The 144,179-nt window shown below is 44.5% G+C and overlaps 1 protein-coding gene across 1 annotated transcript; it reads right to left on the bottom strand.

Annotated features, from left to right (window-relative positions):
• Positions 1-41,494: 41,494 nt before the first annotated feature.
• Positions 41,495-117,473, bottom strand: MAGT1 (magnesium transporter 1). Its single transcript, XM_066585618.1, has 10 exons — positions 117,320-117,473; positions 114,192-114,361; positions 113,741-113,858; positions 102,707-102,847; positions 102,489-102,629; positions 93,517-93,606; positions 48,640-48,703; positions 46,560-46,634; positions 43,247-43,337; positions 41,495-42,261 (listed from the first exon to the last, which is right to left on the bottom strand). Exons 1-10 carry the CDS (start codon positions 117,398-117,400, stop codon positions 42,246-42,248), a joined length of 987 nt encoding a protein of 328 aa, XP_066441715.1. The 5' UTR covers positions 117,401-117,473; the 3' UTR covers positions 41,495-42,245.
• Positions 117,474-144,179: the final 26,706 nt, after the last annotated feature.

Below are 144,179 nucleotides of genomic sequence, written 5' to 3'. Positions count from 1 at the left end.
GGAAATCCTCCCCCCCCCCCCCCCCCATTGCTTTGGGTTTCATTACTATTTCTCTTCTAAGCTTTTCCATTTTGGGGTTCCATAAGAAAGTGGAGCATGCTTTTGTGATCTTTCTTAGTAAACAATCTGGGGGGGGGGGGGGGGGCACCATACTTAAATATAATAGAATGGGTAAAATCATCTTCAGAATTAAAACCTTCCCCTCCAGCGTCAGCTTCCACATGCTCCACTTACACAGTTTTTTTTGTTTTTTTGTGCCACCAAGTTCCAACTGGTGATACCATTGTTGGACTCATTAAAGGAGACACCTAAAATCTGCACGGATTCAGAAACAGGAACATCCGTTAAAAGCATCTCTCCTATATTTAAAATTTACTTTAAAACCAGAGTAGCAGCAAAAATACCGAATTTGTCTTAAAGTATTTCCTTTCAATATATTTTATTGATTTTACAGTATATATATAACTTTACAATGTCAAGAACTGATAGAGTCGTGAATTCCACTTCTCATCTTGTTGTTGTAACCATTAAAAGAGAACTTATGAAACCACTAAGATATGATTGTTACATTCTATTACTTGACAGACAAGGGCAGAGGGGAGGGTAGGAAGTGGGGGTTGGGATCAAGTGGGAAGGGGAGGGGGCGGGGGTGCTCCAGGTTGGACCCCCTGGTTAGCTTTACCACTTATAGTGTGGGCCGGTCACTCATAGTTGCCATTCTGCAGCCACCTAGTGAATGAATGTGAGTTGCGTGCGCTTATCCAAACCGCCCAGGTGCGATGAAAGCTCTCGTGTCTAGTTATGTCGTCCTGTGTCCTCAGTTTCTCTAGTCGCTCGATTTCGTCCATCGCCCCCACCCACGCACATCTGGGAATTTCGATGTCCTGTTTCCAGAATCTGGGAATTACTTGTCTTGTGGCCATAATGAAAAATTTCAACAGGCCTTTTTTAAGTGAGTGGGCGCCGGGTGGAGGGATGGACAATAGCGCCGCCTCCGGCGTTAGGGACAATGGTTCCCTGCTCACCTTCTCGTATAGCTTCTCTATGTCTTTCCATATGGGTGTAATCATGGGACACTCCCACCATATGTGTAGCATCGAACCCACTTCCCCATGGCATCGCCAGCAAGTATCTGACGTCGCTGGAAAGAGAGAGTGGAGTCTTTCCGGTGTCATGTACCACCTTGATAAGATTTTACAATTCAATTCTTGCAACCTACTAGACACCGACATCTTGTGGGTGTATTGGAATGCCTTGTTCCAGAGCTCTCCGGGGATGGATCGACCCAGCGCCTCCTCCCAAGCGGTAATCCACCTGGGGGTGTGGTCACCTAATCGCTCTTCTAGTATTTGACTATATAATAATGACACAGTATGTCTAGGTGCCTCTTCCATGACACACAGTCTCTCAAAGGGTGTGAGATCCAAGTTCCACCCTCGCTCAGGTCTTATCTTTCCCAGGTAGCTTCGAACCTGCAGATATTGCATCCATGAGCCCGGGGGAGTCCCCCCATTCCCCTGTAAGCTCGCCATGTCGCGGAGGCCCTGGGCGTTCAGTACCTTTGTCTTAAAGTATTTTGAATTGAGAGGGTGTCCCTGCAGAGTACTGCAACGTCATCCATGGAACCCACTACTTTAGCCTCGACACCCCCAACACCCGCCAGGGGGATTCCATGGACCTGCTTGTCGGCTCGTAATGTGCATAAAAGAGGCTCTGGAGCACAGATAAAAAGTAGTGGGGACAAGGGACACCCCTGCTTCACTCTGGATTTTAAAAGAACATACTGTGTCTTAAAACTGTTTACTAAAATCTTACTTGTGTAGTTTTCATAACAAGCAGTTAGAGAAAATGAAAAACCTTCCGGTATACCTATTTTCTCTAAAACCCTAAAAAGATTAAAATGCAATACTCTATCGAAGGCTTTCTCGAAATCTATACATAAAACAGCCATTTTCACATTTCTTGCCTTGGTATTGTTAACAATATCTTTTAAAAGGTTTAAGTTCTCCCATATTGACGTCCCAGGGACGCCACAGACTTGGCTGGAATGTATTATCTTATGTATTATTGCTTTGAGTCTGTTGGCGCATATTTTTGCCATGATCTTATAATCGGAGTTCAGAAAGGTGATGGGTCTCCAGTTTCTTATATCCGTCATCACCTTTTTTATATAACAGAGACACCTCACCCTTTTGCCACGACCCCGGGAGGTTCTGGGAATTAAAAACTTCTCTAAAAAGAGTAAAAATCTTCTTTTAAAATTCCATAAAAAGTAACATAAAACTCAATGGGTACACCGTCCGGGCCAGGCACCTTACCTGGTTTAAAACTTCGGATAGTCTCTAAAACCTCCAGCTCTGTAATATCACAAAATAAAAGATTTTGCAAGGCAAGATCTAAAACATCAGTGATCTCCTCTAATGAGTCGTTCATAAAATTTATATCCACACTTTTAGTGTTACGGTAAAAAGATCCTCATAAAAACCATGTACCTTTTTTACAAATACCCTGTACATCTTTTACACCATCAAGGTAATTTAAAATACATTTGTTGTGTGATTTTCTGAAATAAATCCCTGGAGCAGGTCTCATTCTCTTCGAGGTATCTGACTCTGGAACGGGAGGTTATTTCTTTTCCTTCCTGCTCCAAGCATTTGGCTCTTTTTTCACGTCTATGAGTTCTTTTGCCACTTCAATACTGTAGTCTCTCATCTTGTACAGGGTCTGCAGTCGGGTATTTAAATTAGTATAAAAGGCACATTTCTCTTTGGCTTTGGAGATCCCAACCTGTATAAAATATTTTTTTATCTTAATTTTCATTTTTTTTCACCGCTGGCTGGTGGGAAGTTGGGATCTTTACCCGTCTGCACTCTTTAAAAAAGGTAATAAAATCAGATAAAACCTGTGGATCTTGTAGAAGGGACACGTTCAGTTTCCAGGCATTTCTACTAGATCTCCTTCTTTCTCCAAGGTTCACTTTAAAAAATAAAACCTTGTGGTCGGAGAAGGTATTATTAAAAAGATCCCATCTGAAAGGCTATACTTGGTGAGAGCAGAAGATAAAATCAATCCTGGAGCTACAGGTTGCATTGCTCCAGGTCACGCCGGCCTCTTCTGGTAGAGGGGTGTTACATTTTTTAAAAACATCTGTAAGCTGGAAATCTATAATGAGGTTCTTCAACATATTAGCAGTTTTATCATAGTTTCTGCTTACGTAGTTTGAGAACCGGCGCTCCGCCCTTAAAACACAATTAAAATCACCTGCTAAAACAAGGGGACAAGAATCGTTAATAAAAAGGGATAAAATCTCCAACATTTTTGCTCTCACCTTCTTTTCTGGAGAACCATAAAAATTTTAAAACTTTCACTTAATACCGTTGATAAAAGCTCTGACCAATAAAATTCTGCCTGGTAAAATTTCACAAAAATTTTCAATTAAAACGTTCCCTTTAAAAAGAATGGCGAGGGCGGAGCTAGCCAAGCAGGAAGAAAGACGCACATTACTTGGGCTCCACACCAAGCGATAAAAAAACGGAGCGTCCTGCCCTACCAGCACCCCCGGTAAGCCGCTTACCTGTCCCGTCGCGCGGCCCAGCACAAGAGGAGCAGGAAGACACCTCTCCCGACACGCTCCGTGAGGTCCGTAGACTGAGGCCTACTGCCGCGGCTGCATCCCCGGCCTAGATTTCGGGACGCCGCGGGTCAGCGCAAGCCGGAGGAGCAAACGGGGGCAGCCCAAGCACAGGGGGAACATCCGAGCCACCGCCGGAGACACCGGAGAGCCCAAAACCACCCCAGACCCCCTCCTACCAGCCTCAGAAACCGGAGGGGCGGGAGAATACAGCACGGGCGCTGCGCCCATCCCCCCAGCCTCCCCCGGTAAATACTGAATACAGCACAGCAGGGGGCCAAGTTTGGAAGGTGAGAAGAGGGAATTGGGGACTGACAGAGCACCCCTGACTGTTCCTGCCCCAGAGACCCCACAAATCTAAAGCCCTGCAGGGCAGAAGAGCCCGAGCACCGGGAAGAGAGCCTGCAGCTCAGCTACAATCAGCAGCAACCTCCCAGGAGGAAGAAAACTGCATGAGAGCAAAGACAGACAGAGGCAAGGCAGGGTCTATACAGCAGATAAGCAGGTGCAGCCCACCACAGCTCCCCACTGTGACTCACAACAATCCAGCAGAGGGGTCTCAGGATAAAAGGAGAGTCCTGCCAACTATAAAGTGAGGGGAATTCCCCTCTACAAGGAATTCCTCTATAAACCTCTACCGCCATCTACTGGCCACCTACCATATTACAAGCTCCTAACTTTTCTTTACTACAAAAAAAAAACATAGAACATTTAAAGCTAGTAAAGAAGGACCTTAACACCTCTCCACGCCAAATGGAGTAATCAAGACAACACCTACCCAAAGGACGCATACTCGGAGACTCTATGTTACTACACTAGCCTCCGACCAGGTGGTGGAAAGTGATACTATCAAGCTGCAACAAATATAACCACAAGAAAAACTAGCTCGCTCTGCCCTGAAAACCCTCTACTATGCCAAAGTACGGGAAATATCCAAAATCAACTCCGCTCCGTCCCACAGCCAAACCAATACCAAAAATGTTCCGCCTATCACAAACCACAGAAATGGAGACCCAAGAGCAAGACCACCCAACCACGTCACAAAGCCTAGACCAGGCCCCCAAAAGCCTACGCAAAGCAACCCCAAATTTTCAAGTCAAGAAATCAAAGATCTATACGAAAATATACAACAATTATTCAAAAAAGAATTGCTGGAAGCTGTGGCCGAATTCTCCAAACAAACTCAAGAACTCGGACAAAGAGTCGAGGAGATAGAAAATAAAACCAACGAAGTCATAGAAGCATTAGATCAAGATAGAAACCTCATCAAAGAAAACCAAGAGAAAATAGAACTAGAACTTAAATTAGAAGATCAAGAGAACAGATCTAGAAGAGCGAATCTTCGCATAAGAGGCCTGTCGGAACGCTTCACAGCACTAAAAGAAACGGCAATGAATATATTCCAAGCCTTAATACCGCAGGCAAACCCAGATCTCTTTAGAATGGATTGCATACACAGAGCACTCAACAAGCCCCGTAACCCAAACCAACCCCGAGACGTGATCCCAAAATTCCATTACCCAGAAGCGCGTGACATGATCCTCACAGCAGCTAGAAACATATCTCCAATCCTGGGAGCCGAACAAGGAGTGCAATTATATGCAGACCTAGCACCATCTACCCTTGAGCGTCGACGACGATTAAGACCCATAACCTTGGCACTACAAAAGGCCCAAGTAAGATATCGATGGGGCTTCCCATTTATGCTATCCTTCCAAATTGAAGACCAAACTCATATCATTCGCACATTAGAAGAAGGACAAGAAATTCTCCAAGCCGCAAATATACCAATAGAGGACCCCACAACAACCAGACAACAACCTGGCTTCACCCAACGCCCAGAAAGACTTTGGGAAAACAGACGCCAAAGACCCAGCACCAGACCCTCACAAGATCCCGAGGTATAAACAGCAGGATCCCACCGCTCTTCAGGAACTGTAATGTATATTTTCCTTCAATTCACACTGAAGAAACTAGATTACTTAGAGACATTGCAAAGTTCATTTAAAGCAAAGTAAAATTTGCTCAGGTTACTAATGTTTTTCTTTAAGAATAGTAGAGTTTAACAAGTTATTTAGGTGCAATACAAGTGGCCTATAGGCCACAAATAATTCTTTAAAGTATCACTGTTACCACCACGGACACTATGCTGTCCAATTGGAATATGCGATCCAGGATGGTCCACCACAAGGACCCCCGTCGCATTCTTACTATTTTGTGGATGTTTAGAACATGTCTAAAAGTTATTAGTCAAGTTGTTTTACCACTTAAAATCTCTCAGGGTTACACTACCATCACCCAATTTAAATATCTCAAATCTCACAAAGATACTAAAGTCTTCCCTACCAATCCCCCCCCCCCCAAAAAAAAAAAAACAGATCTCAAAAACCATCCAAATACATCAGCAGCCTCACCCAGATAAGCCACCATGTGTAGAGTTCTAAGCCACAATGTATGGGGACTTAACTCCCCAAACAAACGAAGAAAAGTGTTCCTTGATTACGAAAGACGCAAACCAGATATCCTATGCATACAAGAGTCTCACTTTTCAACTACATCTAGCCCTAACTTTTTCAACCCAAGATACCAAACCCATCTCCACGCCAGATACACCACTAAAAGCAGAGGAGTTTCTACCTTTATTCGTAACTCCCTCCCCTTTAAAATAAACAACACTATTGCCGATGAGCAAGGACGATACCTGATCCTCATGGGTGAACTCTACAATGATAAACTCTGTGTCGTAAATACATACGCACCGAATGAAAACCCAATAGAGTTCTTCCTAACGGTCTGTGATATTCTTCTACCACTGGAGTACACCAGATTAATTTGGTGCGGGGACTTCAATTTTACTACCGATCCCAAAATTGACTCAATGTCACAAACACCCCCTCCAAGAGAGAGTCTACACCTATTACTCCCCGGCCCACAAACAACACTATAGACTAGACTGGACTGGATCCTCACCAACTCTGTGACCCTGCCACTACTGTCCTTTACCCGCCACCTAATAATGGCATGGTCTGATCATGACGCTGTTCTGTCCGAATTCCTATTTTCACCCCAGACACGAATCCCTTACACATGGAGACTTAACGAGGATCTCCTCACCAACCCCACAATAAGAGACACCATACAACAAAAACTAGATGAGTACTTCCAACATAATAGACCAGACGACACAGAAACTGATATAAGGTGGCTAGCTCATAAACCAGTGATAAGAGGAACACTAATTTCTATAGCCTCACAAAGAAAAAAAAGAAAAAAACAAAGCACAAGCTACATTAGAATACAAGATACGCAAACTTGAGATAGCAAACACGCAGAACCCCTCAAATTATCTTAGAAAAGCCATCCAGGACACTAGATTAGAACTTAACACGCTGCTAACCCATAAAACAGAAAAAGCCCTAGCCTGGACTCAAGCCACATACTACCAACTCGCAAACAAACCTGACAAACTCCTGGCTAGAAAGCTTAGGGAAAAGCAAACTATAAACACAATCCATAAAATCCAAACCAGACGCGGCCAGCTAACATCCAACCCGGAAAAAATATACAAAACATTTCATCAATACTATCAAAAGCTATGCAATAACCAACAAACAGCCACAGAACCACAAATAACCGAATTCTTAAACCAACTTAAGCTTCCCTGCCTATCTGAATCAAGCTCAACAAATCTTAACTCACCCATCACGGAAGAGGATGTAGACTGGGCGATCAAACGACTTAAACGAGGAAAAGCTCCAGGGCCGGACGGCTTCACATCATTATACTATAAAAAATTTGCCCAGACCCTAAAACCACACTTAGTACAATTATTCAACCACATACTCCAAGAAGGACACATACACCCCGACTTTTTACAAGCACTTATTACAACAATACCCAAGCCAGGGAAAGACCAAACCCTCCCCTCCAACTATAGGCCAATCTCACTTCTTAATATAGACCTAAAATTACTAACATCCATAATAGCAAACAGAGTAAACAGACTACTCCCCGCACTAATTCACCGGGATCAGGTGGGCTTTATCCCAGGCAGACAGGCACCAGACAACGTAAGAAAAATTCTCAACCTCATTAACCATGCAAACACAAATAAAACCCCCATGTCAATATTGGCACTAGATATAGAAAAAGCTTTCGATTCCCTTTCCTGGCCCTACCTTCAACTATCCCTCCAGAAGATGGGTTTTAAAGGTCCTGTCGTGAAACTATTATCCGCACTCTACTCTAAACCGACAGCATACCTTAAAATTCCCTCATCCCACCCCTCCCCAGTCCATATTCTGAGAGGAACACGTCAGGGATGCCCCTTATCACCAGCCCTATTCGCCCTCGCAATAGAACCTCTAGCAATTGCCATTCGTAGTAACATTAATATCAAAGGAATACTGATTGGTGATACTAACAACAAACTCAGTCTCTTTGCCGACGACCTGCTCCTTACTATAACCAACCCATTAACCTCACTCCCAAATTTAATGATGATACTAGAAAAATTTAGCAGCGTTTCGGGACTCAACATAAACCAGTCTAAGTCAGAAATCCTCTACTGCAACACACCGCCAAACATACAAAAACTAATCGAAATAAATTTACAATTTAAAACTCAAACACACTACATATCATACCTGGGGATAAAGCTCACAAACTCACTCGATACATTACACAAATGGAACTACGTTCCACTCTTTAGACAACTAACTCTTGACTTGGTGAGATGGGAAAACCCACTCTTATCGTGGATCGGTCGCATTCACAGCATTAAAATGACTCTACTTCCAAAGTTGCTATATCTCTTTAGAACCCTCCCCATACCAGTCCCAATCCCAGAACTACGCTCCTTCCAAAAGAAAATATCCTCATTCATCTGGGCACACAAACGCCCCAGAATATCCAAACCCATAATGCATCTCCATAAGAAACACGGGGGGTTGTCAGTACCCTGTATTACAAAATACTATAAGGCCGCGAGACTGGCCCAAATACCACCCGTATATGCAGGCTCCCAATTGCCACTATGGACCACCATAGAGGAAACCAAATTTAAACCATACACCTGGCCATCACTTCTGTGGACAAAAGTCCCCCTCCCACCCAATCTAAAAACCAACTCTCCATATACCTTCTTCTCCATACTATTATGGAGACAAACTAGATTTAAAATAAACGTACCCGCTACCCCATCACCATTGACACCTTTGTGCCATAACCCAGACTTCCCACCCGGGCTAGAAGAGACTCAATTCATATGGTGGAAAGCAAATAATCTAAATACTCTGTATGACTTTCTAATCCATGGCAAACTGATATCGATGTCCACTTTTAACAGCCTCTACAACCCACCACCTGGCGAGTGGTGGAGAAAAACGCAGGTCTTCCACTTCTGGACCTCAAAACTAAAGCTATCAACAAAGATAGAACTAAATCGGATGGAAGCCATATGTAAATTTTGCCCCACTCACCCGGGAACCTTTCCCACTTTTATGCCATGCTAAACAACACACTATCAGACTCCAAGCTACTTTGCATGCTACAGTGGGAAACTGATTTTAACACAACCTTATCATTAGCCCGTTGGCACCATTGTTGTGAAACCCTCAGCAAGAATAGCTGGCAAATATCATTAACCGAGACCTCCCTAAAGGTACTACACAGAGCATACCTAGTACCCGAAAGACTACACAACATATACCCAGATATCTCACAATTATGCTTTAGAGGATGTAATGACACGGGCTCTCATAGACACATATGGTGGTCATGCCCAAAAGCCCAGGACTTCTGGAAAAGAGTCTCCCATCTTATAGCTTCGGTAACAGGGACAGATATTGGACTAGACCCATTCATCCTATTACTGGGAAATAAACCCACAGGAATGCGCAACCCTCCATTTAAGTTACTCCAACATATAACTATGGCAGCTCGCATACTAATAGCACAACAATGGAGAAAACCTACACTACCCTTCGAAGCCTGCATAACACGAATAAATACGATTTTCATAAATGAAAAGCTTGTTGCCATCCGGCAAGACACAACCCCCCAATTCGAGAAGATATGGAATCCCTGGATAACGCACATCAACATCCCTAATCTATACAACCACATGAGGACATAAGTGGAAGATCCTGCTAGCTCCATCTAGTTATATTCACTAATCTAAAAACATCCACAATGAAGGTGGCAAAGGCATCTAAAAAATAATGAATCTCTCAGTCATGACCAGAGCTGGAGGACATCGAGATCTGTTTTACCCCCCCACCCCCCATCATTCTAATAAAAACATGTGAGACTCATAACACCATGATGTAACCCTATCTATGCAAACTGAATACATATTTTAGTTCTGTTAATTGTTATCTATAGTATATAAGTTAAAAACAGGCCAAGGACTCTGTACTGCATTGTCAAGACGTTACCCCCTGCGTGGGGACATTGCGGCAGAGTGTTGCCACCCTTAAGATTTTATTTCAATAAAAACCGTTGAAACATAAAAAGAATGGCGACCCCTGCTGATCTGGACTCGTGAGATCCAGGCCAGACTGATGGACCGTGCACCCAATCATCTTCATATTTCTTGTATTGTGCTTTATGGGGGATGCCACATTCCTGCAGGAAAAACACGGAAGCAGCAAAAATGGTTAAATAATTAAAGAAGACAGCCCGTCTCACTGTGCTTTTCAGACTTTGTACGTTGAAAGTAACACATGAAAGGTCTGCCATCATTGAGTGTGGAAAAGAATGTTTTGGTATATATTCATGGTCTTCATCCTAAACTGAAAACTCTTTGGAGCTCTCATACCCCCCCTGCATCCAAATCCACAGTAAACAAAGATGATGCTGGAGAGGAACTCAGATGACCCCTGGGACACCCAAGGCAGAAATATCTGACATTCCTTACTGGTAACATTGGTAATGTACTCACCCCAGGGGTCAGTAAGTCGGCTTCTTGTGGTTCACTTTTACCCTCTGCAGGGGTGGGTACTCGGCTCTCTGCCACCGACCAAGAGGTTGTTCCTGAGTCCCCCACCTGGCAGGGAGGGACACTGTTGGACAGCACATTAGGGGGATTGTCCAATTTCGCAGCTTCAGCAGGTACCTCCTTTGGTCCCCCTGTACTACCTCCAAGTACAAAGTGGTCTTTGATCCTTTTTGTAGCGGCTGCGTCTCCCTTGGGGTCTTCTGCCTCAGGTACCTTTGCAGCTGGTGTCTCCTGCGGGCCTGGACCGGCTTCATCGGGTCTCCTCTCTGACCCAGGTTTGTGGGAGGGGGCACCCATTGGCAGATCACTAGCCCTCATTTTACTGCACGGATTGATATATACTTTTGAGATTGTGTTTTTACATACAATCTTTGTTTATTCACTCATGTATCCATCGGTTGATTAGCTGTATGATACAACAGTTGAGATGTATATATCCCTTTATTCTCCTTTTTTTTTATCCGATGGATAGGATATTTATTGATTTTTAGGGGTAATCTATTAATTGTTTTTATATTATAATAGAGCCCAGAAGGGTCATGTGACAGCATCATCAACAGTAACAACATATACCGATTGAAATCTCCAGTAGGTTAGGTGACCGAGTACCATCTCTGTCACCTATTCTATTTGGAATGCATTGCGTTCCACCTCTATGTGAATCCTGTTCTGAGTCAAGTGATTACCCATGTCATCAGCTGACGCAGGCGTGATCACAGCCGGCATATCTATGTGGAACGCACTCTACGTTCCACTCGTTGTCAACTCCCTGACGCCGGCCCCAGGATATCGTCTGTGGAATGCATTCAGCGTTCCACACACCGGATGGTCGCCCACGCGGACCTGTAGACGTCATCCCGCCATGTTGGATACGTCATTTTCCAGCACAGTTGGCGCGATGACGGTCACATGCACCTCTTGGACTAAGTGTTTTACTATATATATTTGGCTGTACCTTGTTATATGTGCTTGCAAAGGGCTACCATAGCTAGCCAAAACGCGTTGCACTCCTAGATGTTATATAGAGGGTGAATTGTTTGAGACGCACATTATAAGTTCTTCTGTCAACAATAAAACGGAATCTTCTTAATTCATTACCTGGACGTGGATTCCATATGATTTAATATACAAGGCCTTCTTGGATATCCAGAGGAGAGAGAGTTTCACGGCACCTGCCGATCTCCCTCCCTTCTTCTGGGTGAGTTTATCTCCTTTCTCATTGACATCGCATTTGAGTGCAGTATTTCACCTCCTCAATACCTTTACCCCCATGTTCTGATGGGGGTTTATTATTTTTCTTGCATGCGGCTCTCCACTAAGGTGGATTCATTGAGGATATTAGAGAAACCCCCTCCCCCGGAACTACTGTACATTTCCCCCGGCCTCCAGGCACTATCCTACCATTCGCTGTGTCTCTTGGGGGGGGGGGGGGGGGGGGGGAAGAAAGAGGGCTGTTAGAAATTTCCATGTCCTCCAGTTCCTCTCCTTGGGGGTGCAGTTTGGTCTGCTGGATTCTTTGGCTGTCCTCTCTGCTCTGTATTTCGTGCCTTATCGGGCAATCATAAAAAGGTGACCAACTCTGCTGCATAGATGACATTTTTTTCCCATTGGGCAATGCGTTGGTCTCATGTTCTGAGCCACAACAATTCCTGTAGGTGATGCCGCAACTTTCTTTCTGATGTCCATATTTTTTACAGTTGCAGCAGAAATCTGGCATTCCCACAAAATAAAGGTCACCACTCACGTTACCCAGTTTAAAACAAGCGGGCGGAAATTTCAACCCCCTGTGCAACTGGGGTTGTTTATACATGTGACCTGGAACCTACATGCCCAAAAACCAAGCTCGTTCATAAATTTACCCCTACACCAAACTGATTTAAAGTAGCAGTAGAGGAAAGCTTCAACTTCTTTTAGATCAGCGTAGGGGGAGTACATTTTAATAATCACAAGCTTGGTCACATCGAGGACGTGCTCAATCAACTGGACACCATCAAGCCACGGATCTTGTTTTATAGGAATTGCGGCAATTAAATCATGGAAAATACCTTTCTCCGTAAAAGTAATGTCATATGTCCTACGCTTGGGGTAGTCGTAGAAAGCCAAAAATCTCTTGCCTTTGTATATTAAACACGCCCAGGAGCACGTCCTCCACCACATACCCCAGGCCACTTCACTGGTAAAAACAACTCTCAATGTGTTTTGTATCGAGGCATACCCCAGAATGGAACCAGGGTCCGCACCCTTGGTTCCCTAAAGCTTTTGCACAACATACAGTTGCAAAGATACTTGATCTTAGCTAGAAGGTTATCTGCAAATAAGGGAGATGGGAAAACACCACCACAGTGCCAACTAGTGGAAAGCAGTATTCCTTCAAGACAAAGCCTGACTCTTTTTATCAATGATCAGGAAAACAAAGTCAAACCAGGCTCCATGCACATACAGCTATTTCAGGCCTTTTGCTTTTCATCAGTGTGCAACAGAAGCCTGGCTTTGTTGGTGAGAGGCCTGGGTCAGAAATGTTATCTTTTCTGCCTTGGAAGAACATCTGGATGGTGAGTAAGTACACACAAAATGCCAATTATGCTTGACTGGGTAATATGCAAATAAAAGAGATGGAAGAATACTTCCACAGTGCCACCTATTAGAAGACAGCATTCCTTCAAGTCAAAGTTAGACTCTTTATACAAGCCTTGCAACAATGATCAGGAATTGAAACCAAACCAGACTCTATGCACATACAGCGGTATAAAGGTTTTTGCTTTTCATCAGTGTGCAACAGAAGTCTGGCTTTGTTAGTGAAAGGCTTGGGTCACTAACAAAGCCAGACTTCTGTTGCACACTGATGAAAGGCTTAAAGCCCTGAGACAGCTCTATATGCATAAAGTTTAGTTTGGCTTTCAATTTTTCATCATTGTTACAAGGCTTGTATGAAGAGTCTCACTTCAATTTGAAGGTAGGCTGTCTTTCAATAGGTGGCACTTTGGAGGTATTGTTCCATTTCCCTTATTTGCATATTACCCAGAGGTGCATAAATGGTGTTTTGAGTCTTCTCACCCACCGTCTAGTTTTCCCTAAGCAGAAAAGATAGCGCTTTTCAACCAGGCCTCTCACTAACAAAGCCACTCTTCTGTTGTACACTGATGTAAAGCAAAAGCTTTGAAACTGCTGGATGTGCATGGAGTCTGGTTTGGCTTTCAATTCCTGATCACTGTTACAAGGCTTGTATAAAGATTCTAACTTTGACTTGAAGAAATGCTGCCTTCCAATAGGTGGCACTGTGGAGGTATTTTTCCATTTCCTTTATTTGCATATTACCCAGAGGAGCACCAATGGCGTTTTCAGTCTTCTCACTCACCGACTAGATGCTTTCCCTAAACAGAAAAGATAGCATTTCTGACCCAGGCCTCTCACCAAAATAATGAGACTTCTGTTGTACACAGATGAAAAGCATAAAGCCCTAGAACAGCTGTTTGTGTGTGGAGTTTGGTTTCGCATTCAATTCCTGATAATTGTCACAAAGCTTGTATAAAGAGTCTTACTTTGACTTGAAGGAATGCTGCCTTCCATTAGGTGGCGCTGTGGGGGTGCTCTTTCATTTCATTTATTTGCATATTACCCAGAGGAGCATAAATGGTGTTTTGAGTTTTCTCACTCACTGACTAGATGCTCTCCCTAAGCAGAAAAGAGTTTTTCTGACCCAGGCCTCTCATTAACAAACCCTGCCTTCTGTTGCATACTGATGAAAAGCAAAAGCTCAGAAACAGCTGTATGTGCATGGAGTCTGGTTTGGCTTTCAATTCCCGATCATTGTTACAAGGCTTGTATAAACAGTCTAACTTTGATTTGAAGGAATGCTGCCTTCCAATAGGTGGCACTGTATAGTTCTTCTATTTCCTGTAATTGCATATTACCCAGGAGCATAAATGGCGTTTTGAGTCTCTTCACTCATTGTCTAGATGCTCTCTTTTAGCAGACAAAGATAGTATTTCCCAGGCCTCTCACTAAGAAAGGTCGAGCTCTGTAGCACACTGATGAAAAGCAAAGCTCTGCAGAAGGCTGTCTATACATGGAGTTGTCACATCATTGCCCACAGATTCTGCATGAACTTGCTTCCTGTCATAGGGGGATGCAGACTATGGAAGAATTCCCTTTCTCCCCAAATTCCAAAAGATTTTTCCAGCAACAACTACAGATATAATATATAATAATATTCTTTATTTGTATAGCGCCAACTTATTCCGCAGCGCTTAGATATAGGCAATTTAACAATGCTAGACAAAACTACTTGTGGGTGCTAAACACAGACTACAGCGCATACAATCAAGGGAATGGTGTTTGCGGCCGTAATGGAGGGGATTTGAATATTCCAATGCAAAATTGAGATAGAGCACCCATCATTGCAGTGCAAAAATTGGGATGCAGGTAAAAGAAGATGAGATAGGATAGGAGAAGCCAGCTGATTTCTGCTGCAAGCTAAGATGACACCTGGGCAGCAGCCGAAGATACTGCTATAGCAGATGCTAAAATGGCCACTTGGCCATGACTGGCACTGAAATGGTCACTGAAGGCGTGGCCTAACTGGATGATGGTGATGGGCAGGTCCAGGAATACTACATACTATCGAAATACATCATCCGTGACACGGCCAGGGTGATGCCCTCAGAGGCTGAAGAAGGGCCGGCCTTCCTTTGTCTTAACTTCAAAGCACATGAAACAAATGGCATCTTGTAACTGCAATCATCCTACTTTAACTTCTGTCCCTTATGGTTTGCCGCTATTCCTCGGCCTATAATCTTTCCCCCACTGTGTACGGGAATCCCGCACACTCATTAACTTACTCATTTTCTTGAAACATCCTCCTTCCTTGCCGCCATCAGTTCACATGCTAAAATGCCTTCCTGAGGCTTATAGGCACAAGGCAGTCTCTCTCTTTAGTGTTCCTATGGCCTCCCCAACTGGAACCCTAACCACTTAACACTTTCCTGTTCTGTTCTCTCACAGCCCTCTGGCTGATTCTGGTGTGTCCTCTTACTGTCTCTCTCAGAGACAATCCCACCCTCTCTTCAACTGGTAATGGACGTTAAAGCAGAAAACCAGGACCTCAGGCAAATGTGGCGTAATGGGATGGCAATCTAACAATTTAACCTCAAATCCTGGTCTCTTAGTCTTAACTAGACCCCAGCCCCCCTCATTTATACCAACATAAGCCCAGCAACAGTAACACACTTAGGACATAACATTAGGCAATACTAGTCATAGGAGACTGTGGAGGATACTCGTTACTAAGGTCGCCTGATCGCTTTGACCAGACTTTATTGCACTCTAAATGTGGCCACGTTGGATGTCTGATAACTTCAGGGAAACAAACCTTTGTTCTTTGCAAAGATGCAGCTCAGGACATATTAGATGACTAAGCTGGTTTATAGTGTAGAGAAGATTGGAGTTGATGCATGGAGGACAGAAGCCATGGACCCATGAGTAGGAGACGCTCTCTCATGGTGTAGTTTCCCAGGGGCTCTCTGTTTCCCACTGCCCGCTTCTTCAGTGGATGTCCAGACAGATGATGTTAAGGAAGGCTCCTACAGATGGGATTGGTCCTCTGTCTTCCGCTGCCCCCTTCTCCAGCTGATGCCAGAAGATGATGTTATGGAAGGCTCCTACAGATGGGATTGGTCCTCTGTCTTCCGCTGCCCCCTTCTCCAGCTGATGCCAGAAGATGATGTTAAGGAAGGCTCCTACAGATGGGATTGGTCCTCTGTCTTCCGCTGCCCCTTTCTCCAGCTGATGCCAGAAGATGATGTTAAGGAAGGCTCCTACAGATGGGATTGGTCCTCTGTCTTCCGCTGCCCCCTTCTCCAGCTGATGCCAGAAGATGATGTTAAGGAAGGCTCCTACAGATGGGATTGGTCCTCTGTCTTCCGCTGCCCCCTTCTCCAGCTGATGCCAGAAGATGATGTTAAGGAAGGCTCCTACAGATGGGATTGGTTCTCTGTCTTTCGCTGCCTCTTCTTGCAGTTGATGTTCCAAGACAGATGATGTGTTTGTGATGCGAGTATATTCCTAGGTAAGGTGCATATGATTCATGTATAACTCTTGGTGATATCAGTACTTAACCTTTGCATAAGAAATATTGTAAAAGTATATGTCATATCAGCTATTTCATGTAACTTAGTTTAATTATCACTCATTTTATACAATTTTGTTCAATTATCATCTTATTAATAAAATTGTGTTGCATCAACCTATCTGTCCTTCTTTAAAGCCGTAACCAAACTTGTTGCCTTTTAACTTGGTAAAACAAGGCCCTAATTTGTCTGCAGACCTAACAGCAGTACCTACCGTACTCTAGGAGGTGATCAGTCTCCAACTGCCTCCATCTGGTTTTGTCCCCAGCGTCTTTTCTCACGGCTGCTCGCACGGTCCAAACCCGGTCGTCCCATCTAGGTCACCATTTGTTACGGATTAATATACCTAATGATGAATATGTTCCTCCTTCCTGATTAGACGGTCTAAGGCCCAAGGCCTGTGCATGCACGGAAGAATCACACTGAAACCTGTTCAGCTAAATGAAACTTCTTTATTCCAATCAAGCGGCATTGGGTTGTGTAGTCAGTGTGCATGGTTAGTACGTCATGAAGTACGGATCTGTAGCTGATTGGTTATTGCTTTACAGGAGGTTTCTCCCTCTAGGAGCCAACGTCATCATCTCGAAATTCCCGGAGTAGGGAGTCACCATATTGAGTAAGGCCGCCTGCAGACGGGCGGAAATTTCCGCCGCTGGAAGCCTGCATAGGATTGCGTTAACAAACGCAATCCTATGCAGACGGCCGTAGTTTGGCTGTGCGAAATCTCGCGCGGCACGCCCTATTCCTGTGCGGGGCTCGCAGAGCCCTGCACAGAAACGTCACTCACCCGCCGTCGGCTCCGATCTGCGCATGCGCCGGCTGTCGGCACATGAAAGCTCCGGAGCTGCAGGGCGCAGGTAAGTACTCGCTGCTCTCTGCAGGCGCTCGGGTCGGGTCCCGCGGCGAGAGTTCTCACTGCCGGATCTGACCCGGCCATCTGCAGGCGGCCTAAACTGCAAGGAACACGGTGGGAGGTGGGAGCAAGTAGTTAGTCAGCATTTAAAGAGACAGCGTGTTTAGTAGAAAAAGCAAATATTTGCTATAGGCATTTTACTTAGTTTATTACAATGCATTACAATTGTTTCAAGGCTTGTATAAAGAATCTAACTTTGACTTAAAGGAATGCTGCCTACCAATAGGTGGTACTTTGAAGGTTTTCTGTAGGTATTCTTCCATCTCCCTTATTTGCATATTACTTAGGAGGAGCATAAATGGCGTTTTGAATCTCCTTACTCACCATCTAGATACTCTCCCTAAGCAGAAAAAAAAAACATTTTTGACCCAGGCCTCTCACTAAGAAAGCCAGAGTTCTGTTGCATACTGATGAAAAGAAAAAGTTCTGGAAGAGCTGAATGTGTATGGAATCTGGTTTGGCTTTCAAATCCTGATTATTGTTTCAAGGCTTGTACAAAGAGTCTAACTTTGACTTGAAGGAATGCTGCCTTCAAATATGTGGCATTAAGAGAGTAATCTTCCATTTCCCTTATTTGCATATTACCCAGAGGAGCATTAATGGCATTTTGAGTCTCCTCACTCATTGTCTAGATGCTCTCCCCAAGCAGAAAAGATAGCATTTCTGACCCAGGCCTTTCACTAACAAAGCGTCTTCCGTTGCACACTAATGAAAAACAAAGTCTTGAATTAGCTATATGTGCATGGAGTCTAAATTGGATTTGATTCCTGATCATTCTTATAAGGCTTGTATAAAGAGTCTGACTGACTTGAAGGAATGCTGCCTTCCAATAGGTGGCACAGTGGAGGTAATCTTCTATTTACCCTTTTTGCATATTAGGTGTGTGAGCAGCTGCGCACAGACGAAGGCGCACAGACGAAGGCGTGTTTGGAGTGTAATCTTATCAATCTTCACTACTTTCACAAGTAATTTGTAGATTCCCATTAGGACTACAAGTAGCACACCGGATAACATTGTCACCCACGACTGGCAAAGTTATCCAGTGTGCTACTTGCACAACATTATGCACCCTCGAACGGCAAGATGTGTGCTCATCGCACATTTAGAAGCCCAAATCCTGGATCTAAATGAGCGACTGGCAACACTGAGATCCATTCACAACCTGGAAAGGAGTTTGCTGCTCACTGAGCAGGCACTTGCTGGGGTAGAGGCAGGGGAGGATGGCAGTACGGAAGAGCAGGTAGCTAGCTGGGTGAAAGATAGAAGGAGGGGTAGAGGGAAAAGAATCAGGGAGGCTAGTCCTGAGCTGGCACATCCCAACAAGTCTGTAAAGTTGGCTACAGAGTTCGCACCGCTGCAGCACGACATGGCCTCTGAACGCCAGGGGGATAACTGATCCAGTGAGATTGGGACGGAGAGCGCAGGGCAGACTAGACAGGTCCTAGTGGTGGGGGGACTCAATTATAAGGGGGACAGATAGGGCAATCTGCCATAAAGACTGGGATCATCGAACTGTGTGTTGTCTTCCTGGTGCTCGAGTTCGACACATCGCGGATCGGATTGACATTACGGGGAGGGGCTGGTGAGGATCTAGCGGTCATGGTGTACGTTGGCACCAATGAACAAATTAGAGGTCAATGGAGGGCCCTCAAAAACAATTTCAGGGACCTAGGATCCAAGCTTAAGGCGAGGACAGCCAAGGTAGTTTTCTTGGAAATACTGCCTGCACCACAAGTCACACTAGAAAGGCAGCAGGATCTTAGGGAGGTAAAAAGTGGCTCTGGAGTTGGTGTAAGGAGGGATTTGGGTTCCTGGAGAACTGGGCTGACTTTGCTGTCAGCTACAGGCTCTACCGTAGGGACGGGCTGCATCTGAATGTGGAGGGTGCAGCTGTGCTGGGGGAGAAGATGGCTAGAAGGCTGGAGGAGTGTTTAAACTAGAGACTGGGGAGAGGGCAAAAAGATAAACAGGGGGTAGGCAGTGTGGATAGTGACCTGGTTCCAAGTAATGGGAATGGGGGGTCAAGCAGGGGGTGGGGTTATTACAGTTAGTATTGACAGAAGAGCCAATAGTACCATTAATAGCAAAATGAATTTAAAGAACAAAAACAGCCGTACAAATTGTATGGCTACGAATGCAAGAAATCTGATCAGCAGTGCGCAAACTTGAAGCGAGAATGACTGATAAAAACAATATAGTTGGAATAACAGAAACATGGCTTGATTATAAGTGCAATTGGGAGGCGAATTTACAGGTTTACAATCTCTTCAGATGAGATCGTGGTGAACAGAAAGGGGGAGGGGTGTGTTTGTATGTTAAATCCTATTTAATGCCGAGGCTACGGGAGGATATAGATGCAGAAGTGAAATCTCTGTGGGTAGAAATACAGGAAGAAAAAAATAACAAAATCCTGATAGGGGTTTTCTTTAGACTACCAAAAGCAACAGAAGAAACTGAAATCTTCTTATTAAGGCAGGTAGAAGAGGTGTCAAATCGCAATGAAGTAATTATTATGGGGGACTTTATTATCTGGATATAAAATGGGAAAACGAACCTTGCAACCTCACAAGGGTGTTAAGTTCTTGAGAACAATTAAAGATAATTACCTTACCCAACTTGTGCAGGAGCCAAGGAGAGGGAGGGCCACTCTGGACTTAGTACTAACAAACCGGACCGAATAATGTGGGTGCAGGTTGAGGGGCACTTGGGAAATAGCTGGAAATTTATTATATTGTGGTCACTGTCATTCAATAAGAAAACTTATCAGGGAATGACAAAAAAAGGAAACTTTAGTAAAGCAAAATTTGATCAGCTCAGAACTACTATCAGTAACACTAATTGGGACAACATCCTCAAAAATATCAGTACAGACAACAAATGAGAAAAGTTTAAAAACATCCTAATCACCTCATGTGAGCAGTTCATACCCTTTAAAAAAAAAAAGAACCACATGTAGAAGGAAACCGATGTGGCTCGACAAGACTGTAAGGGGGCAATAAACGAAAGAAAGAAAGCGTTTAAACTATTAAAACAAGAAGGCAGTGAAGAAGTGCTAAAATCATGCAGGGAAAAAAAACAAAATATGTAAAGAAAAGATTAAAATTGCTAAGGAGGAGGCAGAAAGGCTGATCGCCAAAGAGAGCGAAAACAACCCTAAACTACTCTTCAACTATATTAACAGCAAACGGATTTGCACCGAGAGCACTGGCCTTTTAACGAATAATGCAGGAAAATCATAAAAGACTATGGGGGGGGGGATGCAAATCTATTAAATGGTTTCTTTTCAAGTGTATTCACGAATGAAAAGGAAATGTCACACGAGATTCAGGGGAATAAAACAAACCCCCTGCCACATATTGCATACCTAACACAGGAGGAAGTGCAGAGCCAGTGATGTGATAACTAGACCACTCATATTTATGGACACTATCAAGACCGGGGTTGTACCATTGGATTGGCGCATTGCCAACGTGGTTCCAATTTACAAAAAGGGGTCCAAAAGAGAGCCTGGTAACTACAGGCTAGTAAGTCTCACTTCAATAAGTGGAAAAATATTCTAGGGGTTTCTGAGAGACACCATCCTATAATACCTCAAGGAGAACAACGGAATAACTCCTCACCAGCATGGGTTCATGTCAGACCAATCTGATCAGCTTCTACGATGAAGTAAGTTCTAGGCTGGACCAGGGAGAGTCTATTGATCTCGTAGATCTGGATTTCTCTAAAGCATTTGACACCATGTCGCATAATCGGCTGATATGTAAAATGAGGCAGCTCGGACTGGGCGAAAATGAGTGTATCTGGGTAAAGAACTGGCTCAGAGATAGAAAGCAGAGGGTGGTAAAAAATGGTTCGTACTCGGATTGGGCCACTGTTGCTAGTGGGGGGCCACAGGGCTCAGTATTAGGCCCCATTAGGTTCAATATATTTATCAACAACCTGATAGAGGGACTGCACAGTAAAATATCAATATTTGCAGATGATACAAAATTACATAAGACAATTAATACAACGGAGGACAATGTGCGGCTACAAACGGACCGAGATAAGCCGGGGGCTTGGGCAGAAAAATGGCAAATGAAGTTCAATGTTGAAAAATGTAAGACTATGCACATGGGCAGGAGAAACGGATGTCACCAATATACACTAAATGGGTACTGCTAGGAAAAAGTGATAGAAAAAGACCTGGGGGTACTAGTGGACTGTAAATTTAATTGGAGCAAAAAAGACAGCTAAGGGGCGATCAAATATCTATGTATAAATACATGAGGGGGCAATACAAGGATCTCTTTCATGATCTGTTTATACCAAGGACTATGACGGTAGCAAGAGGGCATCCACTATGTTTAGAGGAAAGCAGGTTTCATCACCAACACAGAAGGGGGTTATTTACTGTAAGAGCAGTGAACACGTGGAACGCTCTGCCTGAGGACGTGGTGATGGCAAAATCCATTGAGGAGTTTAAGTGGGGACTAGATGCCATTCTCGAGCGGAAGGATATTACAGGATATAGACATTAGGTGACCAGCGGGTTTGTAGTTCTGCGTTTTATATTTAGGTAGGAACGATCAACGGTTGACCCTGGGATTATTCTGACTGCCATTACGGAGTTGGGGAGGAATTTTCCCCCAAAGGGGTAATTGGCTTCTGCTTCTTGGGGTTTTTGCTTTCCTCTGGATCAACTAGAGGTTGAAACAGGCTGAACCAGATGGACATTGTCGTCATTCAGCCTAACATACTATGTTACCCAGAGGAGCATAAATGACATTTGGAGTCTTCTCACTCACTGCCTAGATGCTCTCCGTAAGCAGAAAAAATAGCATTTCTGACCCCCATCCCCGGCCTCTCACTAGCAAAGTCAGTCTTCTGTTGCATGATGATGAAAAGCATAAAGCCCTGAAACAGCTGTATGTGCATGGAGTCTGGTTTGGCATTCAAATTCTGATCATTGTCACAAAGCTTGTTTTAGAGGTATTCTTCAATCTTTCTTATTTGCATATTACCCAGAGGAGCATAAACGGCGTTTTGAGTCTTCTCACTCACCGTTTAGATGCTTTTTCTAAGCAGTAAAGATAGAGGCGTGGGTCAGAAATGCTAACTAAGAAAGAAAGACTTCTGTTGCATACTGATGAAAAGCAAAAGCTCTGAAACAGCAGCATGTGCATGGAGCCTTGTTTGGGTTTCAATTCCTGATCATTGTTACAAGGCTTGCATAAAGAGTCTAACTTTGATTTGAAGGAATGCTGCCTTCCAATAGGTGGTACCGTGGAGGTGTTCTGAAGGTATTCTTCTATCTCCCTTATTTGTAATATTACCCAGAGGAGCATAAATAGCGTTTTGAGTCTCCTCACTCACCGTCTAGGTACTCTCCCTAAAAGAAAAGTCAAATAGGTTATTGGATGCTTACAAAATGAAAATGGTAAATTGGTTAAGAATGATGTTGGGAAGGCCGAACTTTTAAATTCCTATTTTGTATCTGTTTTCTCTTAGAAAGTAGATGTAACATCAACTGATCTTCCCTGTGCTATTGGGGGAATAAAATAATGCAGGCTATCAGTAAGCAGAGATATGGTGAGGGAACACTTAGCTAACTTACATGAATTCAAGTCTCAAGGGCCAGATGAATTACATCCTCAGATACTAAAGGAAGCAGCAGAGCTAATTGCTGATCCACTCGCCATAATTTTTGAAAATTCCTGGAGAACAGGAGAAGTCCCAGAAAATTGAAAAAAGAGCATATGTTGTCCTTCTCTTCAAAAAAAAAAGGAAGAAGGTGGATCCAGGAAACTACAAGCCTGTGAGCCTGACTTCATACGTGGAAAGATCCTTGAACAAATTATTAAACAGAATGTATGCAAGTACTTAGATGAAAATGGAGTAATTAAGCAGAGTCAGCATAAGTCTGTAACAAACAAGTCATGCCAGATTAATCTAATTTCCTTCTATGACAGAATCACCGACTGGGTTGATCAGGGAAATGCGGTGGATATAGTAGATCTTGGCTTTAGTAAAGCATTTGACAAAGTACACTACCGTTCAAAAGTTTGGGGTCACCCAAACAATTTTGTGTTTTCCATGAAAAGTCCCACTTATTCACCACCATGCGTTGTGAAATGAATAGAAAATAGAGTCAAGACATTGACAAGGTTAGAAATAATGATTTGTATCTGAAATAACATTGTTTTTACATCAAACTTTGCTTTCGTCAAAGAATCCTCCTTTTGCAGCAATTCCAGCATTGCACACCTTTGACATTCTAGCTGTTAATTTGTTGAGGTAAGCTTGTGAAATTGCACCCCACGCTTCTAGAAGCATCTCCCACAAGTTGGATTGGTTGGATGGGCACTTCTGGCGTACCATACGGTCAAGCTGCTCCCACAACAGCTCAATGGGGTTCAGATCTGGTGACTGCGCTGGCCACTCCATTACCGATAGAATACCAGCTGCCTGCTTCTGCTGTAAATAGTTCTTGCACAATTTGGAGGTGTGTTTAGGGTCATTGTCCTGTTGTAGGATGAAATTGGTTCCAATCAAGCGCTGTCCACTGGGTATGGCATGGCGTTGCAAAATGGAGTGATAGCCTTCCTTATTCAGAATCCCTTTTACCCTGTACAAATCTCCCACCTTACCAGCACCAAAGCAACCCCAGACCATCACATTACCTCCACCATGCTTAACAGATGGCGTCAGGCATTCTTCCAGCATCTTTTCATTTGTTCTGCGTCTCACAAACGTTCTTCTTTGTGATCCAAACACCTCAAACTTGGATTCATCCGTCCACAACACTTTTTTCCAGTCTTCCTCTGTCCAATGTCTGTGTTCTTTTGCCCATCTTAATCTTTTTCTTTTATTGGCCGGTCTCAGATATGGCTTTTTCTTTGCCACTCTGCCCTGAAGCCCAAAATCCCGCAGCCGCCTCTTCACTGTAGATGTTGACACTGGTGTTTTGCGGGTACTATTTAATGAAGATGCCAGGTGGGTACCTGTGAGGCGTCTGTTTCTCAAACTAGAGACTCTAATGTGCTTATCTTCTTGCTTAGTTGTGCAACGCGGCCTCCCACTTCTTTTTCTACTCTGGTTAGAGCCTGTTTGTGCTGTCCTCTGAAGGGAGTAGTACACACCGTTATAGGAAATCTTCAATTTCTTAGCAATTTCTCGCATGGAATAGCCTTCATTTCTAAGAACAAGAATAGACTGTCGAGTTTCAGATGAAAGTTCTCTTTTTCTGGCCATTTTGAGCGTTTAATTGACCCCACAAATGTGATGCTCCAGAAACTCAATCTGCTCACAGGAAGGTCAGTTTTGTAGCTTCTGTAACGAGCTAGACTGTTTTCAGATGTGTGAACATGATTGCACAAGGGTTTTCTAATCATCAATTAGCCTTCTGAGCCAATGAGCAAACACATTGTACCATTAGAACACTGGAGTGATAGTTGCTGGAAATGGGCCTCTATTCACCTTTGTAGATTTTGCACAAAAAACCAGGCATTTGCAGCTAGAATAGTCATTTACCACATTAGCAATGTATAGAGTGCATTTGTTTAAAGTTAGGACTAGTTTAAAGTTATCCTCATTGAAAAGTACAGTGCTTTTCCTTCAAAAATAAGGACATTTCAATGTGACCCCAAACTTTTGAACGGTAGTGTATCTCATACCATACTTATTGAAAAAAAGACCAAACATGGGATTGATGAGGCAACTGTTATGTGGATTCACAACTGGATTAGCGATCGTACTCAAAGAGTGGTCATAAATGGCTGCATATCCAAGTGGAAGAATGTATCAAGTGGGGTATCACAAGGATTTGTCCTAGGCCCAGTGTTGGCCAACATTGTTATATAAGAGGAGGGAATTGATGGAAAACTGATCAAATCTGCTGATGACACAAAGCTAGGAGGGATAGCTAACACTAGGGAAGAGAGAGAGCATATTCAAAAAGATCTAGAAAAGCTAGCACAGTGGGCAGCGACGAACAATTGTATTTAACAAGGAGAAATGCAAAGTCCTACATCTGGGCAACAAAAATGAAGAAAGCACATACAGAATGGGAGGAATTGGGCTAAGCAGCAGCACATGTGAAAAAGCCTTGGGTATACTAATAGATCATCGACTGAACATGAGTCAACAATGTGATGCAGCAGCCAAAAGGCAAATGCAATTCTGGTATGTATTAAGAGAAACAGAGTCTAGATCACATGAGGTCATTATCCCCTCTACTCTTCATTAGTAAGACCTCATCTGGAATACTGGGTCCAGTTCTGGGCACCACACTTTAAAACAGACAGACAAACTGGAGCAAGTTCAGAGAAGAGTTACCAAGATGGTGAGCGGTCTGCAAATCATGTCCTCTGAGGAACGGGTAAAGGATCTGGGAATGTTTAGCTTACAAAAAAGAAGGTTGAGAGGAGACTTAATAGCTGTCTACAAATATCTGAAGGGCTGTCACAGTGCAGAGGGCTCAGCCCTATTCTCATCTGTACAAGGAAAGACTAGAAGCAATGGGATGAAACTGAAAAGGGAGGAGACAACAAAAAATATGAGAAAAAAAACCCAAAAACTTTCTGACAGTGAGGGTGATCAATTAATGGAAAAGGTTACCACCTGAGGTGGGGAGTTCTCCTTCAATGGAAGTGTCCAAACAAATGCTGGACAAATATCTGTCTGGGATAATTTAGTGAATCCTGCACTGAGCAGGGGGTTGCACCCAATGACCCTGGAGGTTCCTTCTAACTCGATCAGTCTATGAGGGCGAAAGCACTGAAACAGCTGTATATGCAGGGAGTCTGGCTTTGCTTTCAATTCCCGATCATTGTTACCAGGTTTATATAAAGAGTCTGACATTGGCTTGAAGGAATGCTGCCTTCCAATAGGTGGCACTGTGGAGGTATTATTCCATCTCCCTTATTTGCATATTACCCAGAGAAGCATTAATGGCCCTTTAAGTTCCACATTCACCAGGTAGGGGCTCTCTCTAAAGAAAAGAGATTGACTTCTATTTAGTACAAAAAAAAGTTGAGTGTCTCATATGCTGCTAAACCGGCATGTGTACTAAAACAGAGATCTTGATGTATCCCGAAGAACACAAGGAGACTCGACACCCGGGGTACAAGCTGCAGCCAGGATCCCCAGATAACATACAGGAGTTAGCTTCCTCCCTAAAACTTCAAAGCAAGAAACAATAGGAAAAAACTGCACCGAGGTGGGGACTGCCAAATTCTGTTATGAAGCAACATCATAGCAAAAAGGTTTTAAGAAACAAATTGCAGCCCCTTTCCCTCCCATGACCCAACTTTATGTTACGGGGAAGCAGGAATCTTAAAATCTATATGACAAAGCAGCATTCCTACCAAAAGGTTTAAAAATAAATTGCAGCCACATACCTGCAGTGGCCCCTGCAGAGAAGGGACGTTGCACTTTTAAAGGGGTTGTCCCGCGAAACAAAGTTGGGTTATACACTTCTGTATGGCCATATTAATGCACTTTGTAATATACATTGTGCATTAATTATGAGCCATACAGAAGTTATTCACTTACCTGCTCCGTTGCTAGCGTCCCCGTCTCCACGGTGCCGTCTAATTTTCAGCGTCTAATCGCCGGATTAGACGCGCTTGCGCAGTCCGGTCTTCTTCTTTTCTGAATGGGGCCGCTCGTGCCGGAGAGCTGCTCCTCGTAGCTCCGCCCCGTGTGCCGAGTCCAGCCAATCAGGAGGCTGGAATCGGCAATGGACCGCACAGAAGACCTGCGGTCCACCGAGGGTGAAGATCCCGGCGGCCATCTTCACCAGGTAAGTAAGAAGTCACCGGAGCGCGGGGATTCGGGTTAGTACTATCCGTTTTTTTTTTTTAAACCCTGCATCGGGTTTGTCTCGCGCCGAACGGGGGGGCTATTGAAACAAAAAAAAAAAAAACCCGTTTCGGCGCGGGACAACCCCTTTAACTCTTATGACGAAGCAATATCCCTGCTGCAAGGTTGAAAAAGAAAAAACAGCTACTTTCTCTTGCGTGGCACCTGTGAAAAATTGCTGTGACGTTACAGGTGAAATGAAAACAAAGGTTTGGTCCGTGTCGCCAGTAGAGCAAAATGTGATTGTTCTCAGCAAGAGAAACCAAGTCATCCTGTAGATATGAGACCTTTTAATGGCTAACAAAAATACATGATGTAATAATAGCGAGCTTTCGTACCAACGCAGGGTACTTCTTCAGGCTTATGGATTGGATCTGAAGAGGCACGGATATTTATACACACTTATAACATACATACTTATGACAAGGCACAGACATGGATGGGATTGGTTCGCACTTAAAAGGAATTCTGCAAACCAGAAAACAAACTTTTTTTGTCTAGGCACTGATAGCGGAGTGAAAGTTTTATGGTCCCTAAATTACTGTTGGGGGGGGGGGGTCGTCAGGCTTGAATTGCTACAAGAGATACACAAACATTTTTAGCTAAACACTGATAAGGGAGTGAAAGTTTATGGTCCCTGAATTACTGTTGATGGGGGTCTTATCTGTATAATAAATGTCTCACACTTCCCATTCACGCATAAATCCTGGGGAATAATTTAACCCCGTATTCAGCGTGTCAAAGGTTGTTATCAATTTATATTCCCAAATTCTTCTGTGGTTTTGTGACTTGAAACCACCCTTCAATATCAAAACTCTCATATCTCCCTATGTCATGTCCATGGTTAGAGAAGTGCTCGGCCACAGGTAATTCTCTTCTTCTGTGTTCAATCGTGTGGCGATGAGATCTCATCCTGGCTTTCAGTTTCTGTCCTGTTTCTCCAACATAAAGACCCCCAACAGGACATTTACTGCACATGATCAGGTACACCACATTGGACGAGGAACATGTAAATCTGCACATTATTAGAGACTTCAATACATGGACTGATGAGAGATATAGTACTGAAGTAAACCTGTGTTCTATCACTGGACACACTGTGCAACACAATGTTTGTAAGAAATAAGCAGTTTTTTTCTGCCACACAAGGTTTTCCAATCATGAGAATAATGTAATCCAATTGCTGTTGTATTATAGTATTTTTGGGAAATCTGCCTATACAATTAATCCAGTCGGCTTGCCCTCAACCTTGCTTAATAAAAAGAACAAAAGTGATTGCGCAACTATTTTGCAATCACTGCTACACACTGCGTGCTGACTGAACATTATACGGGTAGATTTATTAACATATAGGGTATGTCTCCACGTAACAAACACTGCAGATCGGCCACCAGTAAATAATAATGAGCGGTGTTTTTACAGGTCATTGGTTAAACTAAATAAAAGAATCAAAATCATAAAAACAAAAAAAAACATGTTTTGTATCGCTGCATCCTTAAAAGTCTGATCTAGCAAAGTAATGCATTATTTACTCTGCTTGGTGAACGTCGTCCAGCAAAAAAAAATAAAAAATAAAGGACGCCAGAAACGCGCTTTTTTGGTCATTCTGTCTCCAAGAAAAAATGCACTAAAAAGTGACTAAAAAGTCGCATGTATTTCAAAATGGTACTAAAGCAAACTACAGGACATCCCACAAGAAATGAGCCCCTGCACAACTCGGTGGACGGAAAAAAAAAATAAAACGTTATTACACACAGAAGATGGCGACTAAAAACAATAAAAAAAAAAAAATTAAATGTGTTTGAAAAAAATAAAAGCAGTACAGCAAAAAAAACAAAAAAACCCACTACATAAGTTTGGTATCGTAGTAATTGTATTGACCCATAGAATGAAGTTAAAGTTTGTGAGCTGTAAAAACAAGACACGCCGAAAGATGATGGAATTTAGTTTTTTTTTTTTTCATCTTACTCCAGTTAGAACTTTTAAAAAAAGTTTTTCAGTACATTTTATAGTACATTAAAATAGCACCATTGAAAATTCAACTCGTCCCGCAAAAAACAAGCCTCATACAGCGATGCCGATGGATAAATAAAGGAGTTGCGCTTTTTTTTTTTTTTTAAAAACAAAAAAATTTTTTTTTGTCAATAAGGGGTTAAATAACCTGAAAAGGAGACGTGTTGCTATTATTCAGTTTTACCAGTGGAATCAGCATGTTTTACTTTTACAGAAACATATCAATTACTTTCTGTTACAAAATTTTTTAAACTTTGTTGCACAGTGACATCACAAGATGTAGTCACATAGTTGTACGAGACCAGACCCGCTCCACTCCAATCCATACTATATTCAGCAGCTAGGCTCATTTCTCTATCCAGTCGTTATTCAGACGCCTCTGCATTATGCCAGTCGCTGCATTGGCTGCCCATCCACTGCAGAACTAAATTTACACTCCTCTACCTCCCTCACAAAGCTCTGCATGGCGCCACGCCACCATACATCGCCTCCCTACTGTCAGTACACCACCATACATCGCCTCTCTACTGTCAGTACACCACCATACATCGCCTCCCTACTGTCAGTATACCACCATACATCGCCTCCCTACTGTCAGTACACCACCATACATCGCCTCCCTACTGTCAGTACACCACCATACATCGCCTCCTCCTGTCAGTACACCACCATACATCACCTCCCTCCTGTCAGTACACCACCATACATCGCCTCCCTCCTGTCAGTACACCACCATACATCACCTCCCTCCTGTCAGTACACCACCATACATCGCCTCCCTCCTGTCAGTACACCACCATACACCACCTTCCTCCTGTCCGTACACCACCCAGCCCGCTCACTCCGATCGGCTAACACACTCAGACTAAACACCCCTGTAATACGAACCTCTCATGCTCGCCTACAGGACTTCACCAGAGCAGCACCCATCCTCTGGAACGCTCTACCCCAAGGCATCCGGACAATTCCAGATGCACAAAATTTCAGGCACACCTTAAAAACGCACCTCTTCATGGAAGCATACCAAATCCCCTGACCGAGTCCACCCCCTCCCAATGGCTCCCCACACCTTCCACCCGGCCTATCACATATGACCTCTACCCCTGCACCTCCTTACCGCCCCACCCCGTTTGCCTTCTAATAACCGATTTCCACATGTAATCCCCTACTGCCTGTGTTCCCATGCCTCGCTCCCCCCCCTGCACCTCCTGTACCACCCCCACCCCAATTGTTTCAAACAGATTGTACCTCACATTGTAATTGTTGTATTGTTTGCATGTATTCCATGATTGTAAGCGCTGCAGAATAAGTTGGCGCCATACAAATAAATATTAATATTATACGTTCATGGGGTGAAACACTGAGCAAGTAGAGTGCAGGACATTAGATTGTATACCGATGCGCTCGAATAGGAGGATCAAAAGATGAAAAATGGGTAGTCACTTAGTGGAAACTGCGTGGTATACCTCCTCCCTTGGGGTCCCGGAATGGCTTCTCAAACACTGAAGGAAGACTCTTTGCGTGAATCTACATCCTCACCAGGATAGCGCATTCTCTTATTATTCCAAGTGCCAACGATAACAGATAAAATGCCACATGCAGGTGGTCAGCGAGTGTGCAACGCGTTTCGGACTGTAAATGGCCCTTTTAAAGCACACTGTAAACTCACACTTACAGGCTGTAAATAGAAAACAATCCCCTCATGGAGTCTGCGGCATAGCCATGTGTTCTGTTCCGGCTTGTTGCAAGGACGCTGTGTGAGACATGCATAGCGTGCACTCCAATGTCTGACGTGATGGCATCATTCTGCAGTTCCCAGAAATGGGACATATAGTCTGAGTAATAAACAATGATTTTATCCAATTGGTATTTTAATAACCGTTACAATGAGTTGTACACCGGCCCGGCACTGACCCCCGCAGAGGGGCAAACATTTGTTCGTGGAATTAATAAAGTTTCTGCTCTAAAAAAACGAGCACAGAAGAAGGAGTGACGTCATCATGTCAGACATTGGAATGCACGCTATGCGTTCGAAGAACACGGCTACGGACGCATGTCTCTCACACAGCGTCATTGCAAGGAGTCGGAACAGAACACCCAGCTATGTCGCGGACTCAGAGAGTGGATTGTCTTCTATTTACACCCCGTGATTGGGAGTGTGCTTTTAAAGAGCCATTTACAGGCTGAAACGCGTTGCACACTCACTGACCACCTGCATGTGGCATTTTATCTGTTATCGTTGGTACTTGGAATAATAAGAGAATTCGCTCTATCCTGGTGAGGACATAGATTCACGCAGAGAGTCTTCCTTCAGTGTTTGTGTCCCGGAATAGCTTCTCAAAGGGTGGAGGTATACCACGCAGTTTCCACTAAGGGGAACCTCCCCCTTTTGAGCGAGTTCCCATTTTCCATCTTTTGATCCTCCTACTCGAGCGCATAGGTAAACACTCTAAATTTCTTTTACCCCCATTATATTATATTCGGGGGGGGGGGGGGTGAATTTATTTTTCTTGCATATACTACTCTTGATCATGGTGGATTGTAAGAGGATTTAGGAAGACAGACCACTAAAGTTTCTTTTAAGGCACTGTCCACATCATTCCTTCTAGAGTGCAGGACAGGTAGTAGAAAGATTAAGCCAAGTATTACATGAGCATCATTCAGGATTAAAAAATGTTAAAAAGTTTTGACAAAAAAAAAAATTGCAAATTTATATAAATCTATGTATAATCAGCAGCACTTTGTTTAAAACAATTAAGAACCATTCTTCTTCTCATTTTCCCTAGCAGTCCTGTACGGAGGCTCCAGCAGCCCTCCTGGTCTTTGAATGCAGTGATCACATATTGCCCACTGTAAATAATCATTGGTCACAGCTACTAAGCGCCAATCTTCTGGCATCATCACAATGAGATCTACGATCCTGCAGTCACCCCATGCGACTACTGGGTGACTGCAGTGGTCAAACCATCACTGCGGCCTACTTGTAAACAGACAGGCAAGAAGCCGCAGGAGCGCCAGCAGTGGGAGAAAAGACCAAACTGCTGCTTTTTATTGTTTTACACAAAAGGCAGCTGATTTTTTTTGTATATGTCAAATAACCCCTTCCAAACTTCTATAGCATTCATCTTTTCCCCCAGTAACAAGTTTACAAAACGTGAGATGCTCAATGAGATCGCCAGCTTAAATACTAAAGTAGGTAGAAAGAATGATGACATTTTCTTTTTAACCAGATACAAGAGGAAACATTTAATTCCCAAAGGACTGAGCCTGAAGAACCCCGCTCTGCACACTTCGAATACTCGTTATGCACAACGTCTGCCACAGGACTTCTGAGAGACTGCAAGTTTATCCACGTCTTCTACAGCAAGAAAAAGGCCTGTATGGAGATACAAACTTTAAGGAACACAGTTACATAGGATGTGAACCTGGAAATGCAACACTTTGGCGCTGTCTAATTAAGAACAAGGAAAATAAACTCCACAGACTTCGACTCAGAGCACAGCAGTCCTGTACCCAAACACCAATCAGGAACACCCCGAGTCCAGAGCAGGCCTGTACCCAAACACCGATCAGGAACACCCCGAGTCCAGAGCAGGCCTGTACCTAAACACCAATCAGGAACACCCCGAGTCCAGAGCAGGCCTGTACCCAAACACCAATCAGGAACACCCCGAGTCCAGAGCAGTCCTGTACCTAAACACCAATCAGTAACACCCCGAGTCCAGAGCAGGCCTGTACCCAAACACCGATCAGGAACACCCCGAGTCCAGAGCAGGCCTGTACCCAAACACCGATCAGGAACACCCCGAGTCCAGAGCAGGCCTGTACCCAAACACCAATCAGGAACACCCCGAGTCCAGAGCAGGCCTGTACCCAAACACCAATCAGTAACACCCCGAGTCCAGAGCAGGCCTGTACCCAAACACCGATCAGGAACACCCCGAGTCCAGAGCAGGCCTGTACCCAAACACCGATCAGGAACACCCCGAGTCCAGAGCAGGCCTGTACCCAAACACCGATCAGGAACACCCCGAGTCCAGAGCAGGCCTGTACCCAAACACCGATCAGGAACACCCCGAGTCCAGAGCAGGCCTGTACCCAAACACCGATCAGGAACACCCCGAGTCCAGAGCAGGCCTGTACCTAAACACCAATCAGGAACACCCCAAGTCCAGAGCAGGCCTGTACCCAAACACCGATCAGGAACACCCCGAGTCCAGAGCAGTCCTGTACCCAAACACCGATCAGGAACACCCCGAGTCCAGAGCAGTCCTGTACCCAAACACCGATCAGGAACACCCCGAGTCCAGAGCAGTCCTGTACCCAAACACCGATCAGGAACACCCCGAGTCCAGAGCAGTCCTGTACCCAAACACCGATCAGGAACACCCCGAGTCCAGAGCAGGCCTGTACCCAAACACCGATCAGGAACACCCCGAGTCCAGAGCAGGCCTGTACCTAAACACCGATCAGGAACACCCCGAGTCCAGAGCAGGCCTGTACCCAAACACCGATCAGGAACACCCCGAGTCCAGAGCAGGCCTGTACCCAAACACCGATCAGGAACACCCCGAGTCCAGAGCAGGCCTGTACCCAAACACCGATCAGGAACACCCCGAGTCCAGAGCAGGCCTGTACCCAAACACCGATCAGGAACACCCCGAGTCCAGAGCAGGCCTGTACCTAAACACCAATCAGGAACACCCCAAGTCCAGAGCAGGCCTGTACCCAAACACCGATCAGGAACACCCCGAGTCCAGAGCAGTCCTGTACCCAAACACCGATCAGGAACACCCCGAGTCCAGAGCAGTCCTGTACCCAAACACCGATCAGGAACACCCCGAGTCCAGAGCAGGCCTGTACCCAAACACCGATCAGGAACACCCCGAGTCCGGCAGGATGCAACAGAACCCCCAACAGCACACAGGTATAACCAGCTGTGTTACCAATCTGTCATTTCACAACCCCAGTAATGTGGAGCTCAGTGTCCTCTCAAGGGGACTTTCATTCTGTCCTACTAAAACGCTTGACAAAACAGAACTCTGCAGCGACCTGGAGGAATATTTCAGGAAACTATGTCTGAGTTGTTTCATTACAAAGAGGACACAGGACTTTCAAGCACCCAAACACAGGAGGAACTTGGGGCCAAAAGGTAGTCTGATTGGACACCTCCCCCCTGGCCACAATCCCACATTGGACAAATATATAGACTCCTTTAGGCATGCGGTGCAATCTACTATACTGGACAAGCGGAAAAGGGCCCTTCTTTCCTGCATATTGATATTAAAAAGTTTCCATCTACACACTCACAACAACAAGGTGATCACCATTAAGCCTGCTGATAAAGTTGGTGCTATAGTCCATATGAATACATCAGACTGCACGAAAGAAGGAAAACCGACAGCTGACCAACACCAGATACTACACCAAAAAAGATCAAGACGCGACTCAAAAATGAGGGAATAGAGAAGGGTCGTTAGAAGCCTATCTGAGCTTCACAAAACCTTTGGACTTCATACCGGAGAACCCCAGGGTTGGAACTGTCTATGTGCTTTTAAGACTACACAAAGCTGGCAGCCCAGGGAGGCCAATTATCTCAGGTGTAGGAACCTCAGTGAAGGAACCTCAGGATGGGTAGAAGGTGTCCTCAAACCACTGGTGAGAAACATAGCTAGCTACTTGCAAGACACCACAGACCTACAGAACAAACTATCATAGGTCCCCCCCCAAATGGCGCCATCGTAGCCACCATAGATGCGGAATCCTTATATTCCAACATCCCACACAAAGATGGACTGACCGCCTGTCAGGAACACCTTGAGGCCAATGGGGTTGCCTCTGAATCTGTGTTACAACTCACAAGATTCATCCTCACATACAAATATTTCTCCTTTGGCAAAGAGATATTCCTGCAACTCAACGGAAGTGCCATGGGAAGTAAAATGGCACCGCAATATGCCAACCTTTTTATGGCAAAACTGGAGAGTGACTTTCAGGCCTCCTGCCCCAGCAAACCATTGGCCTACTTCCGCTACATTGATGACATCATAATCATCTGGCCCAACATCGAACAAGAACTAATAAAACTCAATGAGAGATTCAATGCATTCCACCCCACCATAAACCTGACATTCAGCTACCATATACCGAAATCAACTTTTTGGACACTACCATAAAGATTTCAAACAACTCAATACAGACATCCCTATACCGAAAACCGATTGATTGGCCCACATACTGCAGATGGGACAGTTCCCATCCTAAGCACATCAAAAAGTCGATCGTCTACAGCCAGGCCATCAGATACAATTGGATCTGCTCCAACCCAACAGGTAGAGGGGAACGCCTATAAAATCTTTAAAGGGCATGTTTAATCAAGGCGACCACCCCACCTCAACGGATGACCAAACCACCAGAGCCACCAGGATACCCAGAAATCAACTACTTCAATACACAAAGGAAGGAAGGAAACAATTGTGTACCTCTAGTAGTGACCTACAATCCACAACTAGAGGTACTAAGGAAAACCGCGAAGAAACTCCTTCATATATACACAAGGATGACTGTCTGACCCCCATATTCCCGGACCCTTCGCTTCTGTGTTACAACCTCCAAGTCTGAGGAACTTTATAGTCAGGAGTGCATTGTCCTCCGACACAAAAAGGGACTTATCCCTGCAATGTAAGGAGCTGTCAGACCTACTGACATGTACTGACCGTGGACAGGATACAAATCAGGACTATAAGATCCCGGGGACATTCACATGTTTCACATCTGATGTTTTATACCTGATCCTGTGCAGTAAATGTCCTTTTGGAGAAGGGGGACTCTACATTGGGGAAACAGGACAAAATCTTAAAAAGCGGATGAGGTCTCACTGTCACACAATTAAACAGAGAAAGACAGAATTCCATGTGGCAGAGCACTTTTCTAGTCATGGACACAACATAGAAGATATGGAAGTTAGGATACTGAAAGGCAACTTCAAGTCACAAAGCCATAGAAGAATTTCGGAATATAAATTTATAACAACTTTTGACACTTTCAAAAGTGCTAAATTCTTCACAATTTATGTGTGAATAGGAGTATGAGAAATCTATAGCACAGATAACACTGCTGGCGAAAGCCGAAAGCCCTCACTGACTGACTGACTACTAATTCTCCAACTTCCAGATGTCGTAGAAACTTTAAATTTGGCAAAAGCATAGATTATCTCCAAAATAGTAAAAGCTAATGGGTCCCAACTCGATTATTCAATTCTAGCGCAAAAGAATTAGCGTCCAAATTCTATGTACGGAATCTAATTCTCTCACTTCCCAATGTCATAGAACCTTGAAACTTGGCACGAACATTGATTATGTCATAAATAGGAAAAGCTAATGGGTCCCAACTCGATTATTCAATTCTAAGCGCAAAAGAATTAGCATCCAAATTTTATGTACGTAATCTAATTCTCTTACTTGACATTTGGTACAAGCATTGATTATTATGTCATAAATAGGAAAAGCTAATGGGTCCCAACTCGATTATTCAATTCTAAGCACAAACAATTTAGCGTCCAAATTTTACGTACGTAATCTAATTCTCTCACTTCCCGGTGTCATAGAAACTTTGAAATTTGGCAGGAGCATTGATTATGGTCATAAATAGGAAAAGCTAATGGGTCCCAACTCGATTATTCAATTCTATGCGCAAAAGAATTAGCGTCCAAATTTTATGTACGGAATCTAATTCTCTCACTTCCTGATGTCATTTTATATAAAGGAATTGTCGCATGGTTACCTCCACGTGGTGTTTCCTGGGTAACGCAGAGAACTATGCAAAATGGTGAACATATGTTTTTCCTCAGTATCTCTAAAGTAACCACGACTTCATAAGATTTTCCATGTGAACACCAGATAAACACCAGTACCAAATTAACTCGGGCGAAGCCGGGTAGATCAGCTAGTATGTAATATGTATATATAATTTTTCTTCCCTTTCTCTTTGGATCCATTTCATTTAAGCCTGAAGCAGAACTCTGCGTTGGTTCAAAAGCTTACATTATCATGTACATATACCTATTTGATGGCTCACAAAAAATACAAGATTACGTGCGTTCTCTTGCTGTTAACAAATCACATTTTATACTAAAGCAGGTCATAGTGGAGGAGCCATCCTGTGTGTCTGGCCGGCAGCCAGCAGTGGGTCTGCACACAACACCTGCTGGACATTAAGGACACTTGCTACAGATCCTGAGGCTCTCTTCACTGAGCCTGCACAGCTGATGAGTTGAGGGGAAAGGGAGGAAAATCAGAAATACACTACGACAGTGCCCAAGCATAAGAGTGAAGCTCCCTCACCCTCTCTCTGCTCATCACTTGCCTGTTAAAACTGAAAGCTGTGGGCCAAAGAGTGGGATCACCTGCAGACCTCCTGCTTCCCAACCTACAGAGACCTCCATATACTCCTGCCCACTGACATCTAGTGGTGATGTGGTGCCATTGGCATTGCTACACTATGAACATGCTTCAGCAGCTATGCATTAAGTATTAAACCACCTGTGAATTCCCCCTGTGGTATATTATAAGTGCGGGCCTGCAGAGATCTCCTACTGTATCCCTCCATTGTAATGGCACCCACTAAACGAGCTAAACTTGTGAACAAGCTGCAATCATACGCCCGGCCCAGTTCCCTAAATGGACTCCCGATGTAACGAACCCTGCAGCCTACAAGGCGCACCCTCTAAGGAGACCACGTCGGTTTCACCTCCTGCATCCAGCCCAACCATTGCTGACATTCTCAAAACAATCACAGAGTCCCGCTCTGCTCTCACAGAAAAAATTGACTCCCTACAGTTGGACTTTAGCCTACTGAGAGCAGACATTCAAACGCTGCGGGAATGCACAACTGAGATTTAGACCCGTGTCTCCAACCTGGAGGACACCATTGCAGCGCTCTCGGATCAGGTGCAAACACTTAGCTTCAGCTTCGCAGCACAGCAAAAGGAAGATAGATAATATGGATGACGAGCTGCGTCGCTGTAACCTCAGATTTATAGGACTGCTAGAGGGAGCAGAAGGCAAAAATCCTTGCGAGTTCTTGGAATCGCTTCTCAAGCAGACGTACAACTCGGATTTTCTGTCGCCTCAACTTTGTGCTGAAAGGGCGCATCGCATTCCATGTAGAGCGCCATCGCCTGGAGGCCAGCCGCGCACCTTCATAGTCAAGTTACTACAGAGATAAAACCCTGGAACTCAATTGTGTGACTGAGCCGCAGAGGGTGGAGGGGGCAACAGCTCACAATTTCCCGGATTTTTCTCTGGAGGTGCAGCAGAGGCGATAAAAATTTACAGAGGCCAAGAAGTTCCTACGCTCCAAGCAGCTCGTTTATGCAATGTTATACCCTGCTACACTGAAGGGGATCAGGAACAATCACTTCTCTAAAAGTCATGGGGAGATTCTGAATTGGCTTGAGCAAGACTGAATTCTGTTTTTGGACATTACTGGTCCTTGAAATGGCCGACCCATTAATCCACATGTGATGTAACTACAGAAGGAGATTTACCATCCTTTTCCCTGCCGCCCCCTCTCCTCCTCATCTGTCCCTCCTCCTAGCCCCCTTTCGCCCCTCCTCCTCGGTTTCTGGGATTGGCTATTGGCAGGGACGGTTTTACTGAGATGTGGGCGGATGTTAACACTGTTCTGATTGTCCCGGTGGCCCAGCAGTGTTGCTATCTGTTGTCATCCCCTGGTGGACCCCTCCCCCCTTGAGGCCAGGAGCCCTGGGGGTGTCACCCCGGGGAATCAAACTATTGTGCAACAAGGCATGTATATGATATAGTGGGACAGCCCGCGCCTACATGATGTTGTCATTACTCTTCCACCAGGGGGGGGGGGGGGGGGGGGTTTCTATGACTATCGTTGCGCTCTCTGTTTTAAGTTTTCTAGCTAGTTTTCTGGGGGCAGGCCTTACGCCCCTTACAAAAATTGTGAATTATGGGCTCTTAACCCGTCCGGAGTTCAGGGGGATGGGTAGGGTGGGAAAGGGTTTTTGTTGGGGTTTATATGTACAAGTGGTCTGTTTTTTTCTCTTTTATTTTGCTCTCTGTCGCGACTCTTCTCTAGGTGTTATGTGGCTGCTCTTCATGGATGACCACCAACCCTACTGCAATGGCTAGCACGTATCTTAAACTAGTCTCTTGGAATATTAGAGGCTTGAACTCTTAATTTAATAGAGCCTTGGTTTTCAATTGATTCAAGATTCACTCCTCCCATATAATACTATTTCAGGAAAAGCACCTTGTGGGCTCTGGGGTACTTGCACCTAAGCAGGCCACTATAGGCTTTGCGTACCACGCTACCTACTCCAATGATGCTAGAGGAGTCCGTATCCTGGTGATTAAGTCAGCCCAGTTTGCTTTCCGACAGATCCATATTGACGCCAGGGGACGTTTTTTAATCCTTCAAGGCACCTTTCAGGGGAGGCTTCTCACGATAGTTAATGTTTATTTGCCACCCCCTGCTGATATCAAAGTCCTCCACGAAGTGATGGCACGGGTGGTTTTGCTTGAGCCTGCCCCAATATTTGCAGAGGACTTTAACCTTATTTTGGATCCAATACGGGACCGCTTTACTCCAGCCGCCTAGGGAGCGCCCTGGCTACCTGTATGGGCTCAATTCTATTTGCGGCATAAGATATGGCGCCTGTGACACCCGTATGACACCGCCTGCTCTTCTCACTCTAACATATAACCCTTTTTCCCGCATTGATTTATGCTTTGGCTCCCCGGAAGGTCTCCCGATGGTGCGTGACGTATCCTATCTGCCCAGAGGCATATCAGATCATTCCCCACTCCAATTGGTCCTTGACCTCGGAGTGGAGGGTAGTCGCCCTTTGTGGAGACTTAGTCCCCTATGGCTAGCGCAGGGAGGTGCAGGAATATGCTGAGCAGGACATGGGAATGTACTGGGGGGGGGGGGGGGGGTAACGAGGGGACAGCCTCAGAGCTAACTGCATGGGATGCTTTTATTAGAGGGTACTTCACGTTCGCGATAGCTGAATACAGAAGGTCCCTGCAGGCTGCCCGGCTTGACTTGGAAGTGCCGTCTTGTTGCTGCAGAGACCAGGCACATTGCGAATCCCTCCCCGGAAGCATACATAGACCTAAACAACTTACACCGGGAATATAAACTACTATTGACTAAATACACCTCTAAACGTAGCTGCTCTAACGAACTCACAAGCCATCTTGATGACATTCTCTTTCCTACGCTGAGCCAGTCCAGTATGGCCCATCTGGATGGTGTCCTAAGCATAGAGGAAATAACGGATGCCATCAAGTCGCTCCCCAATAGGAAATCCTCAGGTGTGGATGGGCTTCCTGGGGAATGGTATAAAAAGAATTCAGGTTTCCTGGCCCCCAGCTCCTAATGTTATATAATTATTCTGCGAGATGGAGTCTAGCCGGATACCATGCGCAAGGCCCTAATTGGTCACGATTCTACGGACTGTGGCTCCTACTGGCCCATTTCACTTAACAACAACATTAAGATTCTTGCAAAAATATTGGCGATGCACATGAACTCTGTCCTCGGAGACATTAGACATGCTGACCAGTCTGGTTTTATGCCTGGCACAAGTACAGACATGAATCTAAGGTGACTTTTTGACCATCTGACGTATGAACACTAACTGTGGGAAGCGCACCCTGGTGTTTATAGATCAGGCAAAAGTGATGTAGCGGTTTGGGCGGTTCATTAAATGGGTACGGATCCTGTACGACTCTCCAGTGGCCAATATTAGAACCAATGTCCACGTTTCTGCCCAGGTAGAGGCACGCGACAGGGCTGCCCTCTGCCCTGTTTGCCCTTTCTATAGAGCCCCTTGCGATTCGGGTCCGGACGTCGCTAATTATGTCGCACTCCAGTGAGCTCTGCATTTAGCAGTAGAACTATAGGACTCACACAAACCATTCTTGGAAACAGTAATCAATGACTTGTTTTTATATTGATCCACACATTTATTAAAACACGTACAGTTAGAGAACAAATCCCCACCCTTAAAAGTAAAGATCCATATTAAAAACAGGTCACCAAAAAATATCAAACTATCAAGTTAGTTTTATCAGGAGGGCAAAATAAAGAAATCTCCTTGTTTAAGGCTTGTAGAGGATTCTTTCTTTTGTACTTGTTAGGGTTCACTCACATGAGTGTCGCAGGTTCCGTCCGGAGCCTCCAGCACTGATTTCAGCCTATAAACTCTGGTAAAATGCCGAACTGCTGGCTGGAAATCGAATAGACCCCCATTATAACCAATGGGGGGGGGCAGTTTGACACCACTTGGTTCCATCATTAGACGGAACAGTTTGGCCACGAGGTGCCGTTTCCTGCAACCTGAATCTCCCAACACTGCCGTGAACGAGCCCTTAGATGTCCAAGGAACACAAGGATGAAACTTACATGGATTGGTTTGGCTCTATATTCTTCATTTGGATGTGGGGGGGGGATTTCTGTACTTTACAGGGAATGGGGTAGTTTGAGCTTCACTGCATTTGACTAAGGCACTGCATTCGGTCTTTGGTTCATAGTTACCACCAAGAGAAACAGTCTCATTCACACAATTACTTTAGCAATATGTCTTTTAGATGCACCAGTCATGGTGTAGCATCCTCCTCAGCGGGTGTTTCTAGAAGTAGCACAAATCGTTCCCAAAGTGTCTTTTGGATGATGGAATTGAATCTATGACATTAGGAAGCTAAAAGAAGAAGGAAAAAAAAAAGTTGAAACGTGTCCAGAATGTGTGAGCAGCTACAGATATACAGGCTTACTTTCATGCAGTAGAGTATCCCAGCCTCACCTGCGCACATATCACAATGGCTTCATGTAGAAGCTGAACCCCATTTACAGCCACAATGAAGACCCCCGAACAAGCGTCAGGCCAGGCCTCTCTCTGGGTTACAGCCACACAATACTAGTGTGGGGACAATGAGCAGCCATGCCTAGAAGTGCCATAAGTGATGGGCATGTCTGCTACCTAAACAAGGAAGGCATAAGAGACAACTATACCCACTCCCTCCTCTGTAACCGTAAGCAGCTCGTATAGTTATGGATACGGTGTTTACATGTTGTAGGCAGCTATTTAAAGGACACTTTTTGGAGCAATTTACTGTATTACCCAAAAATAAGACACTATGTTAATTTTTGCCTAAAAAAAAAAAGGCACAGCGTCTTATTTTCAAGGAGTGTCTAATAATACTTAGCTAGCAGCCGGCGTTCAGGTCTTCACACTGATCTCCTCCTCAACAGAGCAGTTGGTAGCGGGGCTTGAATACCCCAGCTTCCAGCAAGCTAATGCTCTGATTGGTTAATTGAGTGCCGGATCTCTTTGGCGGACGTGGTGCTCGATTAACCAATCACAGCCATTTATTAAAGGGCATCATTGAATAGCTATGATTGGTTAATCCAGCGGCAGCTTAAATTGGCTGACGCAGCGCTCGATTAACCAATCAGAGCATTAGCTTGCTGGAGGCGAGGTATTCATACCCCACTACCAGTAAGGAAAGGCTCTGTCGGCGTCGGGAGTTGTTTTTTTTAAACATGCAGTCTAGCTAGGGCTCATTTACGGGTAAAGATTTATATGTCAGTACCCCCACCCCCAAAAAGTAGGTCTTATTATTGGGAAAACACGGCATTAATAGCAAAAAAGAAAAAAATAAATCAAATGCTATTGAATGAGTTACCTGTATGGGTAGCCATGGTACTTGGATCTGAAGACAGAAAGCAGCCAGCTGAAGAATATGACTACTAGTCCCAGGCCCGCCACACACATTACTACCAAAAGAGGACAGAGTTAGACTTCATATATTGCACAAAACTACTCACATTTGTATAACATGAGGAAACGCACCAATGGTTTAACCTGGGAGGGATGCAATCATTCAAAAGTGTCCACTAAGCATAAAGCTGGCCATATCTTGACAAATTGTGGATTAGGACTCATTTCTATTGTGATTAACCCATTAAGGGCCAAGCATGGTATATATACATGGCTTGGTCCTGTGGTTTAATCCTGACCCATAGTAAAACTACAGCGCAGGATTTAAGTCCCTGTTCTGCAATCAAGCAGGTCGGGTTGTCACAGCTGAGAACCCGGATGAGAAGAGAGAAGCGGCTTTAAACCTCTTCTTCCTTCTCCTTTAGCAGAACATAGAGTTCAATGAATGTTACGTGCGAAGTGGAAGTATAACTTCCACTGCGCAGGCTGGCGGTCACATAACGGTCAGGATTCCCTGTTAGTCACAGCCAGAGCTCATCTGGGGCTGCTAGGGCCCTGCAGCTGTGCTCTATCACTACAGGGGATATTTTTTAAATATTATATATATATATATATATATATATATATATATATATATATATATATATATATATATATATGAAAATACATATATATTTTTTTCCTCCATGACATATAGGGCTATTTTTTAAATATTTTTTTCATTTTTTTTAAATTTGGGGGTAAAAAGCTAAAAAGTGTGTGTGTGTGTGGGGGGGGGGGGATATATATATATATATATATATTAGTTAATATTTACTACAAAAAAAACATATAAAAAAATAGCCCTATATGTCATGGAGAAAAAAAAACAGCAAAAATAATTTGTGGCTGAAGGAAAGAAAAATAGGTCAGTAAAACCAACACATGGGGCAAATCCCTAAAAAGTATCTAGTGCTTCAGGACCAAAACACCCTGGTGCTCAAGGGGTTAAACAGCAATTCTAAGAAAAATCACTACAGGCTATCTAATAGCAGAATTGGTATGTATTTAGGGACAGCGCCTACACAAAGAATAGTGCATTTGGTTTCTGACTTACCTGGTGCCCACGGGAGGAGTCCTTACTAGGGGACCCAACCCGCTGGCACCCAGAATCCTTCTACGCTCTGGTGCTGGAGACCTTACACCCCACAGGACATCCTGGAAACAGATTGCAGCAGCGGACCCAACACCTTCCAAGTGTGGGATCCATAGAGAAGATGGAGATAAACCCCTTGTGCAGGTGTGTTTACCCTACAGGTGTCAGCTTACTTTTTATATAACGCTCCATTATTAAATGCGAAGATCCCTCATGGGAAAACGTTTGGAGGACCACTTGGCTCCAATTTTAGGAAAGGAAACCCTTACAAGGGCAGAGAAACGGTTTTTTTAGCTTTATCTTCTCTCCTAATTGCAGAGCTGTCATTAGTTCCTCATTGACCATTATGTGACCACGACGGCCGATTCCTAGAAAATAATAGCATTTCCTGTTTTGCAGGCGGCTCTAAGTTCTAGTTTATTATATGGCCATTTTTGTCTTTTGGGTGAAAATGACTAAAGCCCCACGGTCAGGAAACAGAAATTGGAGATGGCAGTGCAAAAATTTACAGATTTAATAGTTTTTCACCTTTGGGAGAATTTACAATTACAAAGCTGTGGATCATCTTAAAGGGGTTGTCCCGCGGCAGCAAGTGGGTCTATACACTTCTGTATGGCCATATTAAAGGGGTTGTCCTGCGGCAGCAAGTGGGTCTATACACTTCTGTATGGCCATATTAAAGGGGTTGTCTCGCGGCAGCAAGTGGGTCTATACACTTCTGTATGGCCATATTAATGCACTTTGTAATATACATCGTGCATTAAATATGAGCCATACAGAAGGTATACACTTACCCCCTACGGTGCTGGCGTCCCCATCTCCATGGCGACGACCAAAGCTGCCTTCTCCCTGGATTAGACGCGCTTGCGCTGAAGGGGCCGCTCCGGCGCACTCGTGCCGCACAGGTCTTCTACGCATGCGCAAAAGACCTCTGCGGCGCAAGCTGGACAGAAGAGGGCAGACAGCGCAAGCACGTCTAATCCAGGGAGAAGGCAGCTTTGGTCGTCGCCATGGAGACGGGGACGCCAGCACTGGAGGGGGTAAGTGTATACCTTCTGTATGGCTCATATTTAATGCACGATGTATATTACAAAGTGCATTAATATGGCCATACAGAAGTGTATAGACCCACTTGCTGCCGCAGGACAACCCCTTTAAGTTTCTCCTACAAGACTCCCAAGTCGATTTTCCACTAGGTCAGGGTAGATTTTACAGTGGTCCACCCTAATGGGATATGCAGCCAGAAACAAGCTTCAAATAATTCTATCCCATTCATACATATGAAAATGGTTCTATGCGAGCACATGCATTCCATACCTAACAGGGAGCCGGCCACGTGCCCGAAGTGCCATAAACTAACTTGTGGTGATGCATTTTGTATACTGGCTCCCAACATTGAAGGCTGCACGGCGCACAAAAAGCTGACGCTTTTCAGAGTCCCGTTTGCGCACTCTTCCATACAACTCTATGGGATAGCCACACACAGGACTCCGAAGGGGGTCAGATTCCTAAGCGTCTTGCAGACTTCAGCAATGAGCACCACAGGAACCAGCAAGCAGAGAGTATACAAAATAAATCATCCGGCTCCCTTTCACCTTGCCTAACGGAAGCATAAGCTATGGCACTTTTGGCAGGTACAGGTTCCCTTTAAGAAGCATATTCCTACAAAATTAAAGTTTTTCCCTATCTTCCAGATAACTAGCTGATCATTAAGGGTCCAGAGCATCCCCAGTCAGAGAAACGTTCACACATACACACCACTTCATTTCTTCAAACAGCTCTGGACCCCCGTTTCCCCATTTGGCAGAGGTCTCAGCAGTTAGACCCCCAATGATCAGCTAGTCATCAGAATAACAGGTTCGAGGGATAACCCCTTGCAATCCAATATTGGATTCAGGGTTTCCTAGGGGGGGCTCTCTCTTTCTGCCATTTTACAATGGTGCCATCTGCTGACTAGAGCCAGTACTGCAGTATGTGACATGCCAGAGAGGCCCCCGACAACAGAGCGGCCAGTAATACACAGTAAGAATACCCTGCTGGACGTCTTCCGACATCGGAGCCGTACAGCCTTCAATCAGAATGTTGGAAGATGTCAGACAGTGGATTGGAAATGTTCAAGGTTCCCTCATTTTTAAATACTCACTCTTCCGTTTTCCGACATCCATTTCAGAAGTAGCAGCTTCATGTAAGAGGACCATTCCCAAAGTGACTCCACCATCTTAAAGTCAGATGTAAGGGCAAAGACAGGCAAGCACATTATTAAAAAGCTTGAAGCTCCTGTAATGTTAACTGGTTTTAACTCATTAAGGACTGGGTGCTGTAAAGATACAGGGTCCTGGACTTAAAACCCCGCCGATAGTAAAATTGCAGCGGAGCTTTAAGCCTCCTGGCTCTGCAATCAATCAGAGACAGGCCGGGTTATCAGCTGTTAGTGACAGCTTACAAGGCAGGAGGTTTTTTTTTTTTTAACCCTTTCTGCCTTTTTCTTCCCCGAGTACACAGCGCTCAATGAGCACCGTGTACTAGAAAGTGAAAGGAAAATTGTAACTTTCACTACGACAGCCGGGGGTGTGCGTGCGTGCGTGTCTGTCTCATGTGACCGCCGGAGTTTCCCACTTCAGCAGAGCTGGAGGGTCATACTAAACCCTGGCCAGCTCCTCCAGTGACTAATGTCACTCCAGGGGTTGTTTTCCCCCCATGACTGGGGCTCCTATAGATGCGGCTCCTATGGACGCCCCAGCTACAATGGGAGAGTGTCGGAAAAAAAAAAATTGTATGTCCCCCAGAGGCCTTATATGAGGTCATGGGGGACATAGATAATAAAAAACATAATTACATACATCAGTAAAACAAAACATTCCAGAATAAAAGATATAGCGTAAATACCGGCGTATAAGACGACCTTTTAACCCCAGAGAATCTTCTGCAAAGTCGGGGGTTGCCTTGTACGCCGGGTATAAGCAGTAGGAAAAATAAATAAAAAACACTCACCTCTCGCGGCGCTCTGACATAATTGAATGGCTGTCATTGGTTGACGCTGCCTGAGTTAGCCAATCACAGCATAAGCTTTCTGGAGGCAGGAATTTCAAGCCCCGCATCCAGAAAGCAATGCTCTGTTGGCGAGGAGGAGGGAGCGACAGCCTGCAGCAGCGCCGCAGAACACCGCAGGAGGAGAGTATTTATTTTCTACACTGTATTCCCGGTGTATAAGGCGACAGTTGAGGGGGGGGGGGGGGGGGGGGCGTCCTACGCCCAGTTGCCTTATATGCCGGAATATACGGTACATAAGAGAATAACACAAAGCCAACGCTAACCAAAACTGTCGCCGTGAGCGCCCTGTAAACCAAAACCACCATACATATTATACATCAAACATCCGGAACAAATAGAGGAACCTGCGCCCACACTTTATTTTAGCATAAATATACTAAATAAAAAAATTATAAATGTAAAACTTTTTTTGAGCATTTTATCCCCAATAAAACGAAAAACAAAAAAAAAGAAAAAAAAAAAAAAAGAGGAAAAAAAAAAATGCAAAAATAATTTTGGTAGCTAAAGGAAACAAATAAGTCAGTAAAACCGCCGCATGGGTAAAATCCCTAAAAAGTGTCTGGTCCTTAAGGGGTTAAGGTGGCCTACCAGCAGAAACAGAACAAAGCAGTTTCACTGTCTTGGGGTACATGTTCACACACAGCAGGAGACGGGGACAATTCTGATGCAGACCCATGGCAGATTTCTTCCCTTCAATTGAAAGTTCCACCAGAGTGCCAAAAGTATATCTCCCAGAATGCACCTCTGCCTGTGCAAAGTGTGTCGTCATTACAGAAATTGAAGGCACTGAGCATGCTTGACCAGTAAAATAGAGTCCACAGGTGGCAACCATTGGATACGAAGAACTGAGCAGGGAAGGGTTGCGGGTAAAGCCGTATCTCTGCACCTAGCAGGGGTGTGAGAGTATAAAGCCAAACTCCCAGATAGCAGAACTGTTGTAGCGCATCAGCTGCAGAAGGCTCACCATTCTGCACTTCTGTTAGAACTTTACATTGTATTAGGGTAACTTTTTGGAAACGCATCATTGCCAAATTAAAAAAAATACAATTCAATAAATGTAAGAAAATAAAAAAAAAAAAAAAAAAAAAAAAAAGGCTGCTTTACTTTTTCTTTTATTAAATGATGTATTTATAATGTAATAAGTAAGGAGCGTTAGACCAAAGGAAGGATACTAAACAGGAGGACTATGTGCGTCTCTGCCACAAACTGTGCTTGGCTGCTTCCATGTATGTAGTTCTGTAGGAAACAGGAAGAAAAAGCAGAAATAATCAAAGAATGCAAACAACTAGAGAGGAGCGCGGCAACGGCTATGAATGCCCAGGGGTAATGATATATTATACATAGTCTACACCCATCATATATATTATACATAGTCACACCCATCATATATATTATACACACATAGTCTACACCCATCATATATATTATTCATAGTCTACACCCATCATATATATTATACATACATAGTCACACCCATCATATATATTATACACACACATATATACATAGTCTACACCCATCATATATATTATACATAGTCTACACCCATCATATATATTATACATAGTCTACACCCATCATATATATTATACATAGTCTACACCCATCATATATATTATACATAGTCTACACCCATCATATATATTATACAGTCACACCCATCATATATATTATACATACATAGTCACACCCATCATATATATTATACATACATAGTCACACCCATCATATATATTATACACACATAGTCTACACCCATCATATATATTATACACACATAGTCACACCCATCATATATATTATACATAGTCTACACCCATCATATATATTATACACACATAGTCTACACCCATCATATATATTATACACACATAGTCTACACCCATCATATATATTATACATACATAGTCACACCCATCATATATATTATACATAGTCACACCCATCATATATATTATACATAGTCACACCCATCATATATATTATACATAGTCACACCCATCATATATATTATACATACATAGTCACACCCATCATATATATTATACATACATAGTCACACCCATCATATATATTATACATAGTCTACACCCATCATATATATTATACATAGTCTACACCCATCATATATATTATACATACATAGTCACACCCATCATATATATTATACACACAGTCTACACCCATCATATATATTATACACACACAGTCTACACCCATCATATATATTATACATAGTCACACCCATCATATATATTATACATACATAGTCACACCCATCATATATATTATACATACATAGTCACACCCATCATATATATTATACACACATAGTCTACACCCATCATATATATTATACACACATAGTCTACACCCATCATATATATTATACACACATAGTCTACACCCGTCATATATATTATACATAGTCTACACCCGTCATATATATTATACATACATAGTCACACCCATCATATATATTATACATACATAGTCACACCCATCATATATATTATACATAGTCACACCCATCATATATATTATACATACATAGTCTACACCCATCATATATATTATACATAGTCACACCCATCATATATATTATACATAGTCTACACCCATCATATATATTATACATAGTCTACACCCATCATATATATTATACATAGTCACACCCATCATATATATTATACACAGTCTACACCCATCATATATATTATACATACATAGTCACACCCATCATATATATTATACATAGTCACACCCATCATATATATTATACATAGTCTACACCCATCATATATATTATACATAGTCTACACCCATCATATATATTATACATACACAGTCTACACCCATCATATATATTATACACACATAGTCACACCCAGCATATATATTATACACACATAGTCTACACCCATCATATATATTATACATACATAGTCACACCCATCATATATATTATACATAGTCTACACCCATCATATATATTATACATACATAGTCTACACCCATCATATATATTATACATAGTCACACCCATCATATATATTATACATAGTCTACACCCATCATATATATTATACATAGTCTACACCCATCATATATATTATACATAGTCTACACCCATCATATATATTATACATAGTCTACACCCATCATATATATTATACACACATAGTCACACCCATCATATATATTATACACACAGTCTACACCCATCATATATATTATACATAGTCTACACCCGTCATATATATTATACACACATAGTCACACCCATCATATATATTATACACACAGTCTACACCCATCATATATATTATACATACATAGTCTACACCCGTCATATATATTATACACACATAGTCACACCCATCATATATATTATACACACATAGTCACACCCATCATATATATTATACATAGTCTACACCCATCATATATATTATACATACATAGTCACACCCATCATATATATTATACATACATAGTCTACACCCGTCATATATATTATACATAGTCTACACCCATCATATATATTATACACACAGTCACACCCGTCATATATATTATACACACATAGTCTACACCCATTATATATATTATACACACATAGTCACACCCATCATATATATTATACATAGTCTACACCCATCATATATATTATACACACATAGTCACACCCATCATATATATTATACACAGTCTACACCCATCATATATATTATACATACATAGTCTACACCCATCATATATATTATACATACATAGTCACACCCATCATATATATTATACATACATAGTCTACACCCGTCATATATATTATACACACATAGTCTACACCCATCATATATATTATACATACATAGTCTACACCCATCATATATATTATACATACATAGTCTACACCCATCATATATATTATACACACATAGTCTACACCCATCATATATATTATACACACATAGTCTACACCCATCATATATATTATACATACATAGTCTACACCCATCATATATATTATACATACATAGTCACACCCATCATATATATTATACATACATAGTCACACCCATCATATATATTATACACACATAGTCTACACCCATCATATATATTATACACACATAGTCTACACCCATCATATATATTATACATACATAGTCTACACCCATCATATATATTATACATACATAGTCACACCCATCATATATATTATACATACATAGTCACACCCATCATATATATTATACATACATAGTCACACCCATCATATATATTATACATACATAGTCACACCCATCATATATATTATACATACATAGTCACACCCATCATATATATTATACATACATAGTCACACCCATCATATATATTATACATACATAGTCTACACCCATCATATATATTATACACACATAGTCTACACCCGTCATATATATTATACATAGTCTACACCCATCATATATATTATACACACATAGTCACACCCATCATATATATTATACACACATAGTCACACCCATCATATATATTATACATAGTCTACACCCATCATATATTATACACACATAGTCTACACCCATCATATATATTATACACAGTCACACCCATCATATATATTATACACACATAGTCTACACCCATCATATATATTATACATACATAGTCACAGCCATCATATATATTATACACACATAGTCTACACCCGTCATATATATTATACATAGTCTACACCCATCATATATATTATACACACATAGTCACACCCAGCATATATATTATACACACATAGTCTACACCCGTCATATATATTATACATACATAGTCACACCCATCATATATATTATACATACATAGTCACACCCATCATATATATTATACATACATAGTCTACACCCATCATATATATTATACATACAGTCACACCCATCATATATATTATACATACATAGTCACACCCATCATATATATTATACATACATAGTCACACCCATCATATATATTATACATACATAGTCACACCCATCATATATATTATACACACATAGTCTACACCCATCATATATATTATACACACATAGTCTACACCCATCATATATATTATACACACATAGTCACAGCCATCATATATATTATACACTCACACACACACATATATACATAGTCTACACCCATCATATATATTATACATAGTCTACACCCATCATATATATTATACACACATAGTCTACACCCATCATATATATTATACACACATAGTCTACACCCATCATATATATTATACACACATAGTCTACACCCGTCATATATATTATACATAGTCTACACCCATCATATATATTATACATACATAGTCACACCCATCATATATATTATACACACATAGTCACACCCATCATATATATTATACACACATAGTCTACACCCATCATATATATTATACATAGTCTACACCCATCATATATATTATACACACATAGTCTACACCCATCATATATATTATACACACAGTCACACCCATCATATATATTATACATACATAGTCTACACCCGTCATATATATTATACATAGTCTACACCCATCATATATATTATACACACAGTCACACCCGTCATATATATTATACACACATAGTCTACACCCGTCATATATATTATACATAGTCTACACCCATCATATATATTATACACACATAGTCACACCCAGCATATATATTATACACACATAGTCTACACCCGTCATATATATTATACATACATAGTCACACCCATCATATATATTATACATACATAGTCACACCCATCATATATATTATACATACATAGTCACACCCATCATATATATTATACACACATAGTCACACCCATCATATATATTATACATAGTCTACACCCGTCATATATATTATACATACATAGTCACACCCATCATATATATTATACATACATAGTCACACCCATCATATATATTATACATACATAGTCACACCCAGCATATATATTATACACACATAGTCACACCCAGCATATATATTATACACACATAGTCTACACCCGTCATATATATTATACATACATAGTCACACCCATCATATATATTATACACACATAGTCACACCCATCATATATATTATACATAGTCTACACCCATCATATATATTATACACACATAGTCTACACCCATCATATATATTATACACACAGTCACACCCATCATATATATTATACACACATAGTCTACACCCATCATATATATTATACATACACAGTCTACACCCATCATATATATTATACACACATAGTCTACACCCGTCATATATATTATACATAGTCTACACCCATCATATATATTATACACACATAGTCACACCCAGCATATATATTATACACACATAGTCTACACCCGTCATATATATTATACATACATAGTCACACCCATCATATATATTATACATACATAGTCACACCCATCATATATATTATACATACATAGTCACACCCATCATATATATTATACACACAGTCACACCCAGCATATATATTATACACACATAGTCTACACCCGTCATATATATTATACATACATAGTCTACACCCATCATATATATTATACACACATAGTCTACACCCGTCATATATATTATACATAGTCTACACCCATCATATATATTATACATACATAGTCTACACCCATCATATATATTATACATACATAGTCACACCCATCATATATATTATACACACATAGTCACAGCCATCATATATATTATACACACAGTCTACACCCATCATATATATTATACACACATAGTCACACCCATCATATATATTATACATACATAGTCACAGCCATCATATATATTATACACACACAGTCTACACCCATCATATATATTATACACACATAGTCACAGCCATCATATATATTATACACACATAGTCTACACCCATCATATATATTATACACACAGTCACAGCCATCATATATATTATACACACAGTCACACCCATCATATATATTATACACACAGTCACACCCATCATATATATTATACACAGTCACACCCATCATATATATTATACACACATAGTCACACCCATCATATATATTATACACACACAGTCTACACCCATCATATATATTATACACACAGTCACAGCCATCATATATATTATACACACATAGTCTACACCCATCATATATATTATACACACATAGTCACAGCCATCATATATATTATACACACAGTCTACACCCATCATATATATTATACACACATAGTCACACCCATCATATATATTATACACACACAGTCTACACCCATCATATATATTATACACACATAGTCACAGCCATCATATATATTATACACACATAGTCTACACCCATCATATATATTATACACACATAGTCACAGCCATCATATATATTATACACACATAGTCTACACCCATCATATATATTATACACACATAGTCTACACCCATCATATATATTATACACACATAGTCTACACCCATCATATATATTATACACACATAGTCTACACCCATCATATATATTATACACACATAGTCACACCCATCATATATATTATACACACATAGTCACACCCATCATATATATTATACACACATAGTCACACCCATCATATATATTATACACACATAGTCACACCCATCATATATATTATACACACATAGTCACACCCATCATATATATTATACACACATAGTCACACCCATCATATATATTATACACACAGTCTACACCCGTCATATATATTATACATACATAGTCTACACCCATCATATATATTATACACACATAGTCTACACCCATCATATATATTATACACACATAGTCACAGCCATCATATATATTATACACTCACACACACACATATATACATAGTCTACACCCATCATATATATTAGACACACACACACACACACACACACACACACACACACACACCTATATATATATTATACATAGTCTACACCCATCATATATATTAGACACACACACCTATATATATATTATACATAGTCTACACCCATCATATATATTAGACACACACACACACACCTATATATATATTATACATAGTCTAAACCCATCATATATATTATACACACATAGTCACACCCATCATATATATTATACACACATAGTCACACCCATCATATATATTATACATAGTCACACCCATCATATATATTATACATAGTCTACACCCATCATATATATTATACATAGTCACACCCATCATATATATTATACACACATAGTCACAGCCATCATATATATTATACACACATAGTCTACACCCATCATATATATTATACATATAGTCTACACCCATCATATATATTATACACACATAGTCTACACCCATCATATATATTATACATAGTCTACACCCATCATATATATTAGACACACACACACACACACCTATATATATTATACATAGTCTACACCCATCATATATATTATACACACATAGTCTACACCCATCATATATATTATACACACATAGTCTACACCCATCATATATATTATACACACATAGTCTACACCCATCATATATATTATACATACATAGTCTACACCCATCATATATATTATACATACATAGTCTACACCCACCATATATATTATACACACATAGTCACAGCCATCATATATATTATACATACACAGTCTACACCCATCATATATATTATACATACATAGTCACAGCCATCATATATATTATACACACAGTCACACCCATCATATATATTATACATAGTCTACACCCATCATATATATTATACACACATAGTCTACACCCATCATATATATTATACACACATAGTCTACACCCATCATATATATTATACACACATAGTCACAGCCATCATATATATTATACACTCACACACCCATCATATATATTATACATAGTCTACACCCATCATATATATTATACATAGTCTACACCCATCATATATATTATACACACATAGTCTACACCCATCATATATATTATACACACATAGTCTACACCCATCATATATATTATACACACATAGTCTACACCCATCATATATATTATACACACAGTCTACACCCATCATATTATACACACATAGTCTACACCCATCATATATATTATACACACATAGTCTACACCCATCATATATATTATACACACATAGTCTACACCCATCATATATATTATACACAGTCTACACCCATCATATATATTATACATAGTCTACACCCATCATATATATTATACACACATAGTCTACACCCATCATATATATTATACACACACAGTCTACACCCATCATATATATTATACACACATAGTCACAGCCATCATATATATTATACACACATAGTCTACACCCATCATATATATTATACACACATAGTCACAGCCATCATATATATTATACACACATAGTCTACACCCATCATATATATTATACACACATAGTCTACACCCATCATATATATTATACACACATAGTCTACACCCATCATATATATTATACACACATAGTCTACACCCATCATATATATTATACACACATAGTCACACCCATCATATATATTATACACACATAGTCACACCCATCATATATATTATACACACATAGTCACACCCATCATATATATTATACACACATAGTCACACCCATCATATATATTATACACACATAGTCACACCCATCATATATATTATACACACATAGTCACACCCATCATATATATTATACACACATAGTCACACCCATCATATATATTATACACACAGTCTACACCCGTCATATATATTATACATACATAGTCTACACCCATCATATATATTATACACACATAGTCTACACCCATCATATATATTATACACACATAGTCACAGCCATCATATATATTATACACTCACACACACACATATATACATAGTCTACACCCATCATATATATTAGACACACACACACACACACACACACACACACACACCTATATATATATTATACATAGTCTACACCCATCATATATATTAGACACACACACCTATATATATATTATACATAGTCTACACCCATCATATATATTAGACACACACACACACACCTATATATATATATTATACATAGTCTAAACCCATCATATATATTATACACACATAGTCACACCCATCATATATATTATACACACATAGTCACACCCATCATATATATTATACATAGTCACACCCATCATATATATTATACATAGTCTACACCCATCATATATATTATACATAGTCACACCCATCATATATATTATACACACATAGTCTACACCCATCATATATATTATACATATAGTCTACACCCATCATATATATTATACACACATAGTCTACACCCATCATATATATTATACATAGTCTACACCCATCATATATATTATACACACATAGTCTACACCCGTCATATATATTATACATAGTCTACACCCATCATATATATTATACACACATAGTCACACCCAGCATATATATTATACACACATAGTCTACACCCGTCATATATATTATACATACATAGTCACACCCATCATATATATTATACATACATAGTCACACCCATCATATATATTATACATACATAGTCACACCCATCATATATATTATACACACAGTCACACCCAGCATATATATTATACACACATAGTCTACACCCGTCATATATATTATACATACATAGTCTACACCCATCATATATATTATACACACATAGTCTACACCCGTCATATATATTATACATAGTCTACACCCATCATATATATTATACATACATAGTCTACACCCATCATATATATTATACATACATAGTCACACCCATCATATATATTATACACACATAGTCACAGCCATCATATATATTATACACACAGTCTACACCCATCATATATATTATACACACATAGTCACACCCATCATATATATTATACATACATAGTCACAGCCATCATATATATTATACACACACAGTCTACACCCATCATATATATTATACACACATAGTCACAGCCATCATATATATTATACACACATAGTCTACACCCATCATATATATTATACACACAGTCACAGCCATCATATATATTATACACACAGTCACACCCATCATATATATTATACACACAGTCACACCCATCATATATATTATACACAGTCACACCCATCATATATATTATACACACATAGTCACACCCATCATATATATTATACACACACAGTCTACACCCATCATATATATTATACACACAGTCACAGCCATCATATATATTATACACACATAGTCTACACCCATCATATATATTATACACACATAGTCTACACCCATCATATATATTATACACACATAGTCACAGCCATCATATATATTATACACACAGTCTACACCCATCATATATATTATACACACATAGTCACACCCATCATATATATTATACACACACAGTCTACACCCATCATATATATTATACACACATAGTCACAGCCATCATATATATTATACACACATAGTCTACACCCATCATATATATTATACACACATAGTCTACACCCATCATATATATTATACACACATAGTCTACACCCATCATATATATTATACACACATAGTCTACACCCATCATATATATTATACACACATAGTCACACCCATCATATATATTATACACACATAGTCACACCCATCATATATATTATACACACATAGTCACACCCATCATATATATTATACACACATAGTCACACCCATCATATATATTATACACACATAGTCACACCCATCATATATATTATACACACATAGTCACACCCATCATATATATTATACACACAGTCTACACCCGTCATATATATTATACATACATAGTCTACACCCATCATATATATTATACACACATAGTCTACACCCATCATATATATTATACACACATAGTCACAGCCATCATATATATTATACACTCACACACACACATATATACATAGTCTACACCCATCATATATATTAGACACACACACACACACACACACACCTATATATATATTATACATAGTCTACACCCATCATATATATTAGACACACACACCTATATATATATTATACATAGTCTACACCCATCATATATATTAGACACACACACACACACCTATATATATATTATACATAGTCTAAACCCATCATATATATTATACACACATAGTCACACCCATCATATATATTATACACACATAGTCACACCCATCATATATATTATACATAGTCACACCCATCATATATATTATACATAGTCTACACCCATCATATATATTATACATAGTCACACCCATCATATATATTATACACACATAGTCACAGCCATCATATATATTATACACACATAGTCTACACCCATCATATATATTATACATATAGTCTACACCCATCATATATATTATACACACATAGTCTACACCCATCATATATATTATACATAGTCTACACCCATCATATATATTAGACACACACACACACACACCTATATATATTATACATAGTCTACACCCATCATATATATTATACACACATAGTCTACACCCATCATATATATTATACACACATAGTCTACACCCATCATATATATTATACACACATAGTCTACACCCATCATATATATTATACATACATAGTCTACACCCATCATATATATTATACATACATAGTCTACACCCACCATATATATTATACACACATAGTCACAGCCATCATATATATTATACATACACAGTCTACACCCATCATATATATTATACATACATAGTCACAGCCATCATATATATTATACACACAGTCACACCCATCATATATATTATACATAGTCTACACCCATCATATATATTATACACACATAGTCTACACCCATCATATATATTATACACACATAGTCTACACCCATCATATATATTATACACACATAGTCACAGCCATCATATATATTATACACTCACACACCCATCATATATATTATACATAGTCTACACCCATCATATATATTATACATAGTCTACACCCATCATATATATTATACACACATAGTCTACACCCATCATATATATTATACACACATAGTCTACACCCATCATATATATTATACACACATAGTCTACACCCATCATATATATTATACACACAGTCTACACCCATCATATTATACACACATAGTCTACACCCATCATATATATTATACACACATAGTCTACACCCATCATATATATTATACACACATAGTCTACACCCATCATATATATTATACACAGTCTACACCCATCATATATATTATACATAGTCTACACCCATCATATATATTATACACACATAGTCTACACCCATCATATATATTATACACACACAGTCTACACCCATCATATATATTATACACACATAGTCACAGCCATCATATATATTATACACACATAGTCTACACCCATCATATATATTATACACACATAGTCACAGCCATCATATATATTATACACACATAGTCTACACCCATCATATATATTATACACACATAGTCTACACCCATCATATATATTATACACACATAGTCTACACCCATCATATATATTATACACACATAGTCTACACCCATCATATATATTATACACACATAGTCACACCCATCATATATATTATACACACATAGTCACACCCATCATATATATTATACACACATAGTCACACCCATCATATATATTATACACACATAGTCACACCCATCATATATATTATACACACATAGTCACACCCATCATATATATTATACACACATAGTCACACCCATCATATATATTATACACACATAGTCACACCCATCATATATATTATACACACAGTCTACACCCGTCATATATATTATACATACATAGTCTACACCCATCATATATATTATACACACATAGTCTACACCCATCATATATATTATACACACATAGTCACAGCCATCATATATATTATACACTCACACACACACATATATACATAGTCTACACCCATCATATATATTAGACACACACACACACACACACACACACACACCTATATATATATTATACATAGTCTACACCCATCATATATATTAGACACACACACCTATATATATATTATACATAGTCTACACCCATCATATATATTAGACACACACACACACACCTATATATATATTATACATAGTCTAAACCCATCATATATATTATACACACATAGTCACACCCATCATATATATTATACACACATAGTCACACCCATCATATATATTATACATAGTCACACCCATCATATATATTATACATAGTCTACACCCATCATATATATTATACATAGTCACACCCATCATATATATTATACACACATAGTCACAGCCATCATATATATTATACACACATAGTCTACACCCATCATATATATTATACATATAGTCTACACCCATCATATATATTATACATAGTCTACACCCATCATATATATTAGACACACACACACACACCTATATATATATTATACATAGTCTACACCCATCATATATATTATACATAGTCACACCCATCATATATATTATACATAGTCTACACCCATCATATATATTAGACACACACACACACACACCTATATATATTATACATAGTCTACACCCATCATATATATTATACACACATAGTCTACACCCATCATATATATTATACACACATAGTCTACACCCATCATATATATTATACACACATAGTCTACACCCATCATATATATTATACATACATAGTCTACACCCATCATATATATTATACATACATAGTCTACACCCACCATATATATTATACACACATAGTCACAGCCATCATATATATTATACATACACAGTCTACACCCATCATATATATTATACATACATAGTCACAGCCATCATATATATTATACACACAGTCACACCCATCATATATATTATACATAGTCTACACCCATCATATATATTATACACACATAGTCTACACCCATCATATATATTATACACACATAGTCTACACCCATCATATATATTATACACACATAGTCTACACCCATCATATATATTATACACACATAGTCACAGCCATCATATATATTATACACTCACACACCCATCATATATATTATACATAGTCTACACCCATCATATATATTATACATAGTCTACACCCATCATATATATTATACACACATAGTCTACACCCATCATATATATTATACACACATAGTCTACACCCATCATATATATTATACACACATAGTCTACACCCATCATATATATTATACACACATAGTCTACACCCATCATATATATTATACACACAGTCTACACCCATCATATTATACACACATAGTCTACACCCATCATATATATTATACACACATAGTCTACACCCATCATATATATTATACACACATAGTCTACACCCATCATATATATTATACACAGTCTACACCCATCATATATATTATACATAGTCTACACCCATCATATATATTATACACACATAGTCTACACCCATCATATATATTATACACTCACACACACACATATATACATAGTCTACACCCATCATATATATTAGACACACACACACACACACACACACCTATATATATATTATACATAGTCTACACCCATCATATATATTAGACACACACACACCTATATATATATTATACATAGTCTACACCCATCATATATATTAGACACACACACACACACCTATATATATATATTATACATAGTCTACACCCATCATATATATTATACACACATAGTCACACCCATCATATATATTATACACACACATAGTCACACCCATCATATATATTATACATAGTCACACCCATCATATATATTAGACACACACACCTATATATATATTATAGATTGTCTAATATATATGATGGGTGTAGACTATCTATAATATATATATAGGTGTGTGTCTAATATATATGATGGGTGTAGACTATGTATAATATATATGATGGGTGTGACTATGTATAATATATATGATGGGTGTGACTATGTGTGTATAATATATATGATGGGTGTGACTATGTGTGTATAATATATATGATGGGTGTAGACTATGTATAATATATATATAGGTGTGTGTGTGTGTGTGTCTAATATATATGATGGGTGTAGACTCACACACACACACACCTATATATATATATTATACATAGTCTACACCCATCATATATATTAGACACACACACCTATATATATATATTATACATAGTCTACACCCATCATATATATTATACACACATAGTCACACCCATCATATATATTATACATAGTCACACCCATCATATATATTATACATAGTCTACACCCATCATATATATTATACATAGTCTACACCCATCATATATATTAGACACACACCTATATATATATTATACATAGTCTACACCCATCATATATATTATACATAGTCACACCCATCATATATATTATACACACATAGTCTACACCCATCATATATATTATACATACATAGTCTACACCCATCATATATATTATACACACATAGTCTACACCCATCATATATATTATACACACATAGTCTACACCCATCATATATATTATACACACATAGTCTACACCCATCATATATATTATACACACATAGTCTACACCCATCATATATATTATACACACATAGTCTACACCCATCATATATATTATACACACATAGTCTACACCCATCATATATATTATACACACATAGTCTACACCCATCATATATATTATACATACATAGTCTACACCCATCATATATATTATACATAGTCTACACCCATCATATATATTATACATAGTCTACACCCATCATATATATTAGACACACACACACACACCTATATATATATATTATACATAGTCTACACCCATCATATATATTATACACACATAGTCACACCCATCATATATATTATACACACATAGTCACACCCATCATATATATTATACATAGTCTACACCCATCATATATATTAGACACACACCTATATATATATTATACATAGTCTACACCCATCATATATATTATACATAGTCACACCCATCATATATATTATACACACATAGTCTACACCCATCATATATATTATACACACATAGTCTACACCCATCATATATATTATACACACATAGTCTACACCCATCATATTATACACACATAGTCTACACCCATCATATATATTATACACACATAGTCTACACCCATCATATATATTATACACACATAGTCTACACCCATCATATATATTATACATACATAGTCTACACCCATCATATATATTATACACACAGTCACACCCATCATATATATTATACATAGTCACACCCATCATATATATTATACATAGTCTACACCCATCATATATATTATACACACATAGTCTACACCCGTCATATATATTATACATAGTCTACACCCATCATATATATTATACATACATAGTCACACCCATCATATATATTATACATACATAGTCACACCCATCATATATATTATACATACATAGTCTACACCCATCATATATATTATACATACAGTCACACCTATCATATATATTATACATACATAGTCACACCCATCATATATATTATACACACATAGTCTACACCCATCATATATATTATACACACATAGTCTACACCCATCATATATATTATACATAGTCTACACCCATCATATATATTAGACACACACACACACACCTATATATATATTATACATAGTCTACACCCATCATATATATTATACACACATAGTCACAGCCATCATATATATTATACATACATAGTCACACCCATCATATATATTATACATACATAGTCACACCCATCATATATATTATACACACATAGTCACAGCCATCATATATATTATACACAGTCACACCCATCATATATATTATACATACATAGTCTACACCCATCATATATATTATACATAGTCACACCCATCATATATATTATACATAGTCTACACCCATCATATATATTATACACACATAGTCTACACCCGTCATATATATTATACATAGTCTACACCCATCATATATATTATACATACATAGTCACACCCATCATATATATTATACATACATAGTCACACCCATCATATATATTATACATACATAGTCTACACCCATCATATATATTATACATACAGTCACACCTATCATATATATTATACATACATAGTCACACCCATCATATATATTATACACACATAGTCTACACCCATCATATATATTATACACACATAGTCTACACCCATCATATATATTATACATAGTCTACACCCATCATATATATTAGACACACACACACACACCTATATATATATTATACATAGTCTACACCCATCATATATATTATACACACATAGTCACAGCCATCATATATATTATACATACATAGTCACACCCATCATATATATTATACATACATAGTCACACCCATCATATATATTATACACACATAGTCTACACCCATCATATATATTATACATACATAGTCACACCCATCATATATATTATACACACATAGTCTACACCCATCATATATATTATACACACAGTCACACCCATCATATATATTATACATAGTCACACCCATCATATATATTATACACACATAGTCACACCCATCATATATATTATACATAGTCACACCCATCATATATATTATACATAGTCACACCCATCATATATATTATACACACATAGTCTACACCCATCATATATATTATACACACATAGTCACACCCATCATATATATTATACACACATAGTCACACCCATCATATATATTATACATAGTCACACCCATCATATATATTATACATAGTCACACCCATCATATATATTATACATAGTCTACACCCATCATATATATTAGACACACACACACACACCTATATATATATTATACATAGTCTACACCCATCATATATATTATACATAGTCACACCCATCATATATATTATACATAGTCTACACCCATCATATATATTAGACACACACACACACACACACCCCTATATATATATATATTATACATAGTCTACACCCATCATATATATTATACATAGTCACACCCATCATATATATTATACATAGTCACACCCATCATATATATTATACATAGTCACACCCATCATATATATTATACATAGTCTACACCCATCATATATATTATACATAGTCTACACCCATCATATATATTAGACACACACAGACACACACCCCTATATATATATATATATATTATACATAGTCACACCCATCATATATATTATACATAGTCACACCCATCATATATATATATTCTACACACGGTTTCAGCTTTCCTTTTCGTTCTAATAACTTGCCATCAACAATGAATCAGATCTCAGCTATCAATTCTGACACATCTCTAGATAAATGAAAGCTCTGCTGCGATTGGCTGCCATACAGTATGTGCTCGTCATTATTATTAGGTCCTTCCGTGACTAGTGATACACTTGTGCCGAAGTCTGGAAAACCCAATCTGCGTATTCACTCTTAGGAGGCAATTTTAATTCTGTTGTAAACAAACTTCAGACAACTCAGACCAGAGCTGTGGGTTTGTAGACGAGAAACAGATTCTGCGTTTAATCTAGAAGATTTTACCATCTATGCATTTCTGGAAATTCCGATATGTAACCAATTAAAGGGGTGGTCTCGCGAAACCAAGTTGGGTTATACACTTCCGTATGGCCATATTAATGCACTTTGTAATGTACATTGTGCATTAAATATGAGCCATACAGAAGTTATTCCACTTACCTGCTCCGTTGCTGGCGTCCTCGTCTCCATGGTTCCGTCTAAATTCGCTGGCAGCTTGCTTTTTTAGACGCGCTTGCGCAGTCCGGTCTTCTCCATTCAGCACGAGCCGCTTCAGTGTGCTCCCCGCTACAGCTCTTCTGCGCATGCGCAGACGAGCTGTCACTGCTCGGGAGCGCGCTGAAGCGGCCATTCTGCACCATCCTCTGTTAGAGGAAGGTGCAGAAACTGGAGCTGCCCAGCGGAGAAGACCAGCCCAGCCCAGCAGCCCCGAGAAGCCTCCCAGGTAAGTGATGGGTCGGGGGGGGCTGCCGCTGCGCCGGGCTGCGCCGGGGGGGGCTGCCGCTGCGCCGGGCTGCGCCGGGGGGGGCTGCCGCTGCGCCGGGGGGGCTGCCGCTGCGCCGGGGGGGCTGTCGCTAGGCCGGGGGGGCTGTCGCTGCGATGGGGGGGGCTGTCGCTGCGATGGGGGGGGCTGTCGCTAGGCCGGGGGGGCTGTCGCTAGGCCGGGGGGGCTAGCGCTAGGCCGGGGGGGCTGTCGCTGCGATGGGGGGGGCTGTCGCTAGGCCGGGGGGGCTGTCGCTAGGCCGGGGGAGCTGTCGCTAGGCCGGGGGGGCTAGCGCTAGGCCGGGGGGGCTGTCGCTGCGATGGGGGGGGCTGTCGCTAGGCCGGGGGGGCTGTCGCTAGGCCGGGGGGGCTAGCGCTAGGCCGGGGGGGCTGTCGCTGCGATGGGGGGGGCTGTCGCTAGGCCGGGGGGGGCTGTCGCTAGGCCGGGGGAGCTGTCGCTAGGCCGGGGGGGGGCTGTCGCTAGGCCGGGGGAGCTGTCGCTAGGCCGGGGGAGCTGTCGCTAGGCCGGGGGAGCTGTCGCTAGGCCGGGGGGGGCTGTCGCTAGGCCGGGGGGGGCTGTCGCTAGGCCGGGGGGGGCTGTCGCTAGGCCGGGGGGGGCTGTCGCTAGGCCGGGGGGGCTGTCGCTAGGCCGGGGGGGGCTGTCGCTAGGCCGGGGGAGCTAGCGCTAGGCCGGGGGGGCTGTCGCTGCGATGGGGGGGGCTGTCGCTAGGCCGGGGGGGCTGTCGCTGCGCCGGGGGAGCTAGCGCTAGGCCGGGGGGGCTGTCGCTGCGCCGGGGGAGCTAGCGCTAGGCCGGGGGGGCTGTCGCTGCGATGGGGGGGGCTGTCGCTAGGCCGGGGGGGCTGTCGCTGCGCCGGGGGAACTAGCGCTGGGGAGCCGGGGGCTAGCGCCGGTTACCTGCTGTCTGGTCGGCGGCTGCGGGGCGTCTGGTCGGCGGCTGCGATGCGTCCGGTTGCCATGGAGACACAGCTGGCGGCGTCTCGGGAGCGCGCACGTCGGGCTGCAGCGAGCGACTGGGAAAGAGCCGGCGGCCATCTTGAGGAAACTTTTATAACTTGCTGAAACGCTGGAACGGTAAGTACGAACCAGCTAGAAATGTAATTTACAGGGGGGCTTAGTAATGTGTACTTAATGGGGGGGACTGGGCAAAAAAAAAAATTAACTGCTTCCTCGAGACATCTCCTTTAAGAGAATTTGTGTGAAGCGTTAACCCCTTGAGTGGCACGCCCGGAAAATTTCCGGGAGGAGCTCCACTGCTCATAGTGACATAGCCCAGAAGATTTCCGGGCTATGTATCACTATGGGAGCTGCAGAGCACAATGCCACAAGCTGTGACAGTGTGCTCTGCCTGCACAGTCCCACAGAGAACAAAGCAAGGGCTTTAAAAAACCAGCAGAAGATATTGCCGGCATGTCGGCAATGTCCTGCTTTGTTTACAGGTTGCCATAGAGACCATCGGCTTGTCAGAAGCAAGCCGATGGTCTCTGTGACAGGGAGAGCTGGTTGTTAGCTGTCAGAGGACAGCCAGGTACTAGCTCTTACAGAAGAGATCAGAGAAAACCTCCGATCTCTGCTGTGTTAACCCTTTACATGCTGCAGTCTATGTGACTGCAGCATGTAAAGGGCTGTCACTGCAGCATGTAAAGGGCTGTCACCATCGGACCCCCGGAATGTGATCAGGGGTCCTGATGGGTCCCTGTGGAAGTCCCCTAAAGGGACAAAAAAAAATTTTTTTAAATTAGAAAAAAAAAAAATTAAAAAAAATTATTAAAACAATAAAAAAACACTTGTCTCCCTTTACTTTGTAAAAAATCAAAAATACAATCACACATGTGGTATCCGTGCGTCGTAATGACCCAGAGAAGGAAGTTAATACATTATTTAACCCCTTATTGACATGGCCCCTTTTTTTCTTTTTTCCCCATTTCTTTTTTTCCTCCCTCCTGTTTAAAAAATCACAACTTGTCCCGCAAAAAACAAGCCCTTATATGGCCATGTCAATGGAAAAATGAAAAAGTTATGGCTCTTGAGACGCAACTGCAAAACTAGTTGAAATTCAATCATTAGACCATTTTAAAAAACCTGCCCTGGTGGGCACGACAGGGTGGTAGGAAACCCGCCACTCAAGGGGTTAAAGGGGTTGTCCGTATAAACATCTATGAAGTGAGCCAGCTGACTGCACAGCACGCCATATTCAAGGGTCTGGTGGTCCACAGCTCTGACTGATCTACCCCCGGTCCGGCCTCCATATTCAAGGGTCTGGTGGTCCACAGCTCTGACTGATCTACCCCCGCTCCGGCCTCCATAGTCAGGTGTCTGCTTGTCCACAGCTCTGACTGATCTACCCCCGCTCCGGCCTCCATAGTCAGGTGTCTGGTGGTCCACAGCTCTGACTGATCTACCCCCGCTCCGGCCTCCATAGTCAGGTGTCTAGTGGTCCACAGCTCTGACTGATCTACCCCCGCTCCGGCCTCCATAGTCAGGTGTCTGGTGGTCCACAGCTCTGACTGATCTACCCCCACTCCGGCCTCCATAGTCAGGTGTCTGGTGGTCCACAGCTCTGACTGATCTACCCCCGCTCCGGCCTCCATAGTCAGGTGTCTAGTGGTCCACAGCTCTGACTGATCTACCCCCGCTCCGGCCTCCATAGTCAGGTGTCTAGTGGTCCACAGCTCTGACTGATCTACCCCCGCTCCGGCCTCCATAGTCAGGTGTCTGGTGGTCCACAGCTCTGACTGATCTACCCCCGCTCCGGCCTCCATAGTCAGGTGTCTGGTGGTCCACAGCTCTGACTGATCTACCCCCGCTCCGGCCTCCATAGTCAGGTGTCTGGTGGTCCACAGCTCTGACTGATCTACCCCCGCTCCGGCCTCCATAGTCAGGTGTCTGGTGGTCCACAGCTCTGACTGATCTACCCCCGCTCCGGCCTCCATAGTCAGGTGTCTGGTGGTCCACAGCTCTGACTGATCTACCCCCGCTCCGGCCTCCATAGTCAGGTGTCTGCTTGTCCACAGCTCTGACTGATCTACCCCCGCTCCGGCCTCCATAGTCAGGTGTCTGGTGGTCCACAGCTCTGACTGATCTACCCCCGCTCCGGCCTCCATAGTCAGGTGTCTAGTGGTCCACAGCTCTGACTGATCTACCCCCGCTCCGGCCTCCATAGTCAGGTGTCTGGTGGTCCACAGCTCTGACTGATCTACCCCCACTCCGGCCTCCATAGTCAGGTGTCTGGTGGTCCACAGCTCTGACTGATCTACCCCCGCTCCGGCCTCCATAGTCAGGTGTCTAGTGGTCCACAGCTCTGACTGATCTACCCCCGCTCCGGCCTCCATAGTCAGGTGTCTAGTGGTCCACAGCTCTGACTGATCTACCCCCGCTCCGGCCTCCATAGTCAGGTGTCTGGTGGTCCACAGCTCTGACTGATCTACCCCCGCTCCGGCCTCCATAGTCAGGTGTCTGGTGGTCCACAGCTCTGACTGATCTACCCCCGCTCCGGCCTCCATAGTCAGGTGTCTAGTGGTCCACAGCTCTGACTGATCTACCCCCGCTCCGGCCTCCATAGTCAGGTGTCTGGTGGTCCACAGCTCTGACTGATCTACCCCCACTCCGGCCTCCATAGTCAGGTGTCTGGTGGTCCACAGCTCTGACTGATCTACCCCCGCTCCGGCCTCCATAGTCAGGTGTCTAGTGGTCCACAGCTCTGACTGATCTACCCCCGCTCCGGCCTCCATAGTCAGGTGTCTAGTGGTCCACAGCTCTGACTGATCTACCCCCGCTCCGGCCTCCATAGTCAGGTGTCTGGTGGTCCACAGCTCTGACTGATCTACCCCCGCTCCGGCCTCCATAGTCAGGTGTCTGGTGGTCCACAGCTCTGACTGATCTACCCCCGCTCCGGCCTCCATAGTCAGGTGTCTGGTGGTCCACAGCTCTGACTGATCTACCCCCGCTCCGGCCTCCATAGTCAGGTGTCTGGTGGTCCACAGCTCTGACTGATCTACCCCCGCTCCGGCCTCCATAGTCAGGTGTCTGGTGGTCCACAGCTCTGACTGATCTACCCCCGCTCCGGCCTCCATAGTCAGGTGTCTGCTTGTCCACAGCTCTGACTGATCTACCCCCGCTCCGGCCTCCATAGTCAGGTGTCTGGTGGTCCACAGCTCTGACTGATCTACCCCCGCTCCGGCCTCCATAGTCAGGTGTCTAGTGGTCCACAGCTCTGACTGATCTACCCCCGCTCCGGCCTCCATAGTCAGGTGTCTGGTGGTCCACAGCTCTGACTGATCTACCCCCACTCCGGCCTCCATAGTCAGGTGTCTGGTGGTCCACAGCTCTGACTGATCTACCCCCGCTCCGGCCTCCATAGTCAGGTGTCTAGTGGTCCACAGCTCTGACTGATCTACCCCCGCTCCGGCCTCCATAGTCAGGTGTCTAGTGGTCCACAGCTCTGACTGATCTACCCCCGCTCCGGCCTCCATAGTCAGGTGTCTGGTGGTCCACAGCTCTGACTGATCTACCCCCGCTCCGGCCTCCATAGTCAGGTGTCTGGTGGTCCACAGCTCTGACTGATCTACCCCCGCTCCGGCCTCCATAGTCAGGTGTCTGGTGGTCCACAGCTCTGACTGATCTACCCCCGCTCCGGCCTCCATAGTCAGGTGTCTGGTGGTCCACAGCTCTGACTGATCTACCCCCGCTCCGGCCTCCATATTGAGAAGTGGACAAAAAAAATACAAATTTACAACTAGAAGCTCGTCTACAGAGCAATATAAATGAGTGCAGAATCTTTGTCGGCCTTCAGTGGTTTCTCTGCACTTCCTGCTCAGTCATGTAAAAGGAGGCAGACTTTGAATGGGCTTTGCAGGGGCGGATTGTGGGAATGTCATTCTGTCCATCCCCATACATAGTACATATGCCTAATATAATATCCTCTAGAGGGTATGCTTAGAGAGCAGAACCCCATATGGACCTTTCTGTGCAGATCTGCCTCCAGGAGCTCCATAAACCCGCAGCTGTGCTGCATACTCTTGCCACATAGTTTTTACCTTGGTTCCACATGTGGATTTAGCCCCAATGTGTAAAATGCGCTCGTGGAATTCAAAATGTGATTGTAACCTCAATGGGCAAAGTCTGTGTGCGCATTCATCGGAAACGGTGTGGATTGTCCACAGATCTGCAGCAGCCGTCGCCCCTACTATGGAAAGGCTGTGAACAGCTGCAGAGCAACAACTAGCAGCACTGGGGGGGATTTTAGTGCAGATCCTCCCAATACGTGTGAAAGTACTCCAAAAAGGGAAGTGATGTGACAAGCAGCACATATGGGCTGCAGGCTTATCACATCCATATTAGTCTGCAGCATCGGTGTGGATTGTGTCCCCCCCCCCCCCCCCCTTCTCCGCCGAGTGTTAGGTCACTCTCAGTAAGGCCGCCTGCAGACCGCCGGGCCGGATCCGGCTGCGAGAATTCTCGCAGCGGGACCAGACCCGAGCGTCTGCAGAGAGCAGCGCGTACTCACCTTCTCCCGCAGCTCCGGCCCTGCATGCGCAGAGCGGAGCCGGCGGCCGGTGAGTGACCCTTCTGTGCGGGGCTGAGCGTGACGCAGTTTGTTTGCTGCGCGGGATTTCGCACAGACAAACCGCAGCCGTCTACATAGGATTGCGTGTCGTAATGCAATCCTTTGCAGGTGTTCAGGGGCGGAAATTCTGCAGGGAGTCCCGCCGCGGAATCTCCGCCCGTCTGCAGGCGGCCTTAGAGAAACATTGTAATCGTGAAGATAGGAGACCCGTGTAATGGCCAACAAGGAGGCCTCCCATTGGCCAGATGACTTGGTTTCTCTTACTGAGAATCACATTTTGCTCTACCGGCGACACCAGACCAGACCAAAATCTGCCACATGTGAACACTAGCAACGAAGACAATGACAGTAACAGGCGTGGGCAGTGCCTCCTAGTGGCAGAGATGGTTTTACTGCAAGCGCTTGGCCTATATGGGCTCCAGTAAAGCCAATAGAGATCAATAAAAGTGGCCGAGCCTGCGCAGTGGGAGGGGTGAACGCCACTCAGACAATGAGGAATGAACAGCTCAAGGCCTGGCTGGCCAGCCTCCTGTCCGGACTGCAATGTGGTCCCCTCACCCCCCACCCCACTTGGCCAGCCTCCTGTCCGGACTGCAATGTGGTCCCCTCACCCCCCTCCCCCACTTGGCCAGCCTCCTGTCCGGACTGCAATGTGGTGTGTGTGCAGAGACGGCCAAGTGGGGGAGGGCCGGGACCACAATGCAGTCAGGACCAGAGACGGCCAAGTGGGGGAGGGCCGGGACCACAATGCAGTCAGGACCGGAGACGGCCAAGTGGGGGAGGGCCGGGACCACAATGCAGTCAGGACCGGAGACGGCCAAGTGGGGGAGGGCCGGGACCACAATGCAGTCAGGACCGGAGACGGCCAAGTGGGGGAGGGCCGGGACCACAATGCAGTCAGGACCGGAGACGGCCAAGTGGGGGAGGGCCGGGACCACAATGCAGTCAGGACCGGAGACGGCCAAGTGGGGGAGGGCCGGGACCACAATGCAGTCAGGACCGGAGACGGCCAAGTGGGGGAGGGCCGGGACCACAATGCAGTCAGGACCGGAGACGGCCAAGTGGGGGAGGGCCGGGACCACAATGCAGTCAGGACCGGAGACGGCCAAGTGGGGGAGGGACGGGACCACAATGCAGTCAGGACCGGAGACGGCCAAGTGGGAGAGACATATCTATATTATTCCCCAAATCCGCACTAGTCGCAACCTGATTGGTGGTTTGGATTTACCCATTCACAGTGTTGGTTATTTGAGTTGGCTGATTCACGGTGATTGGTTGTTTAGGTTGGCTCGTGTAGAAGTGTGGAGTAAAAGGCTAATATGCGTGGGGTAGGGACGGGACTACAATGCAGTCAGGACCGGAGACGGCCAAGTGGGGGAGGGACGGGACCACAATGCAGTCAGGACCGGAGACGGCCAAGTGGGGGAGGGACGGGACCACAATGCAGTCAGGACCGGAGACGGCCAAGTGGGGGAGGGACGGGACCACAATGCAGTCAGGACCGGAGACGGCCAAGTGGGGGAGGGACGGGACCACAATGCAGTCAGGACCGGAGACGGCCAAGTGGGGGAGGGACGGGACCACAATGCAGTCAGGACCGGAGACGGCCAAGTGGGGGAGGGACGGGACCACAATGCAGTCAGGACTGGAGGTGGCCAAGTGGGGGAGGGCCGGGACCACAATGCAGTCAGGACTGGAGGTGGCCAAGTGGGGGAGGGACGGAAGTCTACCAATCTAGAAAAAGGACAAGTAGCATATAATTGCATTAGGATTTATTGGTGTATAGAAGCAATACAGCAGCCATCCCCTTCAATGAAGGAATTTCGGGTTTATTCAGACGGGCAATCATATCACTTTTTTGTCATACTGAGTCAAACACTAACGATAATTTCCCATTTGTAGGGTAGAGAGAGAAAGGCCAGATGTGGCCCCAGGAGACGTCAACTGTGCAACAAACCTGCAATAAAGTATTGTTCAAATAAAAAGGTCTCACTAGGCTAATTAACCCCTTCCCTACAGCCACTGTACGTGTACAGCGAATGTGGGGTGCAACGGCTTGGAAGTCGAACTGTGGCAGATGTCGGCTATTGCATATATAACTGATGATTCTGATTGCTGAAAATAACCCTTTAGATGCCTCTGACCGTTGTAACAGCAGCAATTAAGATGCACAGCAGAGGTAGGGAGCGCCTCCTACCATGATCCAAGATAGCAGGCAGCCATTTGGGCGTCATAGCAATCTGGGGACCCCCACGATCTATCAGTTTTCATCTAACCAGTGGCTGGGCAGAAAGTTGAAAACGCATTAAAGGGGTTGTCCCGCGCCAAAACGTTTTTTTTTTTTTATTCAATAGCCCCCCCGTTCGACGCGAGACAAACCCGATGCATGTGTTAAAAAAAAACAAAAACGTCCAGTACTTACCCAAATCCCCGCACTCCTGTGACTTCTTACTTACCTTGCTAAGATGGCCGCCAGGATCTTCACCCACGATGCACCGCAGGTCTTCTCCCATGGTGCACCGTGGGCTCTGTGCGTTCCATTGCCGATTCCAGCCTCCTGATTGGCTGGAATCGGCACACGTGACGGGGCGGAGCTACGAGGAGCAGCTCTCCGGCACGAGCGGCCCCATTCAGAAGGGAGAAGACCGGACTGCGCAAGCGCGTATAATCGGGCGATTAGACGCTGAAATTAGACGGCACCATGGAGACGAGGACGCCAGCAACGGAGCAGGTAGGTGAATAACTTCTGTATGGCTCATATTTAATGCACAATGTACATTACAAAGTGCATTAATATGGCCATACAGAAGTGTATAACCCCACTTGCTGCCGCGGGACAACCCCTTTAAGTCTCTGGGGTACCCCTTTAATAGAATACTTTCAGAAATACAACAAATACTGCAATACTGAAGTTGTGCAATATATTGTATTAGCAAGCAAATTATGGCCATTTCAGGCCCCCTACCCAAAAATAAAAATTAAAAACACCTCCCAGTCATTAGATTAAACATAGAATAAAAATGTGCTATTGCTGCATCTGTAAAAAGTCCAACTTACCAAAATATCTTATTTATCCTGCAAGGTGAAGGCCACCACAAAAAACAAACATGAAATCTGCAGTGCCAGAATGCCATTTCTTGGTCGCCCATCTCCAAGAATAAAAATAAATAAAAAGCGATCACAAAACTAAATGGACCTCAAAATGGCAGCAAACTGTAGATCGGCCTAAAAACCAAAAACAAACAAAAAACGCGACACCTCCATTATGGGAATCGATCCATCTCAGGCCACACCTCCCCACGGGTGATAAAACAGCACAATTATCTCGCCATGTGACAGCGCTACAAACCGCATGTGTGTGAAGCCCCTGCTTCCCAACGGGTTACGTCACATTACAGGTTTTAGACTGCTACATGGGGTGAAAAATGTTAAAAATTGCGGGTTGCTGAATATTGACGCAATTTGCTATGTTTTGTAGCCCATGTTTCACTACAGAGCCTCCCTGTCTGTGGCATCGCATGAAAACGCGGTTTTCATAGGGTGCAACCTGTACTGTAGGAAGTCTTAGAGTTTATCCGTAAATAAGCCCTAGCTGCATATTTAAACACACACTACCTAAGAGACGCGGTCTTCGTCGCCGCACTTCGCTGTAGTCTTCACCCAGCGCTTCTTGGTTTGGAGGTTCAAAAGCCCTGCCTCCGGGCGTTGCAGCGATTGGTTTCCAAGCGCCATGGCTCAGCCAATTAGAGCCAGCGCTTCCAGGAGGTAGGGTTTGTGAACCCCTTGACCAGGAGTACATGCTGCAGACTGCAGGAAAGTCAGCCGGAGCTTCGGGGAAGGGGAGGGGGGAGAAATGCCTCTTAGGTGATGTATTGGTTTTAGTTTTTTTATATGCAGCAAGAGCTTCTATTTCAACAGCCTCACCCCAACAACAGCCTCACCCCAACAACAACCTCACCCCAACAACAGCCTCACCCCAACAACAGCCTCACCCCAACAACAGCCTCACCCCAACAACAGCCTCACCCCAACAACAACCTCACCCCAACAACAACCTCACCCCAACAACAACCTCACCCCAACAACAACCTCACCCCAACAACAGCCTCACCCCAACAACAGCCTCACCCCAACAACAGCCTCACCCCAACAACAGCCTCACCCCAACAACAGCCTCACCCCAACAACAGCCTCACCCCAACAACAGCCTCACCGCAACAACAGCCTCACCGCAACAACAGCCTCACCGCAACAACAGCCTCACCGCAACAACAGCCTCACCCCAACAACAGCCTCACCCCAACAACAGCCTCACCCCAACAACAGCCTCACCCCAACAACAGCCTCACCCCAACAACAGCCTCACCCCAACAACAGCCTCACCCCAACAACAGCCTCACCCCAACAGCCTCACCCCAACAACAGCCTCACCCCAACAACAGCCTCACCCCAACAACAGCCTCACCCCAACAACAGCCTCACCCCAACAACAGCCTCACCCCAACAACAGCCTCACCCCAACAACAGCCTCACCCCCACAACAGCCTCACCCCCACAACAGCCTCACCCCCCTCGAAAACCCAGCAGAAGAGCGAGACAGACGTGTGACTTAGTTGTGCCACAAATACGTGATATCACTGCAGAACCCACACAGACCCCAGCTGCGCTATCACATGGTGAGATCACTGCCGCCCCGGTGAAGGAGGCCCTACAGGTACTTCACACGTTACTAAAGGTTCTGCACATCTAAATGGGGATTTGGACATGAAGCTGCCTGCAGAATTAAAGGAGATGTCCCGCGCCGAAACGGGTTTTTTTTTTTTTAAACCCCCCCCCCGTTCGGCGCGAGACAACCCCGATGCAGGGGTTAAAAAAACCACCCGCACAGCGCTTACCTGAATCCCGGCGGTCCGGCGTCTTCATACTCACCTGCTGAAGATGGCCGCCGGGATCCTCTGTCTTCATGGACCGCAGGGCTTCTGTGCGGTCCATTGCCGATTCCAGCCTCCTGATTGGCTGGAATCGGCACGTGACGGGGCGGAGCTACACGGAGCTACACGGAGCCCCATAGAGAAGAGGAGAAGACCCGGACTGCGCAAGCGCGGCTAATTTGGCCATCGGAGGGCGAAAATTAGTCGGCACCATGGAGACGAGGACGCCAGCAACGGAGCAGATAAGTATAAAACTTTTTATAACTTCTGTATGGCTCATAATTAATGCACAATGTACATTACAAAGTGCATTATTATGGCCATACAGAAGTGTATAGACCCACTTGCTGCCTCGGGACATCTCCTTTAAGGCCATTTCAAATACACTGCAAAATCCACATATTAGGCTGCGGTGTTTGGCGCAGGTTGGAATATTCTGCAGGGTCTTGCAGAACATTCCATTACATATGAACACGCCCCAAGGGTGCGACACACAGACGATTTGCTATTGATCTGCACCAAATGGTGCAAATTTGCTACAGATTTTTGCAGCAAATCAACTATGTGTGACTGTACCCCAAGGGCTGCTTCACACTGGAAGGGCGATCATCAGGCCGCGATTCACGGTATGATAACCCATGTGAAACCCCTGGATGCAAGAAAACAGCCTCACATCACTGTAGGAAATCGCTTCATCCCCGTGGGGAAACTGTCCACCCCTGCTGCGGCTGCAGGGATCCAACTGCATACCCCACTGTAAACAATGGGCAACATCGCATGAGTGAAAACATCGCAGAGGGAACGTCTGAAGACATTGGGGAAATACACCAAGACAAATGTGCCAGAATTCTTGCTCAAGTTGCACCAAGCAAATATTTACATTTGACACTTATTGTGCCTTGCCAAATGGGTGTGGTTTAACACTGTGTGCCAGCCGATGGGCCAAACAGATGCACAGAAGTTATCCTATATAGCATTAGCCACTGTGATAAACTGGGCGCACTCATAATACTGACTAGTCCAAGTTTACACTGTAATCAAGACTAAGGACCCTTTTATATGTAAAGATTCTTTCAAAAACAACTGAAAGATTTAGTGATCTATTTGCATAAAGTGTTATTGGCTGTAATGGCCATTAACACTTTATCATTTTAATTTGCATGTAAAAGGGCCTCCAGGAGTTGTTTGCAGAACCCAGTGTGTGTTTAAACACATGCCTAGTTGTGGAAACAGCTCCCGACAGACTGCATTGTTCTCTTGGCGGCTGCCCCACATTCCATTATTCTCCTAGTATAAACATGCTATGGGGACCACAGGGTGCGGTCTACTGAAAGATAAAGGTGTTTGTTTCATCTCTCAGCGGATGAACTGTGGATCTTATTACATTAAGCTTAAAATCATTGTTCCAACGAAAAGTGCATGATGCCCGCATTTACATCTAACGAGTACATGACGCCCGCATTTACATCTAACGATTCCATGATGCCCGCATTTACATCTAACGACTACATGATGCCCGCATTTACATCTAACGATTCCATGATGCCCGCATTTACATCTAACGATTACATGATGCCCGCATTTACATCTAACGATTACATGATGCCCGCATTTACATCTAACGACTACATGATGCCCGCATTTACATCTAACGACTACATGATGCCCACATTTACATCTAACGACTACATGATGCCCGCATTTACATCTAACGACTACATGATGCCCGCATTTACATCTAACGATTACATGATGCCCGCATTTACATCTAACGATTACATGATGCCCGCATTTACATCTAACGACTACATGATGCCCGCATTTACATCTAACGACTACATGATGCCCGCATTTACATCTAACGATTCCATGATGCCCGCATTTACATCTAACGATTCCATGATGCCCGCATTTACATCTAACGATTCCATGATGCCCGCATTTACATCTAACTATTACATGATGCCCGCATTTACATCTAACGATTACATGATGCCCGCATTTACATCTAACGACTACATGACGCCCACATTTACATCTAACGACTACATGACGCCCGCATTTACATCTAACGATTCCATGACGCCCGCATTTACATCTAACGAGTACATGATGCCCACATTTACATCTAACGAGTACATGATGCCCGCATTTACATCTAACGATTACATGATGCCCGCATTTACATCTAACGACTACATGATGCCCGCATTTACATCTAACGACTACATGATGCCCGCATTTACATCTAACGACTACATGATGCCCGCATTTACATCTAACGACTACATGATGCCCGCATTTACATCTAACGATTACATGATGCCCGCATTTACATCTAACGATTACATGATGCCCGCATTTACATCTAACGACTACATGATGCCCGCATTTACATCTAACGACTACATGATGCCCGCATTTACATCTAACGATTCCATGATGCCCGCATTTACATCTAACGATTCCATGATGCCCGCATTTACATCTAACGATTCCATGATGCCCGCATTTACATCTAACGATTACATGATGCCCGCATTTACATCTAACGATTACATGACGCCCGCATTTACATCTAACGACTACATGACGCCCACATTTACATCTAACGACTACATGACGCCCGCATTTACATCTAACGATTCCATGACGCCCGCATTTACATCTAACGAGTACATGATGCCCACATTTACATCTAACGAGTACATGACGCCCGCATTTACATCTAACGATTACATGACGCCCGCATTTACATCTAACGATTACATGATGCCCGCATTTACATCTAACGATTACATGATGCCCGCATTTACATCTAACGACTACATGACGCCCACATTTACATCTAACGATTACATGACGCCCGCATTTACATCTAACGATTCCATGATGCCCGCATTTACATCTAACGAGTACATGATGCCCACATTTACATCTAACGATTCCATGATGCCCGCATTTACATCTAACGATTACATGATGCCCGCATTTACATCTAACGATTACATGATGCCCGCATTTACATCTAACGACTACATGACGCCCGCATTTACATCTAACGATTCCATGATGCCCACATTTACATCTAACGATTCCATGATGCCCGCATTTACATCTAACGATTCCATGATGCCCGCATTTACATGTAACGAGTACATGATGCCCACATTTACATCTAACGATTACATGATGCCCGCATTTACATCTAACGATTACATGATGCCCGCATTTACATCTAACGATTACATGACGCCCGCATTTACATCTAACGATTACATGATGCCCGCATTTACATGTAACGAGTACATGATGCCCACATTTACATCTAACGACTACATGATGCCCGCATTTACATCTAACGACTACATGATGCCCGCATTTACATCTAACGATTACATGATGCCCGCATTTACATCTAACGATTACATGATGCCCGCATTTACATCTAACGATTCCATGATGCCCGCATTTACATCTAACGATTACATGATGCCCACATTTACATCTAACGACTACATGATGCCCGCATTTACATCTAACGACTACATGATGCCCGCATTTACATCTAACGATTCCATGATGCCCGCATTTACATCTAACGATTACATGATGCCCACATTTACATCTAACGACTACATGATGCCCGCATTTACATCTAACGATTACATGATGCCCACATTTACATCTAACGAGTACATGATGCCCGCATTTACATCTAACGATTACATGATGCCCGCATTTACATCTAACGATTACATGATGCCCGCATTTACATCTAACGATTACATGATGCCCGCATTTACATCTAACGACTACATGATGCCCGCATTTACATCTAACGACTACATGATGCCCGCATTTACATCTAACGATTCCATGATGCCCACATTTACATCTAACGAGTACATGATGCCCGCATTTACATCTAACGATTACATGATGCCCGCATTTACATCTAACGATTACATGATGCCCGCATTTACATCTAACGACTACATGATGCCCACATTTACATCTAACGATTCCATGATGCCCACATTTACATCTAACGATTATCACTCATTTTCGGTCATCTGAACTAATTTTGAGCGATAATTGTTGCGTGTAGAAGGCCCTTAAATCTGTCCCATTGTTTAGATTTATTGGGCTCCACAACCCCTCTTAACCCCTTGAGTGGCGGGTTTCTTATCCCCGTCAGACCCCCCAGGGCAGGTTTTTTAACCCCTTAGTGACCAAGCCTGTTTGCGCGTTAATGACCGGGCCAAATTTTGCAAATCTGACATGTGTCACTTTAACATGGAAAAACACCAGAAAGGTTTTGCATACCCAAGCGGTTCTGACATTGTTTTTTTGCCACATGTTGTACTTCATTTAGGCGGAAAAAATAGACCGATAGAATTTGTGTTTATTTATTAAAAGCGCCAAAATTGGGAAAATTTTGAAAAAAATCGTCATTTTTTCACATTTCCAACTGCAATATCTTAAATATGTGCAAACATAATATAGAAATTTTTGCTAAGATTTATATTTGCACCCGTTTACTTTATTTTGGGCGCAAATTGGAAAAACCTTCGTTTTTTTTAACCATTTAGGAGACGTACAAATTTAACATTACTTTTTAGCATTTTGAGGAACACTTTGTTTTCCTGCACCAAGCCAAGATTGGAAAGGCTCATAGGAGTCAGAATGATAGATACCCCCACAAATGACCCCATTTTAAAAACTACACCCCTTAGTGTATTCACTGGGGGGGTCATGAGTATTTTGACCCCACAGTTTTTTTTCAGGAATTAATTCAATTTAGAGGAGAAAAAGTAAAATTTCATATTTTTGCAAATCTGTCATTTTAGACATATTTGTTTCCTATAGTTTACATGAAAATGAGGATTTACACCCCAAAATGGATCCCCCTGTTTGTCCCGTGTTCAGAAATATACCCATTGTGGCCCTAATGTTATATCTGAGTCCACAACAGGGCCCAAAATGAAAGGAGTAGTCAGTGTCTTTCAAAACATAAATTTTGCTCGAAGTCCTTTTAGGCCCCATAGCACACATAAAAACAGCTTTTTTTGTACAGCACACATAAAAACAGCTTTTTTTGTACAGCACACATAAAAACAGCTTTTTTTGTACAGCACACAATGGATCCCCCCGTTTCTCCCGTGTTCAGAGATATACCCATTGTGGCCCTAATCTTATGTCTGGATGCACAACGGGGCCCAAAATGAAAGGAGCAGTCAGTGGCTTTTAGAACATAAATTTTGCTTGAAGTCCTTTTAGGCCCCATAGCACACATGTAGAGTTCTTGAGCGGCCAAAACCATATAGAACCCCCACAAATGACCCCATTTTGAAAACTAGACCCCATAACGAATTTATCTAGGGGTGTACTGTGTATTTTGACCCCACAGTTTTTGAATAAATTCAAGCAAAGCAGTAGGAAAAAATTACGATTTTCATTTTTTGGGCAATTGCGTCAATTTAAAAACAGGTTTTTTTGTACAGCACACATATAAATGAAGACTTTCACCCCAAAATGGATACCCCTGTTTGTCCCGTGTTCAGAAACATACCCATTGTGGCCCTAATAGACTTACAGGACCCATGGCTAGGCCTATAATGAAAGGAACATCCGTTGGATTTCAGGGTACAAGTGAATAAATTCCAGGCCCCATTGCCCACTTGTAGAGCCATTGAGCGGCCAAAACTATAAAGAACCCCCACAAATGACCCCATTTTGAAAACTAGACCCCTTAACGAATTCATCTAGGGGTGTACTGCGTATTTTGACCCCACAGTATTTGAATGAATCTAAGCAAAGCAGAAGGAAAAAGTTATGATTTTCAATTTTTTTGGCAATTTTTTAAATTTAAAAACAGTTTTTTTTGTACAGGGTACATGTACAGGGTACATAGGAATGAAGACGTTCACCCCAAAATGGATCCCCCCGTTTGTCCCGAGTTCAGAAACATACCCATTGTGGCCCTCATCTACTTACAGGACGCATGGCTAGGCCCATAATGGAGGGAATGCCCGCTGGATTGCAGGGCACAACTGAATAAATCCCAGGCCCCATTGCTTATTTGTGCGGAATAAAAATTGACTACCTAAATTCCCCCCCCCCCCACACACACACTCCGCGCCCTTTTTGGCGTTCACAAATCTTAGATAAAAGTAATAATGTGAACTGTGTAGTATTTCCGAAGACGGGGGTAATTACGGAGGCTGGTTGGGATGGGTACATGGGGCAATAAAACCGTGTATCCCCCCTCCTCTCTTTTTGGGGGTCATTTCTTGACCTCAGTGGTGGGTATGGGGTGTAAAAAGTGGCGCTCTGTGAGTCTTCGTAAGCTTGCGGAGGTCTCACACCGAAGGCGCTCAACAAGCTGCTCCTGGAACTGCAGGAAGGCGAGCGTTCCCGGGGCTTCTTGTAAATTAGGTATTACAGGTAGCGGTCTGAATAACACCGGTCTCATGCAGCCGTAGGTGGAATCCCCTTGCGGAGGCCCGCAGCGGATCCCAGCTGTGAGCCCGGCTGTGACCCTACTTACGGCCGCGTAATGTACTGCGCATAACTGCCTACTCACACAGGCGCTCATGCGCAGTACTTTTTTTGCTTGTAGTTCCCGCACCGTCGCTTAGCGATGACGCGGGTAACCGCAGCCCGTATACAACGTAGTTGCGTATGGGCAGCGGGTATATCCACGACCACGGAGCACAATAGGCTCTATGTTACGGTTATCCGCGGTAAAATAGAACCTGCTGCGTTCTCTTTTCTGCGAGTGGATTACGCAATTCCGACCCGCTAATGTGAGCGGAATTGTGTAATCCAATGCGATTGATCTGCGTATTACCGCGGATCAGACGCATGCGGAATCTGTAACTCCTATCCAGTCATGTGAGACCGGCCTATGTTAGAGCGCTACTTTTTTATCACGTGACCGGCGACCGCTCAGCAATGTCACTGCTCCAGGCTCTCGGCCACCATTGGTCGCTGGTAACAAGGAGATTTTAAGTTTCCTGGGCTCCCTGACTCCTGCGTATGTGTCCGGTGTTTTGCCGGCGGTCACATGTGCAGAATTCGGGAAGGTTCACATAGGAAGATCGCGTTGGGGTGCAAATACGGAGGCCTTCGGTAATAAGTTTCATCATCTTTCACCGATCGCATCGGTGAGGGGAGATGAAACTTCAATTTTTTTTTTTTAACTTTTACGTGATCGCCATTTATGGATAACGGCGAACACGTGACCAGGAACCGCTCACCGCGGACCCCCGTGACATCTCCAGGCTCTCAGCTACGTTTTGTAGCCAGGAGCAGGGAGAACTTAAATTATCCTGCCAATCCACAGCTTTTGCGACGGGCGCGTACGCAGAAGCTGGGGTAAGGTCTGCAGATAAATCCGGGGGCCTTATGTACGTACTTTCATCCTCCCTCGCAGATATGATCCGTGAGGGGAGATGAAACGTACGCTTTATTTTATTTTTTTTTTTACTTTTTACACATTTTTTTACTTTACCTGATCACTGTTATCCATTGGATGACAGTGATCATGTCCCCGGTATAATCTCTCTGCTCCTGGCTACACACGGCACCCAGGATCAGAGGAATTTTACATTTCCCGGGGCTCGAGCCCCTCTGTGCACGCGCCCGATGTCAATCATCGGGCGCGCATGCGCAGAGGGGGACTTCGAGTCCCGGAACACCGGGGGACATCGGCGGACCTGAGGTGAGTATTTTCACCTCCCCTCATGGATCCGATCCATGAGGGGAGGTGAAACTTTACTTTTTAAAAACTTTTTTGCAGTTTTCCGTGATCGCCATTATCCATTGTATAACGGCAATCGCGGTACTGGCGATCGCGGTACTGGGGACCGCTCACCGCAGTCCCCGCTGACATCTCCTGCCTCCCAGCTACCTACAGGAGCCGGGAGCCAGGAGATTTTAAATCTCCCGCTCCGCCTGCACATGCGGCTGACGTAATGCCGCCTGGCGCGCATGCGCAGAAGACCAGCTCCGGGGCCCAGAGCGGCAGGAGAGCGGGGAGCAGTGCGGTGGACATCGGTGAGTATTTTCAGCTGCCCTGATGGATCCGATCCATCAGGGCAGCTGAATCTTTAACTTTTTTTGCAGGACACGTGTTTTTACGTCCTCAGAGAATATGCCGGGTGGGGGATGGGGGGGGTGTCCGTACAGCCCGGGATGACAGCTCCATGCTGTCGGCAACCTGCGGACACCGACAGCATGGAGCTGTCACATCCACAGCCCAAGGGGCTTTATTCTCTGCAGGACACGTGTTTTTACGTCCTCAGAGAATAAAGCCCACTTCGGGAGGACGTAAAAACACTATGGGCTGGTCGTTAAGGGGTTAAATGGTCTAATCATTTAATTTCAACTAATTCTCCAGTTGCGTTCCAACAGCCATAACTTTTTCATTTCCCCACTGACACGGCCGTATGAGGGCTTGTTTTTTGCGGGACAAGTTGTACTTTTTGATAGCATTATTTTTGGGTATATACAATGTATTGCAGAACTTTTGTAAAAAAATTTGTAGGGAGATTACGGGGTTCAGCGCGCAGAATAAATAGTGTGATAACGTTATTCTCTGAGTCGCACGATTCCAGTGATACCGAGTCTATACAGTTTTTTTTATTTTGCCATTTTTGTACATTTAAAACATTTTTTTCTTCTTAAAGGTTTGCTTTAGTGCCGCCACATTCCAGGAGCCGTAATCATTAGAGATGAGCAAACGTACTCATTTCGAGTAATTACTTGATCGAGCACCGCGATTTTCAAGTACTTCCGTACTCGGGTGAAAAGATTTGGGGGGTAGCAGCGGGGAGCCCTCTCTCTCCCTCTCCCCCCCCCCACTCCCCGCTGCAACCCCCCACTCACCCACGGCACCCCCTGAATCTTTCCGCCCGAGTACGGAAGTACTCGAAAATCGGGGCGCTCGGGCGAAAAAGGGGCGTGGCCGAGTAGGTTCGCTCATCTCTAGTAATAATGTTACTTCCCATCGCCAGCGCTCTAGAAGGCCGTGTTTATTGCGGGATGCCGTGTTTATAGTCTTCATTTACCTCATTTTAGGAACATGTAAAATTTTGATCGCTTTTTATTCCATTTTTTTCTAGTGGCAAAATTAACAACATCTGTAATTCTGGCATGCTTATTTTTATTTTTCACTGCATTCTCTGAGCAGCATAAATAATATATTAAAGTAATTCTACCGGCCGGTACGATTATGCCAAGACCAAAGTGTAATAGTTTTTTTTCCCTTTCACGACTTTTTCACACTTTAAATCCCCCTCCTTTTGCCATATCTATAATATACAAATCAAAATCCTAAAAGAAAAATACATATTTGGCATCGACGCATCTGTAAAAGTCCGATCTATCAAAGAAGCGCATTATTTACCCTGCACTGTGAACGTAGTCCGAGAAAAATAAAATAAAGAACGCCACAAATGCAGTCACCCTGTTTCCCAGAAAAAAAATGCAATCAAAAGCGATCAAAAAGTTGTATGTATTCCGGATTGGTACTAACAGTAACTACAGCAAATCCCTAAAAAAGATAAAAATAAATAATTACAAGTTCGGTATGGCAGTAATCGCACTGCGCCATAGAATAAAGTTATCAGGTCATTTTAGTTGCCATTTGTGCGCCGTAGAAACAAGATGCACTGAAAGATGGAGGAATGTCATTTTTTTTCCATTTTACTCCACATTTTGTAAAAGTTTTTCAGTACATTGTACGGTGCATTAAGCAGCACCATTAAAAAATGCAACTTGTCCCGCAAAAAAAGACGTTGATGAATAAATAAAGGAGTTGTGCTTTTTAAACAGGGGGGGGGGGGGGGGGGAGGAGGAAAACACAAAAATGGGGAAAAAAGAAAAAAGGGGCCGTGTCATTAAGGGGTTAAATTAGGTAACTTCCTCCTCTGGGTCATTACGACGCACGGATACCACATGTGTAATTTTATTTTTAATTGTTTACAGAGTAAAGGGAGACAAGTGTTTTTATTTTTTTAATAATTTTTAACCTTTTTTTTAATTTTTTTATTTTTTTTTGTCCTTTTAGGGGACATCCACAGAGACCCATCTGGACCCCCTGATCACATTCCAGGGGTCCGATGTTGACAGCCCTTTACATGCTGCAGTCAGACTGCAGCATGTTAAGGGTTAACAGCAGAGATCAGAGGTTTTCTCTGACAGCCAACCACCAGCTCTCCATGCCAGAGACCATAGGCTTGCCTCTGACAAGCCGATGGTCTCTATGGCAACCTGTAAACAAAGCAGGACTTTGAATTCAGAATCAGGAGATTGCCAGCAAAATCGGCAATATCTTCCTGCTTCTGTTTTTAAAGTCCTGTGGGTCTGTGCAGGCAGGGCACAATGTACAGCTTGTGGCATTGTGCTCTGCAGCTCCCATAGTGATACATAGCCCAGGCTATATCACTAGCAGCAGTGCAGCTGGTCCCGGAAAATTTCCGGGCGTGCCACTCAAGGGGTTAAACTGCCAACAAGGTCCCAGCAGAGTATAAACTTACAGCCCCATTTGGGGGCAGATTACTGCTGTAAGGTCCAAAAGTTTTTGATTTAGTAATTTATTTTTTACAGATTATGTCCTGGTTGCATCTGTCATGGGGACACATTGCAACCTCATTAACACATCATTGAGGACATCATTTGCACAACCCAAGTATTTGCATAGCCTTACCCTTATTGAAGGGCCTGTTGCGGAACATGCTATCCATGAGAGATACAGACTGGATCCTTCGATGGCCTTGTGCACAATGACCGTGAGAAGACCCTCTAGAGCTACATTACTACATAACATTAGAACAGACAGAGAAGCTGCACATTGTATGCAGACGGCCAGATTTACAAATATAGGAAGAAGTAAATCCACTAAATGCCCGGCTGATCACACTGCAGATTGCCAGAGCCTACGGATGGCCCCACTAAGACTTCTCTGCGCCATTAAATTGTAGATCCCCATTAGGATGAGCTCCATGCCTGGCAATGCCATCCAGTGTGCTACTTGTGCAATGTATGCGGTCCTTGATCAGCCGAGGGTGCAGACTGTTGCGCAAGATGCGTGCACGTGGCACATTTAGAAGCCCAAATTCTGGATCTAAATGGGCAACTGGCAACACTGAGAGCCATTGGCATCATGGAAAGGAGTTTGGTGCTCACTGAGCAGGCACTCGCTGGGGTAGAGGCGGGGGCGGATGGTAGTACGGAAGAGCAGGGGGAGCAGGCAAGAAGCTGGGTGACAGATAGAAGGAGGCGTAGAGGGAAGAGAACCAGGGAGGCTAGTCCTGAACTGGCACAACCCAACATGTCTGCAACGTTGGCAGATGAGGGCGATGCCATTACAGAGCCAGCACCGCTGCAGCACGACACGCCCTCTGAACGCCAGGGGGATGACTGCTCCAGTGAGAAGGGGACAGGGAGTGTAGGGCAGGCTAGACAGGTTCTAGTGGTGGGGGACTCAATTATTAGGGGGACAGAGAGGGCAATCTGCCATAAAGACCGGCATCGTCGAACGGTGTGTTGTCTTCCTGGCGCTCAAGTTCGACACATTGCGGATCGGATTGACAGATTACTGGGAGGGGCTGGTGAGGATCCAGCGGGCATGGTGCATGTTGGCACCAATGAACAAGTTAGAGGTCAATAGAGGGCCCTCAAAAATGATTTCAGGGGCTTAGGATCCAAGCTCAGGGCGCGGACCTCCAGGGTAGTTTTCTCGGAAATACTACCTGCACTGAAGGCCACACTAGAAGCAGGACCTTAGGGAGGTAAACAAGTGGCTCCGGAGTTGGTGTAAGGAGGAGGGATTTGGGCTCCTGGAGAACTGGGCTGACTTTGCTGTCGGCTACAGGCTCTACCGTAGGGACGGGCTGCATCTTAATGGGGAGGGGGCAGCTGGGCTGGGGGAAAAGATGGCTAGAAGGCTGGAGGAGTGTTTAAACTAGAGACTGGGGAGAGGGCAAAAAGATAAACAGGAGGTAGGCAGTGTAGCTAGCGACCTGGGTCAAAGAAATGGGAATTGGGGGGGGGGGGGGGGTTAGTACAGTTAGAAATGTGAGGCCAGCCATTAGCATATAGCAACAAAACAAATTTAAAAAAACAAAAAACAAAAAAAACAACGATATCAATTGTATGACCACAAATGCACGAAGTCTGATGGGTAAAGTGGGTGTGCTGGAAGCGAGAATGACTGATGAGAGCTATGATATAGTTGAAATAACGGAAACATGGCTTGATGATCAGTGTGATTGGGCGGCGAATTTACAGGGGTACAATCTCTTCAGAAGAGACCGAAGGAACCAGAAAGGGGGAGGGGTATGTCTGTACGTCAAATCGAACTTGAAGCCGAGGCTACGGGAGGATATAGGGGTAGGAGAAGAACAGGTGGAATCTCTGTGGGGACAAATACAGGGAGGAAAAAATAACAAAATCCTGATAGGGGTCTTCTATAGATCAGCAAAAGCAACAGAAGAAACTGAAAACTTACTACTAAGGCAGATAGAAGAGGTGTCAAAGCGCAACGAAGTAATTATCATGGGGGACTTTAATTACCCAGATATAACATGGGAGAACGAAACCTGCAAATCTCACAGGGGTGATAAGTTCTTGAGAGTAATTAAAGACAATTACCTGAACCAACTGGTGCAGGAACCAACAAGAGGGAGGGCCATTCTGGACCTAGTACTAACTAACAAACCGGAACGTATAAGGGGGGTGCAGGTTGAGGGGCACTTGGGGAACAGTGACCACAATATAATCAACTTCCAGCTGTCAATCAATAGGAAGCCTTATCAGGGAGCGACAAAGAAACTAAACTTTAGTAAAGCAAAATTTGATGAGCTTAGAACTACTATCGGTAACATTAAATGGGACAACATCCTCAAAAATATCAGTACAGACGACAAATGGGAGGAGTTTAAAAGGATCCTAATCACCTCATGTGAGCAGTTCATTCCCTTTAAAAATAAAAGAATCTCAACTAAAAGGAAACCAATGTGGCTCGACAAGACGGTAAGAGGGGCAATAAACGAAAAGAAGAAAGCGTTCAAACTACTAAAGCAAGAAGGCAGCGAAGAAGCACTAAAATCATACAGGGAAAAAAACAAAATATGCAAAGATACGATCAAAACTGCCAAGGAGGAAGCAGAAAGACGGATCGCAAAAGAGCAAAAACAACCCAAAACTATTTTTCAACTATATTCACAGCAAAAGGATTTGCAGGGAGAGCGCTGGCCCTTTAACAAATAATGCAGGAGAAATCATTGATGATGACGAAGGGAAAGCAAATCTAATAAACAGTTTCTTTTCAAACGCATTCACAAACGAAAAGGAAATGCCACACGAGATCCAGGGGAATAAAACGAACCCCTCACAAAATATCTCATACCTAACGCAGGAGGAGGTGCGGAAGCGTCTAAAGAAGATTAAAATTGATAAATCACCGGGCCCAGATGGATTACACCCAAGGATACTAAAGGAACTAAGTGATGAGATAGCCAGGCCGCTATATCTAATATATCTAGACACTATCAGACCGGGGTTGTACCATTGGATTGGCGCATTGCCAACGTGGTTCCAATTTACAAAAAGGGGACCAAAAGTGAGCCTGGTAACTACAGGCCAGTAAGTCTCACTTCAGTAACGGGAAAAATTTTCGAGGGGATTCTGAGAGACGCCATCGATGAGTACCTCAAGGAGAACAAGGGAATAACTCCTCACCAGCATGGATTCATGAAGGGTCGATCATGTCAGACAAATCTGATCAGTTTCTACGATGAAGTAAGCTCTAAGCTGGACCAGGGAGAGTCTATTGATCTCGTATATCTGGACTTCTCTAAAGCCTTTGACACCGTGCCACATAATAGGCTAATATACAAAATGAGGCAGCTCGGACTGGGCGAAAACGTGTGTAAGTGGGTAAAAAATTGGCTCAATGATAGAAAGCAGAGGGTGGTAATAAATGGTTCGTACTCTGATTGGACCACAGTCACTAGCGGGGTGCCACAGGGTTCAGTATTAGGCCCCACTCTGTTCAACATATTTATCAACGACCTGATAGAGGGGCTGCACAGTAAAATATTAATATTTGCAGATGACACAAAATTATACAATATAATTAATGCAACGGAGGACAATGTGCGGCTACAAACGGACCGAGATAAGCCGGGGGCTTGGGGAGGAAAATGGCAAATGAAGTTCAATGTTGATAAATGTAAGACTATGCACATGGACAGGAGGAACGGATGTCACCAATATTCACTTAATGGGGTACCGCTAGGGAAAAGTGATATGGAAAAGGATCTGGGGGTATTAGTGGATAATAGACTAAACTGGAGTAACCAATGCCAGTCAGCTGCTGCAAAGGCAAATAAAGTCTTGGGGTGCATTAAAAGAGGTATAGGGGGGAGGGACAAGAACATTATCCTCCCACTATATAAGGCACTTGTCAGGCCTCACATGGAATACTGCGTACAGTTCTGGTCACCGGTGCTCAGGAAAGATGTCACAGTGCTGGAGGGGGTTCAAAGAAGGGCAACTAAACTAATAAATGGAATGACGGGACTGGAATACCCAGAGAGGCTATCCAAATTGGGACTATTTACTCTAGAAAATAGAAGGTTAAGAGGCGACCAAATAACCATGTATAAGTACATGAGGGGACAATACAAGGATCTCTCCCGTGATCTGTTTACACCCAGGACCGCGACGGTAACAAGAGGACATCCGCTACGATTAGAGGAAAGCAGGTTTCATCACCAACATAGAAGGGGGTTCTTTACTGTAAGAGCAGTGAGACTATGGAACTCTCTACCGGAGGAAGTGGTGATGGCAAAATCCATAGAGGAGTTTAAAAGGGGACTTGATGTCTTTCTGGAGAAGGATATTACAGGATATAAATCTTAGGTTAATTGTTAATCCTGGTATACAGGCAGGTAGGAACTATTAGGGGTTGATCCAGGGAACAGTCTGATTGCCATTAGGGAGTCGGGAAGGAATTTTCCCCCAAAAGGGCTAATTGGCTTCTGCCCTTGGGTTTTTTGCCTTCCTCTGGATCAACAAAACAGGAGGCTAAACAGGCTGGACTAGATGGACATTGTCTTCATTCAGCCTTACATACTATGTTACTATGTTACTATGTTACTATGTATTAGTCTGTAGTTCCCGCTTTCTCTAAATTATAGATCAGACACAAAAACAAATCAAACAATTAGGAAGACTAGAGAGGATTTACCACTTGGCCAGTGTGAGGATTCTTGTGAGCATATGGTGGTCCACGGATGTGATTCCACATTTGTCCAGATGTCATTGCCAACACAAAGCACTGAGAAGAGAGAACAGACAGGACTGTCATTAGTGGTTTGTACACTACTGCAAGGCGTTTCACCACAATTACAAGCTATCCCCCATTTCAGCATAGGGGATAACCTGCCGATGAGGTAACTCCGCAGTAAAGGTGACAGGGGGTATGAGACCCCCGTTCAAGATCAGCAAGGTTCTCTGCCGTGACACTCCACCAGACAGCAAGTTCTTGTCAATTCTGTGGATAAGAGACAACTTGTAATGGTGGTTGTGTGGTTTAAAAAACACATTTTAAAATACTGAATTGGAAAAAGGTAAAGTGAGCCTCTGGGCCTAGAACCACAAGGATGACCATACAGCTCTAGCTACCTGAGGCATGGCCATCCAAGCATCTACTGGTTGGCACAACTCATGTGGGCATACAGGTGTAGTGTCCTAGGCCAACGATGCCTACTAGTGCAGTCATCTCCCCTTCTACAGGCCCAGAAGGGCGCTTTAAATAAGTTGGCCCACAATCTGACTGTTGCCCAAGGCCTGTTTCACATGGGCTACAAAACATGTATATGAGAAGCTGATGGTTTCCAATGGGGTCTTTTAGGCTACAGAACATCTCATGTGAAGGAACCCGTTGGAAACCATCAGCTTCTCTTACATGTGTTTTGTAGCCTGTGTGACGTAGGCCTAAAGCCCAGCGCTTCAACTTGGGGAAAGAAACTTCTCCATACTAAAGTCTTACTTTTCACTCTTTTAGCTGGTCTGCCATTTTTTCCACTTTCCACAGAGTAAAGAGCGAGGCCTTCTTCATCTCGCATTATGTAGCGGCACAAGACTAGACCACATGGGCATTATTTATTGCATTGGTGGTTTATGCTCAACTGCAGCACCATGAACTTACTGACTGCAGGAGCACAATGCCAGGGAATGGGAGAATAATGTGCTCGACTGAGGAGCAACTACTGATCGCACCTGGCCAAACAGTAGAGATAGGATATGTCACGGGGTAATTAGTAGGGAATGGTACATTTTTAAATAGGTGTATGCGCAAAGATCAATTTTTTTTTAAGTGCGGAACCCAATGAGCCCCCAATATGATCTTGAGAATACGCTTTTGAGACCACATTCGCATTTCTAATTTTTTTTTGTGATTTTCTGAACTGCAGCTAAAAGTGGCATGTTTAAAAAAAAAAAAAAAAAAAAAATTTTTTTTAAATCCCAAGTCTTTTTAAAAAGCACAGGCGCCTTCTAGAAAATGCATACTGCTTCTCACAAAAACTTATGATTTTTTTTTGCCAAGATTCTAAAAATTGGGATCTTCTATTCAGGACCTTTAAGCCAGATCAAAGAGTGGCTTACGAACAGCATCTCCCACCTGAAGACCCCACACATTCAGTGGCAACTGAGCGACACCCTTTTACACAAGCCAACTCTTGTTTGAATGAGCGAGTGACGTCACCGCTAACTCGTTTGCACTCAGCCTGGTTAGACCGGCAGTCCAGCCTTCAATTCTTCCCATTCCTATGTGAAACACTGAGCAAAGGGTTTGAAGAAAGCAATGATAAGTGTGAGTCAATTACTGAAACTGATTGAGGAACATGAAATGCACGACCTGCAGTCGGCCATCGGCTCGTGATTAAACCCAACGAGCTTTTGCTCGTTTGAACAATTTTCTGAATTCTAATAGCCATGTCTCCTGCTTCCTGTAGGGGAACTGAATACCTGCTCATCGTCTCAGGACACTCGTCAGCCTGTCTTCACGCTACTTCTCTGGCTAAAGAAAAATGTCCAAAAACTTTAAATCAGCACATAAAAAAGGTTTAGCTCTCTAAATGTATTACTAGTAAGACCTGCTACTACTCCAGAAAACCGGCTTACTGATAACAACAATCTCTCTCTCCTATCTAGCGAGACAAACGGAGAAACGATATCTATGCGGAGGAGAATCCACCTCCCCTCTGCGCGTGCGTCTGCCGAGGAGAATCCACCTCCCCTCTGCGCGTGCGTCTGCCGAGGAGAATCCGCCCCCCCTCTGCGCGCGCGTCTGCCGAGGAGAATCCGCCCCCCCTCTGCGCGCGCGCGTCTGCCGAGGAGAATCCGCCCCCCCTCTGCGCGCGCGCGCGCGCGTCTGCCGAGGAGAATCCGCCCCCCCCTCTGCGCGCGCGCGCGTCTGCCGAGGAGAATCCGCCCCCCCTCTGCGCGCGCGTCTGCCGAGGAGAATCCGCCCCCCCTCTGCGCTGCGCGCGTCTGCCGAGGAGAATCCGCCCCCCCTCTGCGCGCGCGCGTCTGCCGAGGAGAATCCGCCCCCCCTCTGCGCGCGCGCGTCTGCCGAGGAGAATCCGCCCCCCCTCTGCGCGCGCGCGTCTGCCGAGGAGAATCCGCCCCCCCTCTGCGCGCGCGCGTCTGCCGAGGAGAATCCGCCCCCCCTCTGCGCGCGCGCGTCTGCCGAGGAGAATCCGCCCCCCCTCTGCGCGCGCGCGTCTGCCGAGGAGAATCCGCCCCCCTCTGCGCGCGCGCGTCTGCCGAGGAGAATCCGCCCCCCCTCTGCGCGCGCGCGTCTGCCGAGGAGAATCCGCCCCCCCTCTGCGCGCGCGCGTCTGCCGAGGAGAATCCGCCCCCCTCTGCGCGCGCGCGTCTGCCGAGGAGAATCCGCCCCCCCCTCTGCGTGCACGCGCGTCTGCCGAGGAGAATCCGCCCCCCCCCCCCCTCTGCGCGCACGCGCGTCTGCCGAGGAGAATCCGCCCCCCCCCCCCCCCCCTCTGCGCGCACGCGCGTCTGCCGAGGAGAATCCGCCCCCCCCCTCTGCGCGCACGCGCGTCTGCCGAGGAGAATCCGCCCCCCCCTCTGCGCGCACGCGCGTCTGCCGAGGAGAATCCGCCCCCCCCTCTGCGCGCACGCGCGTCTGCCGAGGAGAATCCGCCCCCCCCCCTCTGCGCGCACGCGCGTCTGCCGAGGAGAATCCGCCCCCCCCCCCCCCCCTCTGCGCGCACGCGCGTCTGCCGAGGAGAATCCGCCCCCCCCCCCCCCCCCCTCTGCGCGCACGCGCGTCTGCCGAGGAGAATCCGCCCCCCCCCCCTCTGCGCGCACGCGCGTCTGCCGAGGAGAATCCGCCCCCCCCTCTGCGCGCACGCGCGTCTGCCGAGGAGAATCCGCCCCCCCCTCTGCGCGCACGCGCGTCTGCCGAGGAGAATCCGCCCCCCCCCCCCCCCCCCCCCCCCCTCTGCGCGCGCGTCTGCCGAGGAGAATCTAACTGACCTCTGTGTGCATATACTGAAAGGCTGTAAAGTACATAAGTAGGCGGCCGTGGACTGCAGAGATGGAGCCCTTAACGACCAATGACGTACCGGTATGTCATGGAGCGTCGGGGTATGTATGAAGAGAGGTTGCGTGGCAACCTCTCTTCATACAGTGCGGGCATCAGCTGTTTATAACAGCTGACACCCGCGGGCAATCGCGGCTATTAACCATTTAAATGCCGCTGTCAATTCTGACAGCGGCATTTAAATCCCCCGAACGATGTTCGGGAGTCCCGCACGGCCCCCCCGCTGTGAGATCGGGGGAGCCGTGCAGGTGTCATGGCAGCCGGGGGCCTAATGAAAGGCCCCAGGGCTGCCTTAGCAGACTGCCTATCAAGCCGTCCCCGTGGGGTGGCTTGATAGGCTGCCTGTCAAAAAGCAGTATGACGTAATGCTTTAGCATTACGTCATACTGCAGGAGCGATCAAAGCATCGCATCTTAAAGTCCCCCAGGGGGACTTCAAAGTAAAGTAAAAAAAAAAACTATAAAGTTTTTAATTGAAAAAGAAAAAAGTTATAAAAGTTTAAATCACCCCCCTTTTTGCCATATCTATTATTAAAAAATCAAAATAATAAATTAAAAATATGTATTTGGTATCGCCGCGTCCGTAAAAGTCCGAACTATCAAAGTAGCACATTTGTCACTGAAAAGGCCTGAAACTAAAATATAATCTTTATTAGTTTAAACAGTAAAAGGCCGGATGGTTAAAGACCCCAAAACAGACACAAAATTACAAACAAACATACAAAATGCCTATGGGGTTAGAGCAAATGTAAGGGCATGCAGAGTCCAACTGAACTCCTAGCTAGTACCAGTGAGAGTTTATAACAGAGGTTATCAAATAATTGATAGTTCCAAAAAAGGTGTAGAACCGGAGGAACGAGCCACTAAACGGGTAGCTTATCTGTTGCTATATGCTGAAGGCACCGTTCCAAGCACCAGATAACTGAATGCCACTCACAAAATACTAAATGGTGGGTGAATTAAATTGCTCTAAGAGCCTTGGTTGTCACAGTGATCAAAGTAGCACATAATTTTTCCCGCACGGTGAACGTCGTCCGAAAAAAAAAAAAATGAAGAACGCCAGAAATGCACTTTTTCAGTCATCCTGTCTCCCAGAAAAAACGCGATAAAAAGCGATCAAAAAGTCATATGTATTCCAAAACGGTACTATCAGAAACTTCAGGACATCCCGCAAAAAATGAGCCCTTGCTCAACTACGTCAACAGAAAATAAAAAAGTTATTGCGCGCACAAAATGACAGAAAATAATTGAAAAAAATTGTCAAAAAAAAAAAAAGTATAGTAAAAAAAAAATCCTATACAAGTTTGGTATCGCAGTAATCGTACCGACCCACAGAATAAAGATATCAGGTCATTTTTGTTGCCATTTGTGCGCCGTAGAAGCAAGACGCACTAAAAGATGGAGGAAGGTCGTTTTTTTTTTCATTTTACTCCACTTAGAATTTTTTAAAAGTTTTTCAGCACATTATATGGTACTTTAAATAGCGCCACTGAAAACTACAACTCGTCCCGCAAAAAACAGCCCTCATACAGCGACGGCGATGGATAAATAAAGGAGTTATGATTTTTTTAAAGGGGGGAGGAAAAAACGAAAATGGAAAAAGAAAAATGGCCGCGTCATTAAGGGGTTAAAGGCAGAAAAGGGGATGCAACCTCCAGTTTGGGGATAAATTTGAATAAAAAGGGGAATTACCTTTAAGGGTAAAAAGTGAGGAAAGTGGGAGGGGTGGCACATTCTGCAGAGGGACATCGGTGCATGTAGTCTGAAGAGAATCTAACGCTCCTGTGAAGTAACCACGACTTCATAACATTTTCCGTGCGAACAGGTAAACACCTGTACCAAATATAGAAATCTTAAAATACCGCCTCAAAGTGCCTCCATCCTGATAAGACAGGAAAAAAAAAAGCTGCTTTACATTTGAGCAACAGGTGCTGAGGCCTATTCTGCCCATGAGGTAGATCTGGCCCTGGTAGAATGAGCTGTCAGACCTCTGGGGATCGGTTTATTTACCTCAATGATAGACAAAGGGGTATAATCTGATACAATTTTATCCTCGGCGGCCCTACAGAATGGCTGCTCACCTACTCTTTGTGCTGCAGTTATGGCAACTACAAAAACAGGTTAGTGTTAAGGTTCTAATTGGAAGAGAATCTCAAGGTTTGAAGGGAGACAAAGCTAAGGCTTTAAGGACCCAGAATGGAAAGAGATTGTGGATTCTGGGGTTCATTCATCTGCCGTTTTCAGAAACCCATGTGACCTCAGAGTTTAGCATCGTACAATGAGCGCTGCCATCTGGACCCCTAACATATTAGGGTAAAAAGGCCCAGGTCAAGTCCATTTTGAAGTCAACAATTAGAGATATATTTGGGGTTGGGAGTTGGAACCTTGATTTGCCACTACTAGGTCAATAAATCTGGAAGGGTTGGAGGATGCACTCACTGCTTCTTAGATGCTCAAGCGTTTTAGAAGGGAGAACCAGCTTCTCCTGGGCCAAAATGGGGCTACAATACTCAAGACATTTCTGGAGTACTCTCGGAATCAGAGCAAATGCGTAGACTAACTTGTGTTCCCCATTCTGTGTCAACCCACCTACTGCCGCAGGATGAGCTCATGGATTGAGGTAGACATTTGTCTACTTAGCAATTCTCTCGTTGGGAAGAGACTAATGAGGGATTCCCATCTGTTTTAGGTCCTCAAAAACTGCCTGGGAAGAGGGACCATGCCACTGGATCTAGTATTTAGCAACTGAGAAAGTCCACCTTTGTGTTTAGGGTTCCTTTCAGGCGAGTTGCTGAGATGGAACATACATGTCACTCTGTTCAACTGAATATCTTTTGCGAAAGGCTCTGTAGGGAAGGAGGTCTTGTACCTCCAAGGTGACGAATGACGGGATGTTGTCTAAGAACACTTTTAGGTGGCGATTCTCAGTTATGTCTGCCGACTGCAGAAGAGTCTTCCATATTGCATCAAGTGCAAAACTAAAGTCACTGTTCAGTTTAATTCCATCTTGAAATCTTCTGTTCCTCACAGATTTGTTATCATATATAAAAAGCAAAACAGAAAGTCTTGTAAGAAATAATTTGGAACAGTGACCTGTCCCAAGCTCTGCTAAAGGGACTGGAACCACTGCCTCCACTGCAACAGGGAGTTCAGGATCTACTACAACTGGACTTATATGGGATGAGGGGCAAGAAGATCGGGAAGTTTTGAGGGGGGGGGGGCGCTAGATAAGTAAGATCTATATGTGGTATCCCTGCTTTATAACGCTTGAGATCGAGGCACTGAAGTCGTGCCCCTACTGGGATGGAGTCAATGTTTTGGTCTTTGATCATCCTTTTGATCGGGGGTTAAAGAAGGATTTTCTTCCTCTACTGCCTTTTGCATAACTCCAGCATCCCACTTACCTCTGCTAGCCTAATAATTTTGCCCTATAGTATGAAAAAAGGCCTTTTATTTTAGGTCTTTCCTCAGGAAACGCTTTTCCTGTCTGAAGCCTTCTCCAGAATTTTATCTAGATCTGGTACGAATAAAAACGGATCATGGATGGGCCAAAAACAAAACTTACATTTTTCATGCCATATCCCCATACTAGGATATAAGTTATGGAACCCCTTAAAGGGGTTGTCCCACGAATTAAAGTTAAGCTAAGCACTTCTGTATGACCATATACATGCACTTTGTAATATACATCGTGCATGAAACATGTGCCATACAGAAGTTATATACTTACCTACAGGGCCCCCCCGTGTTGGCGTCCCTGTTGTCCTGGCGCCAACCAAAGTCCTCTTCTCCCCGCTGGAACAGTCGCACCTGCACAGTAGCCTTCTTTCTTGTGGACGCTGCGAGCTGACTCCTCCCTCGGCCGAACACCCTCCTCTCTCCTGCACGTGGTGCCGACCAGCCAATGAGGTGGCTGGAATCAGCAGTGCATACATGCCACCAGAGCGGAGAGCAGGAACAGAAAGGTGCCGGCCTACCGCGATGACGTCATCGGGAGCGCGCACGTAGCAGCAGACCACCCGCGGTGCACCATGGGAGAAGACCCGAGGCACCATCTTGAAAAGGAAAATTCTCCCAATAGACAAAAGCTGCTACAGGTTAGCGTGCAGCACTTATGGAAACGGTTTAAGTTTATATTTAATGCCCTTTGCTAGCTAGGGCGACTGGGCAAAAAAAACTTTTACCGCGGGACAACCCCTTTAAGTGGAATTACACAAGCCTGCGACACGGGTTGATAGTCTGAATCGGTCATTGCATGCCAAAGAGCTTGTGGCCATCTTCAAACCTGGTAGTGAATCTAGAAGTTATTCATGGGGAAGATCTGTTCTGAATAATTAATTCTAATTGGTTTAGACAAACATTAAAAAGTCCCAGCCGCACATTTAACAGTCACTCCTGGTTTCCATAAGGCTGAAGCCGCCTCCCCTTTTTTTTAAGACATAGCTTTTCGATGGCCTCTTTTAACTGTGTTGTGTCCTCGAAGGGCAGTGAGGTACATTAGGGACATCATACTTGGTGGGACCTCCCAGTCCAGGTTGTCTCATAATCTAATGAAGTTATTTCAGGCTCATTCTAACATTTTCATGGACTGGGAACATAGGTTTCCATCTTTCTCCCAGGCCACCAAAGATCTCATCCTGGATGATTCTAATTGCCTTAATTAATTCATCTATATCATCTGGATTGAAGAGGAATTTTTTGTTGGTGTCATTATCAGAAGATTCATTAAGATTATTCACCTCTTGACCCTCCATTGGGCTACTTACAATACCAGGGTTTGTAGTCTGTCCTGGGTAGTTAGATGCTTAAGTGCCCAAAGCCTGCTACAATTACATGCACTCTTTCCGTTAATTAATGGATTTCAGACACGGTCTTATTGTCACCTATATCCTGTCATTCTGTGGCTCCGCTGCGTCCCTCCCATCTACAGATGTCATGGCATCCGCTCATGGGGGCTCGCCAGCCCTGCCCCATGACGTTGGCGGCACACAACATCTGAGCGCCATGCCCACCCCTACAGCAGAGAGCACGTGTCTAGTGTCCAGCCAGGCACTTAGGAGGGGAGCCTCTGCAGAGTCACAGTGGCCTTCACTTAAAGCTGCCCTCGACCGCAGTGGAGATAGATCCTACCCAGGGAAAGCTGCGCCCAAGAATATGGTGGCCCTGAAAGTGAGAGAACAGCCCCTATAGTCTCAGTCCCCCCCGCCAAAAAAGGAAAACCTTCCCACCAGGGAAAGGTGGGGGGGGGGGGGGGGGGGGGGGGGGGGGGATTTACACCCCTCAGCAATTCTCCTATCCTATGCGGAGACAGCAATCTCAGGTGGTGCCATTGTGAAGGCGACTGAGCAAACAAGCATCCTCCTAGATTTAATGACTGATTCCCTGGATGGAATGAGCAGACGGAAGGGTGAACAGAGTTTAACAAGTCGTGCGCCTGTATCACACCGCAGGCCCTAGAAGCTGAACACTTCTGTGTGATATTACATGGAAAACATTATGAAATACCCCAAGGGGAAAAAAACAAACCACAAAAGCACACCACACATCTGAACTTAGCCTACTGGTTTTTGTTGGCTAGCATTAAATTACCAAGGCAGCGAGCGCCCATCCAGTTTTGTTGTACAGGAAGTCAAGGTTGCTTCTCCTCAAATAGACCAATCCTCCGATCACAGCCAAGAGCAAGCCAAGCATTAAAGGGCCGGCGTAACTTGGAGGCCTTATTACCCGGATCTGTAATGACATCAATAGGATCAGGTTGCTTTCATAAAAGGTCTAAATAAACGGTGGTAAATGGTGCGTCCTCTTACATTGACATCGGTCCTATCGGCAATCCAACGAGCAAGCTGTTCTGCAGCAAAACCCCGGACTTGTAGCTCATACGTGTCTCCTCTCTTCGGCTTCCCCTTAGGGGGGAAGTGAATGAAGGTTGGTGCAGAGTTCATATTAAGCTGGAAGAACAGGATACATGGAGAACAGTCATACAAAGGCAAACAATACATGAGTTATGTGCTTCCATTACATCGGGGGCACACAGCATCCTTCTCTAGCATGCACAGTATAGCATTCTCCTGCAGACAGGGCGCCGCTTCCTTCAGGCCATTTAACAGTAATTGCACTTAAAAATAAAAACTTCTGACATGTCGGAGCAACACGGCAAAAGTTATGACTAGTGGTGGCCCGGATCCTGACAGGTCTGACTGCTGGGAAGAAAAAAAAAAAAGGAGCTGCAGCGCTCACTGGATTGCAGCGCCCCTTCAACAGCCTTCGGCCCCTCTCAGCAGCTGAAGGCATATACCTATTCGGCAATCTTCAGCAGCCGAGAGGGGCCGGCAGCCAGCAAAAACAGTCAAAGAGGCACAGCGCTCATGTAAGTGATCATCAGGGGTCTCAGCACCTGCATCCGCTTTAATCAAGACTTTTCACATGTCACTCTGTTACGTAAAAACTCTGCAAAGCACCGCGTGCAACTGCAAGGAGAGCGCTCCACCAAATGAGGAAACTACCAGCAGCATGGGCGGCTGCAAGGAGAGCGCTCCACCAAATGAGGAAACTACCAGCAGCATGGGCGGCTGCAAGGAGAGCGCTCCACCAAATGAGGAAACTACCAGCAGCATGGGCGGCTGCAAGGAGAGCGCTCCACCAAATGAGGAAACTACCAGCAGCATGGGCGGCTGCAAGGAGAGCGCTCCACCAAATGAGGAAACTACCAACAGCATGGGCGGCTGCAAGGAGAGCGCTCCACCAAATGAGGAAACTACCAACAGCATGGGCGGCTGCAAGGAGAGCGCTCCACCAAATGAGGAAACTACCAACAGCATGGGCGGCTGCAAGGAGAGCGCTCCACCAAATGAGGAAACTACCAACAGCATGGGCGGCTGCAAGGAGAGCGCTCCACCAAATGAGGAAACTACCAACAGCATGGGCGGCTGCAAGGAGAGCGCTCCACCAAATGAGGAAACTACCAGCAGCATGGGCGGCTGCAAGGAGAGCGCTCCACCAAATGAGGAAACTACCAACAGCATGGGCGGCTGCAAGGAGAGCGCTCCACCAAATGAGGAAACTACCAACAGCATGGGCGGCTGCAAGGAGAGCGCTCCACCAAATGAGGAAACTACCAGCAGCATGGGCGGCTGCAAGGAGAGCGCTCCACCAAATGAGGAAACTACCAACAGCATGGGCGGCTGCAAGGAGAGCGCTTCACCAAATGAGGAAACTACCAACAGCATGGGCGGCTGCAAGGAGAGCGCTCCACCAAATGAGGAAACTACCAGCACCGCGTGCAACTGCAAGGAGAGCGCTCCACCAAATGAGGAAACTACCAGCAGCATGGGCGGCTGCAAGGAGAGCGCTCCACCAAATGAGGAAACTACCAACAGCATGGGCGGCTGCAAGGAGAGCGCTCCACCAAATGAGGAAACTACCAGCAGCATGGGCGGCTGCAAGGAGAGCGCTCCACCAAATGAGGAAACTACCAACAGCATGGGCGGCTGCAAGGAGAGCGCTCCACCAAATGAGGAAACTACCAGCAGCATGGGCGGCTGCAAGGAGAGCGCTCCACCAAATGAGGAAACTACCAACAGCATGGGCGGCTGCAAGGAGAGCGCTCCACCAAATGAGGAAAAAACCAGCAGCATGGGCGGCTGCAAGGAGAGCGCTCCACCAAATGAGGAAACTACCAACAGCATGGGCGGCTGCAAGGAGAGCGCTCCACCAAATGAGGAAAATACCAACAGCATGGGCGGCTGCAAGGAGAGCGCTCCACCAAATGAGGAAACTACCAACAGCATGGGCGGCTGCAAGGAGAGCGCTCCACCAAATGAGGAAACTACCAGCAGCATGGGCGGCTGCAAGGAGAGCGCTCCACTAAATGAGGAAACTACCAGCAGCATGGGCGGCTGCAAGGAGAGCGCTTCACCAAATGAGGAAACTACCAACAGCATGGGCGGCTGCAAGGAGAGCGCTCCACCAAATGAGGAAACTACCAGCAGCATGGGCGGCTGCAAGGAGAGCGCTCCACCAAATGAGGAAACTACCAGCACCGCGTGCAACTGCAAGGAGAGCGCTCCACCAAATGAGGAAACTACCAGCAGCATGGGCGGCTGCAAGGAGAGCGCTTCACCAAATGAGGAAACTACCAACAGCATGGGCGGCTGCAAGGAGAGCGCTCCACCAAATGAGGAAACTACCAGCAGCATGGGCGGCTGCAAGGAGAGCGCTCCACCAAATGAGGAAACTACCAACAGCATGGGCGGCTGCAAGGAGAGCGCTCCACCAAATGAGGAAACTACCAGCAGCATGGGCGGCTGCAAGGAGAGCGCTCCACCAAATGAGGAAACTACCAGCACCGCGTGCAACTGCAAGGAGAGCGCTCCACCAAATGAGGAAACTACCAGCAGCATGGGCGGCTGCAAGGAGAGCGCTCCACCAAATGAGGAAACTACCAACAGCATGGGCGGCTGCAAGGAGAGCGCTCCACCAAATGAGGAAACTACCAGCAGCATGGGCGGCTGCAAGGAGAGCGCTCCACCAAATGAGGAAACTACCAGCAGCATGGGCGGCTGCAAGGAGAGCGCTCCACCAAATGAGGAAACTACCAGCAGCATGGGCGGCTGCAAGGAGAGCGCTCCACCAAATGAGGAAACTACCAGCAGCATGGGCGGCTGCAAGGAGAGCGCTCCACCAAATGAGGAAACTACCAGCAGCATGGGCGGCTGCAAGGAGAGCGCTCCACCAAATGAGGAAACTACCAACAGCATGGGCGGCTGCAAGGAGAGCGCTCCACCAAATGAGGAAACTACCAACAGCATGGGCGGCTGCAAGGAGAGCGCTCCACCAAATGAGGAAACTACCAGCAGCATGGGCGGCTGCAAGGAGAGCGCTCCACCAAATGAGGAAACTACCAGCAGCATGGGCGGCTGCAAGGAGAGCGCTCCACCAAATGAGGAAACTACCAGCACCGCGTGCAACTGCAAGGAGAGCGCTCCACCAAATGAGGAAACTACCAGCAGCATGGGCGGCTGCAAGGAGAGCGCTCCACCAAATGAGGAAACTACCAACAGCATGGGCGGCTGCAAGGAGAGCGCTCCACCAAATGAGGAAACTACCAGCAGCATGGGCGGCTGCAAGGAGAGCGCTCCACCAAATGAGGAAACTACCAACAGCATGGGCGGCTGCAAGGAGAGCGCTCCACCAAATGAGGAAAAAACCAGCAGCATGGGCGGCTGCAAGGAGAGCGCTCCACCAAATGAGGAAACTACCAACAGCATGGGCGGCTGCAAGGAGAGCGCTCCACCAAATGAGGAAACTACCAGCAGCATGGGCGGCTGCAAGGAGAGCGCTTCACCAAATGAGGAAACTACCAACAGCATGGGCGGCTGCAAGGAGAGCGCTCCACCAAATGAGGAAACTACCAGCAGCATGGGCGGCTGCAAGGAGAGCGCTCCACCAAATGAGGAAACTACCAGCACCGCGTGCAACTGCAAGGAGAGCGCTCCACCAAATGAGGAAACTACCAGCAGCATGGGCGGCTGCAAGGAGAGCGCTTCACCAAATGAGGAAACTACCAACAGCATGGGCGGCTGCAAGGAGAGCGCTCCACCAAATGAGGAAACTACCAGCAGCATGGGCGGCTGCAAGGAGAGCGCTCCACCAAATGAGGAAACTACCAACAGCATGGGCGGCTGCAAGGAGAGCGCTCCACCAAATGAGGAAACTACCAGCAGCATGGGCGGCTGCAAGGAGAGCGCTCCACCAAATGAGGAAACTACCAGCACCGCGTGCAACTGCAAGGAGAGCGCTCCACCAAATGAGGAAACTACCAGCAGCATGGGCGGCTGCAAGGAGAGCGCTCCACCAAATGAGGAAACTACCAACAGCATGGGCGGCTGCAAGGAGAGCGCTCCACCAAATGAGGAAACTACCAGCAGCATGGGCGGCTGCAAGGAGAGCGCTCCACCAAATGAGGAAACTACCAGCAGCATGGGCGGCTGCAAGGAGAGCGCTCCACCAAATGAGGAAACTACCAGCAGCATGGGCGGCTGCAAGGAGAGCGCTCCACCAAATGAGGAAACTACCAGCAGCATGGGCGGCTGCAAGGAGAGCGCTCCACCAAATGAGGAAACTACCAGCAGCATGGGCGGCTGCAAGGAGAGCGCTCCACCAAATGAGGAAACTACCAGCAGCATGGGCGGCTGCAAGGAGAGCGCTCCACCAAATGAGGAAACTACCAACAGCATGGGCGGCTGCAAGGAGAGCGCTCCACCAAATGAGGAAACTACCAACAGCATGGGCGGCTGCAAGGAGAGCGCTCCACCAAATGAGGAAACTACCAGCAGCATGGGCGGCTGCAAGGAGAGCGCTCCACCAAATGAGGAAACTACCAGCAGCATGGGCGGCTGCAAGGAGAGCGCTCCACCAAATGAGGAAACTACCAGCACCGCGTGCAACTGCAAGGAGAGCGCTCCACCAAATGAGGAAACTACCAGCAGCATGGGCGGCTGCAAGGAGAGCGCTCCACCAAATGAGGAAACTACCAACAGCATGGGCGGCTGCAAGGAGAGCGCTCCACCAAATGAGGAAACTACCAGCAGCATGGGCGGCTGCAAGGAGAGCGCTCCACCAAATGAGGAAACTACCAACAGCATGGGCGGCTGCAAGGAGAGCGCTTCACCAAATGAGGAAACTACCAGCAGCATGGGCGGCTGCAAGGAGAGCGCTCCACCAAATGAGGAAACTACCAACAGCATGGGCGGCTGCAAGGAGAGCGCTCCACCAAATGAGGAAAAAACCAGCAGCATGGGCGGCTGCAAGGAGAGCGCTCCACCAAATGAGGAAACTACCAACAGCATGGGCGGCTGCAAGGAGAGCGCTCCACCAAATGAGGAAACTACCAGCAGCATGGGCGGCTGCAAGGAGAGCGCTTCACCAAATGAGGAAACTACCAACAGCATGGGCGGCTGCAAGGAGAGCGCTCCACCAAATGAGGAAACTACCAGCAGCATGGGCGGCTGCAAGGAGAGCGCTCCACCAAATGAGGAAACTACCAGCACCGCGTGCAACTGCAAGGAGAGCGCTCCACCAAATGAGGAAACTACCAGCAGCATGGGCGGCTGCAAGGAGAGCGCTTCACCAAATGAGGAAACTACCAACAGCATGGGCGGCTGCAAGGAGAGCGCTCCACCAAATGAGGAAACTACCAGCAGCATGGGCGGCTGCAAGGAGAGCGCTCCACCAAATGAGGAAACTACCAGCAGCATGGGCGGCTGCAAGGAGAGCGCTTCACCAAATGAGGAAACTACCAACAGCATGGGCGGCTGCAAGGAGAGCGCTCCACCAAATGAGGAAACTACCAGCAGCATGGGCGGCTGCAAGGAGAGCGCTCCACCAAATGAGGAAACTACCAACAGCATGGGCGGCTGCAAGGAGAGCGCTCCACCAAATGAGGAAACTACCAGCAGCATGGGCGGCTGCAAGGAGAGCGCTCCACCAAATGAGGAAACTACCAGCAGCATGGGCGGCTGCAAGGAGAGCGCTCCACCAAATGAGGAAACTACCAACAGCATGGGCGGCTGCAAGGAGAGCGCTCCACCAAATGAGGAAACTACCAACAGCATGGGCGGCTGCAAGGAGAGTGCTAGACCAAATGAGGAAACTACCAGCAGCATGGGCGGCTGCAAGGAGAGCGCTCCACCAAATGAGGAAACTACCAGCAGCATGGGCGGCTGCAAGGAGAGCGCTCCACCAAATGAGGAAACTACCAACAGCATGGGCGGCTGCAAGGAGAGCGCTCCACCAAATGAGGAAACTACCAGCAGCATGGGCGGCTGCAAGGAGAGCGCTCCACCAAATGAGGAAACTACCAGCAGCATGGGCGGCTGCAAGGAGAGCGCTCCACCAAATGAGGAAACTACCAGCACCGCGTGCAACTGCAAGGAGAGCGCTCCACCAAATGAGGAAACTACCAGCAGCATGGGCGGCTGCAAGGAGAGCGCTCCACCAAATGAGGAAACTACCAACAGCATGGGCGGCTGCAAGGAGAGCGCTCCACCAAATGAGGAAACTACCAGCAGCATGGGCGGCCGCAAGGAGAGCGCTCCACCAAATGAGGAAACTACCAACAGCATGGGCGGCTGCAAGGAGAGCGCTCCACCAAATGAGGAAAAAACCAGCAGCATGGGCGGCTGCAAGGAGAGCGCTCCACCAAATGAGGAAACTACCAACAGCATGGGCGGCTGCAAGGAGAGCGCTCCACCAAATGAGGAAACTACCAGCAGCATGGGCGGCTGCAAGGAGAGCGCTTCACCAAATGAGGAAACTACCAACAGCATGGGCGGCTGCAAGGAGAGCGCTCCACCAAATGAGGAAACTACCAGCAGCATGGGCGGCTGCAAGGAGAGCGCTCCACCAAATGAGGAAACTACCAGCACCACGCGCAACTGCAAGGAGAGCGCTCCACCAAATGAGGAAACTACCAGCAGCATGGGCGGCTGCAAGGAGAGCGCTCCACCAAATGAGGAAACTACCAACAGCATGGGCGGCTGCAAGGAGAGCGCTCCACCAAATGAGGAAACTACCAACAGCATGGGCGGCTGCAAGGAGAGCGCTCCACCAAATGAGGAAACTACCAGCAGCATGGGCGGCTGCAAGGAGAGCGCTCCACCAAATGAGGAAACTACCAGCAGCATGGGCGGCTGCAAGGAGAGCGCTCCACCAAATGAGGAAAATACCAACAGCATGGGCGGCTGCAAGGAGAGCGCTCCACCAAATGAGGAAACTACCAGCAGCATGGGCGGCTGCAAGGAGAGCGCTCCACCAAATGAGCAAACTACCAGCAGCATGGGCGGCTGCAAGGAGAGCGCTCCACCAAATGAGGAAACTACCAACAGCATGGGCGGCTGCTGGGTCCAGGGCTCTCACAATGAACACTAGTACTACCACCTCCAGAGCGACACGTTTTCTTTACCCTCCTTGTAAAATCACTCAATATACAGCAAAAATAAGAAATCAGATACTAGTTTTTGTTTTGCATGCAGATTAACCCTTTAGTGACGCCCTATAGGACGTGCATGGAGGGGAATAGCGCTGCTATTTACTTTCATACATCGTGGGTGTCAGCTGTTTATTACAGCTGACAACCGCGGGCAGCTGCAATCGGCCGCGCGGCTATTAACCCTTTAAATGCCGCAGTCAATTCTGACAGCGGCATTTAAATTGCCCGAACAATGTTTGGGGGTCCCATACAGCCCCCCTCCACAGTAAGATTGGGGGGGGGGGAGGGGGGCATGTGGGTGTTATGGCAGTCAGGGGTCTTCTGAAAGGCCCCAGGGCTGTTTTGGCAGTATGCCCATCAAGCCATCCCCGTTGGGCGAGGGAGACTGTCAAATTACTATGGCATTAAATCATACTGCAGGAGCAATCAAAGCATTGCTAGTTGTGGTCCCCCTGGGAACTAGAAGAAAAAGTTATAATAAAGTTTTATTTAAAAAAAAAAGAAGAAGTAATGAAAGTTCATAAATCCCCCCTTTTACATTATTTACAATAAAAGAATTAAATACCGTATATACCGGCATATAAGGCGACCCCCCAACCGTCACCTTATACGCCGGTATTACAGTGGAGAAAAAAAAAATCAGTACTCACCTCCCCCGGCGTTCTGTCGCATTGAATGGCTGTGATTGCTAACACACGTGCGCCTTCAGCCAATCACAGCCATTCAATGCTGTCATTGAATGGCTGTAACTGGCTGACGGCGTGTGTATTAGCTTTCTGGAAGCGGGGATTTCAAGCCCCGCATTCAGAAAGCAATGCTGCGGCGGGGACGAGGAGCGAGCGACATCCTGCCGGAGCGCGACAGAACGCCGGGGGAGGTGAGTAATGATTTTTTTTGTATTACCGGCGCATAAGACGACCCCCGACTGCAGAGCAGATTTTTCGGGGTTCAAAAGTAGTCTTATACTCCGGTATATACGGTAGTAATGCAGAAATATGTATCTGGCATTGCTGCGTCCGTAAGAGTCTGGTCTATCAAAGTAACGCATTATTTACCCCGCACGATGAACGGGATCCGAAAAAAAATAGAATGGTAGAAATGCACGTTTTTTTGGTCATCCTGTCACCAAGAAAAAAAAAAAAAAACTGTAAGAAAAAGCTATCAAAAAGTTGCATTTATTCCAAAATGGTACCAACGGAAACGCCAGGACGTACTGCAGAAACTGAGCCGCGCACAACTATGTCGACGGACAAATAAAAAAAGGTTGTGCACAGAAAAGGGAGACAAAGTCATTTTAAAACATTTAAAAACAAACAAAAAGTAGTACAGCAAATTAAAAACCCCATCAGTTTGGCATCACAGGAGCCCCTCGGCATTCTGTTGCAGTTTGTGCGCCGTAGAATCAGAATGCACCGAAAGATGGCCCAATTGTCACCGTAGCAATGAAATCCTTTTTCAACTTTAATGAAACTTGTCACCGAAAGGACCAAAAATAATAAAACTTAGCTTTTATTGATTTTTAAATAATAAAAAGGCGTCCTTATATTTTCTCATATGTGCTAGAAGTCACACAATAATTAAAAACAGTAGGGCTTAGATATATAGATGAACACTGCTCTGTCCCAACAATCTAGGTGCATTAGCCGGGAATCGAACCCGGGCCTCCCGCGTGGCAGGCAAGAATTCTACCACTTCTACCACTTTTGTATTCCCTGATGTCTTTTTCTATCCAGGGTTACTCAGATTTCTATTTGTCAATGACTTGCACCACCAGATGTTTATTAAAGTGTGGTGAAGCACTCCCTGTCAGCGACCTTGAACACTTTTAATTCTCTATCACAGGGTAGGCCTGATGTCCTCTGATTAGTCACGGTACAGTGATGTCTGTTAATTTACAGTCAGTAATATTGTACCTGACACACATTTACTAGTACTGTCGTCCCATTTATAACAGTTGCTCATTAATATTGCTTGGGTCGTATTTGTTCTTATTATTTCTAGAACAATATCGCGGTGATTGATTTATATAGAAATCACCCCGATATGTCACCATTAGGTGTTAAGTCCGGAGTATGTTTTTGTATAACGCAGACCCAAGCTTATATTGGCTTGATACTCTATGGTATTCCCTTATGCCTATGACTGATCGCATGAGCCATTCATTTCTTATGGCTCATGTGATTATATACCAAGGTTAATTGCAACCAGACGACAGTTTCAGTGATTATCAAGGATAGAGATAAGTTGTTCCAAATAATAGTGTGTTTTCAATATGTTCTCTCTCCTACTTATACATAGGCTCTATTCCGGAGAGATGATGCTCCCACTTGTATAAGTGATTATTACAGGTAGAACGTATATAAGATGAATAAAGACAGTGGCTGCATTAAATGGAACAGCTGCAGTATTCATCTATGAGCTACTCATCCTTCAGGATTTAAATAGCTGCAATAAAATGCTCTGTCCCAACAATCTAGGTGCATTGGCCAGGAATCGAACCCGGGCCTCCCGCGTGGCAGGTGAGAATTCTACCACTTCTACCACTTTTGTATTCCCTGATGTCTTTTTCTATCCAGGGTTACTCAGATTTCTATTTGTCAATATGTTCTCTCTCCTACTTATACATAGGCTCTATTCCGGAGAGATGATGCTCCCACTTGTATAAGTGATTATTACAGGTAGAACATATATAAGATGAATAAAGACAGTGGCTGCATTAAATGGAACAGCTGCAGTATTCATCTATGAGCTACTCATCCTTCAGGATTTAAATAGCTGCAATAAAATGCACATAGATAGTTTGGTGGTAGCCCAGAATGAATTCTAGGCTATCACCTATATCCAATGCCCTTTTGGATAAATCTCTGTCTCTGTATATGCAGTCTGTTGTGATGCACCAACAGCTGCTGACTAGAGTAATAATGATAGACTCTGTCTGTTATAGTTGTAGTTGTATATGTCTACGTGGGTTGCATTATGATGAACATACAACCCCCACATAGATTAGTTCTTATGGAGAGAATCGGCCCATGGAACCTATCCCTCCCTCTCCATCAAATTAATGAGCAACTGTTATAAATGGGACGACAGTACTAGTAAATGTGTGTCAGGTACAATATTACTGACTGTAAATTAACAGACATCACTGTACCGTGACTAATCAGAGGACATCAGGCCTACCCTGTGATAGAGAATTAAAAGTGTTCAAGGTCATTGACAGTGAGTGCTTCACCACACTTTAATAAACATCTGGTGGTGCAAGTCATTGACAAATAGAAATCTGAGTAACCCTGGATAGAAAAAGACATCAGGGAATACAAAAGTGGTAGAAGTGGTAGAATTCTTGCCTGCCACGCGGGAGGCCCGGGTTCGATTCCCGGCTAATGCACCTAGATTGTTGGGACAGAGCAGTGTTCATCTATATATCTAAGCCCTACTGTTTTTAATTATTGTGTGACTTCTAGCACATATGAGAAAATATAAGGACGCCTTTTTATTATTTAAAAATCAATAAAAGCTAAGTTTTATTATTTTTGGTCCTTTCGGTGACAAGAAAGATGGCCCAATAGTTTTTCCATTTCTCTCCACTTAGAATTTTTTAAGCGTTTTTTCAGTACGTTATATGGTACATTAAAGAGAACCAATGAAAAATACAACTCGACCCGCAAAGACCGAGCGACGGCCATGGAGAAGTCAAGGAGTTACGGTTTTTTAAACGGAGGAGGAGTAAAATGAAAATGGGGGGAAAAAAAAGCCCCGTCACTAAGGGGTTAAATGGAACGCCACTTGCTTCGCTAGGAAACCTCCTAATACACTACTGACCAAGACAAATGCAACACATTTCATACTTTACCATTTGGAAGACATCCGATCCTTCATCAAAGTCAACCATAGCAAAGAAAATCCTGTTGGTGAAGGCACTGGAGTAACGCCAGGAGTTGGCCAGGATCTGGTACTCTTCATCAGCTTGCCTGGAAGGAGAACAGCCCATCTTATTACTAATAAGGTAAGCAAAACGATGGGAAAGTGTACAGAAGAAAGGAGCCAAGTGATGCAACTGATCAGCCTTGTACGTTTAGTGGAGCTCACAAGTAGCTAGAAGGAGATTGGTGTAACGGGGAGGAGGTTCACGGTCTGATATGGTGCGCACAGAGATGGTATACGGGAGGATGCAAGGGGTGTGTAATAGTGCCATGCATTAATGGTGGACCATTCTACACCTAAGCCAATCCATGCATCATTAGGGATCCGGAGCGCAGCAGCGAAGCCCGTCTGTAAACACAGAATACATGTTGGATCCTTACTTGCAGACGACGCATTGCCTGTGAGACTGCAGAGCTGTAAACATGACGACCACAGAATAGTTCCTGGGAGGAGCCTTGATTAGCCGCCGGAACTTATCTCCATTCATGCGAATCACGGGCCTCTTGCTCGCCCAGTCGATGAGCTGAGCCACCTTCTCCGATAAGACCATCTGCAGAGATACAAGTATCTGAGGCTCAGCAGTGGAAGACTAGGAGGCCGTTACAGCCATCCCCCGGGCTGGTAGTCAGGCCACATCCCCTTTATAGCTCTCCAGGGGTATCCGTGCAGAGAACACGCCTTACCACTGGATGGAACAAGTACCACTGCCTCACCTCCCCAATAAGGAGACGAGCAGAACCACCCGTGCTCCCAGGACTCCATCCGGTTTGTTGGACTCACACGAGAATAAGACGTGGTAAATGAAGTCAGTGAAGGGACGATGACTGTCGCAGCGCCGCACGGGGGTGTCGCAGCGCCGCACGGGGGTAACGCAGCGCCGCACGGGGGTAACGCAGCGCCGCACGGGGGTCCTGTGGATAAAGGTCTACAGTGCTACACTCCCTGTATAGTGACCCTCTAGTCATAGACAAAGCAAGAAGGACGCACCCATCAGTAGTCTGAGACTACATGCTACTGGGAGCAAAACTGGCCAACCACGTCTGCATTCCAGGCCTCGTGGCACCGCCTCCACCTGCAGCCGCGAGACCTAAAAAGACATCTCCTTACCTGTCCGCCATCGGTGCCGCTCTTCTCCGTTGTGACTGGATCTCCTTACCTGTCCGCCATCGGTGCCGCTCTTCTCCGTTGTGACTGGATCTCCTTACCTGTCCGCCATCGGTGCCGCTCTTCTCCGTTGTGACTGGATCTCCTTACCTGTCCGCCATCGGTGCCGCTCTTCTCCGTTGTGACTGGATCTCCTTACCTGTCCGCCATCGGTGCCGCTCTTCTCCATTGTGACTGGATCTCCTTTCTTCTGTCCGGCAGATGCGGCAGGGCGCGCCCCACACAATCGCCGTGGTTTTTTTTTTTCAATCTTCTGCTTTCCCGTGGCACAGACGCAGCGCCAGCTGTGCAGCAGATTGGACGGCTTCCATTGACCTTACCTGAAGCCATCCGTGCAGGAAACCACAGAAAACGGAGCGTGCTGCAATCTGCACGCTGGGAGGGAAAAGAGATGACATCCGCAGGTATTTAACTACCTGTGGATGCCCAATAATGGTCCACGGGCATATCGTATGGCGGTGACCCGTGGACATGAGGCCTAACGACCATCGCGCATCAGGTAATCAAAGAAGCGCTGCAGCATCTTGGTTTGTCCAAAACAAAAGGGTCACTTTAAAGTCTTGTAGGCCGTGTGTCCAGGGCGATGTCATAGCGTGATCCGCGGCGATAGATGGCACACATGACATCGGATAACTAAGGGAAGCGCAGCCCAACGTACACGAGCGCAAAAGAGAAGCATCCCCTCCCGGTTCTCTGCTCGCATCTAATAATCCCGGCGATGAAGCCATCATATCGCATGGGATCGTCCGCCGGGATCACCCTGGAGCAGCTCAACCAGTCAATCCACAGAATCAGCACTCATGTCAGTGCCCCGCACAGGTGACTTCAGGACGGACGCACTAAAGTAGGCCAGGCTGCGGTCCTCCCCCGCCGGTGCGGAAAAGCGTTCTGCAACGCATGTTATGGGCGGTATGCTGACAAAACGCCCGCTCCGTCTCCCGCAGAGCCCATACGCCCGTGGGCATTGGGCCTCAGAGCGGACTGTCTGCAGAACGAGGCCAGGAGCTTGCGCGCCACCCGCCAGGCCGCAAACCGGAGCGCGCATCACACCCACGAGACCGCGAGCAGGAGCGCGTACCTCACCCGCGAACGGGAGCGCGCACCTCAGCCGCGAGAGCGTGAACGGGAGCGCGTACCTCGCCCACGAAACCGCGAACGAGAGCATGTACCGACCACCAGACAGCAACGCAAATGACCCACGAGACCGCAAACGGGAGCGCGCACCTCAGCCACGAGAGCGCGAACGGGAGCACGTACCGACCACCAGACAGCAACGCATCCCACCCGCGAGAGCGCGTACGGGAGCGCGCATCCCACCCGCGAGAGCGCGTACGGGAGCGCGCATCCCACCCGCGAGAGCGCGTACGGGAGCGCGCATCCCACCCGCGAGAGCGCGAACGGGAGCTCGCATCCCACCCGCGAGAGCGCGAACGGGAGCTCGCTTCCCACCCGCGAGAGCGCGAACGGGAGCTCGCTTCCCACCCGCGAGAGCGCGAACGGGAGCGCGCACCTCAGACGCAAGATCGCGAACGGGAGCGCGCATCCCATCTACGAGACCGCGAACGGGAGCGCGCATCCCACCTGCGAGACCGCGAACGGGAGCGCGCATCTCAGCCGCGAGAGCGCGAACGGGAGCGCGCACCTCAGCCGCGAGAGCGCGAACGGGAGCGCGCACCTCAGCCGCGAGAGCGCGCACCTCAGCCGCGGGAGCGCGAACGGGAGCGCGCATCCCATCTACAAGACCGCGAACGGGAGCGTGCATCCCACCTACGAGGCCGCGAACGGGAGCTAGCACCTCAGCCGCGAACAGGAGCGCGCACCTCAGCCGCGAACAGGAGCGCGCACCTCAGCCGCGAACAGGAGCGCGCACCTCAGCCGCGAACAGGAGCGCGAACGGGAGCGCGCACCTCAGCCGCGAGAGCGCGAACGGGAGCGCGTACCGACCACCAGACAGCAACGCAAATGACCCTCGAGACCGCAAACGGGAGCGCGCACCTCAGCCGCGAGAGCGCGAACGGGAGCGCGCACCTCAGCCGCGAGACCGCGCACCTCAGCCGCGAGACCGCGCATCCCACCCGCGAGACCGCGAACAGGAGCGCGCACCTCAGCCGCAAGAGCGCGAACGTGCATCCCACCCACGAGACCGCGAATGCGCACCTCACGCACGAGAGCGCGCACCTCACGCACGAGAGCGCCAACGAGCGCGCGCACCTCAGCCGCGAGAGCGCGCGCACCTCAGCCGCGAGAGCGCACCCCAGCTACAAGACCGCGAACGGGAGCGCGCACCGACCCGCGGGACCACGGGCGAGAGCAGCCGCCACCCACACCGCTCAGCCACTCTCACCTCCTTCTTCTTCTGGCCATCAGACAGGCCCCCGCACAGCGCGAACAGGATCAGCCCGACCAGCGTCCCTCTAACCGCCATCTCCCCGGCTAAACTTTCTTCCGACCAGGAAGCCCGGCGGGAGGTATCAGAGAGAGAAGGGGAGGGGTTATGAAGTGGCGGCTCGTGATTGGAGGAAACTGACGGGAGGCGACGAATAGGTGAGCGCGAAGTTGTTACAGTCCCAGCACGGTGGGCGGGGCCAGTTCTCCATTCATCAGCGTAGGCTCTGTAATGCACCAGACTGCGCAGGCGCCGCGCCATTTACCGCGGTTTCCGCTAGAGAGACTGGCTGCAAACGGGAGTATTTGCACTGCGGAATCCGGAGCGGGCAGCAAAGGCCGCCATAGGCCCCATGCAGACGGGTGGAAATTCCGCGGTGGGATTTCCCACAGAATTTCCGCCCCATGGAAGCTGCCATAGGATTGCGTTAGAAAACACAATCCTAGTCAGACGGCCGCGATTTGTCTGCGCGAAATCACACATGGAAAACAAATGGCGGCATGCTCTCTCGCAGAGCCCCGTACAGAAATGTCACTTCCCAGCAGCCGGTATTTCAAAGAGCCGGAGCCGCGGGAGAGGTGAGTGCCACCTGGCCCCTGCAGGGGCTCGGGTTGGGTCCTACCAGGAGAATTCTCGCAGCGGGATCCGACACGGCCGTCTGCAGGCGGCTATACAGCCATTCCCAGTCTGCGAGCACAAATCACTCTATTCCAGCACAGATTCTGTGCAGTCAGCTTCCGTTGAAGTCAATGGAAGACGCCCAATCCGCGGCCCTTCCGCAATAGCATTGACGCGGGAAAAGTGTACTGCGGCTGTCCGACAGTTCAGCAGGTGTGCGCGGGTGCCAGGCGGATCGTGCTGCGGGATCCGCCCAGTCCATGTGCATTCAGCCTCATGACAACGAGCGGATTGGATGATCCGCAGCAGAGGACACTGCCTTTACTTGTCCGTGCCTTTTGCGTCCTGTCCGGGTCTCCTCTCCTTTGCAGATGCGTGCGGGCGCGCCGGACCGCGCACATCTGCAGTACCAATTTCTTTCTTTTAACTCCTGCTTTCCCACAAATTGAATGGCAGATGAGCGCAAATTCTGCGGGAAAGCAGGAGTTAAACAAACAATTGCACTGCACATGCGCGCCGCTCGTGGGCCGCGGATTGGACATTGATTTCAGCAGGAGCCGTCCGCACGAAATCTGCACAACAATGGAGCATGTTGCGATTTTTCCTCAGGAGAAACCGCAGTTGGTTTCCGTTCATATGCATTAAGAATCCCTTTGGCACAGCATGATATGGCGGTACGCCCGCGATGCAAATCGGCCCGTGTCCATCCAACCTAAAGCTGGGTCACACGAGGCAGGAATCTCACGGAATGTCCTGAATGGGACCGTATGGAAACGCCACAGGATTTCCACGGCAGAAGCTCGGCGCCGGATGTCAGACGGCTTTATTCCCCTGCAGAAATCTCCCTTCACAGAGAAGCGAGGCGGCAACCAAAACGGCGCTAACATTGACATGCCGTGGATTACAATTCTGTGCCGCATGGTAGTTTTCGCACAACTTGTCCGCAGCGGACTGTCAGAAGTGCGGGAACACGTTGTTTGTGAAATCTGGTCCACTCTGCTGGTTAGTCTTGGCTGATGAGGTGCCGTATGTACGTCATGGCTTGATAGAAGCCTGAGCGCTCGCTGCTAGAGCATTTCATCATACCGCAGGACTGGCTGTTCGCATCTTGCAACGTTCGTAACTCAAACATTCCCAAGTAGGGGCCTATCTGTATGGTCCCCTGATATATCTATACATAGTTATTAGAGCGTCCCCTTGTTACAGTCCTGGGTATAATAGATGATGGGAGAGATCTCTGCACTGACCCCTGATATATCTATACATAGTTATTAGAGCGTCCCCTTGTTACAGTCCTGGGTATAATAGATGATGGAAGAGATCTCTGTACTGACCCCTGATATATCTATACATAGTTATTAGAGCACCCCCTTGTTACAGTCCTGGGTATAATAGATGATGGCAGAGATCTCTGTACTGACCCCTGATATATCTATACATAGTTATTAGAGCGCCCCCATGTTACAGTCCTGGGTATAATAGATGATGGAAGAGATCTCTGTACTGACCCCTGATATATTATACATAGTTATTAGAGCGCCCCCTTGTTACAGTCCTGGGTATAATAGATGATGGCAGAGATCTCTGTACTGACCCCTGATATATCTATACATAGTTATTAGAGCACCCCCTTGTTACAGTCCTGGGTATAATAGATGATGGGAGAGATCTCTGTACTGACCCCTGATATATCTATACATAGTGATTAGAGCGCCCCCTTGTTACAGTCCTGGGTATAATAGATGATGGAAGAGATCTCTGTACTGACCCCCTGATATATCTATACATAATTATTAGCGTGCCGCCTTGTTACAGTCCTGGGTATAATAGATGATGGGAGAGATCTCTGTACTGACCCCTGATATATCTATACATAGTTATTAGAGCACCCCCTTGTTACAGTCCTGGGTATAATAAATGATGGAAGAGATCTCTGTACTGACCCCTGATATATCTATACATAGTTATTAGAGCGCCCCCTTGTTACAGTCCGGGGTATAATAGATGATGGGAGAGATCTCTGTACTGACCCCTGATATATCTATACATACATATTAGAGCGCCCCCTTGTTACAGTCCGGGGTATAATAGATGATGGGAGAGATCTCTGTACTGATCCCTGATATATCTATTCATAGTTATTAGAGCGCCCCTTGTTACAGTCCTGGGTATAATAGATGATGGGAGAGATCTCTGTACTGTCCCCTGATATATCTATACATAATTATTACAGCGCCCCCTTGTTACAATCCTTGGTATAATAGATGATGGGAGAGATCTCTGTACTGACCCCTGATATATCTATACATAATTATTAGAGCGCCCCCTTGTTACAATCCTTGGTATAATAGATGATGGGAGAGATCTCTGTACTGAACCCTGATATATCTATACATAGTTATTAGAGCGCCCCCATGTTACAGTCCTGGGTATAATAGATGATGGAAGAGATCTCTGTACTGACCCCTGATATATTATACATAGTTATTAGAGCACCCTCTTGTTACAGTCCTGGGTATAATAGATGATGGCAGAGATCTCTGTACTGACCCCTGATATATCTATACATAGTTATTAGAGCACCCCCTTGTTACAGTCCTGGGTATAATAAATGATGGAAGAGCTCTCTGTACTGACCCCTGATATATCTATACATAGTTATTAGAGCGCCCCCTTGTTACAGTCCGGGGTATAATAGATGATGGGAGAGATCTCTGTACTGACCCCTGATATATCTATACATACATATTAGAGCGCCCCCTTGTTACAGTCCGGGGTATAATAGATGATGGGAGAGATCTCTGTACTGATCCCTGATATATCTATTCATAGTTATTAGAGCGCCCCTTGTTACAGTCCTGGGTATAATAGATGATGGGAGAGATCTCTGTACTGTCCCCTGATATATCTATACATAATTATTACAGCGCCCCCTTGTTACAATCCTTGGTATAATAGATGATGGGAGAGATCTCTGTACTGACCCCTGATATATCTATACATAATTATTAGAGCGCCCCCTTGTTACAATCCTTGGTATAATAGATGATGGGAGAGATCTCTGTACTGAACCCTGATATATCTATACATAGTTATTAGAGCGCCCCCATGTTACAGTCCTGGGTATAATAGATGATGGAAGAGATCTCTGTACTGACCCCTGGTATATTATACATAGTTATTAGAGCGCCCCCTTGTTACAGTCCTGGGTATAATAGATGATGGCAGAGATCTCTGTACTGACCCCTGATATATCTATACATAGTTATTAGAGCACCCCCTTGTTACAGTCCTGGGTATAATAAATGATGGAAGAGATCTCTGTACTGACCCCTGATATATCTATACATAGTTATTAGAGCGCCCCCTTGTTACAGTCCGGGGTATAATAGATGATGGGAGAGATCTCTGTACTGACCCCTGATATATCTATACATAGTTATTAGAGCGCCCCCTTGTTACAGTCCGGGGTATAATAGATGATGGGAGAGATCTCTGTACTGACCCCTGATATATCTATTCATAGTTATTAGAGCGCCCCTTGTTACAGTCCTGGGTATAATAGATGATGGGAGAGATCTCTGTACTGTCCCCTGATATATCTATACATAATTATTAGAGCGCCCCCTTGTTACAATCCTTGGTATAATAGATGATGGGAGAGATCTCTGTACTGACCCCTGATATATCTATACATAATTATTAGAGCGCCCCCTTGTTACAATCCTTGGTATAATAGATGATGGGAGAGATCTCTGTACTGAACCCTGATATATCTATACATAGTTATTAGAGCGCCCCCATGTTACAGTCCTGGGTATAATAGATGATGGAAGAGATCTCTGTACTGACCCCTGATATATTATACATAGTTATTAGAGCGCCCCCTTGTTACAGTCCTGGGTATAATAGATGATGGCAGAGATCTCTGTACTGACCCCTGATATATCTATACATAGTTATTAGAGCGCCCCCATGTTACAGTCCTGGGTATAATATATCATGGGTCAGTACAGAGATCTCTTCCATCATCTATCTATACATAGTTATTAGCGCGCCGCCTTGTTACAGTCCTGGGTATAATAGATGATGGGAGAGATCTCTGTGCTGACCCCTGAAATATTATACATAGTTATTAGAGCGCCCCCTTGTTACAGCCCTGGGTATAATAGATGATGGAGAGATCTCTGTACTGATGCCTGATATATCTATACATAGTTATAAGAGCACCCCCTTGTTACAGTCCTGGGAATAATAGATGATGGGAGAGATCTCTGTACTGTCCCCTGATATATTATACATAGTTATTAGAGCGCCCCCTTGTTACCGTCCTGGGTATAATAGATGATGGGAGAGATCTCTGTACTGACCCCTGATATATCTATACATAGTTATTAGAGCGCCCCCTTGTTACAGTCCTGGGTATAATAGATGATGGCAGAGATCTCTGTACTGACCCCTGATATATTATACATAGTTATTAGAGCGCCCCCTTGTTACAGTCCTGGGTATAATAGATGATAGGAGAGATCTCTGTACTGACCCCTGATATATCTATACATAGTTATTAGAGTGCCCCTCCTCTTGTTAAAGTCCTGGGTATAATAGATGATGGAAGAGATCTCTGTACTGACCCCTGATATATCTATACATAGTTATTAGAGCGCCCCCTTGTAACAGTCCTGGGTATAATAGATGATGGCAGAGATCTCTGTACTGACCCCTGATATATTATACATAGTTATTAGAGCGCCCCCTTGTTACAGTCCTGGGTATAATAGATGATGGGAGAGATCTCTGTACTGACCCCTGATATATCTATACATAGTTATTAGCGCACCCCCTTCTAACATTCCTGGGAATAATAGATGATGGGAGAGATCTCTGTACTGACCCCTGATATATTATACATAGTTATTAGAGCGCCCCCTTGTTACAGTCCTGGGTATAATAGATGATGGGAGAGATCTCTGTGCTGACCCCTGATATATCTATACATAGTTATTAGCGCACCCCCTTGTTACAGTCCTGGGAATAATAGATGATGGGAGAGATCTCTGTACTGTCCCCTGATATATCTATACATAATTATTAGAGTGCCCCCTTGTTACAGTCCTGGGTATAATAGATGATGGGAGAGATCTCTGTACTGACCCCTGAAATATCTATACATAGTTATTAGAGCGCCCCCTTGTTACAGTCCTGGGTATAATAGATGATGGGAGAGATCTCTGTACTGACCCCTGATATATTATACATAGTTATTAGAGCACCCCCTTGTTACAGTCCTGGGTATAATAGATGATGGGAGAGATCTCTGTACTGACCCCTGATATATCTATACATAGTTATTAGAGTGCCCCCTTGTTACAGTCCTGGGTACAATAGATGATGGGAGAGATCTCTGTACTGACCCCTGATATATCTATACATAGTTATTAGCGCGCCCCCTTGTTAAAATCCTGGGTACAATAGATGATGGGAGAGATCTCTGTACTGACCGCTGATATATCTATACATAGTTATTAGCGCGCCCCCTTGTTAAAGTCCTGGGTACAATAGATGATGGGAGAGATCTCTATACTGTCCCATGATATATCTATACATAGTTATTAGAGCGCCCCCTTGTTACAGTCCTGGGTACAATAGATGATGGGAGAGATCTCTGTACTGACCCCTGATATATTATACATAGTTATTAGAGCGCCCCCTTGTTACAGTCCTGGGTATAATAGATGATGGGAGAGATCTCTGTACTGACCCCTGATATATCTATACATAGTTATAAGAGTGCCCCCTTGTTACAGTCCTGGGTATAATAGATGATGGGAGAGATCTCTGTACTGACCCCTGATATATCTATACATAATTATTAGAGCGCCCCTCCCCTTGTTACAGTCCTGGGTATAATAGATGATGGGAGAGATCTCTGTACTGACCCCTGATATTTTATACATAGTTATTAGAGCGCCCCCTTGTTACAGTCCTGGGTATAATAGATGATGGGAGAGATCTCTGTACTGACCCCTGATATATCTATACACAGTTATTAGAGTGCCCCCTTGTTACAGTCCTGGGTATAATAGATGATGGGAGAGATCTCTGTACTGACCCCTGATATATCTATACATAATTATTAGAGCGCCCCTCCCCTTGTTACAGTCCTGGGTATAATAGATGATGGGAGAGATCTCTGTACTGACCCCTGATATATCTATACATAGTTATTAGCGCGCCCCCTTGTTAAAGTCCTGGGTACAATAGATGATGGGAAAGATCTCTGTACTGACCCCTGATATATCTATATATAGTTATTAGCGCGCCCCCTTGTTAAAGTCCTGGGTACAATAGATGATGGGAAAGATCTCTGTACTGTCCCATGATATATCTATACATAGTTATTAGAGCGCCCCCTTGTTACAGTCCTGGGTACAATAGATGATGGGAGAGATCTCTGTACTTACCCCTGATATATCTATACATAGTTATTAGCGCGCCCCCTTGTTAAAGTCCTGGGTACAATAGATGATGGGAGAGATCTCTGTACTGTCCCATGATATATCTATACATAGTTATTAGAGCGCCCCCTTGTTACAGTCCTGGGTATAATAGATGATGGGAGAGATCTCTGTACTGACCCCTGATATATCTATACATAGTTATTAGAGTGTCCCCTTGTTACAGTCCTGGGTATAATAGATGATGGAAGAGATCTCTGTACTGTCCCCTGATATATCTATACATAGTTATTAGAGCGCCCCCTTGTTACAGTCCTGGGTATAATAGATGATGGGAGAGATCTCTGTACTGACCCCTGAAATATCTATACATAGTTATTAGAGCGCCCCCTTGTTACAGTCCTGGGTATAATAGATGATGGGAGAGATCTCTGTACTGACCCCTGATATATTATACATAGTTATTAGAGCACCCCCTTGTTACAGTCCTGGGTATAATAGATGATGGGAGAGATCTCTGTACTGACCCCTGATATATCTATACATAGTTATTAGAGTGCCCCCTTGTTACAGTCCTGGGTACAATAGATGATGGGAGAGATCTCTGTACTGACCCCTGATATATCTATACATAGTTATTAGCGCGCCCCCTTGTTAAAATCCTGGGTACAATAGATGATGGGAGAGATCTCTGTACTGACCGCTGATATATCTATACATAGTTATTAGCGCGCCCCCTTGTTAAAGTCCTGGGTACAATAGATGATGGGAGAGATCTCTATACTGTCCCATGATATATCTATACATAGTTATTAGAGCGCCCCCTTGTTACAGTCCTGGGTACAATAGATGATGGGAGAGATCTCTGTACTGACCCCTGATATATTATACATAGTTATTAGAGCGCCCCCTTGTTACAGTCCTGGGTATAATAGATGATGGGAGAGATCTCTGTACTGACCCCTGATATATCTATACATAGTTATAAGAGTGCCCCCTTGTTACAGTCCTGGGTATAATAGATGATGGGAGAGATCTCTGTACTGACCCCTGATATATCTATACATAATTATTAGAGCGCCCCTCCCCTTGTTACAGTCCTGGGTATAATAGATGATGGGAGAGATCTCTGTACTGACCCCTGATATTTTATACATAGTTATTAGAGCGCCCCCTTGTTACAGTCCTGGGTATAATAGATGATGGGAGAGATCTCTGTACTGACCCCTGATATATCTATACATAGTTATTAGAGTGCCCCCTTGTTACAGTCCTGGGTATAATAGATGATGGGAGAGATCTCTGTACTGACCCCTGATATATCTATACATAATTATTAGAGCGCCCCTCCCCTTGTTACAGTCCTGGGTATAATAGATGATGGGAGAGATCTCTGTACTGACCCCTGATATATCTATACATAGTTATTAGCGCGCCCCCTTGTTAAAGTCCTGGGTACAATAGATGATGGGAAAGATCTCTGTACTGACCCCTGATATATCTATATATAGTTATTAGCGCGCCCCCTTGTTAAAGTCCTGGGTACAATAGATGATGGGAAAGATCTCTGTACTGTCCCATGATATATCTATACATAGTTATTAGAGCGCCCCCTTGTTACAGTCCTGGGTACAATAGATGATGGGAGAGATCTCTGTACTTACCCCTGATATATCTATACATAGTTATTAGCGCGCCCCCTTGTTAAAGTCCTGGGTACAATAGATGATGGGAGAGATCTCTGTACTGTCCCATGATATATCTATACATAGTTATTAGAGCGCCCCCTTGTTACAGTCCTGGGTATAATAGATGATGGGAGAGATCTCTGTACTGACCCCTGATATATCTATACATAGTTATTAGCGCACCCCCTTCTAACATTCCTGGGAATAATAGATGATGGGAGAGATCTCTGTACTGACCCCTGATATATTATACATAGTTATTAGAGCGCCCCCTTGTTACAGTCCTGGGTATAATAGATGATGGGAGAGATCTCTGTGCTGACCCCTGATATATCTATACATAGTTATTAGCGCACCCCCTTGTTACAGTCCTGGGAATAATAGATGATGGGAGAGATCTCTGTACTGACCCCTGATATATCTATACATAGTTATTAGAGTGTCCCCTTGTTACAGTCCTGGGTATAATAGATGATGGAAGAGATCTCTGTACTGTCCCCTGATATATCTATACATAGTTATTAGAGCGCCCCCTTGTTACAGTCCTGGGTATAATAGATGATGGGAGAGATCTCTGTACTGTCCCCTGATATATCTATACATAATTATTAGAGTGCCCCCTTGTTACAGTCCTGGGTATAATAGATGATGGGAGAGATCTCTGTACTGACCCCTGATATATCTATACATAGTTATTAGCGCGCCCCCTTGTTAAAGTCCTGGGTATAATAGATGATGGGAGAGAGCTCTGTACTGACCCCTGATATATCTATACATAGTTATTAGAGCACCTCCTTGTTACAGTCCTGGGTACAATAGATGATGGGAGAGATCTCTGTACTGTCCCCTGATATATCTATACATAGTTATTAGAGCGCCCCCTTGTAACAGTCCTGGGTATAATAGATGATGGGTGAGATCTCTGTACTGACCCCTGATATATCTATACATAGTTATTAGAGCGCCCCCTTGTTACAGTCCGGGGTATAATAGATGATGGGAGAGATCTCTGTACTGATCTCTGATATATCTATACATAGTTATTAGAGCGCCCCCTTGTTACAGTCCGGGGTATAATAGATGATGGGAGAGATCTCTGTACTGACCCCTGATATATCTATACATAGTTATTAGAGCACCCTCTTGTTAAAGTCCTGGGTATAATAGATGATGGAAGAGATCTCTGTACTGACCCCTGATATATCTATACATAGTTATTAGAGCGCCCCCTTGTTACAGTCCGGGGGATAATAGATGATGGGAGAGATCTCTGTACTGACCCCTGATATATCTATACATAGTTATTAGAGCGCCCCCTTGTTACAGTCCTGGGTATAATAGATGATGGGAGAGATCTCTGTACTGACCCCTGATATATTATACATAGTTATTAGAGCACCCCCTTGTTACAGTCCTGGGTATAATAGATGATGGGAGAGATCTCTGTACTGACCCCTGATATATCTATACATAGTTATTAGAGTGCCCCCTTGTTACAGTCCTGGGTACAATAGATGATGGGAGAGATCTCTGTACTGACCCCTGATATATCTATACATAGTTATTAGCGCGCCCCCTTGTTAAAATCCTGGGTACAATAGATGATGGGAGAGATCTCTGTACTGACCGCTGATATATCTATACATAGTTATTAGCGCGCCCCCTTGTTAAAGTCCTGGGTACAATAGATGATGGGAGAGATCTCTATACTGTCCCATGATATATCTATACATAGTTATTAGAGCGCCCCCTTGTTACAGTCCTGGGTATAATAGATGATGGAAGAGATCTCTGTACTGACCCCTGATATATCTATACATAGTTATTAGAGCGCCCCCTTGTTACAGTCCGGGGTATAATAGATGATGGGAGAGATCTCTGTACTGACCCCTGATATATCTATACATAGTTATTAGAGTGTCCCCTTGTTACAGTCCTGGGTATAATAGATGATGGAAGAGATCTCTGTACTGTCCCCTGATATATCTATACATAGTTATTAGAGCGCCCCCTTGTTACAGTCCTGGGTATAATAGATGATGGGAGAGATCTCTGTACTGACCCCTGAAATATCTATACATAGTTATTAGAGCGCCCCCTTGTTACAGTCCTGGGTATAATAGATGATGGGAGAGATCTCTGTACTGACCCCTGATATATTATACATAGTTATTTGAGCACCCCCTTGTTACAGTCCTGGGTATAATAGATGATGGGAGAGATCTCTGTACTGACCCCTGATATATCTATACATAGTTATTAGAGTGCCCCCTTGTTACAGTCCTGGGTACAATAGATGATGGGAGAGATCTCTGTACTGACCCCTGATATATCTATACATAGTTATTAGCGCGCCCCCTTGTTAAAATCCTGGGTACAATAGATGATGGGAGAGATCTCTGTACTGACCGCTGATATATCTATACATAGTTATTAGCGCGCCCCCTTGTTAAAGTCCTGGGTACAATAGATGATGGGAGAGATCTCTATACTGTCCCATGATATATCTATACATAGTTATTAGAGCGCCCCCTTGTTACAGTCCTGGGTACAATAGATGATGGGAGAGATCTCTGTACTGACCCCTGATATATTATACATAGTTATTAGAGCGCCCCCTTGTTACAGTCCTGGGTATAATAGATGATGGGAGAGATCTCTGTACTGACCCCTGATATATCTATACATAGTTATAAGAGTGCCCCCTTGTTACAGTCCTGGGTATAATAGATGATGGGAGAGATCTCTGTACTGACCCCTGATATATCTATACATAATTATTAGAGCGCCCCTCCCCTTGTTACAGTCCTGGGTATAATAGATGATGGGAGAGATCTCTGTACTGACCCCTGATATTTTATACATAGTTATTAGAGCGCCCCCTTGTTACAGTCCTGGGTATAATAGATGATGGGAGAGATCTCTGTACTGACCCCTGATATATCTATACATAGTTATTAGAGTGCCCCCTTGTTACAGTCCTGGGTATAATAGATGATGGGAGAGATCTCTGTACTGACCCCTGATATATCTATACATAATTATTAGAGCGCCCCTCCCCTTGTTACAGTCCTGGGTATAATAGATGATGGGAGAGATCTCTGTACTGACCCCTGATATATCTATACATAGTTATTAGCGCGCCCCCTTGTTAAAGTCCTGGGTACAATAGATGATGGGAAAGATCTCTGTACTGACCCCTGATATATCTATATATAGTTATTAGCGCGCCCCCTTGTTAAAGTCCTGGGTACAATAGATGATGGGAAAGATCTCTGTACTGTCCCATGATATATCTATACATAGTTATTAGAGCGCCCCCTTGTTACAGTCCTGGGTACAATAGATGATGGGAGAGATCTCTGTACTTACCCCTGATATATCTATACATAGTTATTAGCGCGCCCCCTTGTTAAAGTCCTGGGTACAATAGATGATGGGAGAGATCTCTGTACTGTCCCATGATATATCTATACATAGTTATTAGAGCGCCCCCTTGTTACAGTCCTGGGTATAATAGATGATGGGAGAGATCTCTGTGCTGACCCCTGAAATATTATACATAGTTATTAGAGCACCCTCTTGTTACAGTCCTGAGTATAACAGATGATAGGAGAGATCTCTGTACTGACCGCTGATATATCTATACATAGTTATTAGAGCGCCCCTCCTCTTGTTAAAGTCCTGGGTATAATAGATGATGGAAGAGATCTCTGTACTGACCCCTGATATATCTATACATAGTTATTAGAGCGCCCCCTTGTAACAGTCCTGGGTATAATAGATGATGGGAGAGATCTCTGTACTGACCCCTGATATATCTATACATAGTTATTAGAGCGCCCCCTTGTTACAGGCCGGGGTATAATAGATGATGGGAGAGATCTCTGTACTGACCCCTGATATATCTATACATAGTTATTAGAGCACCCTCTTGTTAAAGTCCTGGGTATAATAGATGATGGAAGAGATCTCTGTACTGACCCTTGATATATCTATACATAGTTATTAGAGCACCCTCTTGTTAAAGTCCTGGGTATAATAGATGATGGAAGAGATCTCTGTACTGACCCCTGATATATCTATACATAGTTATTAGAGCGCGCCCTTGTTACAGTCCTGGGTATAATAAATGATGGAAGAGATCTCTGTACTGACCCCTGATATATCTATACATAGTTTTTAGAGCACCTCCTTGTTACAGTCCTGGGTATAATAGATGATGGGAGAGATCTCTGTACTGACCCCTGATATATTATACATAGTTATTAGAGCGCCCCCTTGTTAAAGTCCTGGGTATAATAGATGATGGGAGAGATCTCTGTACTGACCCCTGATATAGATATACATAGTTATTGGAGCACCCTCTTGTTAAAGTCCTGGGTATAATAGATGATGGATGAGATCTCTGTACTGACCCCTGATATATCTATACATAGTTATTGGAGCACCTCCTTGTTACAGTCCTGGGTATAATAGATGATGGGAGAGATCTCTGTACTGACCCCTGATATATTTATGCATAGTTATTAGAGCACCCTCTTGTTAAAGTCCTGGGTATAATAGATGATGGGAGAGATCTCTGTACTGACCCCTGAAATATCTATACATAGTTATTAGAGTACCCTCTTGTCACAGTCCTGGGTATAATAGATGATGGAAGAGATCTCTGTACTGACCCCTGATATATTATACATAGTTATTAGAGCACCCTCTTGTTACAGTCCTGGGTATAATAGGTGGGAGAGATCTCTGTACTGACCCCTGATATATCTATACATAGTTATTAGAGCGCCCCCTTGTTACAGTCCTGGGTATAATAGATGATGGGAGAGATCTCTGTACTGTCCCCTGATATATCTATACATAATTATTAGAGCGCCCCTCCCCTTGTTACAGTCCTGGGTATAATAGATGATGGGAGAGATCTCTGTACTGACCCCTGATATATTATACATAGTTATTAGAGCGTCCCCTTCTTACATTCCTGGGAATAATAGATGATGGGAGAGATCTCTGTACTGACCCCTGATATATTATACATAGTTATTAGAGCGCCCCCTTGTTACAGTCCTGGGTATAATAGATGATGGGAGAGATCTCTGTGCTGACCCCTGATATATCTATACATAGTTATTAGCGCACCCCCTTGTTACAGTCCTGGGAATAATAGATGATGGGAGAGATCTCTGTACTGACCCCTGATATATCTATACATAGTTATTAGAGTGTCCCCTTGTTACAGTCCTGGGTATAATAGATGATGGGAGAGATCTCTGTACTGACCCCTGATATATCTATACATAGTTATTAGCACGCCCCCTTGTTAAAGTCCTGGGTATAATAGATGATGGGAGAGAGCTCTGTACTGACCCCTGATATATCTATACATAGTTATTAGAGCACCTCCTTGTTACAGTCCTGGGTACAATAGATGATGGGAGAGATCTCTGTACTGTCCCCTGATATATCTATACATAGTTATTAGAGCGCCCCCTTGTAACAGTCCTGGGTATAATAGATGATGGGAGAGATCTCTGTACTGACCCCTGATATATTTTTACATAGTTATTAGAGCACCCCCTTGTTACAGTCCGGGGTATAATAGATGATGGGAGAGATCTCTGTACTGACCCCTGATATATCTATACATAGTTATTAGAGCACCCTCTTGTTACAGTCCGGGGTATAATAGATGATGGGAGAGATCTCTGTACTGACCCCTGATATATGTATACATAGTTATTAGAGTGTCCCCTTGTTACAGTCCTGGGTATAATAGATGATGGAAGAGATCTCTGTACTGTCCCCTGATATATCTATACATAGTTATTAGAGCGCCCCCTTGTTACAGTCCTGGGTATAATAGATGATGGGAGAGATCTCTGTACTGACCCCAGAAATATCTATACATAGTTATTAGAGCGCCCCCTTGTTACAGTCCTGGGTATAATAGATGATGGGAGAGATCTCTGTACTAACCCCTGAAATATCTATACATAGTTATTAGAGCGCCCCCTTGTTACAGTCCTGGGTATAATAGATGATGGGAGAGATCTCTGTACTGACCCCTGATATATTATACATAGTTATTAGAGCGCCCCCTTGTTACAGTCCTGGGTATAATAGATGATGGGAGAGATCTCTGTACTGACCCCTGATATATCTATACATAGTTATTAGAGTGCCCCCTTGTTACAGTCCTGGGTACAATAGATGATGGGAGAGATCTCTGTACTGACCCCTGATATATCTATACATAGTTATTAGCGCGCCCCCTTGTTAAAATCCTGGGTACAATAGATGATGGGAGAGATCTCTGTACTGACCGCTGATATATCTATACATAGTAATTAGCGCGCCCCCTTGTTAAAGTCCTGGGTACAATAGATGATGGGAGAGATCTCTATACTGTCCCATGATATATCTATACATAGTTATTAGAGCGCCCCCTTGTTACAGTCCTGGGTACAATAGATGATGGGAGAGATCTCTGTACTGACCCCTGATATATTATACATAGTTATTAGAGCGCCCCCTTGTTACAGTCCTGGGTATAATAGATGATGGGAGAGATCTCTGTACTGACCCCTGATATATCTATACATAGTTATTAGAGTGCCCCCTTGTTACAGTCCTGGGTATAATAGATGATGGGAGAGATCTCTGTACTGACCCCTGATATATCTATACATAATTATTAGAGCGCCCCTCCCCTTGTTACAGTCCTGGGTATAATAGATGATGGGAGAGATCTCTGTACTGACCCCTGATATATTATACATAGTTATTAGAGCGCCCCCTTGTTACAGTCCTGGGTATAATAGATGATGGGAGAGATCTCTGTACTGACCCCTGATATATCTATACATAGTTATTAGAGTGCCCCCTTGTTACAGTCCTGGGTATAATAGATGATGGGAGAGATCTCTGTACTGACCCCTGATATATCTATACATAACTATTAGAGCGCCCCTCCCCTTGTTACAGTCCTGGGTATAATAATGATGGGAGAGATCTCTGTACTGCCCCCTGATATATCTATACATAGTTATTAGAGCGTCCCCTTGTTACAGTCCTGGGTATAATAGATGATGGGAGAGATCTCTGTACTGACCCCTGATATATCTATACATAGTTATTAGCGCGCCCCCTTGTTAAAGTTCTGGGTACAATAGATGATGGGAGAGATCTCTGTACTGACCCCTGATATATCTATACATAGTTATTAGCGCGCCCCCTTGTTAAAGTCCTGGGTACAATAGATGATGGGAAAGATCTCTGTACTGTCCCATGATATATCTATACATAGTTATTAGAGCGCCCCCTTGTTACAGTCCTGGGTACAATAGATGATGGGAGAGATCTCTGTACTGACCCCTGATATATCTATACATAGTTATTAGCGCGCCCCCTTGTTAAAGTCCTGGGTACAATAGATGATGGGAGAGATCTCTGTACTGTCCCATGATATATCTATACATAGCTATTAGAGCGCCCCCTTGTTACAGTCCTGGGTATAATAGATGATGGGAGAGATCTCTGTGCTGACCCCTGAAATATTATTCATAGTTATTAGAGCACCCTCTTGTTACAGTCCTGAGTATAACAGATGATAGGAGAGATCTCTGTACTGACCCCTGATATATCTATACATAGTTATTAGAGCGCCCCTCCTCTTGTTAAAGTCCTGGGTATAATAGATGATGGAAGAGATCTCTGTACTGACCCCTGATATATCTATACATAGTTATTAGAGCGCCCCCTTGTAACAGTCCTGGGTATAATAGATGATGGGAGAGATCTCTGTACTGACCCCTGATATATCTATACATAGTTATTAGAGCGCCCCCTTGTTACAGGCCGGGGTATAATAGATGATGGGAGAGATCTCTGTACTGACCCCTGATATATCTATACTTAGTTATTAGAGCACCCTCTTGTTAAAGTCCTGGGTATAATAGATGATGGAAGAGATCTCTGTACTGACCCCTGATATATCTATACATAGTTATTAGAGCACCCTCTTGTTACAGTCCTGGGTATAATAGATGATGGAAGAGATCTCTGTACTGACCCCTGATATATCTATACATAGTTATTAGAGCGCGCCCTTGTTACAGTCCTGGGTATAATAAATGATGGAAGAGATCTCTGTACTGACCCCTGATATATCTATACATAGTTATTAGAGTACCCCCTTGTTACAATCCTGGGTATAATAGATGATGGGAGAGATCTCTGTACTGACCCCTGATATATCTATACATAGTTATTAGAGCGCGCCCTTGTTACAGTCCTGGGTATAATAAATGATGGAAGAGATCTCTGTACTGACCCCTGATATATCTATACATAGTTTTTAGAGCACCTCCTTGTTACAGTCCTGGGTATAATAGATGATGGGAGAGATCTCTGTACTGACCCCTGATATATTATACATAGTTATTAGAGCGCCCCCTTGTTAAAGTCCTGGGTATAATAGATGATGGGAGAGATCTCTGTACTGACCCCTGATATAGATATACATAGTTATTGGAGCACCTCCTTGTTACAGTCCTGGGTATAATAGATGATGGGAGAGATCTCTGTACTGACCCCTGATATATTTATGCATAGTTATTAGAGCACCCTCTTGTTAAAGTCCTGGGTATAATAGATGATGGGAGAGATCTCTGTACTGACCCCTGAAATATCTATACATAGTTATTAGAGTACCCTCTTGTCACAGTCCTGGGTATAATAGATGATGGAAGAGATCTCTGTACTGACCCCTGATATATTATACATAGTTATTAGAGCACCCTCTTGTTACAGTCCTGGGTATAATAGATGGGAGAGATCTCTGTACTGCCCCCTGATATATCTATACATAGTTATTAGAGCGCCCCCTTGTTACAGTCCTGAGTATAATATATGATGGCAGAGATCTCTGTACTAACCCCTGATATATCTATACATAGTTATTAGAGCACCCTCTTGTTAAAGTCCTAGGTATAATATATGATGCGGGAGATCTCTGTACTGACCCCTGATATATCTATACATAGTTATTAGAGCACCCCCTTGTTACAGTCCTGGGTATAATAGCTGATGGGAGAGATCTCTGTACTGATCCCTGATATATCTATACATAGTTATTAGAGCGCCCCCTTTTTACAGTCCTGGGTATAATAGATGATGGGAGAGATCTCTGTACTGACCCCTGATATATCTATACATAGTTATTAGAGCGCCCCCTTGTTACAGTCCTGGGTATAATAGATGATGGCAGAGATCTCTGTACTGACCCCTGATATATTATACATAGTTATTAGAGTGCCCCCTTGTTACAGTCCTGGGTATAATAGATGATGGTAGAGATCTCTGTACTGACCCGTCATAGATCTATACATAGTTATTAGAGCGCCCCCTTTTTACAGTCCTGGGTATAATAGATGATGGGAGAGATCTCTGTACTGACCCCTGATATATTATACATAGTTATTAGAGTGCCCCCTTGTTACAGTCCTGGGTATAATAGATGATGGTAGAGATCTCTGTACTGACCCGTCATAGATCTATACATAGTTATTAGAGCGCCCCCTTGTTACAGTCCTGGGTACAATAGATGATGGGAAAGATCTCTGTACTGTCCCCTGATATATCTATACATAGTTATTAGAGCGCCCCCTTGTAACAGTCCTGGGTATAATAGATGATGGGAGAGATCTCTGTACTGACCCCTGATATATCTATACATAGTTATTAGAGCGCCCCCTTGTTACAGTCCGGGGTATAATAGATGATGGGAGAGATCTCTGTACTGACCCCTGATATATCTATACATAATTATTAGAGCGCCCCTCCCCTTGTTACAGTCCTGGGTATAATAGATGATGGGATTGATCTCTGTACTGACCCCTGATATATTATACATAGTTATTAGAGCGTCCCCTTGTTACAGTCCTGGGTATAATAGATGATGGGAGAGATCTCTGTACTGACCCCTGATATATCTATACATAGTTATTAGCGCGCCCCCTTGTTAAAGTCCTGGGTACAATAGATGATGGGAGAGATCTCTGTACTGACCCCTGATATATCTATACATAGTTATTAGCGCGCCCCCTTGTTAAAGTCCTGGGTACAATAGATGATGGGAGAGATCTCTGTACTGTCCCATGATATATCTATACATAGTTATTAGAGCGCCCCCTTGTTACAGTCCTGGGTACAATAGATGATGGGAGAGATCTCTGTACTGACCTCTGATATATCTATACATAGTTATTAGCGCGCCCCCTTGTTAAAGTCCTGGGTACAATAGATGATGGGAGAGATCTCTGTACTGTCCCATGATATATCTATACATAGTTATTAGAGCGCCCCCTTGTTACAGTCCTGGGTATAATAGATCATGGGAGAGATCTCTGTGCTGACCCCTGAAATATTATACATAGTTATTAGAGCACCCTCTTGTTACAGTCCTGAGTATAACAGATGATAGGAGAGATCTCTGTACTGACCCCTGATATATCTATACATAGTTATTAGAGCGCCCCTCCTCTTGTTAAAGTCCTGGGTATAATAGATGATGGAAGAGATCTCTGTACTGACCCCTGATATATCTATACATAGTTATTAGAGCGCCCCCTTGTAACAGTCCTGGGTATAATAGATGATGGGAGAGATCTCTGTACTGACCCCTGATATATCTATACATAGTTATTAAAGCGCCCCCTTGTTACAGTCCGGGGTATAATAGATGATGGGAGAGATCTCTGTACTGACCCCTGATATATCTATACATAGTTATTAGCGCACCCCCTTCTAACATTCCTGGGAATAATAGATGATGGGAGAGATCTCTGTACTGACCCCTGATATATTATACATAGTTATTAGAGCGCCCCCTTGTTACAGTCCTGGGTATAATAGATGATGGGAGAGATCTCTGTGCTGACCCCTGATATATCTATACATAGTTATTAGCGCACCCCCTTGTTACAGTCCTGGGAATAATAGATGATGGGAGAGATCTCTGTACTGACCCCTGATATATCTATACATAGTTATTAGAGTGTCCCCTTGTTACAGTCCTGGGTATAATAGATGATGGAAGAGATCTCTGTACTGTCCCCTGATATATCTATACATAGTTATTAGAGCGCCCCCTTGTTACAGTCCTGGGTATAATAGATGATGGGAGAGATCTCTGTACTGTCCCCTGATATATCTATACATAATTATTAGAGTGCCCCCTTGTTACAGTCCTGGGTATAATAGATGATGGGAGAGATCTCTGTACTGACCCCTGATATATCTATACATAGTTATTAGCGCGCCCCCTTGTTAAAGTCCTGGGTATAATAGATGATGGGAGAGAGCTCTGTACTGACCCCTGATATATCTATACATAGTTATTAGAGCACCTCCTTGTTACAGTCCTGGGTACAATAGATGATGGGAGAGATCTCTGTACTGTCCCCTGATATATCAATACATAGTTATTAGAGCGCCCCCTTGTAACAGTCCTGGGTATAATAGATGATGGGAGAGATCTCTGTACTGACCCCTGATATATCTATACATAGTTATTAGAGCGCCCCCTTGTTACAGTCCGGGGTATAATAGATGATGGGAGAGATCTCTGTACTGATCTCTGATATATCTATACATAGTTATTAGAGCGCCCCCTTGTTACAGTCCGGGGTATAATAGATGATGGGAGAGATCTCTGTACTGACCCCTGATATATCTATACATAGTTATTAGAGCACCCTCTTGTTAAAGTCCTGGGTATAATAGATGATGGAAGAGATCTCTGTACTGACCCCTGATATATCTATACATAGTTATTAGAGCGCCCCCTTGTTACAGTCCGGGGTATAATAGATGATGGGAGAGATCTCTGTACTGACCCCTGATATATCTATACATAGTTATTAGAGTGTCCCCTTGTTACAGTCCTGGGTATAATAGATGATGGAAGAGATCTCTGTACTGTCCCCTGATATATCTATACATAGTTATTAGAGCGCCCCCTTGTTACAGTCCTGGGTATAATAGATGATGGGAGAGATCTCTGTACTGACCCCTGAAATATCTATACATAGTTATTAGAGCGCCCCCTTGTTACAGTCCTGGGTATAATAGATGATGGGAGAGATCTCTGTACTGACCCCTGATATATTATACATAGTTATTAGAGCACCCCCTTGTTACAGTCCTGGGTATAATAGATGATGGGAGAGATCTCTGTACTGACCCCTGATATATCTATACATAGTTATTAGAGTGCCCCCTTGTTACAGTCCTGGGTACAATAGATGATGGGAGAGATCTCTGTACTGACCTTTGATATATCTATACATAGTTATTAGCGCGCCCCCTTGTTAAAATCCTGGGTACAATAGATGATGGGAGAGATCTCTGTACTGACCGCTGATATATCTATACATAGTTATTAGCGCGCCCCCTTGTTAAAGTCCTGGGTACAATAGATGATGGGAGAGATCTCTATACTGTCCCATGATATATCTATACATAGTTATTAGAGCGCCCCCTTGTTACAGTCCTGGGTATAATAGATGATGGAAGAGATCTCTGTACTGACCCCTGATATATCTATACATAGTTATTAGAGTGTCCCCTTGTTACAGTCCTGGGTATAATAGATGATGGAAGAGATCTCTGTACTGTCCCCTGATGTATCTATACATAGTTATTAGAGCGCCCCCTTGTTACAGTCCTGGGTATAATAGATGATGGGAGAGATCTCTGTACTGACCCCTGAAATATCTATACATAGTTATTAGAGCGCCCCCTTGTTACAGTCCTGGGTATAATAGATGATGGGAGAGATCTCTGTACTGACCCCTGATATATTATACATAGTTATTAGAGCACCCCCTTGTTACAGTCCTGGGTATAATAGATGATGGGAGAGATCTCTGTACTGTCCCCTGATATATCTATACATAATTATTAGAGTGCCCCCTTGTTACAGTCCTGGGTATAATAGATGATGGGAGAGATCTCTGTACTGACCCCTGATATATCTATACATAGTTATTAGCGCGCCCCCTTGTTAAAGTCCTGGGTATAATAGATGATGGGAGAGAGCTCTGTACTGACCCCTGATATATCTATACATAGTTATTAGAGCACCTCCTTGTTACAGTCCTGGGTACAATAGATGATGGGAGAGATCTCTGTACTGTCCCCTGATATATCTATACATAGTTATTAGAGCGCCCCCTTGTAACAGTCCTGGGTATAATAGATGATGGGAGAGATCTCTGTACTGACCCCTGATATATCTATACATAGTTATTAGAGCGCCCCCTTGTTACAGTCCGGGGTATAATAGATGATGGGAGAGATCTCTGTACTGATCTCTGATATATCTATACATAGTTATTAGAGCGCCCCCTTGTTACAGTCCGGGGTATAATAGATGATGGGAGAGATCTCTGTACTGACCCCTGATATATCTATACATAGTTATTAGAGCACCCTCTTGTTAAAGTCCTGGGTATAATAGATGATGGAAGAGATCTCTGTACTGACCCCTGATATATCTATACATAGTTATTAGAGCGCCCCCTTGTTACAGTCCGGGGTATAATAGATGATGGGAGAGATCTCTGTACTGACCCCTGATATATCTATACATAGTTATTAGAGTGTCCCCTTGTTACAGTCCTGGGTATAATAGATGATGGAAGAGATCTCTGTACTGTCCCCTGATATATCTATACATAGTTATTAGAGCGCCCCCTTGTTACAGTCCTGGGTATAATAGATGATGGGAGAGATCTCTGTACTGACCCCTGAAATATCTATACATAGTTATTAGAGCGCCCCCTTGTTACAGTCCTGGGTATAATAGATGATGGGAGAGATCTCTGTACTGACCCCTGATATATTATACATAGTTATTAGAGCACCCCCTTGTTACAGTCCTGGGTATAATAGATGATGGGAGAGATCTCTGTACTGACCCCTGATATATCTATACATAGTTATTAGAGTGCCCCCTTGTTACAGTCCTGGGTACAATAGATGATGGGAGAGATCTCTGTACTGACCCCTGATATATCTATACATAGTTATTAGCGCGCCCCCTTGTTAAAATCCTGGGTACAATAGATGATGGGAGAGATCTCTGTACTGACCGCTGATATATCTATACATAGTTATTAGCGCGCCCCCTTGTTAATGTCCTGGGTACAATAGATGATGGGAGAGATCTCTATACTGTCCCATGATATATCTATACATAGTTATTAGAGCGCCCCCTTGTTACAGTCCTGGGTATAATAGATGATGGAAGAGATCTCTGTACTGACCCCTGATATATCTATACATAGTTATTAGAGCGCCCCCTTGTTACAGTCCTGGGTATAATAGATGATGGCAGAGATCTCTGTACTGACCCCTGATATATTATACATAGTTATTAGAGTGCCCCCTTGTTACAGTCCTGGGTATAATAGATGATGGGAGAGATCTCTGTACTGACCCGTCATAGATCTATACATAGTTATTAGAGCGCCCCCTTTTTACAGTCCTGGGTATAATAGATGATGGGAGAGATCTCTGTACTGACCCCTGATATATTATACATAGTTATTAGAGTGCCCCCTTGTTACAGTCCTGGGTATAATAGATGATGGTAGAGATCTCTGTACTGACCCGTCATAGATCTATACATAGTTATTAGAGCGCCCCCTTGTTACAGTCCTGGGTACAATAGATGATGGGAAAGATCTCTGTACTGTCCCCTGATATATCTATACATAGTTATTAGAGCGCCCCCTTGTAACAGTCCTGGGTATAATAGATGATGGGAGAGATCTCTGTACTGACCCCTGATATATCTATACATAGTTATTAGAGCGCCCCCTTGTTACAGTCCGGGGTATAATAGATGATGGGAGAGATCTCTGTACTGACCCCTGATATATCTATACATAATTATTAGAGCGCCCCTCCCCTTGTTACAGTCCTGGGTATAATAGATGATGGGATTGATCTCTGTACTGACCCCTGATATATTATACATAGTTATTAGAGCGTCCCCTTGTTACAGTCCTGGGTATAATAGATGATGGGAGAGATCTCTGTACTGACCCCTGATATATCTATACATAGTTATTAGCGCGCCCCCTTGTTAAAGTCCTGGGTACAATAGATGATGGGAGAGATCTCTGTACTGACCACTGATATATCTATACATAGTTATTAGCGCGCCCCCTTGTTAAAGTCCTGGGTACAATAGATGATGGGAGAGATCTCTGTACTGTCCCATGATATATCTATACATAGTTATTAGAGCGCCCCCTTGTTACAGTCCTGGGTACAATAGATGATGGGAGAGATCTCTGTACTGACCTCTGATATATCTATACATAGTTATTAGCGCGCCCCCTTGTTAAAGTCCTGGGTACAATAGATGATGGGAGAGATCTCTGTACTGTCCCATGATATATCTATACATAGTTATTAGAGCGCCCCCTTGTTACAGTCCTGGGTATAATAGATCATGGGAGAGATCTCTGTGCTGACCCCTGAAATATTATACATAGTTATTAGAGCACCCTCTTGTTACAGTCCTGAGTATAACAGATGATAGGAGAGATCTCTGTACTGACCCCTGATATATCTATACATAGTTATTAGAGCGCCCCTCCTCTTGTTAAAGTCCTGGGTATAATAGATGATGGAAGAGATCTCTGTACTGACCCCTGATATATCTATACATAGTTATTAGAGCGCCCCCTTGTAACAGTCCTGGGTATAATAGATGATGGGAGAGATCTCTGTACTGACCCCTGATATATCTATACATAGTTATTAAAGCGCCCCCTTGTTACAGTCCGGGGTATAATAGATGATGGGAGAGATCTCTGTACTGACCCCTGATATATCTATACATAGTTATTAGCGCACCCCCTTCTAACATTCCTGGGAATAATAGATGATGGGAGAGATCTCTGTACTGACCCCTGATATATTATACATAGTTATTAGAGCGCCCCCTTGTTACAGTCCTGGGTATAATAGATGATGGGAGAGATCTCTGTGCTGACCCCTGATATATCTATACATAGTTATTAGCGCACCCCCTTGTTACAGTCCTGGGAATAATAGATGATGGGAGAGATCTCTGTACTGACCCCTGATATATCTATACATAGTTATTAGAGTGTCCCCTTGTTACAGTCCTGGGTATAATAGATGATGGAAGAGATCTCTGTACTGTCCCCTGATATATCTATACATAGTTATTAGAGCGCCCCCTTGTTACAGTCCTGGGTATAATAGATGATGGGAGAGATCTCTGTACTGTCCCCTGATATATCTATACATAATTATTAGAGTGCCCCCTTGTTACAGTCCTGGGTATAATAGATGATGGGAGAGATCTCTGTACTGACCCCTGATATATCTATACATAGTTATTAGCGCGCCCCCTTGTTAAAGTCCTGGGTATAATAGATGATGGGAGAGAGCTCTGTACTGACCCCTGATATATCTATACATAGTTATTAGAGCACCTCCTTGTTACAGTCCTGGGTACAATAGATGATGGGAGAGATCTCTGTACTGTCCCCTGATATATCTATACATAGTTATTAGAGCGCCCCCTTGTAACAGTCCTGGGTATAATAGATGATGGGAGAGATCTCTGTACTGACCCCTGATGTATCTATACATAGTTATTAGAGCGCCCCCTTGTTACAGTCCGGGGTATAATAGATGATGGAAGAGATCTCTGTACTGACCCCTGATATATCTATACATAGTTATTAGAGCGCCCCCTTGTTACAGTCCGGGGTATAATAGATGATGGGAGAGATCTCTGTACTGACCCCTGATATATCTATACATAGTTATTAGAGTGTCCCCTTGTTACAGTCCTGGGTATAATAGATGATGGAAGAGATCTCTGTACTGTCCCCTGATATATCTATACATAGTTATTAGAGCGCCCCCTTGTTACAGTCCTGGGTATAATAGATGATGGGAGAGATCTCTGTACTGACCCCTGAAATATCTATACATAGTTATTAGAGCGCCCCCTTGTTACAGTCCTGGGTATAATAGATGATGGGAGAGATCTCTGTACTGACCCCTGATATATTATACATAGTTATTAGAGCACCCCCTTGTTACAGTCCTGGGTATAATAGATGATGGGAGAGATCTCTGTACTGACCCCTGATATATCTATACATAGTTATTAGAGTGCCCCCTTGTTACAGTCCTGGGTACAATAGATGATGGGAGAGATCTCTGTACTGACCCCTGATATATCTATACATAGTTATTAGCGCGCCCCCTTGTTAAAATCCTGGGTACAATAGATGATGGGAGAGATCTCTGTACTGACCGCTGATATATCTATACATAGTTATTAGCGCGCCCCCTTGTTAAAGTCCTGGGTACAATAGATGATGGGAGAGATCTCTATACTGTCCCATGATATATCTATACATAGTTATTAGAGCGCCCCCTTGTTACAGTCCTGGGTATAATAGATGATGGAAGAGATCTCTTTACTGACCCCTGATATATCTATACATAGTTATTAGAGCGCCCCCTTGTTACAGTCCGGGGTATAATAGATGATGGGAGAGATCTCTGTACTGACCCCTGATATATCTATACATAGTTATTAGAGTGTCCCCTTGTTACAGTCCTGGGTATAATAGATGATGGAAGAGATCTCTGTACTGTCCCCTGATATATCTATACATAGTTATTAGAGCGCCCCCTTGTTACAGTCCTGGGTATAATAGATGATGGGAGAGATCTCTGTACTGACCCCTGAAATATCTATACATAGTTATTAGAGCGCCCCCTTGTTACAGTCCTGGGTATAATAGATGATGGGAGAGATCTCTGTACTGACCCCTGATATATTATACATAGTTATTAGAGCACCCCCTTGTTACAGTCCTGGGTATAATAGATGATGGGAGAGATCTCTGTACTGACCCCTGATATATCTATACATAGTTATTAGAGTGCCCCCTTGTTACAGTCCTGGGTACAATAGAT

The sequence above is a fragment of the Eleutherodactylus coqui genome, chromosome 12, assembly GCF_035609145.1.
Source record: "Eleutherodactylus coqui strain aEleCoq1 chromosome 12, aEleCoq1.hap1, whole genome shotgun sequence".
In the NCBI taxonomy this organism is placed as follows: domain Eukaryota; kingdom Metazoa; phylum Chordata; class Amphibia; order Anura; family Eleutherodactylidae; genus Eleutherodactylus; species Eleutherodactylus coqui.
This window is presented reverse-complemented; position numbering and strand designations above follow the sequence as displayed.

Excerpts from the sequence above, each read along its gene's own strand:
- MAGT1 (XM_066585618.1), bottom strand. The coding sequence starts at position 117,400 with ATGGCGGTTAGAGGGACGCTGGTCGGGCTGATCCTGTTCGCGCTGTGC. Across the intron at positions 114,362-117,319 it reads ATGGCCAGAAGAAGAAGGAG|ATGGTCTTATCGGAGAAGGT; the intron begins GTGAGAGTGGCT and ends GTATCTCTGCAG. Across the intron at positions 113,859-114,191 it reads AGGCAATGCGTCGTCTGCAA|GCAAGCTGATGAAGAGTACC; the intron begins GTAAGGATCCAA and ends TTCTCCTTCCAG.